This window comes from Nothoprocta perdicaria, unplaced genomic scaffold, assembly GCF_003342845.1.
Source record: "Nothoprocta perdicaria isolate Ctin4 unplaced genomic scaffold, notPer1 scaffold_8, whole genome shotgun sequence".
In the NCBI taxonomy this organism is placed as follows: Eukaryota; Metazoa; Chordata; class Aves; order Tinamiformes; family Tinamidae; genus Nothoprocta; species Nothoprocta perdicaria.
This window is the reverse complement of record NW_020456087.1, coordinates 360,775-501,895: the sequence shown is the minus strand read 5'-3', so window position 1 is coordinate 501,895 and position 141,121 is coordinate 360,775. Positions and strand designations below refer to the sequence as shown.

General features: G+C 40.4%; 5 protein-coding genes across 5 annotated transcripts in view; 2 read left to right on the top strand and 3 right to left on the bottom strand.

Moving 5' to 3' along the window:
• The first annotated feature begins 451 nt into the window (after window positions 1-451).
• Window positions 452-15,610, top strand: THBS1 (thrombospondin 1). Its single transcript, XM_026051766.1, has 21 exons — window positions 452-538; window positions 1,178-1,758; window positions 2,313-2,388; window positions 2,656-2,852; window positions 3,046-3,171; window positions 3,860-3,953; window positions 4,832-5,005; window positions 5,403-5,579; window positions 5,852-6,025; window positions 6,201-6,328; window positions 6,437-6,589; window positions 7,119-7,337; window positions 7,902-8,009; window positions 8,391-8,550; window positions 8,933-9,051; window positions 10,569-10,803; window positions 11,206-11,433; window positions 11,571-11,842; window positions 12,238-12,335; window positions 12,461-12,600; window positions 13,306-15,610. Exons 1-21 carry the CDS (start codon window positions 475-477, stop codon window positions 13,311-13,313), a joined length of 3,531 nt encoding a protein of 1,176 aa, XP_025907551.1. The 5' UTR covers window positions 452-474; the 3' UTR covers window positions 13,314-15,610.
• Window positions 15,611-25,808: 10,198 nt separating this feature from the next.
• Window positions 25,809-76,982, bottom strand: FSIP1 (fibrous sheath interacting protein 1). The gene is given in 14 exon segments (XM_026051840.1): window positions 25,809-25,872; window positions 26,129-26,150; window positions 26,153-26,750; window positions 60,275-60,412; window positions 64,671-64,832; window positions 67,324-67,431; window positions 68,131-68,231; window positions 70,160-70,258; window positions 72,340-72,424; window positions 72,786-72,958; window positions 74,568-74,651; window positions 75,519-75,696; window positions 76,391-76,522; window positions 76,947-76,982. Coding segments are annotated over 13 exon segments (1,938 nt in total). The 5' UTR covers window positions 76,517-76,522; window positions 76,947-76,982.
• Window positions 76,983-80,977: 3,995 nt separating this feature from the next.
• Window positions 80,978-100,128, bottom strand: GPR176 (G protein-coupled receptor 176). The gene is made up of 3 exons (XM_026051812.1): window positions 99,807-100,128; window positions 85,221-85,473; window positions 80,978-83,683 (listed from the first exon to the last, which is right to left on the bottom strand). Exons 1-3 carry the CDS (start codon window positions 100,033-100,035, stop codon window positions 82,579-82,581), a joined length of 1,587 nt encoding a protein of 528 aa, XP_025907597.1. The 5' UTR covers window positions 100,036-100,128; the 3' UTR covers window positions 80,978-82,578.
• Window positions 100,129-101,845: 1,717 nt separating this feature from the next.
• On the top strand, window positions 101,846-137,349 carry EIF2AK4 (eukaryotic translation initiation factor 2 alpha kinase 4). The gene is made up of 39 exons (XM_026051719.1): window positions 101,846-102,059; window positions 103,360-103,475; window positions 104,689-104,791; window positions 106,618-106,791; window positions 107,264-107,344; window positions 107,867-108,015; window positions 110,191-110,306; window positions 111,395-111,552; window positions 111,984-112,519; window positions 112,846-112,955; window positions 113,500-113,657; window positions 114,004-114,428; window positions 115,137-115,206; window positions 116,148-116,231; window positions 116,997-117,119; window positions 117,626-117,730; window positions 117,954-118,011; window positions 118,720-118,799; window positions 119,438-119,539; window positions 120,119-120,169; window positions 121,129-121,365; window positions 121,926-122,001; window positions 123,662-123,783; window positions 124,846-124,895; window positions 124,990-125,158; window positions 125,575-125,691; window positions 126,388-126,453; window positions 126,737-126,907; window positions 127,481-127,615; window positions 127,722-127,829; window positions 128,283-128,411; window positions 129,745-129,831; window positions 131,025-131,137; window positions 132,079-132,137; window positions 133,233-133,330; window positions 134,062-134,130; window positions 134,736-134,780; window positions 135,876-136,000; window positions 137,216-137,349. Exons 1-39 carry the CDS (start codon window positions 101,907-101,909, stop codon window positions 137,268-137,270), a joined length of 4,983 nt encoding a protein of 1,660 aa, XP_025907504.1. The 5' UTR covers window positions 101,846-101,906; the 3' UTR covers window positions 137,271-137,349.
• An 886-nt stretch (window positions 137,350-138,235) lies between these two features.
• The window catches only part of SRP14 (signal recognition particle 14), a 6,993-nt gene continuing 4,107 nt past the window's right edge, over window positions 138,236-141,121 (bottom strand). Inside the window, exons 2-5 of the mRNA XM_026051839.1 lie at window positions 140,954-141,086; window positions 140,498-140,610; window positions 139,391-139,423; window positions 138,236-139,102 (exon numbers count right to left, since the gene is read on the bottom strand). Of these exons, the coding sequence (XP_025907624.1) occupies window positions 139,013-139,102; window positions 139,391-139,423; window positions 140,498-140,610; window positions 140,954-141,086 (369 nt within the window). The 3' untranslated portion in view covers window positions 138,236-139,012. The remainder of the gene's footprint in view (window positions 139,103-139,390; window positions 139,424-140,497; window positions 140,611-140,953; window positions 141,087-141,121) is intronic.

The following is a 141,121-nucleotide window of genomic DNA, read 5'->3' as shown; positions in this document are numbered from 1 at the left end:
GCCCGGCCGCCGCCCCCCGCTTCCTGCCCCGCGGCCGCTGATTGGTTCGCCGCGCGCCCAGGAATGCGGGCGACCCTTTAAAGGCGCGCGGCGCGCGGCGGCCCCGCAGCAGCGCGCACGGACGGCGCGAGCGGCCGACAGGCTGGCACAGGGAGACACCCGCCGAGCGGCTCACAGACTGACAGACCCCCGCTGCCCAGCGGCTCCGAGCGACTGACGCCCGCCGAGCAGCTCCGAGCAGCTGAGAGCCGCCGCGGGCTGCCCGGGCTGTTGGCCGCCCCGCTCTCCCCGAGGTGAGTGCTGAAGCGGCCGGCCCCGCTCCGGCGGCGCCACCTGCGCCGCGGCTCCCGCTCCGCTCGCCGCGGCCCCCTGACTCCCTCCTTGCCCGTGCCCGTCCGCAGGTTGGCGCCGAGGCCGCGGCAGCTCCGAGGCTCCCTCCCCGTCGGCAGGCTGGCGCGGAGGCCGCTCTCGGCCATGGGGCCGGCGCTGCTCTTCGTCCTGCTCGCGCTGGGCGGCGCGGAGGCCAAGCGCGCCGCAGGTAAGCGCGGCTTGAAGCCGCGAGCTCGGGAGGGCGAGGGAGGGCGGGCGGCGGGTGAAACTGCCCTGTCTTCAAGTGAACAGAAAGGTTTTAACCTAAGCACTAATTACGGGTTATGAATGGGAAACTTCTGGCATGGAATTTGTAGGCTCTTCCAAAGAAAAGCGTAGGGATGCCAGGGCTGCAGAGAGTATCTTCTTCACCCTCTGTACCAGGCAGGGAAGAGGAATCTAATGTAGGAACTGGCAGGAGGAGGAACGGGACAGCAGGCTGCTGCTCTGGGCACCCCCTTTGCTGTTATCCTGCCTGCCTGAACAAGTGCCCTTGGCCGTATCCCTTATGAGGGCTACTCCGTGCCTGGCTGCTGAGGAGTGAGAACCGCCGCGGTCCTTGTGCAGCACAGCGCAGCCGCCAGCTCCCCTGTGCCCACTGGCTCCTTTGCAAGAAAGCAGCTCCTGGGGGGCTCGGTACCGTCACAGCTTCTGTCTGTGCTCTTAACTCCAGGCTCTGTCCCGTGCATTAGCTGGAACTTGAGCCACTGGGCTAAGTAGCTCCAGAAGATACCTGCTTAGCTCAGTTTCTTCTTGTCCCTTGCTTGTGGTCTGACCTCTCTGACTGCTCGCTCTGGTCTGTCTGCAGAGTCCAGGGGAGACGATAACAGCGTGTTCGATCTCTTTGAGCTCATCGGCTTTATTCGCAAGGGAGCCGGGCGCCGGGCACCCGGAGTGCACCTGGTGAAGGGACCAGAGTCCTCCAGCCCTGCTTACCGCATCGAAGATGCCAGTCGCATCCCTGCTGTCCCCGACGACAAGTTCCAAGACTTGCTAGATGCCATCCACGCTGAGAAGGGCTTCATCCTCCTGGCCAATCTCCGGCAAGCCAAGAAGAGCAGGGGCACGCTGCTGGCTGTGGAACAGAAAGATGGCTCTGGCCACGTCTTCAGTCTAGTATCCAACGGCAAGGCAGGCACCCTGGACCTGAGCCTGACTGCTGAGGGTGGCAAGCAGCATATCGTGTCAGTAGAGGATGCCTTGCTGGCTACAGGACACTGGAAGAATATCACCCTGTTTGTGCAGGAGGATCGGGCTCAGCTCTATGTGGGGTGTGAGAAGATGGAAAATGCAGAACTTGACATCCCCATCCAGAACATCTTCACTAGGGATCTGGCCAGCAGTGCCAGGCTTCGTATTGCCAAAGGAGGAGTCAACGACAACTTCCAGGTGAGACTTTCACTTCCATTTTGGCATTTGGAATTCTCAGTTTTCTGCCTTGAAGGTGCATCAGCTACTCAACCAGCCCAAACATCTACAGAGATAGAGCTAATTCAGTGAAAGGGGTCCCACCACGACCTCTGGTACATCTGATATACACCATCTCTACTACATTTCAATAACGTGGTTTGATGTGAAGCACAGGTTGGCAGGATTAGAACTTCCTATAGCAAGGATGTGAAGCTTCTGAAAAAGTAGTTGTAGCTTCATTACTCGGCTTATTACTCAGACTTCTGAAATAAGTGGAGATTTTTTCCTTCCTGTCTGGGGGGCTGCCAGGTGCTTGTGGTTAAGGATGAGAATATTAGGAAGTATGGCTTGTTCTCCATGAGGAAAATGTTTCACCTTGCAGTTTGTCTGATGTGAAATTGCTCTTAATGACCTTATGTGAAATTAAGTGTCTACAAACCTTTTCCATGCAAGTTACACTTCTTCCCCTTGCTGTTGCTGCAAGTAGCTGTAATTCCTTCTGCAAGTAGCTGTAATTCCTTCTTTGCCCACAGGGACTGCTGCAGAACGTGCGGTTTGTGTTTGGAACAACTCTGGAAACCATCCTGAGGAACAAGGGCTGCTCCAGCTGTAAGTCTGCAGTCTCTTTCTGAATCCAGTGAGCTATTAAAGAAATTCCTCACTATGTTAGAAGACAAGTTGAGACAGAACTCAGAAGTATGCTGACATACAAATGCACATTGCATAAGAAATCAGAGTATTTTTCTGCAGGCTCCCTAATGAATCTGGTAACAGCTGTCTAGCATTCCATTACCAGGGAATGATAAAGGAGCATGGTGAAAAATGGCCGTGGATTTTTACCTTGACACTTACTCTGTGTGTGTTGTTGTCTTTTAGCCACGAGCGCGATCATTACGTTGGACAACCCCATCAATGGTTCCAGCCCAGCTATCCGCACTAATTACATCGGCCATAAAACGAAGGACCTCCAAGCAGTCTGTGGCTTTTCCTGTGATGAACTAACAAACATGTTCGTGGAGCTGCAAGGGCTACGATCCATGGTTACAACCCTTCAGGACAGAGTGCGCAAAGTGGTGAGTGCTGCTAAATGCATGTTACCTTTCAGCAGCTGCATTTACTGAGTGATTTCTCTCTTGTTTTTTGTATGGGCCTAGATGAACAATAGTAACTTTACTGTGGTCTGGTCTGTCAGGCTTGTGGACAAGGTGGTTTTCTTTATTGAGCTCTAAATATCTTCTCTTTGTTTCCTTCTCTCTACCCCTGAAGACTGAGGAAAATGAACTGATTGCTAAAGTGGTCCAGATCACTCCTGGAGTCTGCATCCACAATGGGGTCTTGCACAAAAATAAGGAAGAGTGGACTATCGACAGCTGCACTGAATGTACTTGCCAGGTAAGAAACCTCACATTCATAAATCCTCCATATATAAATTCATGAGCTGAGATTGCGACGTTCTTAATGACTTTCTTTGCCAGAAAGAGTGAATCCTACATAGAAGTAGACATACTATAAAACCCAGAGATACTCTATTTATATTTCATCCTACAGGACTCTGGTATGAATACAGTTTTCATATGATGGCACCATTTTAGAAAGATTATGCAGAGACTCATTCTGATAAAGCAGTTAACACATGTCTAATTCCATGATTTTGAGAGTGCATGTGCTCTTTTCCTAAACACGAAGTAAAAGGTAGCAGCAGCACAAGCTGCTATCAGCTTGCTTCTCAAAATACCTTGTCTCCACCTTCTGTCCTCCCTGAGCCTCGATGAATCTTCTAGCATCTGGTAGCTACCCATGTTTAACTTCTGCTAAACCCAAATAACTCTTAACAGAAAATAACTAAGGAATATTGGAGAAATGAAGAGAAATAGGGATAGGTCAACGTTTAGCTGAGACTGGAATGAACTTCACATTGTATCAGCTCTAATTACAAGTGCTTGTACTTTAAACAGGCTGTTGTTTTTTCCTAAGTGCTACAGAAGTTTTTTTATCATTTGATCTTTTCACCTCCAAGTTCAGGCTCCGCAGACTGTATTATATTCCATTCGCTCACCATGATTCTCAAAATTCTTTGCAGAACTCTGCCACTATTTGCCAGAAGATCTCGTGCCCTCTAATGCCGTGTTCCAATGCCACCGTTCCTGATGGAGAGTGCTGCCCTCGGTGCTGGCGTAAGTACTTAAAAATACCTCATCCTTCTGCAGCAATTGGCTCCAGCTAGACATTATTCTAAATCGCACCACAACTAGGTTTAGTCTCTAGTCTAGGTGGAGGTAACTTAGCCTGATGGCATTTTGCAATTTGAAACTCAAATGAGTATCCATCACTAAAAAGCCTGTGGCGTGTCAACTGCTGTATTTACCTGGAATTGCCACTGCTCTACAGAATGACCACTGTCATTCTGAAAATTACAACACTGCAGTCAGATCTTAGATCTTACTGCATTTTCACAGAGAGAGAAAGGGTTTGGGGGCTTTTGGGATCTGAGGCTTTAAGACAAAATTCAAAAGGAGCTCTGAAATACAAGAATTAGCACGTGCAAGTACATAGGCAGGAGAGGCTAGTGAGGTATATTAGACAGCTGTAATATATTCACTATAGTAATACATGAGCTGTAGCTGTAATATATTCACTATAATATAGTGAATTCACTGTAATATATTCACTAGCAATGTCTCTCTAGAGCAAACTAGCACAGAAAGGTGTAAGAGCACTTCTTGTTTTGGCATAACGTTCCTTTTGGATCTGAACAACAGTTTCTTTTGGATCTGAATGCAGGACAGGCTCTTGCATACTAATTGGGTATCCTTGTGTCTTAAAGTAAGCTGGAGGTTGACAGTAGAAACTGCTCAGTACCTGTCTGAGCTGGAAATCCATAGGTGATGTGCATGGGCACTGATACATTCATGGTGTTTATCTTGTAAAAAAGAGGCCTGTAGTTTTTTTGAGAAGTCTTATGTCCATTTGGAAGAGGAGTGAGGGAGAAAAGACTATGGAGAACATCCCTGCAGTTTCACTTAGGCTATAACAGACCCGCATACCTTTGCAGCTAGCGACTATGCTGATGATGGCTGGTCGCCTTGGTCTGAATGGACATCATGTTCCGTGACCTGCGGGAATGGGATTCAGCAGCGAGGACGCTCCTGTGACAGCCTCAACAACCGCTGCGAGGGCTCCTCTGTGCAAACGCGGACTTGCCACCTTCAGGAGTGTGATAAGAGGTGTAAGTACTTAATCTGCTCACCCTGGTACTAAAACACAGGGTACTTTTATTGGCTTAATACTGAACAGCAAAGATTATCCTGCTAAGCTGCCCTCTCACAGAGAGGGAGTATTGGCTTTGAGCTCTGCAGACTTCCCTTCTGAAGGTAGAAGGGACTGGATAGTTCATGCAGTACACAGGCATGTCTAGTCACTGCTCCCAAGTCAAGACTTCAGGGAAACATAGGTGTGGGGTTTCTTCAGTGAAAGAACAACTGGGTGGTCTGCGATGCTGCAGTCATCCAACATCTTGAGTGTTTGGTCCAGTTTTGGTACTCTCTAGTTTCTAGGAGCTGTGCAACTAAAGGCTGTTCTTCAAAATATGTTATTAATAACAGATTTTTCTCTCTATCCTGCAGTTAAACAGGATGGTGGCTGGAGCCACTGGTCACCATGGTCATCATGTTCTGTCACTTGTGGCACGGGCGTGATCACAAGAATTCGTCTCTGTAACTCTCCAGTACCACAGCTGAATGGGAAACCTTGTGAGGGTGAAGCAAGAGAAACCAAATCCTGCCAGAAAGATCCTTGCCCAAGTAAGTATGTCCAGGTACCAACTACTGCTCATCAGCTTAAATAGTGACATTTTTGAACAGGCAGCTGCTGTCGTTTCTAGCAGTCTTCTCTTTAAGAGGTTTCATACAAACTTTCTGTTGAAGTTGGAGTCCATTAATTAGAGCTGTTTGTCTGGACAATGCTTGAACTGCTGTCACTATAAAAGCAGCAGTGTTTAGTCAGTGAGCTTACAAACCAGTTACAGAGCTGAATTTAAATCTGAACTTGTCTCCTAATTTCTACCTCTCTTCAGTTAACGGCAACTGGGGCCCATGGTCTCCATGGGATGCCTGCACAGTCACCTGTGGTGGAGGACTTCAAAAGCGCAGTCGTCTCTGCAATAACCCTGAACCTCAGTACGGGGGAAAGACTTGTGTAGGTGAAGCTAAGGGGACTCAGGTCTGCAACAAACAGGACTGCCCAGTTGGTGAGTACACCTTTTCCTACAAACATCTGAACATTGTGGTCCATCTTGAAAGCATTAATTATGGCGAAAGTCCCTAAAACACAATCTTAATTTTCAACTGGCATATTGCAATGTACCCAGTGCTGCAGCAGTTTGGTAGGTGTTCCTCATCCTAACGCTGTCTGATTTGTTTCAGATGGGTGCCTGTCTAATCCCTGCTTTGCGGGAACAACGTGTACCAGCTCCCCTGATGGCTCCTGGAAGTGTGGCGCCTGTCCCGCTGGCTACCATGGGGATGGTGTCCACTGCCAGGACATTGATGAGGTAAGAGGGATAGTCTGTCTCTTGAAAGGGAACAGAAAAGAATGGGAAGGGAAAACAATCCCAGGATTTTACAACACTGATGTTCTTTCTTGTACTCCCTCATTTCAGTGCAAAGAGGTTCCTGATGCCTGCTTTGTCTTCAATGGAGTGCACAGGTGTGAGAACACTGAGCCTGGGTACAACTGCCTGCCTTGCCCTCCGCGTTTCACTGGGACGCAGCCCTTCGGCCGCAGTGTTGAGGATGCCATGGCTAACAAGCAGGTGTGCTCAACTTGAGATCTCTTCTGCATTACAAACCCTCAGGCAGCTTCTAGACAACGAAGAAGCTAAGCACTTTGAGGAAGAGGGAAACAGGACTTGGTATATTTGATGAAATGCCATCCTTTGATTCAGAATCAGTGTTAAGCTCCTCAGTTGGAATTCAGAATGAGTTTTAAAATTCTTCTCCTAGGCCATAGGAAGCTTCAGATATTATATTCAATTTAGGAGAATAATTTCCTAAGTATTCACTTACCATTTAACAGTATGACTTGAAGGTTCTTAAGTGCTTGGTTCCACTTGACAGGAAGAGGTTTGAGCAAGTAAATAACAACTGGTTATTAGTAATTAGTGCTAAGACTACTGTTGGAGCTGGAGAGTGGAGAGAAAGGAAGGGATGAGAATTTTTTCCTTCTAATTGCAGGATCTCTGATCAGAAAAGCCATGTATTCTTCATGCCTTATTGTTATCTCTGGGGGAAATAAGGGATTCAAAAGATGCTTCCAGTGGATTTACTTATATGGTCTTCTAGGTTTGCAAGCCACGCAATCCCTGCACAGATGGGACACACGATTGCAACAAGAATGCCAAATGCAACTACCTTGGCCACTTCAGCGACCCAATGTATCGCTGCGAATGTAAACCTGGCTATGCTGGCAATGGCATCATATGTGGAGAAGATACTGACTTGGATGGATGGCCAAACGAGAACCTTGTCTGTGTTGCCAATGCCACCTACCACTGCAAAAAAGTAAGTTTCTGCTGCTTTTCTGTCCACTGTTTTAAGAGCTTGCCTATCTGAGGAATATACAAATTACTTGTGATGTAAGGCAAAATACTTGTGGCTTGAGGTGTAGAGCAAGCTGCTCTCTAATTAGAGCTATTAAATCTTCCTCTGTGCACACAGGACAAGGGAAATACTTCTCTGTGTAGAAGTACACTGTCATGATAGGAATAGCTTGGTGTTGCCTTATATATTCCTGCAATGTGGGGGAAAAAAGCTTAAAATTATAAATGTTTATTACAAATGCTTTAGAAAGAATGTAGTTCAAGCTATACCTGTATCAACTCTTCTGACAGAGAACCACTTTCAGGGCAAGAAAGAGGGTACGTTCCTGGCTTTAAAAGTGATTTGAACTAAGGATTTGACACTTAACCTCATAATAGTATGACTAGCTAAAAGCAGTAAAGTTATAGTAAAATCATACTTGATGATTGATATATTATGATTGCACCTAATGATTATACCATGCCCGCTAAAACTATTGTAGTTCATGCCAGCAGTAAACACAACTATGTACTTCCTACTTCCTAGGACAACTGCCCCAATCTGCCAAACTCTGGGCAGGAAGACTATGATAAGGATGGGATTGGTGATGCCTGTGACAACGATGATGATAATGATGGTATTCCTGATGACCGGGTAAGACAACACAAGGAACAACCTTTGTGAACAAAGCTCTCCCATCCCCTTTCTAGAGCCAGGGTCTAACTTTTTGACCATAATCTGAAGAGTAGAGCATTAAGAAACTGCTGGCTCTGACAGCTGTTCTTGAAACCTTTACATATGCCTAGCTATGCAGGCAAAAACCTCCTGCAGCTGGTTGAACTTCAGAAGTGAATTTTCATTTTTATTCAGCCCTTCTGAAACTCAGGCAAGCAAAGGAGTGTTTTGAGATAAAAGTATTTCATTTTTAACTATTCCTTCCCCCTGCTCCTCCTTTCATACAGCAGTGTAAGCAGAATAGGGTTTTGTTAAAGGTTTGATTGGGATCTTTCTAAATCTTTCCCTTCTCCCTTTCAGGACAACTGCCCATTCATCTACAACCCCCAGCAGTATGACTATGACAGGGATGATGTTGGTGACCGCTGTGATAACTGCCCCTACAATCACAACCCCGACCAGATTGACACTGACAACAATGGAGAAGGAGATGCCTGTGCAGTGGACATTGATGGAGACGGTGCGTGTCCCCTGACCACACCTTTAAGCTAATCACAAATTGATCAAATACTGACTTATGTGGTACCACTGGGTATGAAATTCCAGTCGGAGGTTAAACACAAAAACTCACCTCTGCTTCCAGGACGTAATGGCTATCGAAGTAACACAGCTAATGGAAAGTTGCCTTGCAATATACCCTGTTGGAGGTGGCTAATTTTAGCCCTATTTTCACTGTCAGGGAGCAGAAAGGAGGGTTGGGGCAGCTGGTGGTGTGTCAGGGCTCTACACGGGTCTTTCTGCTTTCACTTTTTTTTATGGCCAAATGTTATGACTTTCAACAGCTTTTCTTTGTGCTATTTATATTCTGGGCTTTCATTCATGAGCTCTCTTTAACTTTCCAGGTGTCCTTAATGAAATGGACAACTGCCAGTATGTCTACAATGTAGACCAGAGGGATACAGACTTGGATGGAGTTGGAGATCAGTGTGACAACTGCCCACTAGAACACAATCCTGACCAGGTAGGGGATTTGCATTGCACAGAAGGTGGATTTGAATTAAAGAAACGGGATCTCTTGTGTGTGTTAGATAATATTTTAAGAACAAGTTACAGCTGAAATCTGCTTTGGTATACATCATTCTTGTTGGCTAGCCAAGTGGTGCCTTTATCAGATCACAGGGTGTGCTAACAATTCAAACAGCTACTAGGTATTTTCTCAGATGAGCAGAATGCTTCTAGTGAAGGTCTGTGAGACTACTGCATAAAACCATCAGATACAGTGACTCTCATACTATGGTTCTGAAATTCCTGGGAGCATTGCATGAAACTTAGATGGAGAGGAACTGCTCTCTTCAGTATCCCATTGACTGCCAGGATATGTACTTTATCAGGCTGCTCCTATACAGAAATTCTGTTGGTAATCAAAGCTTACATGAATGAGATGAGGGCTGAAGGAGCTGGCCACCTTAAAGTTGGGTTTCAATCTTTCTAGAACAGAAGCAATAGCCAAATGCCTCTTAAACATAATTCCAGTACTTGCGGGATAGGCTACACATTATAAAATATGCTCAGAGGAGAGAGACTTCTCAGGCATCATTAGGTATCTCAAACATGATCAGTCATTAAATATAGCCTTGCATTTTAGTTCCTATAAACATAAGGTTTATAATCTTTCTTTAACCTTTGTCCTTACATGCAAAATAGCTGCATTTCAAAAAAAATCACTTCTTTACCAATGTAATGAAGCACAAAAGGATATTCTGAGACTTGCAAAATTCTCCTATTTAAAGTCTAAGGGGAACCTGGTCTCTCTCACAGTTTGTTCAAAGACATTTTAAGGCAAAAGTGGATAAAGCTTGTGCTCTCCTGTCAAGTACAGAGCTTTAAGATTAATAGCTTCAGGGACATAACTGGAACACTTCTAACCCTTCTAATTAGAATGGTTAGAAAAGCTGCTGCGTATCAGTGGAATTTTGGCTAATACTGTCATCTAGCCTATACATAGTGATACTTAAAAGATTTAAACCTTAATAAAATTAATTTCAATTGTCATTTGCTTGAGTAATCTCCCCCCTGAGAGGAGAAAGTGGCTAAATATCCATTCTACTTTTCCATTACTCACAGGCAGCGCTTTCTTTTAACACTTTGAAATATTACCTTAAGTCTCCAAGGCTTTCAAACACTTTCTCCTCACCAAGCTGTAGAGGCAGAGATTAAATTCCAAACTGCAGAGCTAGTAGTTTATTGGAACTGTGTGATATGTCATCAGCATCAGTGTGGTCATCATGCATGCTGGCAGGACTATGAGACTAAGCCTTGAGGTAGCCTCTGAGATAAATGTTTTTTTCTTATTTCAGAAACAGACTAAGTAAATGACCAGCTAAAATATGTGATCAACAACTACAGACTTTGTAGACTAAGGCAGTAATAGTCTTATAGGCTTCTTATCCCAATTAGTTCTAGCTATTAAGGCTTCTATTTCTGTATTTTTTTCAAAAGTGTTTTTAAATATCCTTTATTTTCCCCCCCCCTTCATAGGAGGATACTGACTCTGACCGCATAGGTGATGAATGTGACAACAACCAGGACATAGATGAAGATGGTCATCAAAATAACCTTGATAACTGCCCCTATGTGCCCAATGCTAATCAAGCTGACCATGACAAGGATGGAAAAGGTGATGCCTGTGACCATGATGATGACAACGATGGCATCCCTGATGACAAAGATAACTGCAGACTGGTTGCCAACCCAGATCAAGCTGATTCTGATGGTAAGATTCTGGTACCGCCGTAACTTAATTTTAAGGGTCTCTTCCAACTCTTGATATGTTATTTTCCTACTCTTCTGTGCTGGAGAAGTTACTTTTAAGTAACAAAGAGTGTCTGTACAGATGCTACATTATCCAGTAAAAGCAAGGAATAACTTAAATGACCACATACTCAGCTTATTGCTGATGATGCCTGAAATCTCAGGATGGAGAGGAAGGGCACTTGCACAGTACCCGATCTGGCAGCTGCAGTGCTGACTGCCCAGGTACTTCTGGCAGACACACACCTTGCAGTACAGATTTCAACCCCACACCATAAGATTTTTATAACAACTATGGTAACAAACAATTGCCCGTGCCTGATTTCTTGGAATTTGTCACAGTAAAATTGCTTATACCCTGCAGGTGACGGACGTGGAGATGCTTGCAAAGATGACTTTGACCAGGATAGTGTGCCAGACATCGATGATATCTGCCCTGAAAATGTGGACATCAGTGAGACTGATTTCCGACGATTTCAGATGATTCCCCTGGATCCCAAGGGAACATCCCAAAATGATCCCAACTGGGTTGTTCGTCACCAGGGCAAAGAACTGGTTCAGACAGTCAACTGTGATCCTGGACTTGCAGTGGGTAAGGGGAATATTTTAATCTTGCAGGCATTGCACCACTGCTCAGAGCAGAGGGGAGGCACTGACAAACTACTAGATTTTTCTTAAGCATCAAAAAAAACCCATGGTCTCAAACTGCCTCCTTTAATGCCCATTTAGGTTTTGATGAATTCAATGCTGTGGACTTCAGTGGCACATTTTTCATCAACACAGAAAGAGATGATGATTATGCTGGCTTTGTATTTGGCTACCAATCTAGCAGTCGTTTCTACGTCGTCATGTGGAAGCAGATCACTCAGTCTTACTGGGACACGACGCCAACCAAAGCTCAGGGCTACTCAGGTCTCTCCATCAAAGTAGTGAATTCCACCACAGGTCCAGGGGAGCATCTTCGTAATGCTCTGTGGCACACAGGAAACACTCCCGGGCAGGTAAGAGTGGCACTTGGATAAACCACTTCTCTGCATGATAAGGCAGCCCATCCTTCTAACCAGTTAGACACTCGAGTCTGCATCTCCTGATCAGGAGATTTGCTTCTTGGCAAAGACAAGGAATAACTTCATAATGATCCCCAAATGTGCAAAATCTTATATAAAAGTTAATGGGAATACTCCCTGCAGAAAGGGTATGCAGCACAAAAGAATGCCTCGGTTCTGGATTACTGAAGTATGTTCCCATTTATTTAAAAGCCAAGCTTAGTTTCAAAAGACCCCATTTCAGAGCCCACAGACTAATGTAATCCTTCCTCCAAACAATCAATCATCAAGACCCTTTCTGCCAAAAGAAGTGTGTCTCAGAGGTGTGATTAATTAACTGTTTTTCGTAGGTGAGAACTTTGTGGCATGACCCTCGTCACATAGGCTGGAAAGACTTCACAGCGTACAGATGGCGCCTTAGCCATAGACCAAAGACTGGCTACATCAGGTGAGCACCGTGCTTTTATCTGCAAGAATAACCAAAAGTTAAAAATGATTTATTGTAAGTTAGAAACCTGTAAGATAGCCCCAACAGAGGTTTGTCAAAAATAACTCAACAATGTCTTTTTGTAGGGTTGTAATGTATGAAGGGAAGAAAATCATGGCAGACTCGGGACCAATCTATGATAAAACCTATGCCGGTGGTCGGCTAGGATTGTTTGTCTTCTCTCAAGAAATGGTGTTCTTCTCAGATCTGAAATATGAATGCAGAGGTAAGGAAGGAGGACACTTTATTGATGTGACTTAACTTACTGATTCCTCAGCCTACCCTTCAAAAAAAAAAAAAAAAAAGCTTTGAGAAAGCTGCTCTAAGGACAGAATGAGACAGATCAAAAGAAAGGAGCTAAATGTCATTTTGTGGAATAGTTTGTTCATGATCTTTCGTGGCTTGATTTTCAAGCAAATTCTGCAGGTATAAACAGGACACATTTTTGCTATGCTCAACACTTGGAAAATCGTATAAAATTTTAAGCATATTTCTATCCTGCAATACCAAAGGAGTGGGAATCTACCTTAGATATATGTTTCCTAAACTACTAAATTACTGTTTTGGAGAAAATCAGAATGAATCAACACAGATGGCAATCTAAGATGAAAATGTAGAATTCTGATTTACGAAGAAAGTCCTATCTCATATGCACATTTGTTTACAAATGAACAAATCAGAGCGCACGTGTCACCCACAGTTCAGAGGTGACGTGTATAGTAATAGAGCCAGGTGCCCTAGTCTTCCTTAAATTGTGACTTTGTTATAAAAGTGTTACATAAGTAGATTCTAAAGCTTAATTTGAGGTACATAAGCACTTTCAGTATCCTCTACCAAAATATCTTTAATAAAGGACTTCAAGTATGATTAGGTCTAGAAAGTAATGCTTAATATAGAAACATTTAAATATCTGTCTTTTTTCTTTCTACAGACCCATAATCACAAGATTACTGGATCCAGAGACTATTTAAAAATGCTGGTATTGCACCTTCTGAAATGTTTAGCCTTAAATCCTGGGACCATTATATTATTCCTTCCTTTCTTCTTTCTGCATAAATGTGGACTCAAAACACATGACCTGCCTCAAGAGAATGCTTCTGAAAGAATGAAAGTGAGATCACACTTGGTATCTGACCTCTGCTGGAATGGAAGGAAACAAATGTCTCTTGCAAATGAGAGTTGTCTTCATGGAAAAAGCACACTTCTTTCGGGAGGAAAGACATTTGTTTTGCTGTTTATCACAGTGCGGTGTCACTGCCTCGCTAACTGGAGGTCCCATGGAGTAGCATTTTGTAAAAAGAACATCCTTGGATGTGCTGTGGACTACTTAAACTAAAGACCTTTCATTGTGTGGGGAGAAGAGTTCTTAGGGTGGGAGGGTAAATTCTAACCCTTCTTTCTTTAAGGGAGGAAGGGGAGTAACTTTTTTTGATGGGGTTTGTGCTACCTTGGTTTACATCTATTTAACTTGGAGAAATGATTATCCTCTTTATTTTTCCATATCTTTCAGATGAAAATGTAGGCCTTGACTTTGAGGGGACAGGAGGCAGACAGCTAGATCAGCTGCTCTATTACACAGGACAAGACAGATATCCTCTTCCCACCTCCCACCATGGTAATCAGTCTTGGGATAAAAATTGGCACACTGGATCACATCAGCTTGGGGAGAACTGGGAATCACCATTGGATTCTGTCTTTGCCTGCTTAGATGCATCTTCCTTACCCTGTCTGACAGCATTTAAAGGTGCCAGAGCAGCAGCATCTCAACTAGCGCTGTGCTGTCCTCCAGGGAACGAGCATGTGCTTCCTGCTTTTTATGGTTAAAAAGGCACAAAAAACAGTATCCATGAGAAACATTCCTTTTCCTACATGCCATAGATGCTTTAAACCCCTCATTTCTTGGGGAGGGGGAAGGGGCTTGTTGATAAAATACTTAAATTGTAAAATATTTATTTTTCCCTATCCTTGATGTTATAATGATTGAGGGATTATTGATTAGAACAAAATGCGTCAAGACTATCCACCTAATCATTGTTACCAGTCTTCATGACTGCAAGATTGTAAATACAGATTATTTATTAACTCAGTTCTCTACTGAAGTTAGAGTGTTTGGGTTTTCTGGATTTTTTTATTATTTTATTTTCAGTTGAGAAAAGTCTTGTTTGGAGCAGATAGCTGTAATGTCTTTGCTAAAAAGAGCAATTTTTTCCCTGCAGGATTTGAGGCCCTGGGACACGGGGCAGGGTGGGGAAGGGCCTGCTTGTTTTTCTCAGTCTGAGCGCGGCGGTGGCTTTTCCTTTCCCTGTGCAAGGCAGGCGCTGGCCTGGCACGTTCCTTGTGCAGCCTTCAACCTCCAGGGCTCTTGGGGCAGAGCAGTTCCTGCCTCTCAGCCCAGGCACTGGAGAGCAGGGACCACCTTTTCTGTGCCTAGCAGCGAGCACTGCAGCGTGTGCGGCAAGCGCAGAGCTCCTGCACTGCAGGGGCTGCAGAAAGAGGCCTAACGACCGCCCTGAATTCAGACTGTTTCAGTGCTGTTTGGGCCGCTGCAGGCCACTCAGTGTAACCTACTGGGGCAGCTGCAACGAAGGAATTCTTCACAGATGGGAATTCTTCACAGACTAGCCAGGATTTGGGGAGCTCCTCGGAGAAGAGGGAGAGGCCTTGCTGTACATTAACCGATGACCGCTTCCCCAGTGCAAGGGGCAGCAGCCTTATGCCTACAATATTTCCTCCAAAGGAATATTTCCTCCAAAAAAGGAAAAGAAATGAACACAGTGAAAGTTTTACATACAAATATTACCTCATTGTTGTGTGACTGAGAAAAACCTTAGAATCAAGCAGAGTTCAAGTGTCTAACAAACTTTAAAGCTACTGTAGTACTAAAAAGTTAATGCTGTACATAGTCAAAAATTCTTTGCAGAAAAGTGTGTTCCCAGTAAGAAATGGCATTGGAAAAAATGCCAAGTACAATTTCTAATGTTGTGTTATATTTTTTTCTGTCATCTTGTATACCATTGCTTGTATTTTTATAAATTATTTTTCTTGTTGCCCTTGTTATAGTTAATCACGTAATGGTGTAGATACGCTATTTAAATAATTTATCATGAAATGCTACCTGTAGAGTTAGTATTTCTATTTTTATAAAATGTTTGCACACTGAACTGAAGATTTTTTGCTTCCCTCTTCCCCATGTTTTTGCTAGCATAATTTTCTAAGAATATGCTTTTTTGTAAACATTTTTAACCATTTTCCATTTTAAAGCTGTGTAAGTTGTACAATAAAGCTTCTTACATACAAGGAACAATAAACCACCATGGACATTTATATTTACAGCTTCCTGATCTAGTCTTATTTGTTCTTTAACCTATCAGCAATGCATGTAAGTAGGGCAATACATAGCCCTGTGATTCATACCAAACCAGCCTTCAAAAGAAGACATCTCTACAGTCTTTACACAGAAACAATGATTATCCTGGAACTAGAAGGCAGCTGGGTCAAGCTGAGATTTCATCCCTGGTCTAAGCACCTCTCCTGCTGAACGGGTTTCTGCAGCTAGGGAGCATGAACCATCAACCTACTTTGATGCTCAAGTTATCACTGAGGCTTCATGTAAGTGTAGAAGCAGCCCCCCTGCCCTTCATAAAGCCACAGCGCACAAGAACTTCAGGAATTTTAATCATTCCCAGGCAGGCCTTCCTCATTTCTCTTCACAGGGTGGGCTATTTACTTGTCGGTATCTACTCTACACTGACAGGGGTAGAGTAATTGCAAAGCTGATGATGTGGCTCTAAATCAAGTGCTGGAACACGCTGCTCAAAGTAAGAGCAGTAACACTAGTTCCTCAGTCTTTACTTAGGACTTCAGTTGTGGCCTGAGCTCTCTAGCAAAGCCAGGTGCCAGAGGGAGAGAGCTATATCTGCTGCCAAGAAGCAAACTTAAGGGGTCTTGCAGAAACACAGACTTAATCTTTTTATCTCTTTCTCCCGAAGCAAGTTCTACACTGGCATAGATTTAATTAAGCTTTACACATTTCTTTTTATTTTCCCCTTTTAACTTTCCCTTTACATAGCTGCTAAGAAACTGAAATGACAATTAAATTTTACTTATATTTTTCCTTTTCTAGAAAGAGTATTTGATGCTCTATAATGCATCTCCTTCTTCATGATCAAAATAATGTAGATATATTTATGAACATATATTCATATGTATGCTATATATATTAAAGCATCTTACAACTTCACAGTGATGCAGCTCATGGAGTTGAAAGCACTCATGAGAAGCCAAGTCATCAATTATGCAGCTCTGACCACTTCTCTGGTAGCAGCACAAGCTACCAAATGCCTGGACCATGAGCATGGTCAGACCAACTCAACTTCAAAAATCTTTGTGTAGAGCAGAAAATGATGTTCCTACCTAGCGCCCTTTCAGTGCAGAACCATTCTGCCTCCTTTTGGGTGGTTCACAGGAAACCTCAAATGACCCCACCATGCTCACAGCCCTGCTAGCTGCATGAAAGGGCCGGCAAGCACGTGGTCTTACCTAACCAAGACTCACATGAACAGGAGCTGCAAGTTCAGCTGGATCTCTACCTGCAGAGCCTTGCTACAGTCTGCAAATTACAACGGGGCTGCCCTGCTCCGCTGAGTACAGAAAAAGCTCTGTCTTTATATGAAAAAAATGGGAAGAACTGGCCATGCTAACCCACAGGAAAGGGAACCCCTGCAAATACAAAGGGCAGTTCCTTCCCTGCCCCGGCTCTCCCTTTCACAGCCATGGTGGTGCAGGCAGGGCCAGGGTAAAGAGGAAAGGGAGAGAGTGGCCTGAGGAGGAGTTCAGGTTCCTGCAGCATAGTGGCAAGAAGAAACTTTGGTTTTGTTCTCTTCTGTTGTCGTAATTACAGAATAGCTGAGGTTGGAAGAGACCTCGGGAGATGACCTAGTCCAACCCTTGATTAAAGGATCACTTCTCAGAACCCACGAGAATCAGAGCTGCTCTAAGAGCAGCTGAGAGGCAGTAAGTACACAGCATTTCAAGAGATCAGCCACAACAGAAGCTAGTTCTGCTTCGCCTTTCAATCACTGAGGCAAAAATACCTTGTTTATGGTGAGAGTGACGGCAAAGACAACGCCGAGTCCCATTCTGGCACGATAGTTTTTGTTGTTGTTTTTCTGTCACTAATCTTCTGAAGACAGTCCCCTGCACCTTATTTTATCCCAGTGAGAACAAGGAGGAGAAGAGCAAAAATCTCCTGACCTGTCACTCCTGACTCCACTGGAACGTGGAGAGGCTGCTGTGTGGCTGCACTGCCAGGGTAACCCCGTCCATCCTGTGCAGGACGGCTGCACCAGCGGCTCCGCGGCTCTGCTCTCCAACGCGCTGCCTCCGAGGGGCACCACGGGGCACAACTGTGAGAAAGTGCCTGCAGAAACACCTTCACCATATTTGCAGCAAGTAGGAAATAATCTGGATTCAACAACATATCTGCACATATACATACATATGTTTATACAAAATCCTAAGTTTAAAGAAGAGAAGCCTTAGTCCATGAAAAACTATAACACAGGTGTAATCCATCAGAGAGCAGCATCTGCCCAAGGGAAAGGAAGAATGATGCCCATGATTTGGCAGTGATATATGAAGTTCCCAATTGCCACTAATGTGGGGGAAGATGCTCTTGGCAGTCCATTCCCATGATCTTGTTTGAGCCTAAGCCAAACTTTCACTCTAATTTATTATATCCATTTACACAGCATATATCAGTGAAGCATCTGAACTGGAGATGATACATGGCTTAGAATAATAAAGGCAAGCCATGTGTCTTGTGTTAACCGATAGGTTAACTCCACGCACTGTCCCTTGGGGAGTGCAGTTGCTGTGGGACACAAGAAAGGGCTGTAGATGAGGGAAGGAAAGCCCATACTTACCCAGGCTGAAAACTTACAGACTGAGCAGGAAGAACATGGAAAGTGGCTACACTCTACAAGAGCAGCTAACTCCACACGTGTAGTCATTGGGAAGCGTCCTGTTCCCAGCTCCCTGCAGTCTCTTCAGAGGGACACGTCAATGCAGCACCATGTGCTGCTTCTAGTGTCCAGGGTACCAGGCCAGCCTTGGGGATAATTCAACCTCTCAGCTTAATGATACTGCAGAGAGAGAATCACAAGTGCAATGTTTTCTTATGATATTGTGTCCTTCCTAAAGCCCATGTAAATGCAGTTGCTTAAGTTTTCATTGCAATAAACCTATGTTCAGCACGTATAGTTTAGCCTAGAAACCTAACTGATTGAGATAAAGACTGAAATAACCATCACAAGGGAAGCATCTCAATGACAACAATGCACATGACCACTGATACCACTGTGATTTTATAGCAATGTAAACTAGTAATTGGTTGATTTTCAACATAAATTCACCCTAGAAAGGATTGCTCGGATTATAGGAGAGAGAAGATTCTTAAAGCATCTGCAAGATCTTTCCTATTCTTTACTCCAGATTCAGATGTATTCCAGATGTATTTCAACAGCAAGTTAAAAAAAAAAAAGTGATGGAAAAGATGTTCTAAATCCAAATTACCTGCCTGTAAATCAAGATCAAGTTCAATTACTTTGTCACTCTAGATATTAATGTGTTTCTCTATGAGCATTCCAGTTTGCTTTAAAAAAAAAAAGAAAAAAAAAGAAAAAAGGAAAGGATACAACAGATTCAACTACAAGCAGTGAACTATTTCACATAGGCTTAAATAATGACAGGGAGTCTTTTATTCCAACCATTGCACCTGGATTCCAGCCAATCCCTCAATGAAACATATAATTGGATAACTGTAGGTTATAGCTTTGGTAGCATTCAAGTGCTCCCATTCTATTTAGAAAGGAAGCACTTTTCCTGACCTTTAAATCTAGCTTCAAATAAAAGAGCAATTCTTTTTCAACAAATAAATCTGCTGAGGACATAAAAATTCACAGTTACTATTTTCTGCTAGATTTTAAAAACCTTCTTAATTTAACTGCTTCCCAAGTATCTGCCAACTGATCTTGTTTTCTGCGTCTACCATTTAAAGTGCAAGATTCTCAGAAGTGGTGCTCTTTGGGGCAGTTGCCACAGGAAACACTCTTGGAAATGTAAAGAATTTAACAGATTTTGCACCTAAAAAGCAAAAGAGATTTTATTTAAAACTCCAGCCAGAAAACCATTCAAAGAAGGGAAAGAAAGAGAATAACCACAATCTCATACTATTTTCTGAAATTTTACCTGAGAGGTTTTTTTTTTTTTTTAATTTATAAACTGCAAAAGTTCTGATCATTACTGAGATGACAAAAACTCAGCTGAAAATAAGCCTCTTGTCAGATCCTCCCAGATGGGAAGGTGATTGCATCCTTTCTAGCACATGATGACTGACATTCTTTGTCGTACTTCTAGATGAGTCCTTGCTTCTCTGATGACCTGTTTTAGAAAAGTGTGTAAGAAAGCAACTATTGCCTCTCTGGTCTCTGCAGTAGATCATTTTTGCATGGCCTTTTCTTAATCTGTGTCCCAAGTGTGCAGAGACTCTACAGGAGTCCTCTCAGGAAATGAGAGGGAACACATGCTCTAGAGCTCCACAGAGTAGGTGAAACTACTGGCTTGGTAGTCTGGCCTTGAAAAGTGAATTCTGATTGCGGATTTTTGCATGCCTTTTTCCTTTTTTCTTAATCATAAGGCCTTCTTTTTTCACCTGTATTATAGTTACTTTTAACTTAAACTGCAACACTGCATGTACAAGAATAAAATGCTGTATTAACCATAACTTCACCTCTTTTATCATCACTGTCTATAGTAAACAGTTTTTTTAAACAGGAAATTTAGTCTTTCACTTCTCTTTGAAAATGAGGAAGAGTGTCCAATTGCTGTAAAGCTGCATAGCTACTGTAAATCTGCTCCGATTTTTTATGTACGGTATACTAAGCTCAATACTACATGGATCTTAACCATCCAACCCAAATATATGTACTTATGCATGTGTATGTATACACATGTATGTGTATAATATATGTGTGTGTGTATATATATATACACATGCACACACACATACACAGAGTGCTCTGTTAATCTTATTAACAGAGTACCAAAGTACTAAACAATTTAGCAGCAGGTCATGAAAATGATTCAGATAATCACCCTTATTTTCCTATTTCAGAGGAAAACACTATGAGCTTTGTTATTTAGAAAGGCCAACGGAGCAGAATCGGAACATGCCTGCTACAGTAAATCAGTATTGGCAGCTGAGCCCTGGCCACCACCAAACTCTAGCACTACATTTATGTGGTAAAGAGCCTTGGTGGTGATGGCCAAATGTTTTGGCTGTATCTTGCTCATAAAATAGATGCACCAAATCTGAAGATCTTCATGGTTATTTTCCTTTCACCTGTAGTATGTTTTTAGTATTAAATAATTCACTCTGTGCTGTAACAGCCTACTGGGAAATAAGGAGCACAAGACAGTATAAAACTACACACAAACTTTGTGTTCCCATGATATAAGACAGATCTCAAAGCCCAGGGGTAGCTTTAAAATCAGTCTCATTTGCTCTGCTATATTTTGAGACGAAAACAGCTAGAAAATGTTGTAAAAAATAAAGCTAGTGGACAGAATCTTTTGCAAAATAGCACTTAGCTGAACAAAGATCTTGATTTGCAAAATCTGTTTCCAAATCCTGAGTTAGGTTGCACATGAAAATTCATTTAAACACCCTAGTCATTCTTGTTGCATCACTACACAGGATACCAGTCACCCCGTTGCCGTCCAGCTGGCAGTCTGGTTGGGAGCGAGCCCTAGGAGGGGGTTATTGTAGGACACAACAGAGACACACTGCAAAAACAAACCAAAAAAACAACAACAACAGGAATTCTCCTTGGCTCGACTTTCCTTTTCCCTGCTACTGGGGATGTTTCGACAAATCTCTGTCTTTTGTATCCCTTTTAATAGAGCTTATATCAATAAAGGTGTTTTGCCAAATAAAATTATTTTCTCTAGTTTTACTTAAAAAATGAAGAAAAAATCCACAAAACAGTATTTGCATTGGCATGTCATCTGTTATGTCAAGCAAGAAATAAAAAGCCTCCCAAAGAATGTCTGAGTTGGTATAATGCAGAAGGAGCCAGGCACAGATAGTTAACTAAGTAATTTTCAACACAATCCCTGAGTTTGGGTATCCATCCTAAGAGTCTCTGGAGCGGCATTTTACACAGGTCAAGTAGCAGTAATTTGCAGGGAAGCAACTGGTGCACTGGGTCCTCAGCACTTCCCAAGCCTGGAGGGGAAGCAATGGACTTCTTTTTAATGCTAGACTCGGGATCCACATGTATGCAAAGCTTTATGTTTATCTCAGAAATGCCAGATAAGAACCAAAAAAAAAAAAAAAGAGAGAAAAAAAGAGAGAGAGAGATTTCAGGAAAGTTTTAAGGCCTAGGCACTGTCAAAGCTCTTCCTTGAAGATGCTAAAAAAGGGTTTTTCATAACAGTGAGAGATATAAGACAACAAAAATATATGGAAAGGTAACAATGAATTTTTATTTCTCTTTATATTTTAAATATCCGAAATTCTTGAAACAAACAAAATTTACTTCAATGACTCTCCTAGCTCCTTAATGCTGTTTTTAAGAGGAACCCATAAAGCTAGATGCCAAGGGCCAGGTGCAAACATTGTGGAAACACCACAGTCAATGAACAGCCCTGTATGATTACCACAATTATCATAAGAGACAATAAGGGGGAAAAAAAGAGAAGCTTGTCAGTATTGCTTAGATTATATTTATGATATAGAAAATAAAAATATGACACAGGCTTATAATATTGAAGGACCACAAGAATTACGTTTAGTTGAGTAGATTCACGCAGCACTGTGCAATCTGCTTACACTAATCCTTTCTCACGGGACTGTGGGACAGTGCAGAATGTCCAGCATTTGTTCCTGTTTCTTGTCGCTGTTGCGAAACAACATTTCTTAAAAGCCAAACAGTGGTTTCTAAAGCAAACAACAACAACAAAACAAGAAATTTTTCTAAAAATATTAGAAAAAAGTAAACAAAGTCAGTAAGTATCACTTAGATATGACAAAATTAATGTCCTTTTTACACTTCTTAGTGAAAAATTCAGAGTTGATCAAGCATACCCTATGCCATAATCCATGACTTCACATTATATCCATACATTTCATCTGTTCAAATGTTAAACAGCTACTGTGGTATCTGAGAAAGAATTTGTCTTTAGCTTATGTCAAATGGGAGGCTGTAAAAGGAAATATCTATTAAGATACCTTTGTTACAGTATCTCCTCCCCTATATTTTCAGAAAACCTTATTTTTTAATATTTTCCTCTTATTCTCACCCTACAGAGCATACAATGAAAAACTACAGAACAGTTCGGTAAGCACGCAGAATATTCAAGAGAAATGTTAGGTAAAGGGCAGACAAGCAAAAGGAAGCAGGACCAAATGGAACTGCAGGATCCCAACACAGCCCGCGAGCAGAGGCGAGTGGTTCAGATGCAGCAAGGGCCTGCAGGAGGCTTCACCTTGGCGCAAACCAGCGCGGAGCCGGGCCCGCGCGCTGCACCAAGGCTGCTGCCTCCAGCACGCTGTACCGGGACTGCCAGGCTCTCTAGTTTGGGCTAACTGCATGAAAACCATACATTTTATGTAAGGTGAGACACATAAAATCATTATATACACACAGCATGTGTATGCTAATCAAATCTCATCGAGAAAAGTGGAACTCCAAAAGTTTTATATTTTTGATAAATAGAAATATGCATGTGAATATCTCTCTGTAGTTAAACAGCTACGCATGTATACCTTTATTTATTAGATAGAACACCCCTAGGAAATGTAACGATACAAGAGTTTTTATTTTGTAATCCAGCTGCACCAATATACTATAGTAATCACGTTTTTCTTTTAAGAATAAATTATTTCATGGAATTTCTTGCCATAATGATAATTCATTGCTTTCAGAGAGTCTGAGGTGATACTTATCAGTGTGATGCCATTGCCGTAGACTTAACTGCAGTTTTAGCAAAAGGGCTGTGCAACAAAGCATGTAATCCCTCTCAAATTCCCATTTGCAGCTCATCTGTAGAAAAGAATCATACACTGAATTGCTGAAAGCATATTACTATTTTCAAGTAATAGGGGAAAAGCAACAACAGATCGTGTTAATCATCCACTTAAAACTTAGTAGAGCAACAAAACAGAAAATTTAAAAGGCTGGAAACAATTACCAATTGGCTCGTCCAGCTGAAAAATGACATTTTGATATATGTATTTGGGTAAGTCTGGATAAGTTATCTCAGTAATCGTATGTATTTACATACATATGGCCCTGGTACAAATTATCTTTTTTTTTTTTTTTTAATTCAGAGAAACAGGAATCACTTATCTCCGCAGGCACATGAGAGTTTGCTTAATATATATAGAATTTATTATGAAAATTTATATACATTTTTAATTATGTTAATAAGAATGCTTTCTTAAGATATATACATGCACTTTAAATGATTACAGTAAATCTGTATCACAGGCTACAGTACTATAATGACTAAAAAAAAAATCTGCTAACTCACATCTACACAAATATCATTTTTGCTAACATTGAGTTGCATTACATAAAGTGCAAACCAGATATAGCAAGGTATAAAATCAAGCTATGTATTCATTTAAATGTATTTAAATAATAAGTATATAGTTATTTATGTAATTATTTAAATGATAAATTTAGATATATGTTTTAGCATATTAGTAAACATTAACTGAATCCCACAAAATAATTTAAAATAAAAATTAGTGCCAAATACTCTGCAATTATCTATAATGTAGTAAGGTAAAAACTCAAAATTTTGCATTTTTTTTTATTTTGCCTGATGTAGAAGTGACATCCGTGAAGACTGTTCCTTGTAATTTTATTGGGTTTTTTTTGTTGTTGTTTTTTAAGTAAAAAAGAAGCTATTTAGAGAGTTCAGAAAATTCAGGGCACTTCCAAAAATTTTATATATTGGGTAGCTAAATGACTGCTAAATTAAGATGTACAATTAGCTGTATGGATTTGAGGTCTACATGGCTGAACATTAGAGGACCTCTAGATGATCTCTAAAGGCCCCGTGCAACCTTAAGGATTCTATGATTACTCAACTGCTACTGAAATAAGCAATCAAAACACCACATTGTATTGCTCTATCCCAATGCATGGTTATGACTCAAAAGATCTTTAGATTATCTGATAAACATAACATTAGTCACTTTACAGACTCTTAAAATCTTTACCGTGAGATGCATGGAAATGCATCTCACATCCGTATGTATGTACAGAAAATTGCTTAAGAGCGGCGTGGTTCCTTGCCGTTTCCTTTTCTCTCTTGTGCAAGAAAGTTACCACATATTGACTCCATCCACCCCAGCAGGTCCCAACAGTTACCCAGGCAGGTCACACCACAGGTTACAGAGCACATTCTGCTTGAGTTAATGCACTCCACCTTAAAACACATGAACAGGGAGAAAGCAAAACCGAGGCTGGTGGAAAGATGGAGATGGCTTTAAGAGAACTACCTCTACGCAAACAAGGTTAAAGAGAACTTGAGTTGATGTTAAGGGCACATGTTAAACCTCAGTTTTCCTCCCCGTAGTGCTCAAGAAGCAAGAGGGATAGTGAATCGGTAGCATTTTAACGCTGCAGTAGATGACGTTGTCCCAGCAGACGTGGCTCTCCGTGGTTCCCAGCTCTGCCACGGGCACGTGCCTCCCAATTTGCCTTTCTACAGGTTTGCACTGTAACAACGGCCTCCAATTGGACATATATCCTTTCCTTCTCAGCAGAAAGGTTAAGTACGAGCAATACAAGAAGCAGCACAGATCTGTGGACTTGTAATGCAATAAAGAGACATGAGGATGCCCTTCTACAAAAGCAATGAGCATGCAGAAGTGTTTCTCCAAATTCAGGGGAGGCTGAAAGGATTGAGGGGATTAATTGCTATTACAATGAAATTATAGCCCTCTAATTGTGAATATCTTCATTAGGTCAACATTTTCATGAAAGAAATTAAAGATGCAGAAGAACTTGCTAAAGTCTGGGTTACTTAAACAGTTTGTTTTCCAGAAAGGGAAGTGGCTAAAAATGTAAATGGAGATTTACTAACAAAATTACTATATAACTAATGTAATAAAAGATATTAGAGACACATGCAAAATCTCATTATAGCTTCAGACAAGTTCAGACAGGCTGAATTTATTTTTTTACTAGATAAAGTCTATTTTTTCTTTACTGAACTAAAGGTAGTTTATAAAAATTGTGCAGTGTTTATTCATTTTAGTATCTTCAAGTTTGAATTCCCTGAAAGCGAATGATTATTTTGCAATATAGCTACACTGTGTTTATTTCTATACTATGGAGTTTACCCCATTAACAACATTCAGGAAACACTGCTGAATTTCTGTTGAATTGTCATTTCAACTATCAGGAGACTATTTGTTCTCCTCAAAAGACAGAATATAATGTTCTGTTATCAAAAAGATAATCCATATGTGTAGCCAACAGTGTTTTCCAGCTCACAAAATTAATCACTGTCAATATTTTATTTCATAACGGTTCTAGTCTCAAAGCCAATTATGACAAGGCGAGGATCTTCATAAACATAGTGCTATTTTGTGCGTATTGTTTCTGGTGCAGCTTTCTGTTTTATAGAAGTACCTCCTGGCCCTGGGATAATAATGTGTGCGTATTAGTGCATACCTTTGGTGAGATCCTGCTTGGTTTTTTCCCCACAATCAAAAGCCCATTGTGAAGTGCTGTGGAGAGCCTCACCTCCCTGGCTGGGCAGTGGTATGCTGGGAATGTCAGCCTCGCGGGCCGGCTCTTTGTGCCTGCTGATGCAATATAATGGCTCGCTCAAGAAAGCAGGTTTCTTCAGCTTTTTTGTGCTGAGGGCTCTTGACATAAAGTAACCTTCAGCAACACTCTCATGTCCCGTCTTTGGTAAACCTCCTTGGTCATCAGGTTCCTCTGTTTGGGCCAGTGAATCCTTTGATAAATGACTATCAACCAATGCTTTGCTAAGATAGTAGCACCCAGGGTTTTCATTCTTGGCATTCATACATACACTTCTGTCTTCCGGGCCTGCCTTTTCCTGGGCTGTTAACATCCCTACAATATGGTCTTCAACTAACATTTTGGAAAGAGTAGATGGGGAGTGAAGAACAGGATCTTGACTTGTGTAACAAGGCGGACTTAATCCACAAGAAAGAAATTCCTGAGATTTTGGCATGGTAACGTTGCTCATTGTTCTCAGGGCTGGCACACATTCTTCCAGAAGGATCTTAAGCTGCTCTTCAGAGAGGCCCATTTGTTCTTCAGTCTGAAAAAACAGGGCAAGAATTTCTTCTGTCAAGATATAATTAATGGTTTGAGCACCATAAAATGGTTTGAGAGATAGAACAGTACTAGCAGAACTCTGAAACTGTTATCACTGAATTTGATTTCAAGCTGAATTTGAACATGTGGACAGATAATTCTACCATTTCCACCACATCTCCACTGGGTTCTAGATAGGTTATACACACTGACAGGACAGAAAGAAGCCTTTCACTTAGAATTTCCCACAAGAGATCATGGTGTTTTTATTATCCAGGTACATATGTTCTCATGTATGTGGATGCGTTTTATAACACATGCGTGCACTTGGGGATATTAGTTTCTGAAACCCAGCTTGCACATTGCTGAACGACTTCAGGGCAGCAGGGCACAGCCAGGGCCAGGCGTGGATCTGGGCAGCAGCAGCACAAAGGCTGCCTCACGTTGATCGGGCACCTCAGGCTGTGCTCTGCACAACGCACCACCGCCGCCCTCAGCCCCGCGGGAGCATCTGCTCCCCCTTGCTGCCCCGTGTCCCAGCACCAAACCACCCCCTCGCTCTGCACTGCAGTCCTTCTTCCTCCTAGAGCTGCCGCTGCTTGGACAGAGCTCAGTGCTCTCTCTTCACCCACTTTCTTACTCAGACAATAGCAAATGCTAGTGGTTTTATAGAAGTTTCCGGGACATTTCTTAAAAGCTAATGTTAAAGACAATGACTGACATTAGCCAGTAAAGACAAAAACAGGAAAGGACATTTTCCTTAGAAAAGGTTTGCAGAGCAAAGTTAATCTTTACCATCCTCAATGTTTCTTAGTACTGCCTAACCACTTAAACAATGTAAAGCTGTTAGTGACAAAAATAACAGGCATATTTTAGATGTGTAATTTGCTCACAAAATATGAGGTATTAGAATACAATCGTATCTTTATAAATATATAATAAATAGTATCACTAGTGTGTAACATCTACTGAAAGGCTATCAAACATTTACTTTTCTAAAGAAATCAAATCTTTGGTTGTACCCAAGCTTCAGTGCGGTAGGTGACATTTTGATGAACTCCCTCAGGTCACAGTGATTTTTATCAAGTAATGATTTTATTCATTGCATGATGACCATCTACATTATGATTTTGAAGGAAATAAACATCAATTCCATCATTTCATTTTTCCTGAGGGTCTTTTACCCAACTACAGAACAGTCATGATGCTGCTTGATGTATGCGACTTGAGGAGACGATAGCCTGAGCAGCCCAGGGTATATGAATTTCATCTGAAAACAATTTCATATTAATGAATGGGAAATTTTTCTGTCAGGAAGAAACTATTTTTCCATTGTTAGACTTGTTCTGGATATTAAAAATCACAAGCTGACACTACAAAATGAACTAGACAGGAATTCAAGGTCACCTTCAGTCATCATTCTGTACTTAAATGTTCAGACATCAATGGTAGCTAATAGCAACTGTTACATCCCAATTACTTTACCATGTAGGCATTATTTGACACACTTAAACTGAGATTTACCAATGCGTTCAGCTATTTCAGTTGTTCTCTTCCTGTAAAGATGAGTATCATTCCCAAATACACACCGAGTTCCCTTTCAAGGATTACAGCAGAAGATAATTGTGTTACAGACACTGAGATGTTTATTGCTTTTAAGCAAGCACAAGTCCTTAGCAGACTGTTATGGTATACAAGTGCCCTCATTAGAATTAATAAGAAATAAGGTGGCTAAACTGAGACTCAATTATCTTGACATCAATGTATGTCATTTTGATGTTGTAACTAAATTTCCAAACTTTCCCTCTAAACCAAATCTACTAGCCCATGCTGAATCCCTTACCTTTCTTGCTGTAGTGTTTTACCTTGCAAAACCACATCTGTTTGCAAATATCTGCTGTTAGAAAAACCTCCCTGGAAGAAGCCAGATACATTAACTGAGGAAGAGCACCACAGCATGCAGGGATACTCCTTCTGAGAGCACAGTTACATCTAGGGTAAGTATATTCACAGAGCAGAATAGTATGCTATGTAACCATAACTATTTTTATACTAGAGAAGAGTCTCACATGTGGAAAACCACATATGGTGTTCCACATGCTTTGTAAGAGTCTAGTTCCATACTTACATATCTTAAAGCTCTCAGCCAAGACCATATGGAGTTAATTTTATGTTAATGACAGGACAATTCACTGATTACTGAAAGGAATCCAGCATCTGGTGTGAATGAACAAGCACAGTGAGGAAGATCATCTTGTCCTGCCTTTCTTTTTCCCCCTTTATTCCTCTCTCCCATCACCTAAACTGCAATATCCTTTTCCTCCTCCATGTTTCCTTCTTCCTTTTATGAGGAAAGTCATATGGCTGGTATTGCCAATTAACTCCTGGGTGCTGAAGCTAATTACTTTGATTCTTACCAGAGAGCCAGGTGGGGAGATTTAGGGCCTAAGGCCAACGGGGAGGGGAATGACTGTAACAGCTATGGAGTTTGAACATGTTTGGTAACTTGTGGGCATGTCTTCTTCCCCAGGGGCAGGCCTGCAGGCAAAGCTGGTCAAGTAAAATTCTATTTATTTTTGTACCGTCTTCATCTCTTCCTTCCTTTGGATCATTTTATAAGATGTGCTTGCAGTGAAGTAAGGAGAAAGGATTTAACATACCTGTCAAACAAAATTATGTTTTAAAATAATAAGGGCTTACTGTTTGCAATTATCCTGTGCCAAAGTTATTTTAGAGTTAAGGAAAAACATAAAGAAGAAAACATCTCTCTTAAACGCCTGAGTCATCTATTGGTAACCAGGAGCAAGAAATTTATACCGACATGAAAGCAGAAAAGCTGTTATTGAAATCGGGACACTGAGTTCAGGGAAACATGCAACTCCTAAGCAAAATAAAGGAGAAACAGCTCTCACCAAAATCAGCCAGGCATTTGCAACCCAAAGGGTGTTAAAACACCTGGGGTCCCATAATACAGTAATTGTGTTAAAGGTTTCCAAAGTAAACATTTGTACACAATTGCCAAAAAAAAAATTCTCATAGTTAGTTAATAGTTGAAAGCAAAACTTGGAATCAACAGTGATGGTTTACAGTGACACTGGATTCTATTTCTCCTGAGCTTTCATTGTCTTCACTGTAAATAATTTACAACTTCTATACAGAAAAAAAATACTTAAGGATGCATCTTTAAAAGTCATAGGACACAGGACATAAAATTAATGTAGTAGAAATGCAGAAACAGCCTTCTAGACAAGGGAAAATGCGCTATTAGGTCTGGTTCCCATTAGAATTTGGAAAACCTTTTAATAGTTTTGGCTAATTTTTAATAGGACACTGAGTCCTATTCATTTCCAAGTTTTTTTTACTGTTAATGATCCAAAAAACTAATTCCTAGCCAGGAATTTAGGAGCCTGCTAATGACCTTTTCTGTTTATGTGCGGCTAGTTTTTCATACACTTGCGGTCCTTCTCTGCCTTAAGATTCCTTGTTCTCTGCTGAATTCCTCTGTGACATGTGTCTATAGAAAAAAATCTTACTGCATGGGGTAGGAATGCAAACTTGCAGTGAGCTACGGACAGACCTGCTGTGACTGTGGGCTTGCAGGCTCAAAGCTTTAGGATTGGTTTCTATTCTCACACAGCAACCAAAACCAGATAAAAACACATGGAGAAAGCTAATAATTTAGGATTAGTATTTCTAATTCTAGTAAATGATGATAAAATGGAACACATCATAAATGAAGAAACACTAGAAAGCCAAGACTACTTAAGGACTCATGTAGCAGGGAGAAATTTATATTTTGATTATATTTATATACACATTTTTAGATTTATATTTTGCTGTGGAAAGGATTACAATGAATAGTTTTATGATGCTTTATTTGCTTGAAATAATTAATTTGGATGCTTTCAAATTGACTTAGTTACCACCCTACATTTCAGTAAAAATATAACAATCAGTTCCAATACAACTGCTCTCTTCCTGATAAAATGCTGTATTGCAAAAGCTCGTGGATCTCTGGAAATAACATCCTAGCTTTGGACCCACCAGCACATCAAGGGTTTTTTTGCAAGTTTTCATTATCCCCAACTGCCTAAGTGTTTCTAGAACACACAGCTCTGCCTTGTTGGGAAACAGCCATCTTTGCCTTGTTATATATTCACGTTATAGAGGATGCATAAATATATACATATATACTTATGTATATATTTATATATATATGGAGATATTATGAGATAACGCAGCCTAAGAGGTGCCCCAGACTGCAAGGCCTCACTGTCACAGAGCAAAGCCCCAGGCCTTGCTCAGGAGCCGTCCTAGTGAGCGAGGCCTACAAGGCAGACTCCTCCTGTCGTTGTCAAAAAGCTTCTCACGGTTTCCAAAGCCGCTAGAGCAACAAAGTCCTTTTGCATCAGGAAAGTCATCCCTGGTACCCATAACTGGTTAGCTAAGTTGCATTATGGGGATAGCTCCTTATGAGAGCCATGCAATCTGTTCTACAAAGAAATTCCCTAAGTGCCTATCCTGTTTCGCTAGGATTTCAGTGCTTGCTTGTTTGCCTTTAAAAACGTTGTGAGATGATTTCATCTGCAACGTTTATTTCAGAAGGTAACAAGAGAAACTGTAACTGGAATAGCTCATAAAGATGCTTTCAACTCAGTGAAGGTGCTTCTGGAGAGGACAGTACCCTGCATGTATTGGGTGACATTAGAAATAAAGACAGGAAGCTAAAGAAAGGATACAGAAATGAAGAGCTCCTTACGCTACACGCATGATTCACCATCTGGTGGTATTGTGCTCAGCTCAGTTTGGGTGGGTTTGAGGAATTCTGTATTGTTTCAGGAAATAAATCTTTACAAAGGCAGAAACAGGATTCCCGAGCCACACAAAAAAATCTTCTGCTTACAGTCTATCTGCCTGCCTGCCTCCTGTTAGCTACATTTTCCCTTCTCTACTTTATTCCATTATTTGTGTATGGAAAAGTGAAAAGGTCTGATCATCAGTTTTCTGTGGCTGCTGCTATTGGATGAAAAGCAGAAGGGATAAAAGTTCCTAGGCAAGAAACAGATGAGAAAACCAAGAAAATAACGAGAGATTAGCGAGCATCTGGTAACATCACAGACTGAAAAGAAAATTAAATTCATAATACCAGGGGCTGTCAGAACCACAACATCAGAACCACCATGAGGCTCAGGAAATAATTTTCCAGAATTTTGTGACACTCCAAGAGAAAGAGACTGCACTTCATTTAGGGCACAGCTTACAGACCCTAGAAAGGGAAAGCAACCAAGGGCCCATGGTTTTCTACAAAGTAGAAAAAATGTCGAAAGCTAAAATACATGTAATAATAATTTTATTCTCTTTTGATAACATCAACACTAAACTACATTTCTCAGAGCTATAGAGCTATTGCATGATGTTGCACTGGGATATAACACAGGGCTCAGGGTACAGTGAGGGAGTTCATCAGGTCATCACAGAACGTGAACTTAAGAAACTAAACAGGAGCTGGAAGAAGGAAGTGGCTTTCATCTCCCAATGCTGAATTAAAACAAAAGAAAGAAGGGACCCAGTATTCTAAAATCTTGGAAACTATTGAAGCCATCAGATCTACTAATTGTAGATAACATTTCCTGTCATCAGAAAATCAGTTTGCTTTAAATCGAGTTTATTTTTTTCTGAAAACTCTTTAAAAAAACATATTGAAGCTCTAAAATGTTTCCCAATCTTCTCTAACTACAAGCAATGTTTATAGCATTCTGTCATCTCCTGCCATAAAATTTTTATCTTGGTTTTAATTGTATAGCATACTTTATTTATGTATATCCTATATAGTCAAAGAACATTGTTAGTTACATTTCTAGTTAGTTTCTAAGTCAATTAAGTTGCTGCTGTCTTGCTACTGAGTTAAACTCCACTTTACACCCAAAAGAGGTAAGGCACAAGTTTTTAGTAAAAAAGTTACAAAGGAAGAAATTTTGCTTTTTATAAAGTAAGAGATATCTTAAATATGTAATTAAGTCTACTTGGAGTATCTTTTCTCTGTTAGGGAAGAGAGGTACTGAATTAGTGTAACTGGAATATTTGCAAAACAACAAAAACTAATAGTCATTTAATGATAAGAATAAACTTTTTTTTCCATGGAAATAATTAACAAGTGAAGAATTAAAAAAAAGAAAAAAAATTGATTTAAGAACTAAACTATGGTAAAAAAATCTCTAACATTATCATGTTCAGTAACACTGAGCTGTTAAGGTGATACCACACTTAGAATTTAAAATGACTCCAAGGATATCAACCGATGTTTTAGAAAAATTCAACTTTTCTAATTTCAGACCAATTCAGTGTTTAAGTCATCTAAGCTGCTCCATTTGTAGGTTAAAAAAAAAAAACAAACACCGTACTACACATGCATCACTATATAAATTCTTGCATTTCTAAAATCTTGTTAAATCAATTTTTAGCCCTTTTTTAGAATGTTTGATTCCATGAACCATCACTTGTTCTTAGGTTACAGAAAGAAACAATTCTTGTTTGCACACACTCTATGTATGTGCAAAAACACGAGACACATTCCTGAACCGAGATTTATGATCTACTGCACTGAATACGACTTTCATTTTCTGGCCTCTGCAGAAGACATGGGATTTCTGCAAGTAATTAGGTTATTTAACATTCAGAAAGAGTTTTTAAACATGCCATTTTGTGTTTTTAATTGTTTGCTATTAAGCATCTGACAGTTTTTTTTTCATACAGCTATCTTCTCTGACTATTACTAAGTTATGGCTTTAATTTTCAGCAAAGCCAACAGAGTCGACAAAAATGCCTTGATGTGGTTGCAGCTGTTTTCTGTTACCAAAAAAATAAACTCACATTTATTTTACTTTTTTCTCTCTCTCATTTTGGCTTTTATTTTCCAAGAAGCAGATGCAGCATAAAGCAATGGAGCCATAGTACCCTATATGTCAATCTTAAAACCCTGCAACTAAGCGTCACGAGAGCTTAAAAACTCTCACAAGTCCAATACAACACGAGTCCAATATAACTTATTGGGCGAACAGGAAATATAAACAGGAATAAACTGAGGGAATGCAGATTTGTTTCCTCATCATATGAAAGGGTCACTGCCAGTGTTGAAACACCAATAAAAGTAACAAGTCACTCCAATAAGAAGCAAAACAGAAAAACCACAAGCACATGATCAATATGACCCATGCACTTAAGGGGCCAAAAGGCCCCCAAAACAGCAACTCACCCAATGCAAGCCAAGAAGATTCAGAGAAAGCAGCAACTGCCAGAAGCTTAAAAGAAAAAGACAGACTAATAGTCTGTGTGTTAAGGAGTTCAGACCACATTGTCCAACCTTCTCCAAGGAAATCTTGCTAAGTGGCTCTTATTTATTGGCCCTGTTCATCACTAGCAGCAGGTACCTCTGAAGACCAAACTCTTCCACACAACATGTGTCTGTGCATGGTACATCTGAGGAGTGATAAAATTATAGGGGAAGAAACATTCTTTCCTAATACTGAAGTGAAAGTTTCTTGTTTGATTCACATTTTTGTGAACTTACAGCACAGTAACTTTAATAGTACCCAAAATTATAAAACTTATAGGGAAAAGAAAGGAAAATGGAGATATTCACAGTTATGAGAACTGAAAATATGGAATCCTAGTTCACAGTGACAAACCTGTTAAATTCTTTAAAAAGAGAAAGAAAGTAAATGCCCATTTACCACTCATGAAATATTTCTGACCTTTCAATTCACATAAGTATTCAAACTCACTGAGGAACATGGTTTTAAAAGCTGTGAAATTGTCATTGTTTGTTAAAGAAATTCTCTGTATATGAGCATAGATAAATGAGCAAGGGTGTGAGTGGTTTCACCACATCTGAGTGTCTCTTCACAATAGGTCAGAGACAGAAATGATCAAGATTTGGGGGCTCTGTGTGTCTGGCAGAGCTGCTTGCCATCTGGCAAGTGCAAAGTCTCTATTGGCGAAGTCAGGTTGCAGCCGTGCTTGTCAAGGTGGGCATATATTCTGTGGAGTACTGAATACAGGTCTTTAAAGAGGAAGAAGAAAATCTTCTTTTCTAATTAATGGCAGAGTGTTTTGAAATAAGATACCTGATTCTAGCTCCTCTTTTTGCATTCAAAACAAAACAAAAAAAAAAAAAAAAAAAAAAAAAAACAAAGCAAAAAAAAAAAAAAAAAGACCAAAAGCCTTTAGGAAGAATGTGGTGAACAGCACTGCCCCAGGGTAAACATTCAATTTGGAGATGAAAATCTTCGCACTCATTCTAGTTTTTGTGAGGAAAAGAAGGCCTTTCAGTAAGTACAGAACTTGAATTTTGGCCTGAAATATTAAAATACATGTTACCAGAAAATTTACATTCACCAACGTAACAATGAAACAGCTAAGACTCTGATAAAACCAACTTTTACTTACCAACTAATATTACCTATTGTTTGACAGCCTTTAGCAAAAATATTACAAATGAAAAATGATAGTACTAATCATTTGCTGTCAGACTCGTAAGGTCACTGTTCAGTAACACTGAGCTGTTAAGGTGAACCTGAGCTTTGACTGCTTATTAAAATTCTCCATTTTTCCTCGGGCTGGCATATCACACACAGCAAGCACGCAAAACAGGACCAACGATACTGGTCCTGCCAGACTGCTGAAACTCCTGTACTGTCATGATAAAGGAAACCTGGGTGTTTTATGACCTTGCCAAACTAGAAGTTTTATACAAGAACCAGACTCCTTGGGTTTCTGCGGGGCAATTCTGCAATTCCTCGCTGCTATCACTTCTATTTTCCCAGTCCTGTACTCAGAAGCAGAGGTCTTCCACATGCTCAAATGCATATGTTGTTTATATATAATATAAAGCAGCAGGAAGGACTTTCCACAGACAAATGAGAATAAGTTTCTGTAACTAAGCAAACCCTGGGCCAGCAGACAGATACTGCAGTGATGCAGCAGACACGTTACCTTCCCTCTGCATGCTCCTTCACTGGGAAACCCACGCCTGGTCAGCTGGATCATTCTGTCTGTAACTGGAATTAAGGATGGCATCTGACAGGTAACAAAACCACCCTGGGCAGCTTCCCATACTTTCTCTTCCTCATCAAGAAGGACAGCAAAAGGCAAGTGGGGGAAGTAAAGGACACCAGATCACCTATGAAAGTTCAGACTTAAACAGAAGTGTATATGAGTTTCTACATCAGGGCTACAAATAATAATGTTGTCCGTATAGAAATACAATTTATAACAGAAAAAAAGAAACTCATATGTCTAAAATTATCCTGATGGACAGAAATTTTTAGATGTTTCAATTTTTCACCCATTTGCTGCTAAACATGTTCCTATATAAAGCCTAATTCAAAACAGCTGTGTGAATTTTTTCTAACGAGCATTTACATTTAAAGAAATTAAACCACTGCTACAACTAACAAATATTCCCAAAAAGTAGCATGCTGCAGGTGTGTGTAGCTCATGGAAAAGTTAATTCTTTGCATTTTGAAACATGTGATTGCTATAAGAATAGATAAAACACATTTTTAAACGTGGGTTGTGAGAATTCAGCTAATACTCATTTGAGGTCAGGATAATTCCACTAACTTCTTTAGGCACAGGACGGGAAATAAAAGTCTAATACTTTTCCTAGCAAAAGATACAAAAGCACCAAAAGCCTCATGTTTTTCAAAGGAAAGTTATGCAAATTCATCCTGCATCTGGGATACAGGTGACTCTACTGAAACCCAGTCTGTCTTTTGCCCATAAGGCCAAAGTTCGCATCACTCATAAGGTTTGAAAGATTCATTTACAAAAAGCCTGTGTGATCAAATTTCAAGGTCAATGCCTTCCACACAAAGCCCAGTGCTCCCCAGTTGCTTGGAAGTCCCCTTCCTGCGCACCGGAATTTTTTTGCCCAGTTGTTTTCGTAAAAATAACAACCCAAGTTCACAGCTGTGTTTCTGATGAGAATTAATGATGACATTGTTGGTTTTACAGAATTCTACACTTCTCTCATTTGTGTGGAATCACAGCTGCTGAAGCAGGAGGCAAGGGCAAAATATTTTGTGGGCATCTTCCAGGCACTTAGCAGAAAGCTGCTTATTCATTTTACCCCTTTAGACACAGAGTTCCTATTGAAATACATTGAGAAAACAAGATGTCATATTTTGTGAAATAAAACAGCAAAAGCTTATGGCCAATAATAATTAAGTCATAGCTTGTTTAACCAAGGCCATTCACTGCTAAACTTGGTATCTTTTTTTCCTCTGTGCAGAAAGTGTGAGGTGTAGCAGCGTAGCCTCTATCATGTGTATTAGGCACGTGTATGCCAACTTGACTGGTGCAATATGAGAACTACACATAATTGCTAAAATTAGTGAGTTTTATTCAAGACAGACTCACTGTGTTTGAGTGACACAAGGCTATCCTATCTTTTTGGAGATGTCAAAAACCTATTATTTCTGAAATTTTAGTAACAAATTACTGAGCATCTCAGTATCTGTCAGCAGGAGACACAACCAGCTTGTTCTTGCTTGTATTCAAGCACTGCTGGATGCAAGATGCATTCTTTCAATGCACCTGATGCATTTGATGCAATCCATGATTTATTTTATCCGTTAGCAGAACGGTTATCACGGGTCATTCACTTTTGCCTTCCCGTGGATCTAGTTAATATTGATTAGCAGTAGCAACATGCTATTAGACCCCATGCTACTAAAAGAAAGATGGGGGATGAAGGGAGTAAGAGAGGAAGGACCAATGCATTTTGGTACGTTCCCAAGTCGTTCCTGGGGAGACAGACTGAGAGACTTCACTCATCCTAGTTGGAAGGAACTAGGTCACCACGTTTTGCATCTCTCTAGGCTTGCTCTGTTTGGCCCCTTTCACTTTCCATACATCCTAGAGCCCAGTTTCAACAACAGCCAGGCACTGCACTGAATCTGTTCTGTAGCCCGCTGAGGATGGACGACACTTCCCCTTAACAGATGATAGATGTTGTTCACCAAGGTGGTAGATATTTAAATTTAGTTCTACCATGGCTAGGCAAATGTTTGAGCCATAAGTTATATGGAGTGAGACCTTATTCTTTTAAAATCAAAATGTTTTAACTGTGCCTAGCTGCCATTTCTAGGTGTTAGATCTTAAGACTGCAGAGGCACCTGTCAGGAGTCCACATGAGATACTTAAACACCAAGAGAGGTTGAGCATAAAGGTACGGTTTTTTTTGCTCCTATCAGTTAGCCCTGGGCCATTCCCAGCTCAGTAAACTGGCTACTAAATATTATTTAAGCCACCTAATCCTCACCTTGAACCATAGAAATAGCCCAGAATTAAAGCTGGATCTAGGAAATGTGTTTTAACGGATTTGCCAAGGTTGGAGAGCACCGAGTTTTTCCAGCCTCTCCACTTACCTTTCTCTCGTGATAGCCCTAGAGTTTATTGGGTAGATATTTGTAATATGAAACTCTTACCCAAAAACTCACTAATGACAAGGAAGCAGTGATTTAATTCCACACAAGAAGGAGGAAGAGGGGAGTTAGTTTGTGAGCATGCATGTATACACACCACATGCCTAATTCTAATCATTTGATTGCATAATGACAAAAACAGAAATATCAGGATGAAAACAAGATAAAACAATATAATATTAAGAATGAATCAGAAAGTAAAGTGGATGTGTACAATGCAAATTCCTATTCTGCAGCACTAGGTAATAAATTATATAGTCAATTATATAATAAAAACATCCCCCACCTTTGACTCTCAGATATGCAGAGAAAATCTGGATGACAGTGTCTCCCAAAACCACAAAATAGACCCATGTGTTCATGAAAATGAACCATACAGAAAAAATCCGTTTTAAAAAATACCCAGGAATAATAACCAGACTGATCAAAGTATTTTAAGCATTTACATAATGAGGACCTTAAGATTTATTTTTCTCATTGCTCAGAAAAAAAATCATGCTGAAACCTTTAAGAGATTACTCATTTGAAAAAAAAAAAGTCATGGACATTGGCTAGGACATTGATACAACATGTACAACAATTTAAGAATAACAGCACAGCTTCTCATCTCCAAATGCAGCCTTTGGCAAGACCAGTTACTGGCTGAGGGCTCTTTAAGCAGGTGAAGCTTTCAGATTCTGGACAGCCATCAGGATCGAGTTCTTTACTAACCACCTGAACATACAGGGACACCCTAAACGTTCATACTGTAAGAGGAGGAGAAAGAAAACCATACTGTACTCCGAGAGGCTACGGCTGGTTATAGCTAACCATGCCTGTCTGCATTTTGAGCACTGTTTAAAAGGCACTGACAGATTTTGGGACAGAGTCTCAAGGACTAATCTAATCAGGGAACTAATGATTCATCTTACTCAGCCTCTTGGCTTCATGCAAAAGTGAACTTGCTCCTGAATTATAAAAGTATCTGTCACCCTTTTTGATGCTTCTCTGAATTAAAGAAGTTTAACCTGCTAAGCTTCATTTACTACTAAGCATTCTACATACAGTTTCTATTATGTATGAAATAAAGACCAAAGATAGCAGACTGGTAAGGGGTAAAGCACATAGATCCTTTAATTCCTGGCTTCCTCACTGAAGTTTTTGGGTTCAACAGTTTACTGTACTTCAGTTTATCTCAAAAATACAGCTGCTGCTACTTGTGGGACAGAATGAGGGAGACAAAGCTTGACTAGCCAGCTTGAGGAAAATCATTTTGCAGTGCTCTGTTTGTTTATAAAATGCTTGAAAAAATCAAGGTTATAGCAAAAATTTTTAGAGTCTGAGAAAGGAAAACAGGAAAAAGAGTCAAAACTGAAGAGAATATTGCATTGTATGCTACTTCCGAAGGGAGAAATTAGAAACAACAGGACATTGCAACTGATTAAATGATACATTATTCAAACAATAGAACAATGTTTTAATTGAAAAAATAATGAGATCACTATAAAATAATGGAAAGATGAATGAATGTTGAAGAATTGAGCTTGATTCAGAAGAGATGAAATATTTCATAAAAATGAAGGGATGTTTAGTTCAGCCTGCTGGATTATTACTTGGCTAATAAAATATTTCCTATAATTTAAGCCCATACTCTCATATGCTCGTTTTCTCATCACTTACCTCACACAAAGGCAGTGAACATAAGCGCACTGGGTACTGCCTATTCATCAGCCCACATCTTCTAACCTCTGCACATGCACTGATGCAGACATCTGATCTGCAGTGCAGCTCGCTGAACCCCCTATTGTCGCTTAATCCAGACTGCTATAGATGGTGCAAGTGCCAAATGCTCCACAGAGGCCTGCTGCACAGTACATGCCTCACACTAGAAAAGTCCAAAACTATAACGAAAATGTCAACATCATTAAACATGCTAAAGCCATTCCTAAAGATGACTCCTAAAGCCAGCTTTCTGAACCTAATCAGTTTGCACACTTTGCAGCATTATCTAAACACAACATTGTAGCTTGAACATATGAACAATTTGGATGAGAGAAAATTAATGTGCCTCTTGCACTTACACGTTTTGCTGGTCTTGTAATATTGCAAAGAGTTTGAGTAAAACCACAGACAATGTCCACATGTGAGACCTTATGCTGAGCCTTTTGAAAGCATCAAGAAGCTCACAGCTTAAGGGAAATAAAGGGCAAAAGGTTTTACATGTAAAACCTTTTTGGCTTCTTCAACGGATTGTTCAGCTGTAAGATCCTTCAGAACCACCACAGTGGCCCACTTCAGTCTGACCCTTGTCCATCACCCCCTCTGCTCCTCCACTCCTTTGGTAACCCCTACATCTAAGTATAAAAGGAATTCTAATAAAGCAGCATTAGATCTACCTACTTACATCTCCCAGCCCAAGGGAAAACTTTTCCATAAAATGTAAGACCTTTAAGCTTCCTATAGAGTATGGCATTTCATTAAGGTTTTTTTTTTTTTTTTAAACAATATTCACTGCTGTTTAGTGATAGTGTTTAGTGTTTATTTTTAAGTTGATAGAATATTTCTTGGCCATCCTTCACTTGCATCTCACCCTCAGCTGAAAGAAGATGCTACAAATTACGTCACACCATTGCCCGAGCTCGGCCACGCCGCCTCGCTGCACGGGAAAGCCTCAGGGCCAGCCCACCGACCGGATGCAGGACACAGGAGCTCGGCCACCTCACGTGACCTGCTCCCCATACCTGCTTTCCCCAGAAGCAGCTCTACCCCCTGGGCTGCAAAACCAACATGCCCATTTTACACATACGTACCTCATCATGTCACTGTCAGCTTAACTGCAAGACAAGCACTTCAGGTTGACAAGTCTCCTAACTGCTCTCAGGCTGGAATCAACAGCCATGATTGCCTTTGGCTCCCCCAGGAATGCAGATCCGAGCCCTGCAGTGTTTGGTGGGATATGACTTTTCCTTCTCAAACACCAGGTTTTCTTCCTCAGTGGCTGCCTGGACAGCAGCCTGCTCTTGACCTCAGGAGACAGTTAGTCAGGGAGGGAATAAAGCAGCCCTCTGACCAGGTCAGAGCAGTCCAGGGGCTGCTTTCTCCTGCTCCTCCTCGTACCACAGACCTTTCCAGCTGGCTGGAATCTTTGCTCTTTGAGTGTATTCTGTCAATGAATATACTCATGGATATGTTGTAACCTCTTATAACTTTCTGACTAATTAATAAGACTTCTGGAATGTGGGCTTACTACTGTACAGCATTAATATTCTAACCAATGTACCATTTTGTCATGTTCAAGAAGGCTTAAAATATGAAAAAAATATGCCCTAGCTTGACATTGTCTGTCCTGACAATCTCATCATTTATTAGTAATGAAAGAGATGCTTAAATGGTTGGAAACATTGAATGGTTGAAATGATAGCAAACTACACTGGAAGATTTCTCCTAAAGTAAGGAAGGATGTCACAGACCTGAGGATATTATCATAGGCAACATGCAAACTGCATGAGTTTGCACTCATGTAATATCACTTGACAAACACAGCAAAAAAGAAACACTTTTTTTTTTCCCCATGATATAAATACATCTTTGAGAAACTGTTTTGACACTTAGTATATTTGAAAAGACAGAAAACTTCAACATGCCAAAACAAGAACTGTACCTTGAATTGGACACATTAATACATGTTATATAGATGGCTGACCATTGCTGTGATCTTGCATGCCATAGCCAGGATCACATTCAGCGCAGAATTTGGACAACAGATATAATTGACTTCTAGTTCAAATTTAGCTTGTTTTTTTGTTAAATGCAGAATGGATCTATGTCCTAAAGAGGTGTTCAGAGGCTCTGTACTATGACTAGCTTTATTTGGAAAAAAGATATAAAATCAATATCTTAATTGTGCTGGACAAGTCCCTCGGCACTTGAGAGCACAGGTTTCAGTTTTACCACCTTAACCAAACTCTAGTTTGAACAATAGTCTTTCTACTTAAATTCTTGCCATAGTTTCCACAGGAAAAGATATTTGCCCTCATTTCCTGTACCAAAGCTGTTGCTGTGCTCTGTTAAAACAACAGTGCTTTAACGCTGCTAACATCTGGGGAGGGTTAAGGGTTTGGGGCTTTTGTTCTTTTCTTCCCTCCTTCTAAACATGGAGAGGGACAGAAAAGTGATTTAGAAGTGTCAAGCATTAATCTTAAACAAAAGGGAGGACAGTAGGGCTTAGAAGCATTATTTTAAATTGGAAGGGGGAAAGCCTTTGTATGTCAACAAATATTGATAAACACCTGAATTCACTAATGGAACTAAAGTCATTGCTACGTAACTCTCATTTCTAGACATGTTTTCACCTCTTATGCCCTACTCTGACAGCCACTTTTCACTTATTGCAACTACCCAGTTTGAGTCAAGATGACCAGATCAGGTAGGAGCTGATTGCAATCAGAGCACACGCAATGCTTTTGCATACGCGAATAGTCTTTTATTATAAAAAACATCTGCACGGCCTTGCAGCATTCCTCAGCAGCTACTTATTGAGAGACAAGTGGGCAGGCATTCACGCAAAGCCTGCTCTTTGCAAAGCACAAAGTACCATGTTAAAACTGACATCGCACAACAGCATCTCTTAATTTCAGCTGTAGTAATATGGAATAGGAAGAATTATTTCCGAGGGAAAGGTGACATTTGCATGTGAATTTCTGCCGACTACCAACAAACATACTGAAATGCATCAATAAATTTCCTGGTATACCAACCTGTTCCCCAAATGAAAGAAATTTGCCCGAAGTTTATCTCCACACAATGAAGACCATCAGATGGTCTTTGCTTTAGGTAAAAAACCGTATCAGTTGAGTGGATCTACGGGCTGTGCAAATGCACATTGACTCTGCCCCCCATTTGCTGCTATCTACAGACTCGCAGAGAGCACCTTGCATTACTAAAATGTTAAATTAATATGCACAAAAGTTAGTTCACCTATATCAATAATACTGCTTCCAGCTTCACAGTTTCACTTTGACTAAATAAAATCTACACAATAGTTTCCTAGACGCTGAAGAAAATGTCTATATCCCCTCCCATCTCCAATTAGTGGCTAAATAGTATTTCATGTATTCTTCTAAAATGATGGAATCTTATGCACTAAACAAAGCTTTATACACAGATTAGACCAGTTCTGAATATTACAACAAAAGAACCTGAAGCTACATTCCTCATGAGACTGGCTGAATTTCTGCCATTCATGCTTACTCTCCAGCACAATGCCATTAATTGATCTCACACTAGAGGAATTTTCCTCCCCTGGAGTCATGAATTCTAGAGATGGGAGGGTTCGGGACAATACCAGAGCCAATACCCGTTTTCACATTCATGTGCTCAAGATTGAAGAGAGAAGAAGAAAAAGAAGAAAAAATACTAATAATCACATTAATACTCCAAATTAAGAAGGAAAAAATCTCTCTGTAGTTCCCATTCACACTACTTCCCTACAATCCAAAGCAACAGAAGCAACCGAGGACCACGCCAACCTCATTGAGGAGAACTTGGGCAGAAATAACAACGTGTGTTGCATTGAAAGCAATGCAAGAAAAAACAGGGGCTGAAGGATTAAAAACAGTTTGAGTTTAGGTAAGAAAGAATCAGACAAAGATATCCCAAGGATCACTTGAGAATTGTTTTCAGCGTTCCTTAAAGCATGCGGTAGTGATCCACCATGCTCTACTTAAGTCTGGTTTTGCTGTGAAGAAAAGCACCTCACGCGGGGTGGCCCTGCAGAGCCAAACCCGGGCTTGTGTCCTCCGGGCAGGTTGTCTGCCCAGCCCTGCCCCGGCTCTGAAGCTGCTCTCCCCAGTGGCAGCCAAAAGCCTCTCGGATTGAAAAGCTTGACCGACTACACATGGAATAGATACACACAGCCCTGGAGAAGCCTCAACCAAACAGAGCCTTGGGCTCAGCTTGGACAACAGGGAACACAGAAAGAGTGTTTGGACTGAGCAAGGGGTTTAGATTTCATGAAATGCTGAGAGAGTCTCCTGCTGTTCCCAGACATCTAGGACAAAATTGATCATCTAAATCAGCACCATTACATAGCACAACCAGACTTTATTAGATATGATCATCATAATATTTTTAAACATATCACCAATTATAAGTTTTCTGTTAATTCCCCTCACATTTTTATCACAAATATATTGTTACTTACAAATTCAAAGAAAGATTTCAGTGTCAATAATAGTTAAGAAAATCAGCCAGTCAACAAGGAATTTCAAGAGAGCAGTATTTATAAAAATCATTGGATGTGAGAACTGTTTTCATAACACAGATTCTGAACTTTTACTCCTGAATCTTTGAGACTGAACTCTGAGACTTCTTGATTTTGGGGGAGGCTTATAAAAGTTTCCAGGTACAGGCTGTCAAGTGACATCAACACCAAAACGGCAACTTTGAAAGAGCCTCTTTACTAGCACAGCCTAACCAAAGAAATAATACATTGAACAGTGATTGATCTGCATCACTTTTAACATAATGAGGCTATATTTAATAATCAGAAGTATGTGGCACAGCTTTTGCTTTTGGAAGTCATCCAAGAAATGCCTGAGATTTTATATCTAGAACAACATATAAAACATTCAATAAGAGTATGCCTTCAGCCACAGAGAACTATTCCAGAAAAAAAAAAGGTGGGCTTTTTTTGTGTAAAGATGACAATTTGCTCTCAAAAAAACTCGTTCTTTACTTAAACGCACCTGCACAGTACTCATCCTCTGTATTTAACCATGGAATTATTTGGCATAGTTTACTAACATGGCAATGTTCTCATGGTTTCAACACAGAAATAAAACTCCTTGAAATAGTCTAAAAGCCATCAAACATGAATATAAACACACATATGCACTTGCTCAAGTTTTCAAAATGAGAAAATGCAGTCATCAAATTCATATTCAAAAACTGATGCGACTTTTAAAACACGAGAATGTATTAGCTGCAGTTATCCTCACATTTTTTTTTCCACGTGGAACATGTTGGAAGTTCTTCTAACACATTATTTCCATCATCTTTAACTTACTACCATGTTTTTCCCCAGAAAAACAACTGGAAACTACAAAATAATACTCCCACAATCCTATCAGTGAAAAAGATGTTGGAAGATTTTTTGGCCTAAAAAAGTCTATAAGCTGTCCTCTTAAGATAGTATATCCAGCTCAGAAGAAGAAGTTATAAACATTGTTTATTTATATTACAATCATTTAACAGAAAGGAATCTACACTTGTGGTTTTCAGAAGTGTCTGCTGCTTAAGTCACAAGAATAAGTTATTTAAATTTCTTAAGAACATGCTGAATCAACATCTTTCAATAAGGTCCTGAGCATCTCCAGTTTCCATTGGTGTCAGCAGAAACAAAAGGCATTCAGCAACGGGCTACAATTTCATTCGTTCTGAGGGTCTGAACTTGCTAAATTATGAGAAGCACCTACACTAACAATGAATACTTGTAACAATGCTGCACCACGCTCAAGAACATGCTAATATAAACATTTAAAAAATGTTTAAAACATTTAAAAAATAATTTATGACTTATATTTCTTCCTTTTGGAAATGTACTTCCCCAACAAAGGACTAATTCATCTCTTCATTGTATCTGTAGCAAGAGATAATCCTCATAGCTACTTAAGAAACAAWATTMTATCTTGGCRGTAAAWSTCTAAAWTATATTAGGTCTGCTGTTGCGARMAMAAAAAAAAAAAAAAAAARWKMWCTGTCTTGCTATTACTCAGCAGGATACAAATTCCTTTCTCTAAATGGAATTCCAGACATTCCATCTGTTTCCCATAAAAGCTGAAGATTGTTGGTTTTCAAGTAGAACACCAACACTATATCTAAAGAGTGAAAGAAGAAACCATATGCAGCCAAATAACAAGCATATAGCAAAAAAAAAATCCTATCCTTTATATGAAATTCATAGATAAGTTGTTGCTTGAGCTTTTTAACAGAAAACATACTAGTTACAAGTTAACAGGGAGGCTGACATTTCTTCACTAGTAATTAGGTAAGACCGATTTTTAAAAGTCAGATTTACAAGGTGATTGAATTCGACAGCCAGATGACTGGAAATGGAAGCAAATGAGGGAATACCTGTCCTCTGCTCTGCTTTTGCCACCTCAGGCACAGCCACCTCAAGCAGCTAACGTTCACTTGTAACAGGGTATTTGGTTCTCTACAGGTTCTCACACGATTATAATTCTGCACCTATTTTATTATATGTACAGAATATGCATTTTCCCCTTGTGAGAGCCAGTGGCCATGACGCTGTTTGAATGGGGTAAGTGCGTGAGGAAGCAGCAATCTGCCCGCAGAGGTGCTCAGGCTCTGGCTCACAGCACACACATACCGTGCGGGTTATCGCCTCGGGAGCGTTTTTGAAGATTACTTGTTAGCTGCCTAGCCAGGACATTTTCAACACTTTTGCATGTGCAAATACACACTGATGCGCCCAAAGCCAATCTAATAGTATATTTTGTAAAAAAAAAAAAAAAAAAAACCATGAAAATCATAAATTTCATCAATAGAGTTGTAACAATATTTCTATCAGGTATTTATTTTAACAAGTGCAAAGTCAGAAATAAGTCTTGGAAAAATGCACAAGGAAGTATATCACTAACTACATACTACATATAACCCAAAAAAATGCATTCCTTTTTTTCTTAAAACATATGTTTTTGCCATCTTCAGAAAACCACAATATGGCCTACTCCTTTTGTGTAAAAATGAATTATTAAATTCCTTTTTAAAATATTTCTCCTAGCCATAATTCATGGCATTCTCAGTAATTCTCATAATTTATAGTCATGCAAATTACAGACCCAACCCCCAAACACACAGGACAAATTTTAATCATAAAACCCTCTTTGAATTCCTATTACAAGCATGAGCCTGCAGAATCAGGCTCCATAATTTCAATGTGAATAGTCAGAAGAGAACAACAAAGCCTTAAAATATGAAATCAGTAAAGCTTGCTTTCTTTGTGCACTTAGTCTAAAAAAATGTGCATATAATTACAATATAAACAATCTGATTTTGCTAAGCTTGCACTTCTATACTGCATGCTAAATGCAAGTAGGAACACCTATAAAATTTATACCACAGAAGTATCATATATATATATATATATGTATACATACACACACTGACTTTTTAAATAGAGCTATTAGATGTGTTCTGGAAAGAAAAACAACTGAAAATAAAAGTGAGAGAAAAGACTTTTCTAGAAATATTATGTATCTTGCAAAAGAAATAAAACTTAACATTTTTCTGAAGCAAAATGCTTGGAAATCCTTAGGAACTTACAATGCAGTGAGCTGAAGTTCACCCTGCAGTCCCCTCATGGAGCTCCAGCTGCAACAGGGCTCCCCACTCCTCCCCAGACGGGGGTCCCACAACTGCAGATCCACACAGGGATGCTGGAAGCCAGAGCGGGGCTACTGCTATTGCAGATGTTCCTAGTTAGACTAGCACCCTGCTTTCCTGTACAAAGGTTTGAGAAAGTCTAAAAAGCAGCACAAGGAAGCTATGCCAAAAAAAGAGACTTTCAAGATGATCAAGAGATCACTCTCTAGGAGATAAACTGGTAAAGTTACTTCCACAGACCTTTATAGTGTTACTAAATTGCCCTAATGAGCATAAATTAAGTCTAACTAAAGCTTAGAACCTTAGACCGCCTTAGGCTTTAGAAGATCCTTAAGAAAGACATTTTTGTATAACTTACAGCAACTTGACGCCCAAGCAAAACATGAGCATTTATGGAATCAATTAATATGAGCATAGCCCTGCTCATACATATGAGATAAACTCCAAATGGAATTAACCAAAGACAATGCCATTTACTGACACTCGGCATCTACTTATGTAACATGTAGGCAAGGTTTTCTCCAGTGATTTTCTCGAGTGATTATAGCGCTTACATGCATCTTATCCCAAATATGGGTAGTTTTTTAAAAGACTACCTAAGAGCTCAGTTATTCAGGCAGAAAAAAAATCTTGTATATCTATGGAAAAAGTTACTATATGGATTATGCATGATCTTATGCAAGGAATTGCCCTTTCTCTGATCTTTACAGAATCACACAACAGATGTGGTTGGAAGGGACCTCCAGACATGGTCTGGTCCAAAGCTTGCTCCAGAACATTCCTGACCAGGGCCACGTGTAGCCTGCTTCCCAGTGCCCCAAGGATGGAGGCTCCACAAGCCTCTGGGCACCCTGTTAGGGTCCTCAGCCACCCCTGCAGTAAAGGGCACCCAGCAGCAACTGCCCAACCTCCTGCACCCACAGCGAAAACCTCCAGACACCAGTAAAGGCAAAGATGGTACACAGAGATTCTGTGAAGGAAGAGGCAGTGCAGGAGTTGGAGTAGTTGAGAATGACCTTTCATGATGAAAAGAAATATAAAAGGCCGAGAGAACATTAGCTTTCAAAATTATGATCTAGATACAAAAAGAAGCCTAGCTTATTCTTGTTTTAATTCTTATTTAATTATTTGCAGATTGCATTTTTGTGTCAATCCACCAAGCTGAAATATGCATGCTAATTATTTTGAAACATCTTACACTAGACAGCTAGGCATTGAAAAGCTAGGAGGAAAGAGTTAAAGAACATTGTTACAGCCTTAGCCTATATTAATTTTTAAGTGCAATTTTGAGAAGTTTTGCTTGTTTGTTTTATAACAAGTAACCAAGATTTGAACATTTTATTTCAAAGAACCAACTACCAATGATTTTCTGCTGTGGCTGACAATAAGTTTTGTGGATGAAACCAACTCTTTGGAGACAACATCCATTTCACAGTTATGTTAATGGTTGATTATGCTTGAAATGCTGACGTGGCCCCTACAGAGAGCATTTGGTTAGTTTGACTGGGCCTCCTTGTTGAAGTCACTGCACTGCAAGCTTAGCCTGCTCTACCATAAAGAGTACAGGAATGGGCAGAAGGCTTCAGTTTTGCATATTTTTTTTTTTTGTATCAGATGAAACAAATAGCTTTCAGATAGTGCTTGCATAGTTTTTACTAGTTTTTAAAATGTTTTCAGCTGCTTTTTCCCCCCTTAAAATTTTCACTAGGAGTTATCATATTAAAAAAGCTCAAAACCAATCCTATCTCTACTTGGTACCAATCATTTTCCTTTATCTGCATCACAGATTTTGGTCACACATGTGACCAAATAGGTCACATAGGTGCAGAGTGCTGCTTAAAAAAAAATTAAAAAATATATAAAATTACTGTTTTTTGTTTAGTGAAGAATTTAAGATGTATAGCACACAACTAGACAGTACTCTCTGGCTTTCAGCAGTTCTCTGCAGCTTTCAACAAAAAAGGTTTCTAAAAAAATAAGTTCATTTTATCTCTACAGATGATTGTGGTATCCAGTATCAAAACTGTATATCAACACTATTTAATTTAACTTAACTTTGCTGTCTATACAGCAGGCAAATCGCACATCACCTGGCAGCTCATACCTTCAAGGAAGTTGCTGCTATGAAAAGTGGAGCTTGGAAGATATTTGGAAATGGAGCTGATTAAGAACAACCTGAATTAGGAAGTGTTTAGTGCAGCCCATGTTCTAGAAACAAGGCTAGGGAAAAATTACAAACCAGGGTTAAAATTGTACCTTAAGCTTGAGTGTCCTTACAGTGAATTTTTTTTTCTTGTTATTTGCTGTATAAAAGTTTTTCCTGTTATTTCCTGTATAAAAGTCACCAATATTATTCCAAGTCCAAAACTGCCTAAACATAAGAACTGCACATAAGAACCGTGTAGCAGCCTCCTATGCACAAAAGCAGAGACCAAGCACTTGCCCTGGTTAACTTGCTTGGTGAACTTGTCCTGTGTTAGATGTGAAGAGAAACAGTCTAACTGGGGACTCCAGGCAGCCGAGAGTAGAGAAAGGTAAATGAGGCAAAACCTGTCCAGAGCCCTTTCCACATTGTCCAGGCACGAGCATTAGTGCAAAAGTTGTATCACAGCTCCAGACACCTGTACCAAATACTTAATGCCATGATGTCGCAGATAACATCTTATATTAATATGGAGAGACAGAAGGAGGTACCTATAGACATCCTCATGGTAGTAAACCTGAGGGAACAGAGTTGTTGTTACAGAATTGTTTCTTAGTTGGTGAACATCCATTCAAACCATTTAAAATCAAGATATTCCATATAAAATTTAGCTGGTAAAATTAACATTGTGCTCTTATGTAATTCCATATCCTCCTGTATTGAAGCTTTGGTCCTAGTTCTGCAGCACTTCAATGTTGAAAAAAAAAAAAAAAAAAAAAAAAAAAAAAAAAAAAAAGCACACTTAAGAAAACCTTTCCCAAGTCCAAATAATTATTAATTCAACTAATTCAACAGAAAACCAAGTGAACATTGGTCTTAATGTTCTGTTACCAGTATCAGCAGAAATTAGAGCAGAGGGGGGATAGTGGGAGAAAAGGAGAGGCATGAGGAAAATGATTAAATAGATTTTTCTTTCTATAGCAGTGTTCCATTTTCTAGTGATTAAATCAGTTATCAGTCATTTCCCACCACTCTGCAGACAAGCTATCCAAGAATTTCCTCAAAGAAAGTTCTACAGAACTTCTCCTTAGGAGACCAGACAATTAAAAATTATTTATTGCCTGATCATTGCCTTAGAAAATCTCATAATCTCACCATTTGATGTATGTTGGTAAAGGAACAACATGTAAAGACTAGTGAATCAATAACCTTTAGAAGTGAAACATGGAGCTGGAATGTTGTTTTTCAGCAAGTCTCATGTTTGCCAATACTCAGACATTTCCTCATGAAATGCTAGTTCACATGAGGGGGGGGAAGACGTTGGCACCTTTTTTTAAAAAAAAAATAAAAAATAAAATAAAAACACACCAGGAGATTACAGGGAGGTCAACTGTGAAGACGCAAGTTGGATTTAGCCTAATCACTTTCTACCTGGCAAAAATCCCACTAATAGGCAGTGTAAGGTAATTAGTAGCTTGGAGCTGTTTCATCGTATGCGACTGCATCTTTGAGCGGGTTCAGCTACGCACCAAACCGTGACACGTCTCCACGTCTCCGCTGCTTAATCCAGGCTTCCGCTCCCGTATTCTCAGCCATGAGTCATTGGTTTTATTGAGCGTGGGTGCTCAGACCACTTGTGGCAAGCACTGCAAATACGTTCGGGAAGCTCTTACCAAGCCAGGCTGTCATAGGATGGCGGCTAAACTGAGCAAGTACCAACTGACCAAAGCATCAAACCTGCCTCGTGACTTGAGCCTTACCTGCTCCCGTGACGCTGTGCACATGGGTCCCCCTGACCTCGTCCGAGCCACTTCTCTGATGATTCTGCACCATTTTGGCAGCAGCTGTAATCGACTTTATCTTTCAAAAATGCAATTCAGGACAGTCAAATGAAAGCAATAGTATATAGCAGGTATATATAGAGAAAAGAATTACATAAAAGGTTTATCTCGTTTTTTCTTCTCACAGAAGACATGAAAATGAGGTGACAGAAAGAGAAGCAATAAAATTCTCTAAAATTGAAGATGTAGATGACATTAGATGATTTCTATCTGGTATCTTGCTGATAGCTGTTTGGTTACCTATGACAAGGCTCACATAAAAGACGCTCACATAAAAATCAGCCCAACATTCAGCAGCTAATCTAAATAGTAGCCAGCTTGCATATAGTGCCTTTATTTCTAAAGGACATGGAGGGGCTGTGTGAAACATATATAAACTGTTGGTTAGCGAGAAAAGTAAATCAAACATTTAGGACGGCACATCACAACAAACAAAATGCAGCAGAAAAAGAAATATCTGAAACAAAGATGTTGGCACGATACAGCTATGTGATCTGGAAGCAGCTTCTGACATTGATGTATATATCTGTATAGTCAAACATAATTCTGATATTTAAAGATCAAAAATAAAAACTAAAACAACCTATTATTTCAATTGTTTCACTGTTTACATCACTAAGAATGTTAAAATAAATTCAATCCCTCTTGCTAAGAAAAAATCATCAAAATAGGGAAACAGGTATTATTCCAAAAGCTCCTTTAAAAATTAGAAGACAGGACCTCTAATTTTATTGAAATTTCAATACATTAAATATAATTTATATAAATCTAGTAACTTTAAGTAAGTTCTACCAACTTATTCCACAGAGGTGAAAATCAGAACAAAAACTAAAATTTCTTCCTTTATGCTCTTCATCGTCAATAGATGGGAACAGTTCTCTCCTAAGCAGCTTTAGAGATTCTAAAACAGTTTTGCAGCTTCATATCCTATCTATAAAGAAAACAATCTGAGAAAAGCAAGACGTAATTAACTGTGGCTTTAAGCTGATGGCATTCACGCTTGCCCTAGTTCTTTCTATGACACCAGTTTTAAAAGAAGAATTTAAATCAGAAATTTGTAGTTACTTCAGCAGCCTTGCCACCACCTGAGACACATGGGCCATGTCATTTATTGGGCCGTGCCCACTGCATCATTCCTAATATTTCCATTTCTCTAAAATGCTTTGACTTCTGCAGCACAATGCCAATTAAAATTATGATTATGTATTGAAATGTCATGTAACACTTTTAAAATCAGAAAAAGGTTTTGAAAACATCAGGTCACTCACATCTTCATTTTCTTTGCCCACTCTTTTACACAGATGGCTATTTATCACAGGGAAGAAAATGTCTAGTTAATTGCAGTCATCTGAGGAATCTACATTAGGGCTCTTGATTTAAGAAGTGATCAGAATCAACCAAATTAAGAAAAAAACACACACTGCAAAAGAATATATATCCATCGCCCTTTTCAGCTCACTATTCTAGACATTCTGTGGTACTTTAATCCCATAAAAACCTCAGAGTAAAGCCTGTTACGATATAAAAGGAAAGTGCAAAGCTCCCAATTTAAGGACTAGTTACAACTCATTAAAGTGAGGACACATACAATCTAAAGCACTGGAAGGTATGATGAAATATAATTAGTGGCTATGAATCAAACCTAGATGGATTAAACTAATTCCTGGAATGCTATTATAGAGAGCACCTTGTGGCGAAAGAATGATCGTTCTGTTTGCACAGCAACTAAATAGCTTCAATTTACGTTTAAACTGACTTGAATGGAGATAAAGGCGCAGCATTTCAAAACGTGGCCTTCTAAATATAATCAGCCTGAATTATGCCTGGTTCACACCGCGCTCCTCGCAACCTGGTTACAGGCACAGGGACAAGGCTGTGCTCAGCTTATTTCCCTGCTCAATTTCTATGGTAATTACCAGAGCGCAGCCAGAACGGAGAGCGTCTGCCAAGGGGAAGGCCTCCCAATAATACAACTGACATGTGCTGGGATATTGTTGAAGTGCTGACTAAGAAACTTCTTTTATCTCCTCTTGAAGCTATAAAACTGTATTCGTGTTATTACTAGCAGGGAATTTTAACAGCCTTGCAGTGACAGCAATTATGTAACACATGCATGAAACAATAGAGTTTCACATCACTTAATAAATCCTTGAGCTCTCTTCGTTCCAGATCTCTCGCTGGCTGGATTTTATGGTCTGGTAGCTCTAGCTGACCTTCCGAACACTGGAACATACTAACCACAAAAGCATCGGAAAATTATTAGCTACAACTGGCTTTTATCCCTGTTATATCTATTTAATGAAGAGGCCGTGATGCATAATTAGGGATTAATTAAAAGATTGGATCACTGACTTTTCCTCACTTTTCCCTGTAGCTCAACACTCCTGTGAGCCCTTGGCAATAAAACAAGCAAGGCACACATCACTTTTCCTTCCGTGAAAGACACCCTTTAACCAAACAGCTATATTAAAAAAAAAAAAAAAAAAAAAAAAATCATTCCTATATTGTACAGCCTTTCCTTTCTCAGCATAATTAACCTCTGGTTAATTTTTATGAGAGTAAGAATATACCATTAGCACAAACTATTTATATTTGCACATTAATTCCTTTTTCAGTCACTACTAACAATTCAGCTTCTAATATTAAGCTTAAAGGATTTTGCACTCCCAAGTTCCCAGCTTTAGCAGCACCAGGTTCATGAACAAATTACCACTTTCTATTGCACAATAGACAGAAAAGCACCAGCAATAGAAAAATAAAGAATGCCAAGAGAAGTGAAAAGGCCATTTCTGCCCATTTATACAAAAAAAAAAAAAAAAAAAAAAAAAAAATTTCCTCCCTTCCTATCTATACTGTTAAGTTATTACACTCTCTACATTCCATTCATAAAGATTTTGGTGAATGTCTGCATAATCATCACTTTTCATCTTTCTTCGCATACCAAACCATACCGTCTTCATTATATAGGAATTGCTTTTGTCATTCCTTGAATTCACTTTATTCTACACGTATTTTGTGAGAAAGCATCCAAAATTCATAAGGCCCTATAATCACAAGCGTTCTTAACAAATACCCCATGCAGCCTCTCTTTGACTACTACAGTAAAAAAGTCACAGTTCTTTTCCTGCTTTATTGCACGGGAAGCCTGTGGTTGCGTGTTGCTATCACTTGGAAGCTGCTTTCCTCATTGCGGCTTTCCATCTTTACCCCTATGAATCCTGGTAATAACAACACTAGTCAGTCAATATTTAAACTAGATTTAATTTTCCCAATGAACTCCATCAATGAAGAACGACCAATAAAGAAGCAGCACCGTAATTACTTTCCAAGTCATTTAAGTAGATTTGTTGTCTTGGCCTAAGGTGTCAAAGTGCCCCAAGAAAAGAGAAGTCCTGCTACCTGGTTTGCACATGGAGATGCACAAATACAAAATTACATCGCAATGTGTATGTAACTCATTCTAGAATAAAGCTATTCTCTCCCAAATGCAATTGGTTGAGTCAGACTCAACTAATACATATAATTTATATATATATAAAATGAAATAATATTTCATATTAGGAGGTGGGAAAAATATCCAGCAAAGTCCAGTCACCATCTTCACACATCTAATGTCATCTTAATAGAATTGGATCTTTTTTTTAAGTACTACCTGAGTAGGTGTAACTAACACCGGGTAACACACCAGTAAGTAATCACATCTTGACAGAAGTGCATGCTAGGAGCAAAAAATGAGTACGGAATTGTCAACTATTTTGCAATATTATATAATAATGTATATAACACAAGTCATAAGCAGTACTATGCTGACATGGAGAGGAAATATACATCAAAAATATTTCCAGATTTCACTTAAGCTTTCTTGTAAAACTGTAATGTTATCAAAAGCTATCACAGCACATCATCAGTTCAAGTTAATGTCCTGGACTGTAATATCCTGTTTTAATGGCCTTCATATTCTCTCAGCAAGCATAATGAATATTTTTTATCTTTACTACCATTGCTTTTTCAGTATTTTCACGTAAAGATTATATAGCTTAAACTCAAATATGAGGCATTAACATCAATATTAAGAATACCTACGATAAGAACAGCATCCTGCTGGGTTATCCAAGATAGTTCTGGTCCAGGAGGCACTTGTGACTCGAGCACTTTGATGCAGTTCACGAAAGCATCAGCGCTGCCCGCTCCGCACCCAGGGCTGCCCCCTCTGCACCCAGGGCTGCTCTTCAGCTACGCACCCACCTTCGTCCAAAATGCTCGAGTGCCCCAAGAAAAGATGAGGTCCCTGCTACACAGCTGCCACGTAGACACATGGAGGTACACAGACACCAAACTTAAAGCCACCAGATCTCTATCTTGACATTTACTGTAGACTCTAAATTACACAGCTCTCACTCCTAAAACGAAAGGATGCATCTGCCCGCTGCTAACCAAAACATTGCGACCATTATCAGCACACCTCAGTGATAAAAGTCATCTGCACTGGACACTTGCACTGGCCAAGTTAGTTGTTAATTATTATTTTAATCATCCCACTGCTAGAAACCATTGTCATAGACATGGAAACTGTGATCCTAGATGTTGAAACAGGAAAAAAAATTAAAAAGCCCAAACAAATGTGTAAGTGTGTCCATGTAGCAGCTGCACGGATGCAAGCAGAGCAGCATCGGGAAGATGCTAAAGCAACACTGCCATTTAACTGGCTCTAGTATTGGGAAAAATATTTTAATAATAATTTTCCATATAAATTTTCTAGAAACATCATTAGGATTTTAACTAACAACCTTTTAATTGTTAAAGTTTCATTGCTCTCTTCACATGTGTAGTGACTGTTACATGAAGAACATTTGGTTTTTATGCTCCAGGTAACGTTTCCTGACAGCACTGGAATATTCATTTTCCTGAAAAGCTCAGGGTTCAAATAACCAACAGCATGACTGTGATATCACAGGTTATCTACAAGACTTGAATAATTAATTGTACATTGTGTTTGGCCGCGGAATCAGATGCACTTGTGAAGGTATGCATCCATACCTCAGTCATGATAAGAAGATCATATACATATAGATACATACACACACACGCATTTATATTTAGATATATTCACACATATATTTAATACAGATTTGAAATATATTTGAATTTCATATAAATATTTAATAGAAACATCAAAACAAGTATCTATGTCTGGATTTTGGCAGCAGGGAATCAGCCTCCAAACATCCCCACAGTCAGCAGAGGTGAACCCATCTCACCTAAGAGTTTGCTTGGGGATGCTTTTAAATCACTATTTATCATGAAGCATCAAACTGGATTTAGGAAAATGGCCAGCTAGGTGAAACCTACAGAATAACTACATTTTTTTTTTTATTCTCTCTATACAAATTCTTCTCCCTGATGCTCAGCAACACGCATTTGGCAGCTGAACATTTTTTCCTCCCTGAAGCAGTAGTTAACAATGCAAGTCAGCAAACAAAGATAAGCTCAATGGTTTCCAGGAAACTGAGAGATGCAAGAATGTGGAGCGAGTCAGCCATGGCTTCACATGAAGAACTAGGGAACTAAGGTCAAACTAAAACCTAAAAGAAATTCAACAAGGCCAAGAAACAGTCCAGATACATTTAGGTTGGATTGAAATTTCACAATGCATTTCAACAATGCCTACAATTCAACCCGTGGAATATTAATTCACTGAGGATTTTTTTTTAATAAAGGAAGAACTCAACTTGCAAAGCCCTCAGTTTCATTATTTCAAGCGCAATACTTAAGCATATGGACTGGTTTTTAAATGAAGATTTTAAAGTACATTGAAGTCTGTCTTCCAGCCTTGTTTTGTATGATCAGCTACAGGCCCAACTGAAACAATGTCCCACCGCACACGGGAGCTAAGGTGCAGTGAGAGGTGTTGGGGAGAAGTTTAAAAGCAATGTTAAACTTTAAATAAACAATTTAGCTAAACTAGAAAAAGTAGCTGAACTTTAGAAGTTACAGATCTGGAGCCCTATCAGAAGTGAGAGGAAATTTGTCACAATTCATGGTTTACATCACAAAAATGGCAACATTTTCACCAATAAAATATGCTTAGAAGTAGGCATTCTCTTACTGACGTATAGTGAAGAGTGCCACCTATTGAATCACAAACAGTATTTCCTGAAACAATTAAACTATTTTGGAAAAACGCCATCCCCCTCTCCCCTAAGCATTCAGTTCAGCTTTTCATCTCATTTTCTGGCAAAGAGCAGTTTCGTTGCTAACAAAATTGATGGCCAAACTTTTACTCTAGTGTAGAAGCAAGGCATCAACCTACACTGCAAAGAAGCTTCCATGTTTTTCAGGGATTCTCAGGGAATGAAATTTCCTAGCTAACTTCCAATCTTTTCCAGTAATAGCCGTATGTTCCACGATTGATCCATGATTGGAAGATAACAGTTAGAAGAAACTTAAAGAAGATGGGGGGGGGGGGGGAAGAGGCTGTTTTCTGGAGGTTGTCCTTCTTTCACTTCCAAAACACTGTTCACCCTCCTTCTTCTCTCTCTCGCTCCCTCTCCCTCCCTCTCTCTACATATATATATTTTATCAGAGGGGAAATCCTTCCTTCATACTTAGCTGGATGCTTCTTTATTTCCTCTGGCAACACAAGTTTCTGGCAGAAGCCAAATACAAGCCAGCCCATACCCATAGGCTAAAATCTCACCGGGGCTGCAGAGCAGCAGTCCATGAGAAGCAACATTAGTTGATGAAGGCAACTGCACCAGAGAAGTGCCCTTGTGCGCCTGGCACTGCAACGGTAGCCTGGCCCCGGGCTACGCGCTGCTGCCCTGGCAGCGCTCACGAACACCGTGAATAAGCACCATAGACTTCTACAATTAGACTTCTACAGGCACACAGTTCAGGCACAGAAAAATGCCAGGAATGCTGCAGGAGACTGCGGGCGGCCAGTGCTGCTGGAGCGGGCCCCTTTACACAGGAACACATGAGCAGATCCGCAGCCCCTGCATGTCCTGGCCTGCTGCATCCTACGCACGATTCCCGACGTGTGCCCTCCCGTGCCACTTCCCTCATTGACAAGGCCAGGAGCCACACAGCACAGATGCAAAGGTGAGGGGTGAGGAAAAGATGACAATATGCACATTTCCTTTATCTGTTTACCCCATTCAATAGACTCAAGTACCACAGAATTGCTCCGTTTGTCTCCCATCTTCTCACTGCTTAGCAACAATAAAGCAGTGTAATAAAATCAAGTCCTACTGTTGCTTTGATACTGTAAACAGATAACAGCTAAACATGCCCTCTCAGTTGCACAAGTGAGTGGTCCATCTCTGCCTCCCCGTCCATGCTCTCGCTCCCCTACTCCACAAGCCTGCAAAATTCACCAGTACCAAGAAGAGCACCTTTTTATCAGCTCCACTTCTTCAATCCCAGAGGCTGAACCACAAGTCGCTGCGCTGACACGAGCTCCAGCCCTGCCACTAGCCCAGCTGCGGCGGCTGCTCAGCTGCAGCGCTGCCAGCACCGGCTCTCGAGCGGCCGCGGCTGCAGCTGTAGCCGCTGCAGCGGCGCAGGCAGCAGCGCTGGCACCGCACCCTGGCCATGCGGCCACCGCAGCGCCAGACCCTGCGGCACAGCCACTGCCCCAGCCTGCGGCCCCGCTCCGCGGCCTGCGGAAGGTGCCTGCGGAACCCAGACCTCTCCAAAGCCAAAGCGGGGCCAGACAGACAGATTTGACGTCTCACACAGCAAACCTGCACAGCGACACGTTTATGGCTCCAAGGAATAAAGCCTAGAACAACTGTGTATAAGAAAGTATAATTCGTACAGCACCATATGATGTTAATGTAGGGTAATAACAATTATTAGTAGAGAACACAAAGAAATTCCTGACCTTTTTCCAGGTAGAATCAAAGAACCAGGCTGACGGAGGGATGTGTCTCACCCAACGAAAGCGGGGCCAGCTCCGATATTAGACTAGACCTGCTGAGTCAGGCTTTTAAAATTTCCGAGGATAGAGATTTCACATTCCCTCTATTCAACCTGCCCAATTTTGTGCAATTCTGTTACAATCGAGCCCAGAGCTCAATCCCCTCAGTAAAGATCCAATAGCACATTTTTTAAAGTGTATTTATATAAAAATATTTGAAAAATACCAAATCCTTGAGGTTCCCCTATCACTACTCCTTTTTATGTTTCCTAGTTTTAAAAAAGTTTTAAGTTATTTCTCCTAGCTTTAACTTCAGAACAATGTAATAAGTTGCATCTGCTAAATAAAAGACGAGGAAGCAAGAGATATGCACGGTTACACAAGTTTAGGCTTGTCAGGAGTTAAGAATAAGAACATATACACATATACACACACACACACACACACTAACTCCATCTGGAAGGAAGGGAGGACAGTGATTTCTTTAACTTTGAAAGATAGTATGTTGAAAGATATTATGTTAATGGATACCATATATTATGACTGAAAAATATATATTTCTCAGGCTAAGGAAATTTCCAAGAAAAAGCTTTCTCCTTTAGGTTTCATAAATTTCTTTGGGATATATGAAAGGTTGCAAAAGTTGATTTTACTGTACTGCTAGATGGAATGATAAATTCCAAATTTCGTAAATTGAGGAGAGACAGAAAAAAATATATCTAATATATCTTTTAAAAATAAAGGCAGATTTACCAGACTTTCCTCCAGGGATTTCAGCTGATGATCTATTTCTTTCAGACGGTTTTGCTGATCCCGGTGCTCCTTATTATATCGCAGAACTTTCTCACCTGGAACCACTTCTAGTTTTCTGTTTGCATAAGCCAGAGACTCCTTACAAAAGAAGGAACAGGCATAATTTCAATATATGATTTTATATAGTTTCAACTCCTAAAAAGTGGGTTTTTTTCTATCAAAAAATTTAGAACAATATGTTTATTTCACATTAAACACATAATTTTCATTAAGTATATTTTTAAACACAGTAGATAAGCATAATGAAGAATTTATTTCAATAAAGCAATTCTCCCCTTTCACATCAGAAGAGAAACTTCATAACCTTGATAGCTAAAACTTGATAAGCATGTTCTGTAGGAACAGCACAAATGCAGAGAGAGTCAGGGAAGTGGAAGGAGCAGTTTCCAAGCTTCCTCCTGTTCACCATTCTGGGATAAGAGTTAGGCTGGCAGCTCACAGAAGAAAAAGGAGGAATCGGGCCAAAAATGATCTGGGGCTCTGTTTACTAGCCCTCAAGGAGAAGGAGAAACAAATCTTCTAAACTGAAGTGAGTCAATGCAATGAAGGAGTCAACACACAACCATCATTAAAGATCTGAATTTAAAAAGCAATGTCATAAATACATCTACAAGAACATGCAATTAATGGTACTAAGAACTCCCTAAATGTCATACTATTTATCAATATTTTGTTTTGGGAGTTGTATGCAAGAACTACAAATTGATAATTTCACACAAACTCAGCCTTCTATCTGAAATAGAGCTTAAATTGCAGAAAACACCCCTGGAAAGTATTATTTTTGCAATACCAGCAAAATTTAAACAGGTGGCAGTGAGAGAGGGCATACAATCCGGAAGTTTTCATCTTCACATTCTCCATATATTTTTCCTGAAATAGTGTTAAACAGATCTCTTTGCTGGAAATAGTTTCAGGCAAAGAGAAAGGCATCCTCTCTTACTCTTGCAACGTGAAGGATGTTCCCCATGCAAGCCACACTTGCACAGAGCTCACCGCCACCTTTCTGCTGCTCAGCTGCTGGGAAGCAGCTGCCGTTTCTTCTGTCCCACTTAGGAGCTCTGAGAACCATACGGTGCAACAGTCTAGCACATACACCACAGTTATACGGGAACACAGCGGCATTTTGCTTCATGCTGTGTTTTTCAGAATTGTTCTTAATAATCTTTTTGATATTTGACCACTATGAAGCTTTAAATGTCTGCTTTCACAGAATTAATTCTTTCAATCTCAGTTTTCTCACCTCTGAAGAGTAAAAGCACCAGATGAACAAAGTTATAGCTTTTCCCGGCAACATACTCATTCTCTAACATTTTTCTCAAGAAACCTGTGTTAAATAAAAGTAGGAAGTACTACTGCATGCAAAACATTTTACAGTCAAAGTTTCAAAGCACTTTGTTTCAATTACTATAAAACTGAAGCAGATACAGGTAATGGGAATTTATTAGATATTAATAAAGATCTAAAATTCCTAGAGATGAAGCAGGAAACACAAGCATTAGCTACACTACACATGGGAAGAGGTAAGTCCTTAGAACAGGCAAAGCTGTAGTAACTATTAGATAAATGTGAACAACCAGTATCTGAAGAAAATTTACATTATCTGCTGCACTCCCTTCTCTTCAAAGTTCTAAAAAAGCCAAAACCCTCCTAACGAAGCATTCGGTGCCTTACAATCTCGTTAGGCTGCAAGGCAGGCTGATGTGCTTGTTACCATGCTTCCAGCCGTGCCCTGAGGCAGAGCTCCCTGTCAAAGTGACCTGTCGGGGAGAAGCAGAGGCACAGAGGGCAGGCCAGAGTTAAGTAGTGAAACATTAGAGTCTCTTCAGAAACTTCTGTCCCCTTTTTATTTTCCATTTTCTCAAATTGGGAAACGGACTCATCATACTCAGGTCTTATCCTTCATACTCTTCACGCAACCATTCTCCTCTCTCTTACAGAATTATATTCATTTTAACTTGCCCCCCTCCCAAAATATTGAGTAACATGAAAGAATTTTTTAAATATTTAATTACATTGGCACCAGGAAAAAAGAAATGCTTGAGAGAGAAACAAAGTTCTGATGAGAAACATGCCCATGTAAAAGAGAACATTAGTCATGGAAACGCAGTCTGAATCCAGCTGGCCTGACTGCACAGAAGAGGAATATGGATGCTTCTCTGTAGCAGCTAAACTCTGGTACTGCAGTTTAATTAAAGCCAGTCGTTAAAGATTTCAGATTCAGAGCATAGTTCCTATATCCTGCCAATGTACTTAGAAGGTGGAGGAAGCAGCTCTGTCATCAAGCCATGGTGCTTAAGTGTCTACCCTTCGGAAGTGATACCCAATGCAGTTCTTGGAAGAAAAGAACGTGCATCTTTGACATGTAACCCTAAGCTAATTTCATTTTAATTACCTCTAAAATTCAAAATGAAAATCCAAGTAGAGGACTTAAGACATCAACAATTTTCTGCACCATTCCCATCACTTACAGATTATACTTTATTTACCACCAACAAATGAAACTCTGCAAATCAGAAAAAATAACTCAAAAAAAAAAAAAAAAAGATGCCACTGAAATTAGACTCTTCTCTGAAGGAACTGGTATCCACATTTCAGTTTAAACTACTATTCGATAACAATTCTTGACATATTGAAAACAGTTTTCAGCATTATGTGTGTTTCATACACTAATTGCCTTTATATTTCTTTCTGCATATGTAATTCACTGTGTTAGTGCCTTGAATGCCTCCCACTTCTAACTGGTTTTACAGAGACATCCACATTAGTTTGCTTCCTCATTCAGTTGCTGCAAACCACTGAAGAAAACTACTAAACTTGAACTTAAACTCTTGGAACTAGCCCCAGTAAGGGACAGCCACCCAGAACCAATGTCTCCTTTGCTTTGCATATCACAAAGCAGATCTCTTCGGAAAAGCATCACTTGGTTAATTCATTTCTTCAGACCCTTCTTCTGGATAGAACTGCTAACCCTATCCCACTACATTTTCTTCTCTTCGTTTCTTTCTCGAATGCAGTAATTCACATTTAAACATTCTGAAAATGAGCTGGCAAGAGAGGGACAAAGCTGTGTTAAGAAAAACATGAGTGGCACTGGACACAGATAAATCACACGCTAAAAAAAGTATATTATATCTTTTTATGTAAAGTTCTATAAACCTCAAAATAAACATGAATTTTTCAGCTACTGCCTCATATTACTTCTTTTTGTTTGAACATAAGAGGTTGAGAGTTCACAGCTTTACCCAAATTCAGAACTTAACAATACCTGAAGTTATCGTTCTACCCATACATTGAAAAGCAATTATTTAGGTACCACCACAAACCACACTACAGTCAAGACTGCAGGACTAAAGGCTGCATCTAGTAAAAAGCCTATGCATTAAGCAGTGAAGCTCACAAAAGCTGCCACAGCTCTTCTCACCATCACTCGCCAGCCCCCAAGGACAGCAGTGCAATGACACGTGAGCACAAGCGAGCTTGGACACGGAGACCGCAGCCACCGCGCGCCGCTTCCTCAAGACCCTGGGAAGCCAAGGCCAGCAGAGCTGATGCTCAACACGCGTGGAGAACCAGGAGCAATTTGGAGGCAAATATTGAAGGGTGATTCTGGAATTAACTCTTTGCAGTTATTTAGTGTTATTCAAAAAGGTACCGCATGACCCTTCTGCAGGCATACACAAAAATGCAAGTTTCTTCGCATATTTCAGAGCTTTCATCTGGAAAAGGAAGTGACACAGTCCCCTGGACAAATGTTCCCAAAGCAAACAGAACAAGTGCTCATTATCACAGCAATGGTATCCACACCGAGGATACCTCCTACCAGGAGGAACTCAAGAGCCAGCAGCTCCTTGCAAGTTCACACTCACGAAACGCTAGAGGGAGTCTCGGTTCACACATCAACTCTCAGGTGGCAAATGAACAATATTTAAATCGAATTCCTTCTTCGAAACTCTTATAGAAAGAGTAAATAAAGTTTTATTTCTCATGAAATAGTAACTCCATAAAGAATTCAACAAAAAGTGACATTAAAATATAGTTCACAATATAAAGTTGCCTTTAAAAAGAAAAACCAGCTATTTAGCTGTTGAAAGATGTTCCACATAAGCAAGTAACTGAAGACGTTCTTACATGACCTCTAACAGAGCCGTCCTGATTATAAACTGAAAGCTTTACAAAACAAAATTTTACAAAAATTTTATGCAAATAGTTGTCAAAATATGGGCAATGAGTTTTATTTCACCCAGGATGTAGCAGACAACATTACTGGTAAATGGTATATGATAAATGGATAAATTCAAAAAAGAATCTGCATCACAGACTCTATTCTTTAATATACCTGATAAATCTGGCTTGGAGATTTTGAGCAAGAGCTGCGACTTGCAGAAAAATCCCCATTAGAGAGCACTTGAAGCTTAGTATCTATTTCACTCAAGTGATGAAATTCCATTGGTTCAGGTGTGTACCCTTCTCCTGGTACTAGCCAGCCAGACGCATCTTCCTATTGAAAAAAAAATAAAATAATTATTCTTCATCCCCAAAAGAAACAAGCTTTGAAGGCAGTTACACATAAAGTGTTTTTTTTTTAAATAAATTGTACTTAAGAATAAAATGTACATTCTCATTCTCACAGGTGAACACTTCCAGTACTCATGTGCCAAGTACACCTTGAAGCAGGTAACCATTGACCAGTTTTATTGCACACTTCTCACTTCTAAATATAACCAAGCAGCAATTTAAATAGACTTCTATTATAAGTCTACATAAACTAAAGTCTATATAAACTAAGTACATATAAGAATATATGTACTTAGCTTTATCTCTTAGAAACTGCATGAACTGCATGCTGGTGTTATGAAAAGGTGTTATGTTAACCTGAACAGACTCCTGCAATCATCATACTGAATTCCATAAAAGTCCAAAGCCTTTGCCCTCACCGAGCAGCCACTCCAAACCCCTGCAATCAGGTTGCTTAAAACAAGTGCCTCCCCTCTACTCGCTACTTTCCAAGCAGAAAGGCACAGCTCTCACTGGACTGAACTGTCCAGTAGCATCTTCCTAACATTCATACTTTGCATTTCAGCAAATACTGTGCAAATCTCTGTGCAAATACTTCTTAATCTGGTAACTAGAGAGCCTCACAGAACTGCATTACACTTGAAGAGCAAGGGACAGGACAAGAGAGCTGACCAAACAGCAAACCTGAAGAAGAAAGCTCATTCCTCCAAGTCAAGTCAACAAGTACAGAAACATCCAGCTCCAAACTCCCCTGAAGACGAGCGCATCTTGTCAGCATCCCCCCCATCCTGGTACATCCTCCAGTCTGGCAGGGCCCCAGGGCCTCCGTTCTGCTGCGCACATGGCTAAAAGTCACTTACAAGTCCCCACTAAAGCAGAACACACTGCTCTCTACTGTCCTTGGAGGGAAGGGGGGGAACAGCCTCAGGCACAAGCCAACAAAGGAAATATCAGTCCTTTTGAGCATAAACCCAGCAACTCTCTATATAGTATTGGTTGGAAGCTGTTAAAGTTTGGCCAACAGCAGCCTCGGAATGAAACTGAAGAGGCTCTTCCTGTGGCAGAAACCACCTGGAGCCAATTATCAAAAAGAAGGTATGAGATGCAGTGCAGAGTCTATTGCAAAAGAACAAAACACATGCACAGGAAAGCCTGAATTCTTAGAGGAACTGCTCTGAGACCAGTAGCCACTGCTTTCTAGAGACCAGCATGATGTCATATCCCCTCCAAAATCAACAAAACAAAAAAACTTGGGCAGGCAGAAACTATTGGGTTCTTTGCTGACTATTATTTAGACAAGTTCTTCCTCATGACAGCAGTAACATGTGCCCAAGCAACACAAATATGTGCTCCAAGTATGGACAGCTGCAGATAAGGAGTGAGCTTGGCCCTCTCCACTCAAACAAATGAGCTCATACTCACAGCGGATGCAGCAACCTGGCACTCCTGCCTTGCAGCCTGGGAACTAGGTTTGGGCTAGCCCCATTCATCAGGAATGATGCTAAGAGATTATATCTAAGATTACACCCTGATCCCAAAGAAATGCCAGGTAGGACTTCACAAGGGTTGGGCAAGAAGGTGGAGAAAGAGATTTCCTTTCCTTCTTTCAAGATAAGGGCCATTGCCTTGCCCAGGGACTGCAACATCTGCCCTGCAGGGGACTCGCACACACTAACGCCTTCAGCGCTCCACATTAATCATCTAGACGCTCAAGCAGCCACATCCCCATGAGAGGGGGAAATAGGAGCTTCCAACTATAACACCACTGCTGCGAAGTCATCCCTGCGCAGCCCCTTTACTCCAGAGGCACAGCAGGAAAGCACCGACCAAGGCTCACACAACTACATCAGCTTCACTTGCTGGAACTGAAGACTAGTAATAAGAAATTTAGGGGAAGAAATCACTTTACACATACATCAAGCCTAAGTATGTGCAATTCACACCACAAAAACTATCTTCAAATTTCCACATTAAAGATCTCTTCTGTAAAAGGGATCTCACCAGAGTAGCATTATATACCTACAAAATGTTTAAACATAAACTAGTTTTAGTGTTAATAACTTAATAGTTAGTGTTTAGGCTGTTTAGACTCATCTTTTTCTTGAAGTAATTGCAGGCCCTTCTACCACAGATTATACCAGCTACCCAGCTTCCCCTACCCTACTTGTGTTGGGAAGAGACGGGCTCATATTTTATGCAGAGGAAATAGGCCATCTTCTCCTCTAAGAATACTCTAAAGTATTCTTTAAGACTCCTTCCATCTGTACCTAATTTTTCATGAAATTCCTGAAGCTCTTCAAAGCCCTGAGAACTTTCAAGTGTTGGTAAAGAGAACAAAGAAGTCAATAAAAGTTCGTTTCTGCAGAAAATCCAATGAGGTTTCTTCAGCTATGTTGTGACGAGACTAAAAAACAAATATAATTTTACAGTAAAATCAAACCAAATACAACAGAACAGTACAAAAATCTCCATACCTCAAAACCCTGCAATTCACTTCCATCTTCCATATCTTTCAATAGCTCAATCAACCTCTTCTTTTCTTCCTCAAGCAAAGCAACCTGGTTTCCAGAATCCTTTGCCAGCTGAAGTATTTACAAATAAATGAACAAACAAAAAGTCTTTAGAACCATATTCGCTCAAGTGGCAAAGTTTTTAAACTCTGAATTTAACATCTGATCTTGCTTATTGCTATAATACAAATTATCACTCTGACAAAAATCTAGCAGCCTGGAGGTAAACTATAATTTTCATTTTTTGTTTTTGACACACATGTAGAGTTTTTTCAATTAAAAAAAAATCATTATAGGTACTACAGCCTTAGAGAAACAAAAGCACAGAATTCAGGATATCTATTTTTTTCTGACAAATTTTTTGTAGATGAGCGTCCTGTGGTGGCTGCACATAAAAAACATACATAGTTCTTTTCTAGGAATAAGGATGGCTTCTCTTTGCTTATCACTAAATTATTTAAATAAAGATTTAAAAGAAATACTTTGTCCTCAAAATAAGCTGTGTCCAGACACAAACAATTCAATTCCCATGACTCTTCTGCAAATACATAAAAAGGGTATTATCCCAATCCCATAAACACAAGCACCAAGAGGAAGCCTATATTCTACAGCAGTATATTATACTGGTATATTATACCAGTATATGTCACTCAATACAATTTAGAAGGAAGATTTTGCTTTCAATGTTTTTGAGAAAGAAACTGTTTATATACTACTGTTTCACTTAACACTGAATCAGAGAAGTGAATGATGTTACGTTTTAACACTTACCTCAATATTCTTTCTAATGAAATCCTGGCTGCTTTTGCTTTTATTTTGTGTTTTTTCTGCCTGATTCAGAAATTCATTTGTTTTTATTTCCTTTGGACAATCTGAAGTTTGAAAAAGAAGTTGCAGATTTAGACCACTACTTTTCTCATTCAATAAGAATCTTTATTAAACATGTAAAGTGGATATACAAACTTCTGGTGTGACATTTTCAGTATTTTTAACTGTACTGCTATATTGGAAACATAATTATGAAAGACTAATCTCTTCCTTCTGAGCTTTTATTATATGAGATCATCCAACTTTGGGAAAGCTAAAATACTTTAGGATTTCTGACCTCAAAAATGTTAAACATGGTGGCTTTGAAAGGCATGGCATTCCTGCTAACCCTCTTATTGTTTCAGTTTTATCATCAGTACAAAACCAGACAATAGTTTTTGGAGAAACCACAGAACTATTTGGAGACGTATCAAGTACTTTTTTTTTTTTTTTTTAATAAAACAGCTGAAAAACAGATGATAGAACATAGGTTCTAGCAGCTCATTCTTCTACAGTTTATATGTAAAGTCTCTTTACATATATGTAAAGAGTCTTTATATGTAAAGACTCTTGCAAACGGAACAGACTAAAAGCAAACTCTTAAACATATAGAATAAATTCAGTACATCTTTTTACAAACTGTGGACAAAAACTGCAACATTCTCTCCAGTCTTGCTCTGAAATTGCAAGCAAATGCTAATGGGATGAAGTGTGGCACCCGGCCACTGAGAAAACCCTTGTCATGGTACAAGTTTACAGTTATTCACAGAAAACATCCCAAACTGTCTCTGATGTTTCTGTCTCTGATCAGGTAACAGAGAAAGAGAAGGCCTTGAATCTATCTAAGAAGTGAAACCACTTAATAATTTACAGATAAATAAGAGTAAGGAGTTGTAACCTGCAACTCTTTAAAAGCAAAAAAAGATAAGAGCATAACACACAGCACGTATGAAACTTGCTTTTAAACTACCTTTTTCTGCTACCTGTTGCCTGAGTGCCTTCAAGAGTGAACCATCATACACAGTATCTCAGAATATTCAAATAAAGAAGGGACCAGCACAATTACTGTGACAAGGAATTCATTAGAGAACATCTCAATGAGATTGCTAAAGTAATAGCACAGCAAGTAGTAAGCAACCAAAACAACAGGTTTTAGAAATCAGATACTACATTGATTCTGCTGAAGACTCTTGATAATTCATTTAAGTATTTTATTGCTCATGAGTTGCAAGTGATTTCTGCTTCATGAGTTCCCAAACCAAGAGGATGTAAATCACCTCAAAAGTGCATGTGCAACAGCAGCTCTGACCTGTGGGAGCTGTTGGTGCCCTGAATTCAGAAAATCAAAATCTATCAGTGGTAAGCAAAGACACTGCAGCAAATGTGTGAAACTTGAAGCCTAAGGGTCAAGTTTCAGTTTAGGAAAGAATGAAGAGCACATACCAGGGGACTAAGGCTGATAAAATGGAAAGGGGATTGAGGTCATGGCTTGAAAAGCTAAAACATGTGGTCGCATTCTATAAAGTCAAGTCACATTCTGCCATCAGTGGCTCACACTTCAGGAACACTCCATCATTGTGTCTTTGTCATCCTGGCCACTCACCAGGGTTAGATCACTTCTGTTTACATAAAAAGACAGACTAAAGAACTGAGCAATTGCAGCTGACAGCAATGGTAGCTGAAGTCACCTCTTCTGTCAAGTCACATATCAGAACATAGTCAAACGCAAAAAAAATCAAGTTAGTAAAAGACAAAAGCGCAATTTTTGTTATTTTTAAAACACTTAATATCATGCTAAATAAAATGCTTTAGGTTAACTACAAAGTTTTTTCCATTTTAATCACTTTTTGAAGAGAGAGGTATTGCCATTGCAACAGACAAACTTACTACTGACTTTAGCTCAGCCATGAAGGGAAAGTCTCCATCACCTACTCACTTCACATGTTGTTTTTCTGCACCAGAAAATCACAGTTATACAGTTTCTAAAGCTTACCCTGATTACGATGGTTTTTGCGACAATCATAATCTTCTGGATTAATTTGTGTGTGAAATACTGAAATACATATTTCATCTTCTTTAATGTGGAAGGGCTCTGTTAAGAAATTTTTCAGTACAATTTAATTAAAACACATTTAAAGATGACCTACCTTCATGCATATCATTCTATAAAATCTCATACACACAAGTTACAGAAACTTACTTCTTTCTTTTCAGATAAGTTGCATGATGACTATATTTTTCAAGAGGTAAAGGTGAAAGAGTAAAGTGTTTCATCAATATGAACGTGTAACAAGAAAACTCTTCAAAAGTTTCATATACCTCTGATTTAAAAAAAAAAAAAACACTGCTACATATACACACACATATAGCCTGCAGTAACAAGTCTGAACTCGAGTGAAAGCATAATCTTTTTTCTGACTTACATTTCTCCCACAGGCACGTTAGAATTTTCCGTGTAGCTGGGATATATATTGGTTAAAGATTTTGTACTCAGAACCTCTGTTTGATATCACAGCCACATTAAGAATTACAATTATCTGTCTATATAAAATGTAGTCATCTATATAAAACATTTTATATAAAATGTACCTTATTATGGATATCTAATAATTACATTACTATTATGTTATATCTATGTATAATATTAATTGTGTGTAATATATTTACAAAAAAAACCCAAGTCCTGTATCAAGTTCAAGTTTTGAAAAGCAAAGCATATGAATCACATTCCATTTCGTTATCAGCCTGACAGCTATTTGCACTATCAGTCCTTAAAAAGCAAACTCGAAGTCCAGCACCAGCACGTTATCAAAAGAATAAGACAAAGACCCAGTGAGGAGGGGAAACCTAAATTACGCAGAATTATGCCAGTATGGCACACTAGAGCCCACATGACAAACACTCACTACAGCAGAGAGTAACCTTTGATCAGAGCAATGAAAGGCAGCACATAATTCATTAGCAATTACACACATTCATGTTTGCCTACCTTTTTTTTTTTAATTATTATTAGATGCTGACACCTACTGGACAATTTTAACATACCATTCTTCCCAAGCTAAATTCTGTGCACTTCCCTTAATAATGAAAACTTAAGTACAGAAATACAAAATTTACCTTAGAATAAAGTTTTGCTTATTTCTGCTTTCTTTTTTTTTCCCCACCATACACTGCTACATTAGTATGCATATATACCCAGACAGTCAACCAGCAACATCTATTCAGACCACAAATCCTCATTGCCTTTCTCAACAGAAAAGGTAGGAGGCACTAAAATTCTGCTCTCTTTCAACGAGGAAACTGTTTCAGCCAAGGGGCAGAGAAGGGCAGACTGCAAAACGTGCATATGGCCGAGCTGCTCAAGGAGAGGCTTTAACAACAAATTTTTAAGAACTACTCTTTTACTGGACTTCCTGTCTTTCCCTCCAGAGAATATCTTCATAGTATGTCTTTAACACAGTTTTGCTTCTTAAAACAGCTAGCTATTCTAAGGGTTTTTTTTTTTTTTTTTTTCCTCATAGAATTCTCAGGAAAATAATTTACCTAAAAAAAAGTAAGTTTGTGGCTCATATAGCCTTTTCACTAGAATCACCCTTAACATTTGATAATCCTTTTTACTCAAATCACCTCCCTTTGTCAGAATCTTAAAACTCTTTTAGAAGTTAAATTTAACATAATCAGCATCAAATTTAGTATTTGCTGCCACAACCCAAGGCCCTGGGTCATACACATGCTCCTGCATCGGTTTCCAACATGTAACCAGATAGCTGGCATGGTCACTTGGTCCCATTCTGTCACTATGTCTGTTAGCAGTTCCTAGAGGGAGGCTGCCTTTCCCTTCTTTAGGTATAATCATCTTGCCAGATCCTCACTATGGCACTATGCCATTGCTTCCTTCAATTTTTCTTTTCACACTCCACCTGAAAATATTCTCCCAGATATATATGAAAGGCCCACAACATTCCTAGAGCTCCTATTGAAGGGTTTTTAAGCGCCACCTACTCCTACATCAAGTATTACAAGTGGTGACCTATTTCACTAACAATCCCTGATACATTAGTGACTTTATGATTTTTCCATTTACTACAACAATTTTGATTTCCTTGGTTATTGCCCAAACCTGTTGAACACACAGGACAATCATAACAGGATATTCTTGTCTCTCTCACTTACCAGTTGCATCCTGCCATGATGAGATCAAGGCTAAAAAGTGTTTTGTGTTTTCTATCTCCTCATGACTTCCAGAAGTACTGACAGACTATTTAAAAGAAATAAAGCATAAATATCTACAGTATTCATTTAAAGTTGCAGCAAAATACTTCGTATTTGCATTAAAAGAAAAAAAAAAATCAGACACTAAGCAGACTTTAAACCATATCAAAATAATTTCTTTTCTTCCTGAGGCTACTGGAACATGCCCTTAAGTTTTCATGACAGCACAGTGGAACTTGGAAGTCTCTGTCATGCACCATCTCTTAAGCAGGGGCACATTTCATACAGCAAAGAAATTCTGTAATGGATACATGGCTTTCAATCCAAATCCACTGAAAGGGACAATCACAGAAGATAGTAGATGTACTCTTAGATAGACTATTTTATTTAAGTTGTATACTTCTAACCTGAAGTTCTTCCCAGAGCTTTGCTCTCATTTCTTTGCCTTGTTTTTTAATTGCTCTCTCTTTTAAGTGCTTTTTTGCTAGTATTGTGTCCAGTTTATTCATCTTCTTTATTGCTGCTTGAATCAGAGTATCTACAGCTGCCTGTTCAGAATCTTCTAAGTTGGAGGAGTTTGCTGTAGATCATATTTAAAACAAATATTAGCTTGACATATTTCAATTAAAAAAAAGAAAGAATGTAAGTAATTTGACAGCAACTGCATACAAGAGTAAAAACATTCACTAATGTATACATAATCATGTTCACTTCCAGATCTGTTTGCAGCAGGGGGAAATACAAAAGCATTTAGAAAGAGATTGATGAATTAAGCTCTTCGCTTTTGCAGTTGGATTGGGGTGGACATAAGCCCCCCATTTGGCAAATGAGTGAAATTTAAAAAAGGAAAATTGACAATCACAGACAAAATTAGCTTAAAAGTCAAGAACTCCTCGTGTATTCAGATTCACTACTAGAATACATATTAAATGTCAACCATTAACTTGAATAATCATAAAATTGAGAGACATTTCAGTTTTAAACATTATTGAAGCTTCAGTCTCAGCTAAAACAGAGTCTGATACTGTTTTTGGAAAAGGCAGTTTTGTAAAATGTTATGGAAATTAACACTACTTAAAATTCTACATTGTCTCTTTTTTTCCCCCCTTGACATGCAAATTACAATTTCTGATCACTTTTAGCCTCTCTCCCCTTCCTATAGCACCAAATTCTTTCCTAATTTCTGTTCAAGGTAAGCCTGGCTTCTAGAGGAGGACAATCACAGTACTATCCCTAAGTCACAAGCTTCCAGGTTTTTTTTCCCCCTGGTCAAACTTGGCTTCTGATAATAAATTCATAAACAAATAAATAGCACTGAAGACCAAAATAAAGTCAACGATTTTGAGTTTGGCATTTTGCCAGAAACAGTGAATACATGCACATACAGGAGGAGAAAAAAAGAACAGAGGACTACAAACGCCACTGAAAGATAGGATAATTGTGACAGAGTTAAAAGCATGAAAATATAAAGACAAAAGCAGCAATTCCAATTCTATTCCTTCAGTTAAAAACTAGAAGTAAATTGGGATATACAGTTAATACTCCTGCGGCACATCTCTCCATTTCCTAATCTGAAATTTCCTAATTTTTCTCCATTTCCATCTTTTGGAATCAAAAGTTCTACATATCTATTGTCTCAAACTGTTTACTGTGATCTCTTATTCTACTTTGTGCCAGAAGAGGTGATCGATATAGCAAAGAAAAAGCTGCAAGAGTCCTGCTGAACGCTAAGGAAGCCCCAGAGACAAAAGTGGGGAAAAGAACATTAATTTCATCTGATCTGAGCCCAGCAGTGGATTTGGAGCTAAACCCACCGAGACCTTGAAGTTGAACTCTATCCAATTGCTGTTCCAATGAAATGAATGTTATTTGAGATGATTGGCCTCCTAGCTGCCACTGGATTCTGCTTTATTACATCAGCCAAACATATATATAAATCGAAAGTTAACGTAACAATAAAGTGATTACTCTTTAATGAAATAATCCCTAAATAATTGATCTTCCTCCTTTTGAAAACCTGACATTTCTTCTATTTACAGTATTTTTAGACACACACACACACATACATACAGATGCAAGCACACACATACAGTAAAGTCCCAAATTTTCATAGAAGAATTAATAATAAGGAAAAAGATATTAAATTGCATTATTTGCTCTATAAATCTAAGTCTAATCTCTGGCATTACTTTTTTTTTTTCCTTGGGAAGGTTCACAGAATTTGGAAGTCTTTTCAACACTATCATCCCCAGAATCCGAATTACAGATAGATCCTGAAAAACAAACACAGTAAAAAGCCTTTCACAATAATATGAAATGAACTTTTAAAAATACCACATGAACCATCAACAATTAAGAGAATAAACTGCCTTTTTCTTCCCCCCCCCCCCAACTAGGGGTCAGCACAGTGGCTTCTGCAGCAGATTACTGCATAGAACAACTACACTAGGACTCAAGTTAAGCACTAGGTGCAGGAATTAAGGAATTTCTTGAAATCTATCCACATCTGAAGAAGGTATCCAACCAAACTCACTGTTTCAAACACTGGCCTTCACTTGTGTTTTTAAGTAAATCAGAAGCTGTGGAAAATTAGTTTATTAATATTTACAGAAGGTCAAAAAAATAAGTAAAACAGGTCTACACATAGTTTCATTGAATTGAAACAAGATATTGCATTTCCATACTGAAAGTGTGTTAATTAGTATTTGCATTGTTCAGTTGTTAAATCCTTTAACTTAAAATTTTTGTTTAGATTAAAGGACCGTTATCGGGTTACAAAATTTCTCAAAAATTACCATAACCTTTGAAAAGTTGGGTAAGAAACACACTACTGGAAGTACTTTCCAACATTGTTCCAGGGATCAGATGCAGAGGGCCTATCCTGACCTTACAGGCCATTACTAATGAGCAGATCCCTGCTTTGATGCCACAGGACATTTATTATATGATCACTGCCATTACCATTATATTCAAACAGGTAAAGAGGAACAAAGGTATAATTTTGACATGATCATCTTCCTCCTACTTCCAGGATTTTACTTATTACATCCCTTTCACATCTGACAATTGAATTTTACACAAATTATCCAAACACATTTGATCTAGCCATAACTCAAAACACATGTTAGCTGCTTCCCCACCTGACAGCTCATTAGGATTCTGTATAAACTCCTGAAGAGCGAAGGTAATATTTTCCACTGAAGTTTGCTTAGCTGTTTTTATTCTCGTGATGCCAGACTTTTCCCCATCCTCATCTTTATTTTCCTCTGGACAGCAGTGTCTTTGCTGGTTACTGGTCAAACTGACAGGTGAACCAACCTATGAAACATAAATATAAAAGCTATAATTGCAGATGGGGGAGGGAAACAGTAACTATAATCACATACTACTCCAGAGGCTACCAGTGCTCCTACACGAAATTGCAGAGCATGTCTTAAATAAAGGGGCAGCCTCCTGCCCCGCTGAAGCAATTTCTGTTTCGCAGGTAACTTTTGTCCACAGTTCCCATTCCTCCACTGCCAGACCTGGAAGGGTCTGTGACCTACACATGGGCAGCAGCAGAGGCTACAGCTGAGTCGGTATGAGGCTGTTGTGCACGGCAGCTGCATCCTACAGCTATTCTGCTCAGGTAGCATCCCACTCTCTCGCTTATAGCACACAGGTTAGCTAACACTGTTAACAGAAAGTAATCGGATAGCAGCCTTGAAATCTGACTAGGAACCTGTTGGGGAAAGGGGGGAGGAAAAAAAAAAAAGACTGTGAAGCCTCCAGCTATGACTCTAGTTTACAGACAGGTGAATGGAGATACAGCTCAAGTGGATATATTAAACATTACTCTGAGCATGCATAAGGAGCAGCCCCTCCACATGAAGCTTCATGTAATCGCATAGCACATCTGTTGACTCCAGAACTCTGTGCAGTCAAAAAATAAAAACAATAATTAAAGAAGAACTTATTTTTTTGCCATCCTACTAGAAAAAAAACAAGGTTTGTGGAAGGTGTAAAGCATTACCTTTGGCAAACACAGCTGTGGTGTCAACACCTCCAAAGATGCACTTAAAGATCTACAAGTAGGATACACTCTTGAGCTAGATGCAGGCCTTGAAATTTTATCCAAGCTCCCCCTTGTAATATCCATTGAGACCTAAAACAGAGATAATAAAAATAAAAACAAAAGATGGCCACAGTTAGCACCAACAAAAGGGCAAGGTTAATTTATAAATATCTAGAAGGCATCAAGCACAGCAGTGGGAAGCTTTTTATGGTGCAGCAATTACAAGCTGCGGGAGCTTGCAAATCAGAAGCAGTTATTTATTCCTGTTCCCTTCCCAATTAAGGGCTCAGAGACCAGAAACGCATACCGCTCTGCAAAAAAAAAACACAGTGTGCATTGCTACATGCACTTTTAACCAGAGCACAGGGATTTTCAGAATTTTCCATTTAAAAAAAAAAAAATCCTTTCAGTGCTAGCCAGAAAGGATGAAGGGATGCACGCACACATGCCCGTAACGGCAGAGCACAGCGTGGAGAGGCCGGCAGAACTAAAGACAAGCACCCGGGGAGCATACAGGGGTTCCAGCAAACGGGCAAGCCGCTTTTCCTGACCGAAAGGGAACCGGACCGGCCGGGGGCGCCCAGCGGGGCCGCCGCCAGCGCCGGGTAACGGCCGCCACCGCCCCGCCCACCGGGAGCCGCCGCCGTCTCCATGACAACCCAGCCCCGCCAACGGCTCCTCGCGGCAGCGGCCCCGCCCCCCTTTTAAGGAGGGCCGGTACCATCCCTGGGAAAGGGGGGGGTGTCAGTGAGCACTTCCCAACTACCTCTCGCAGAGAAAAGCAGAGAGGAGCCCTAATTTTTCTCACAGATCTGGAAAATAACTCGTAAATCCTATTCAATCTTCTCAGCCCTGGTGGGGAGAAACTAAGTGCGGAGCGCGTGCTTTTCCCCTCGCTCTCCCCGCCGGAACCGGTGGGCTGCGCCGGCGCAGGGCGGGCTGCGCTCGCCTCAGAGCTGCAGTTACCTGCGCGTCAATTATAATTAGTAATAAAACAGCTTAATCTGACAGGGGCACTCTAAATCACCCCTAAAGTAACAGAGCCGTGCCCTAAATGGGTGCTCGCGGCTTGTTTTGTCGTCTCCGGTGTGAAGGGGGGTGTGCTGGCTAGGGACCTTGCCCATCCAGGGGTTGGTGTTTTAACGAACTCCTTAAAACTTTAACGCCCTGGTGCACCTGGTTACTTACTGGTAATGAGGGACAGGAGAGGAGAATTATCCCCCCTTGTACTCCCAGCCTTATGTCTGTCCCACACACACATGTAAATAGGATGCAAGGTATTTTGGAGTAAATTCTGCAAACTGGAAGGAGGGTTTCTGCTCTCCTCCCCACGCAACTTTCTTTGATATCCATGTTTTTTGGGGTGAAAATGCATTTTGTTCCATGTAAATTTTGCATTGGCAAATCTCTCTGCCAAAATAAATCCTAGCTGCTGGAGGCATGTGTCTGTCATAGGTGGTAGGATATAGCACTTTGCTGTCACATTTTTGAGTATTTTTTCCCATCTTGCTCCCTTCCTTGGTGTTTATAGTGCTGTAAGGACGTGATAGGATGTGCAATGGAAGTATTAAATGCAGGAAAGACGCTCGTGAGCCCTGGGTATCTCTGCCTCCTGACTTGCCATCGGCAGCTTCCATGCTGTGAGATGCACAACACCTCTGTAGAGGAGTTAGGATGGTGCTTCCAGCTCTGTGTTTGGTGACAAACATAAATCTCCTTTGAAAGCGTCCCAGTCTATAGCAGTATGTTTCTTAATGTTGGTTGTCCAGACAGAATCAGTTAAGATTTTCTATGAGGCTGTCACATTTGCGAGTTAACTGCAGGCATTTAGCAAGGGTAAGTCAAATCAGAGCCAATCTTACAACAGGTGTGTTACATATCCTAAAGGACACAGAAAGGTTCAGAGTTCACCTCAAATCCCACAATAAATGAGAGGGTTGACTTACCAGTTTATTTTCAGGACACCATCATAGAGTACATAACAATTTAATGAAAGGTGACATATATGAAGGGCACAGATGTAAATGATACCTAGATAATTTGCTACAGTGGTATTCACCAGCCCCATCCTCATATCTCCCATCACGAGCATGATGAATTATTCCCTTAATATAACTCTTAAGACTTTAGCCATAGCACATCTTTTCTGAGGCCAGGACAAGCCATATGATAGTTTCAGTAAACTGTGAAATGATTAAATTTTATAGCTGTTACGCTAAAGTATAGCAAGGTGTAGTAAAACACTGAGGAGAACATAGCTTTAACTGAATTTTGCAGAACCCTTTTTGGTGTACAATCATAAAATGGAAAAAAAAACACTTTCCAGTTTTACTTGAGTTTTGAGACAGTGGTTTAACAAAGACTTGTGGAAGATAAATTTTATGCAAGTGCTAAATCATTTTACATCAATATGAAATGGTTCAGGTGAACTTAGTACAGCAGTAAGACTATCGCTGGTAGCTTTCAAAAGCCCGAATGGTAAAGAGATCCACGATCTCTTTGATCAACTTCATCGCACAGTGCTGTGGATGTGCCTCCTTTCAGTGTGTTGCAGGATTTTTCACTTTGTGGCATACACCTTTGTCAAATCTGACTCATCTCATGCTCACACAAACGAACAGACCATGCCATGATATACACAAAAAAAAGAACCAAAAAAAACCCCTCCTAAACAGAAAAACAACTGTACCACCCTAGTACACATTCAGAGATTTAGTTTTTACACTTCTATAACAAGTATGTTTGAGTCCCATAGTATCAAGGAGGCACCGCAGCCTCTCTGGGCAAGCCTTGCTGTGAGCCTTGCAGCTCCTCAGCGCTGAAACTGGCATGGCAACAGAGGAAGAAGAATATACACCATGAAAACTTTCATCTTCCACTTACATATAGGAACATGTTCAGATTATTAGCATGTGGGTTTTTTTTTTTTTTTTTTTTTTTTTTTATACAGGACTCAATGATAAAGTGGTGGCAGGAAACATGGAGAAGCAGAGTTCTCTGAAAGATGAATGGGATAAAAATGTGTTTAATTGGGGTAACCTCTTGCACCTAGGGAGGGCAGAGCAAGAGAACCATTCCAGGATGTGCCTTTCCTCCCAAAAGGCAGGTTAAAACACGATGAAGACGACTCAGAGAGGCAGTCTGGTGCTCAGAACAGTCACCATGGTAACAGGCTGCATTTAGTCATCTTTTCCCTAAATTCAAGCAAAAAGAAACACAAATGTAGGTGTGGGGAGAGGTATCCAAGAACTTGCTCTCAGTAGTACTGCCTTTATTGATGTCCTCTCCTGAAGAGCATTTTAATCCACATCTGTCATTTTTACTTCCCAAGTAGGTAGGCAAAGCACCACCCTTGCTGACTTTATACAGACCGGAGAGCACATTACCAAGGCTTTGGTTAAGGCTCTGTTACCTGCCTGTGGTGTTTGGAATATCCGCCGTGTTCTCAGCTCAAGTAGATGTCCTTTACAAACAGGCAATATTTTCTAAGCAGACTCTAGCAGTTTCAGTACTCAAATCAGGACAAGCAGAGCAAGATTGCAGTAAGTTCTTTTCCATGTTAGGGGTATAAACACACCCCTTTCTTGAAATGTGTGCGCATTTGCTTTATTTTTTCCATGTTTGTTTTAATTTTACATGAAGCTTTTTTGAGTCCAAGTATTTTGAGAATACCTGGGACCAGTAAATTAACCTTATCTCCCTACTGCCTCCACCAACTATTAACAGAGTCTTGTTCTCTTCCCCCCCCATCCCCGCAAAGGATTTCTTTATTGAGCTCTATTTTCTCATTTTCTTCTTAAGAAACTCCAAAATAATTAGTTTCTCTAAATCTTTCCTCCACAGTAAAATTCAATTTGTCCTTTATACATCTTTGCACAGACCAAATATCCCCAGACTTTCCTTTCTTCTCTTCCCACAGCTTTACTTCACCAAAAATGAGGAAAGATGAAGCAGTATGCAGTGGTTAAAAGCAATTATCATAAAAAAAAGCAAGTGTTGCTTACCAACAACAAGCAAGTGCAATGATAATGGAGAAGCTTCCAATAATTTAGATTATTTTCATATTTGCCACTGAGCAGTATTTTGCCCAGTAGAAATCATTTGAACACCAGGCAACAGACAACACTAATGATTCAGTTAACATTATCATAGATTGAGTTTATAAAAATAAAAGAACAACAAAGACACCACACTTAAGTCAAATACTCCACACAGCACTAAGTCTCCTGAACTTCTGAAACACAAAGCACTCCCTTAATTATCAACTGGTGCCTGTCAAAAGCATCTTTCCCCATCTCTGCCACAGAATGAACACTTTTTCTGGAATAGCCTGCTTGATTTCAGGCCAGCTCCGTCTGCCTCCTCCTTGCTGCACAGAAGCGGGACAGCTGGCAAGCCCACCGCCCAGCTGGACCCACTGAACACTGCTCCTCACTCCTGTGCTAGAACAAAAACCAAAACAAAACCAAAGAGGAAAATAAGCGTAAGTTACACAGTAATTTAGAAGAGTTTTTTAAACATTTTTATTACAACATTTGTTTTGAATGCCTTGTAGAAATTCATCAGAAGCTGTTGACTTTCTTCAACCATGTCACAGTCGGAACAGGTACAGCTCCACACTCTGCCACAGCAGTACTTTTTCCTCACAGTAATCAGTTGGGTTTGGCAAGTAACGGTGAACTTGGCAAGATTCTTCATCCAGTCTTTTAGAAAACAAGCCTTAAAGAAAACTACTTTGATAAGCAGACAATAAATTACAGGCAAAGGTTTGACATGCACCAGAGGGCTAGATTACAGGAGGTCTTACTAGACTGTGCTCTTAATAAACTACCAGTGCGACAGCAATGAATGCAGATGAGGAAGACTACTTGCAATGGAACACAGTTTAAAATGCCAGGGTTACAACAGTTTTGAGGTCACCTGACAGGCTGATACAGTTGAAAATTCACACTTAGAGCACACAGGACAACAGGGCTGTGACGCCACGAGGGACTAAGCTGCCTGAACACTCGCAGAAAGGCTGGTGGGCTGGAACCAGGGACAGCGTGATTCCTACGGGCACGAACCAGGCACCGGATTGGGAAGTCGCACATTTAGTTGTACGTTCAGGCAACTAGTCTGACGTGAGTGGAGGAGAACAACTGGTATTTCTATGTGCAGAGGTAAAAGGAAAGCCTCCTACCACACTGCCCTCCTGGGAAAGGAACAGCAGCATCAGCAAACCTCACAGTTTGGGATCTATCACCAGCCCAGTGCAGGGCTGCCAGCCGTTCTGACCCCAATGGTTCCATTTGCCAGCTGTCCCCTAAGGAAACACGCAGAGCGCACCAGCACTTTGGTTATTTGCAACACACTATTACATACCTCACACTCAGCACAGGGGCAAAGTGTTCCGTGCCTTTGGCACATACAGGCTTTTCCACTGAGGTCAGGATCAGACCCATACTGCCTCCAATTCAGCTTTTACTTAACAACAAAAATAATCATTTTTTAGAAAGGACATGGTATTTCAGAATTTCTTTTTTTCTTTTCTGAGTTTTTAGGGGTATGCATGAAGATTTGGGTATCCTTGGCTTTGATGAAGTCAAAAATAGCACACTTTAAAAAACAGCTTAGAAGTCTGGCAGATATGTCGTAAATATAAGAATGTGCAAAAAGGCAACTTTTGTTTTTAACACTGCTGAGAAAAGGATTTAATTGAAAAAGTTGTCCACTCAGCTTCATTAAAGAAAAGTGCAGAAGCTGAGTCCATTTCTGGGAGGTTGGGACCTATCCAGTCTGATTCTCTTTGTGCTCACTAGAGCGTTCCTATGAGGTTGCTGTGATAATCAGCCCATTTTAATGGAACATGAAGCTTGCCAGGAAGTCAATGGCCACATTTGCATCCTTCAGCCATACAAAACATTCTCCCAAAGCCATGAATACCCTGTGAGTCAGGCATGTATTACTGTAGGTATTTCACAAATAAAACTATGAATCAGTGTATATATTATTTTCATGAAACGTATTAATAAGGAACACTTGAATATGTCTTCTTTCTTGAATTAGCTTGAAAAATTAACCTGTAACAAATTGTAGGATAACAAAGATCCATGGGATCACACATAAAATCAAAGGTGACTCCTCTGTCACAGCTCCCACTGCTACTAAGAATCCACCTTGGGAAAGATACTGACTTTGTTCCTGCTGATTTTTCTCTCTGCTTTACCCTTGGACTGCTTTGTCTGGATTAGCTCTTCAGGGGTATTTCCCAAAGGAGGCAGGAGTCGCTTCTTACTATTCCGGCTTTCCGAGAGCCACTGTGGAGGCAGCTCAAAGGGGCCAAACCCAAACTGCAGGGAATACCTGTCACTTGCCACGTCTGTGTCTGCGGGCGCAGCCGGGGCCACCTGAGCTGCAGAGTCTGCAGCCGTGCGCGGTATGAACTTGTGAACCACAGTCTGCTCTACCTCGAAGCTGGCCGTAGGAACGTCCTTCTGCTGAAGGTCACCCGAGCCAATGGATTTGGTTTCATTCTCCTCATCCTCTGTGGGCTTGAAGATCTGTTGCTGCCCGATGTGAAACATCTCCAGGAGCTGGCTCCCCGACCGCACACTGGCCTCCAGGTTGGCGTCTGCGGCGCCACCGGAGCTCACAACGTTTCTCCTGCTGTATCTTCGGTGCAGCTGCACTAAGGCGCCCACTAAGCACTTCCGGACAGACCTGTTAACAGTTAGAAACAACAGGGGGTTGGCCAGCAGAGAGACCTTGGGCAACCAAATGGCAGTGAGGAACAGGACGCCCGAAATGTCTGAAGCGTTGAGCACAGTGCGGTAAATCACCAGAGTCACATAGGGGATACTGCAGAAAATAAATATCATAACCATGGAAAGCAGCATGGCATGAAGCTCAGCTTCCCGCTGGGAGGCGTAAGGGATAGATATCGTATTCTGAGGGGTCCTTAAGGCAGCTATGATGACTTTTTTCTTCTGGCTAGCACTCAGTGCTCTGCGGATAAGAATCATAAAGAGAAATACCACAGCCACGGGCACAATCACAGTGGTGACGTTGTAGATGATGACATACACCAGGTGACCAAGGGAGTAACTCCAGGACTGGGAACAGGTAGACATGGCATAAATATCGGACACGTTGGTCACAGCAAACACCGGGATGCTGGCCACTACGGCATGGGCCCAGATGTAGATAACCACGTCGCGGGATTTTGCATCAGATATTTTTCTTTCCAGAGGGTATAAAACAGAGTAGTACCTGTGAAAAATAATCAGTTAATAAATAAGAAACAAAATACAACTGATATAATGAAAGGTTACAGTTTATGGTGAGCACAAACTCCCTAAGCAGGCTGCCAACTGAGTAGCTGTTTATGAAAGAGCAGAAACAAGTGCAGTGCTGTGCAGCTCTGCTTGCGGAAAAAGCCTCCACACCTCAGGGGCACATTAAGTGTCTACAGCTCTCTCTCTGTAATAGGGTCTGAGACAAATGAGCATTATCTTGCATCATATTGCTTGGTCTGAGCCAAGCATCATATTGCTTGGTCTGAGACAAATGAGCATTATCTTGAAAAATTCATCATTTCCTTACCTATGAAGAACACAAATTCACAAATCACTTTTTGAAAAAAAAAATGTTGGTCACAAGCAACATGTACCTGATCCCTGAAGTACAACTGGGCTTTGTCTTTCCACAAACTTGGGTGTGCAAAACCCTGAACAAAAGGATAGTCTGGACACTACACAGCCCGTGTGCATTAAGATTAATGTACATCTTTGACATGATCCAATTTCAGGCACTGGTTCATTGTCAAGTTTTGCTTATTAATGTGGAGTTTTAAGCTGGCAGCCCTTTCCTGAGAGACCTGTTCATCTACCCTTATCACAAGGGACAGCTGAAGGACAAGAGATACGGTGCTTCAGCGGCAACGCAGGCGTGCGTTACAGAGCAACACGGCACTTATCAAGACACTAATATGAGTAAAATACATACCACTATCAGCTGCAGTTTGCTTTTCTTTTACAGAGCTAATGTATTATCTGGTGAATCACGTGACCAGACTATCTAACAATAATTTTATCTAACATACATAAATCCAGCTGTATTAAATTGCAACCATTATCTGCCCTTAAAAATATCTAAATTACAGTCACTATCAACAAAATGAAAGCCGCGCACTTAGGTGAGATTCACTGACCTCAAATCACATAATAAGCTAAGATAATGGAATCCAAAAACTTATTCAGACCAAAGGGCCACTTATTTTAGATCAATTTTCTACATTCAAAATTTACCTGAATTAGGTTGGGTTGTGTTGCAATTTTTTTTTTTTTTAAATACAATCCAGATCTGAACATTTCCAGAGACTGTCTGCCCAGGCACCGGTAAATTCTCCTAAGAGGCAATGCCTTTCAGCTTTCAGAGTTAAAGATGGGCATTTTGGCTGTAGTTTGATATTGCCTAAGTTTCATTATTGAACAATGACTAATGACAAGAAGAAAAGATAAAAAATTCTCTGAAGATTAATCTATAAACTCAAAACCCCTTAGAAAAGGCCAGGGCAAAGTGAAAAATAAAGGTAATCAATGATAGAGAAGAGCATTCATTCCAACACATTTTAGAAAGGAACTGCACATTATGAGGAAAGTCCTGAAACAAGAGCCATTCATGTAATGGCATAACATAACACTAAACAGCATTAGCATTTACAAGACTAAAACGAAATAGCATCAAAAGAAGAAAAAAGGTAAATAAAAATCAGGGGTTATGAAACTGCTCACGTTTCATCTCATACCTGTCCAGAGCAATGGCCGGAAAACTAAGAATGGTTACTGAGCAGAAGACTTTGTGCAAAAACTTGGCAACCTTGCAGAAGAGCATCGTGTAGCTCCACCAGCAGCAGTGCGGGCTGGCGCTGAGGACGATGTCGAAAGGCACACAGAGCAGGCTGGCACAGAGCCCCGAGCACGCCAGGTTCCTCACGAAGCGGTTCGTCACCGACTTGAGCACCGACGGCCTGCAAGTCGACCACAGCACCATGATGTTGCCTGAGAGGGGAGAGGGTAACAAAAACAAAAACAATCAATCAAAAAAAATTGCTTGTATCTAGTAATGCAAGTAAAAAGTTTAATGCAGTCACTGATTTGAACCATCACACTGGCCAGACTAAAAAGTCCGTGTAGTAACTACGGACTTTATAAACCAGATAAATGAAAAACAGTTAGTCCCCAGCTCTCTCCTCCTCATAATGCAGTTAGAGGCTTCCAGGGGCAATATTTAAGTATAATATCCAAACCATATGTTCAGATGCTTCCACTGACTCACACATGAAATGATCCATCTTGAGCCAACATGCTCATATTTTAATGACCAGCTCATAATCTACTCATCCACGTTATGAAAATCATTCACTGCAAGTAAATATAAAGCTTCCAGGCAGGAGTGGTTTGATTTGACTCTGTGTCAGTGGATCACAGTCAACTTGTTCTGACTTTTATTTGCCATCCCAGCAGCAGATATAAGCCTCTAAAGCCTCAAAACTGCCTTTATTTTCCAGCCCAAGAGATTCTATGCATACATGACAAGATGCAGTTAAACAAACTGGACAGAAGGAGGGAAAAAGAGAACTCAGCAGGTGCCCACACTCGGTGCTTTGAGTGACTGAGCATTCATTTAAATGAGCGTGCAGCTCATACACTTCCAAGCAGGGTGTCCAACTGAAAGAGAAAACTGCCTCATATTTGAGCTAAACGTTTATCACCAATATCACAAAGGCAACGCAAAACCCATCCGCTTTTCTCAGGGGCTTCACAAGCACTTCTTTCTAAACCGTAAAGGCAGTAGAGGCAGTTTCAGAGAGCAGCACTGTCCCTTGCAGGAGGGATCTGGCAAGGACCTGGAAGCAGGAGTACTTCTTAGAGCCGGGCCCAGCGGCCAGCAGGAGCCTCCTTGCTAACAGAGTGGGGTCTCCAGCAGAGCACACGTCTTTCCGTGACACCCACCCCGAGACAAATCGACTCCAATGCAATTCACTGCGTCTCCTCGCACAGGGCGCTAAGCCAGACACAGTAGTTAAATCATCCAACTAGACGGCAGATCCAGACACAATAAAAAAGCTCGGTGCGCCAGACTGATTAGATTACGTTCAAATTTTGATACTGAAGAAATCCTGCAATCACTCTTCATTATCCAGTTCCTTGTGCCCTGGGCTAAAACTGCTTCCAGGGATACCTACTGCCTCCTGGACAGGCTTAGTTATGGCCAGCAGAAATCCTGATTCCAGGCCAATTTCTTTTGTGTGTTTTTTTTTTTCTCCCCCTCCAGGATAACAACGTAGGCAACAAGGGCAAAACAGCCCCTCGAGCTGCTGCTGGTGACATTGGAAAGGAGCCGGAGCTGCCCCGCGACTCTGTCGACGCTACTGCACTCCAGCTACCCGTCTTCTTTCCCGCCAATAAAAACCTCAGGTTTTTATTTGCTGGTCAGCGTTTCCCTATAGCTGCTCAGAAACCAAAGCACCACCAATAAAATGTTCCCGTTCAGGGGGCCAAAGGAACAGGTGCCTACAAAGAAACACCAGAAGGTCAAGTTAACTTCTTCATAAAGCAGGATCCCTCACGCACCATTTCAGTGAAACTGTGCAGTATTAACTGTAAAATTTACCTCCCAGATACATTGAATTACTGCAGTCCTATAGCGTGTAATTCAGGAGTTAACTTAAAAAACGTAATGTATCTTACTATGCACATTCCTTTTTGGTGACTGACAAAATATTGAAGTATTTATAATCTGATGTATTTTAAAGAATAGAATCATCATCCAGTTTTGGCAGGTGCTTTGAGTTTGGTAATATATTCAACAAGCAGTATCCAGTCAGATGGCTTTAAAGCTTCTTAAATTGCTAAGAGATATTCAGTGAAACCATTTGCTTTAGAAAACTCCAATCTTCCATTATTTAATGTACTTCTCACATAGTAATAATATATTATTACAGGGTTGTGCAGTAGGGGAGAAGATGATGATTTTATTTTTAAATTTAAATCTTTTATGTAGTTTGTATTGCACTGATTTGTAACTTTATTTTTAAAGCTAATTTCACATCAGTAAGAATGAATATAAAGAATGGATGAAAAAACAAATCAGAGAGTAAGTATTATTAAGAATAAAATATAAAAACCTACTAGGCTACTTTTCAGGATCTTACAGAGAAGCCTGGATCAAGAGTCAAGATTTACAACCATGAAGTCACTTTTACAACCATACCCAGGGAATGCCAACAGGGAACAGAATTAATGCTGGTGTTGGCTGATCGTGGATGTGGAAGGAATAAAACAGAAAAGATGCCAACGCTGGTGTCAGTGAAGACCCTGATTCTGCTGGTGCCTTTGACGCCAACAGTGCCCTCCGTGCAGCTGAGGGGCAGCCAGGGCCAGCCCCTTGGAGAAGAGCCCACCAGAACCTCCGCACACTGTCGAGTACAAGCTCAAGGGAAAAGCTGCTCCTCACCTTTCAGCAGCTGCTTATGGCCGTGGGGGAGGATTGCCAGGCAACAAGGTGATTTCACAGGCATTAAAGCAACTGCACTCTGAATCTTCCCGCAGTTTGTAGAGCCACTTTTCAGCTCCACGTGCACTGCTCACTGGCTCCTGAACGCGGGACAGGCACGAGGGTTACGGCTGCTCCAGCCGCTTCTCGCCCCAGCGGCGGGAAATGGAGCCATCTCCTGCCCTGAGCTATTTTCCGAGATGCATCTGCATGATGACCAGACTGAGGCTACGTGACCTTGCACCCAGATTTCACGTACTTCATCACAGGAGTGTACACATGAGCCAGGAGACACCGAGGGAAGAGTCAGAGGGAACATGGAGCGGTCAACACAGCCCCTCACTGCTCCCTGCAAGCCAACACTGCCCAGGACAAGAGCATCTCCTATAAATGATTGCACGTGACATAGTGTATATCCCCCACAGGTTGCACAGCTTTCAGACGGCTGGAAGAAAAAGACAAGAGGTTTCTCATTTACAAAATAAAAACTGTGCCTTTGCTCTCCTCGGGGAATGAGTCACATCTACATAAAAGCCTCACTCCATCAGACATTAATTGGCAGCCTGGTCTCTCCACAGCCTGAAGGAAGAGGGAAGTGGCACCTTGCTGTGCCCCCCAAATCTACCAGGTCACAAAGAGTGAAGTGAAAGTATTTGTGTATTACATACTTCTTATTCTACTGCATTTAGATGAAAAGAACTGTTGTCCCCATTTTTTTGATTCAGAAACATCACTGCCAACCAGGCACACAGTAAACAAAGCTGCCTAGAAATACATCGAGAAAGTAAAGGCAAGAAAGGTCTGACGACAGCCTCCAAGCCCCTGTAGTGCTTCAAGTTCCTTGTGTCTGCAACAGGTAACATTCTCTTAACATCAAATGCTAGAAGTATATTGTCTTAATTTGAAACAATAAATAAATATTTTTGCTCCTCTTCCAATTTGTACTGTGCTCAGACTGCACTGCCAGACACACAGTATTGACTCAGGCAATAACAGCTGAGGCAGTTTGGAAATAACAACTCTCAGCAGTAACAAGCTACACAAAAGACTCTGCACACCCCCTTTACGAGCAGAAGGATAATCTCTATAGAAACCAAAGGTTGTTATCTAAAATCAATTAATATGCATTGATCTCCCCATCAATTTTTTTTGTTTGTCAATTTATTCACAAATCATGGGCTCATAAGATCCACTTCATTATCTGAGTATAACGTGCAGGTTATACTTTTCTTAACATCAATCAGCACATAATTGAACCAAAACAGGGGCCACACACTGCAGTAAAGCCAAGAGGTGGCACAGAGGGCTTTCTCAGCTGCTGATTCCCCACTGCACTCGCAGGAGGTTTCTCAGCATCCAGCTGCCCATCCCAGCAGAGAGAGACGGAGCTCCCAGGGAGCATGCCCTGTGCCCAGGCTTCATGCACCAGAATGGAGGAAGAACTGGAAGCTCTCTTTATAGGAAAAGAATCTAGGACGGTATGGAAAAGGTAGGGCACTGGGCTTTGTCCTTGAAAGCCTTTCATTAGGAAAAAAACAATAATTATAGGTTCTGTCAACATGTTCAACAGGAAAATGTTATCCTGTTGCAACACCAAGCCACCTACCTTCCCCCGCCTCAAGCACTTTTTACCTTTTCTGAGTTGATTTGAGTAACACATTTTCTGCAGTAGTTGTTCTGTAGAAGGAGAAAGAAAAAAAAAAAAAAAAAAAAAAAAAAAAAAAAAAGCGCCTTGCTCAAAAGGCAGTTTATTGGAAGCAACTTTGGCAAGCTCTGGTAGGAGGCTTTTATGCCGACACATTGGCTAGCCCTTCTAACATACACACTTTCTGCTTGTCTGTCTCCAGAGAGAGCAGCAATGCAAGAGGACTCATAGCGACTCATATAGCATTATTTTAAATGTATTATTTTATAATTTTTTATATATTCTAACTTAAAAAATAGACCAAGTGAATTACCTTTATAAGTTGTTAGTTCCAAACAAAACAATCTCTACCTTTTCTGACATTTCAGCCCAGAACTTCAAAATCTGTGCTAAAATTACTAGTGCACCTCTGTTAGAAGACCCGATTCACCCTGCTATTTCACCACGTTTCTTGCACTTTTTGATTTGCACAAACATGCAACAAAACCTTTCACAGCCAAGATAAAGCATCTGCAGCACTGAGAACTAATGTGGAAGGTCTACAATATGCTGAAGTATTTTTTCCTTTCGTAAATCAGCTGGCCTCCATAATTTTAGAAAAACTTTTCTTACTCTTTCTTGGAATTCTCATTCCCACATAACCCTTGGGATAGAGGTGAAATCTGTGTTCACATGCATGACTTAGCTGGCACTTTCAATGGAAAATCAGCATACAATGACCAGCACAAGACACTTCTATTCTCTCTTTTTTAGAAAGTAAAATAATGTAGTGTTATTTAAAGAAAGCAGCATTCATGAAGTCAAGCAGTGTTACACTTCCTCAGTGTACAGGCTCTCACCAGAGAACCTTTTTTCCTCCACCAACAATAAAACTCTAGGCTTCATATAATTTAAAAAAAAAAATTACATTTAAATGTATGACATCAGGTTGAAAAAACAGTCATATTCCCGTAAGTATTTATTTAGAAATGCAGTTATTTCAGATTGATCAGCATAGAGCTCTAGTCACCAAAATGAGCCCTGCTGCATTACATAAAGGATGAATGTGCCCAATAGAGAGTCACCTGAAGAACGTTTCAGCCCAGACAGAAGCTATACTGGGAGCCCCTTAATTCAGAGTGCGATAGGTGACTGTCATCATCTCCCTTTCCAGGGAAGGAAAAAAGGTATAAAGGAGTCCAGGGAAGGAGAAGGGCTGGTTCACAGCAGTTGGGCCCCAGGAAGTATTCCATGCAAGACAGATTTACAACATTGTTCACTGAGGCTATTGCTTCCCCTAATGTTCTTCCTCCTCTGTCACCTTTCACAAACTGCTGTTCTTGTGGGTGGCTGTTATTCTGAGGTGCTGACATGAAGCAAGATTGGATTGCTGTTGAAAACGTAGAGAAGAAAATCCATGAATGACCCAAAGGGGGAAAGAATGAAAATGAGTAAGAAAATTGAATTCCTTATGTTTGTGAACACACCACCAGCAGAAAGCAGCTACATCCAGAGGAAATGTCTTACTCGGCAGTATCTGTTATAGCCAATGAAGAATAAAAATCTTCATGAAAGATAACCAAGGTCCTTACTGAGAACCAGAAACAACTCAACACCTGCAACAACACAGAGCCTGCTGCAACACCCCATAAAACAGGATGGCCAGCAACTTGGGTTTCCTGCTTCATAGGAACAGCTGCAGTAACATAAAATATATATTTCCTGGGCTAAACAACAAGGACTCTCCCTCTTCCTATTAAAACTCTACCAACACCTACCAACTCTCTACCTCGCTATTATAGCGCTGCTCTTTCTGCATCACCAGTCACCTTGGACTGGATTTGGCTTCTTACATGACAGAGCACAGAAACCTGTGTGCTCACAGTAATATCTGGGATCTTTGAGAAAGGAGAGAAGAAAAAAGAGAAAAAAATAAAAAGTCAGCCAAGTGCAGCAGAGGAACCATCACCCTTTGGGAGCACTGACTTGGTCACCATCACCAGGCCAGGGGGATCCTAAGGTATCCAAGCTGGGGACTGGGAAAAACCATCTCCATGTCAGCTTTCCAAAGATGAAGGAAAGTTAAATGTCAAAAAATAAAGGCAAAAATTCCCATTTATCCTTTAGATGAAGCTCAGCATCCCTCCCTGCTGCTTCATTAACATACACGGCACTTTCTAACACGTGCTATTTGCATAAGTATTTCTGCAGTACAGGTCTATAATTTAATACTCCCTGTTGACTACTACACACAGCATTTTTGACTACTATTATATGCTGCCATGGGGCTGCTATCATATGCTGCAATCACACCAAAAATACAATTCTCCAAGTGTATCACTGACTGCACCCAGCATGTCCAGCAACAAGCAAAAGAGCTTAAAGATTAAAGGCACAAGGAGATGAGAAGAAACTCCCCAGCTGGACTGCACCTTCACCATGGAGCACTGTAATTTTCTGTAATTCATCCCCACATCATTTATTCACTTCAGGTGCCACCACAAAGAAATGTCTTTGACCAAAAAAAGCTACATTTCTGGGTGCAGCTGGATTGGTCCCAACAAGGATGAAGCTTCCAAGGACGCTGCCTATTTGGGTTTGTCCAAGGATGTCTTAACACGCTGCTGGAGAAACAGGCTCAAGCAGTAGTTCAGGTCCAAAGGAGATGGAAAACACTGAAGTACATTTTTATTTTCATAAACATGTAAAAAATTCAAGCAAGTCTCCTGGGGCTGCAACCATATGTGGTACCAATTTTGTCATCTGTATGTGTGTTTCAGGATCTCGTCTAGTTAGATCTGTTTCCTTTAGCTGAGGATGCATCTTCTGTCCTTGTAGAAGCCTGTTACTGTCAGAAAAACTTTTAATGAGGTGACAAATAATTCCTTCTTTCAAATTAAACTGTAGACCTGAAGTGCTGAACTTAGTCGAATCTAGCATGAACACCAGAAATCTGCGCTGGATGAAAATAAGGATAATAGATAAAGATTATTTTAAGTGAAGTAAAAGAACATTCTGTAATATGCTATTGAGTTCTGCATCTTTTTCTGTATTATAGTAATTCTGCTGTCCTGTACATTATGTTCCTTGTAATGTTCCCTTTCTCTCAAGGCATCGGTGTTTGGGTAGAAGTAGACAAAAAAATGACTAACTGCCTTTTTAAATACAAGCTCCAGAAAACCCTTGGGCACATTAAACAGAAGCAGACCAAGATCTTGCTGTATTTTCCTGATCATGGGCAATCATATACACAATGTTACTGTACATATACATGCAGTGGCCCTAAGCAAGCCTTTGTGAGAAGGATACAGAGTGTATTTACAAGCAAATTCAACGCATGTGCCTGTGAGGGACAGAGACAGGGGAACCTCATGGGATCTCCAGGCAACTCAGAGGGAAGAACAGGAGAAGGGCCTTATGGCTGCAGCACTTACTGGCACCAGAGACACCAGGAGCTCTTAGAGAGCCATTCTGGAGACCCAGTGCAAGCAACCAGGCAGGATACTAAAGTCCAAGTCTTCCACAACCACCACGTTTAACAGAGAGTCACTTCTGTATGTTCAGCCAGAGATGCAGAGATCCAGAGCCCTGGTGCACACATAAGGTGGTGCTGTTGAGGAGAGGGCTTGAGGTGCTGTAGGAAGTGGGGAACCCTTTGGGGTAAGAGCAGCCCATGAAAGACAGCTAAGCTGTGCCTTAACCACACGGGAGCGAGGCTGAAAGCTGCAGCAGGCGATTTAAACTAAAAGCTGTAGAAAACCAAAATACACAAAGTAGCACGCAATTCAGACTGACAGAGTGCCAAATATATATAGCTATTATTCCTGTGAAAATGCTGGAAGGGGAAAACAGCCTAATACAATAAAGTGACAGTAAATCAGACCACCTTCTCTTGTTCCAGACATTTCTTAAAAAAGCCAACAACCACCACCATCCCTCTTCAATACTCTATTATTCTTGCAATAACAACTGACATGTATTCACTTTGTTGTTTGTGCTACAGTATCAAAGAAATGTTTCAGTTATACCACAGCAATAGAGATAGACAACAAAAATACAGCCTGCCAGAGTTGCACAGGCAGCCAAGCAAAGATGATACATAGAGAGATGCAAAGGGTCACCGGAAAAACAAGATCATATCTTCTCCTCATGCTGTAGCAATCTCTTCCAGAAGGCTGACGACTCCTTGCTTGCAATTGCTTTCACACAAGACAGTGAGTCTAAGGTGGTCAGAAAACAAAAAACAAAATTAGATGAGTTTGTCCCTGCAAAATGACATTCCCTACGCACACACCCGAGGGAGCTGTCAGAACAGAAGGAAGGGCCACATTTGTCACTAAGAAAGCCGAGCCACTCATGGCAGAGAGCAACGTGTCTGGCAGCGACGAGCATCACGAGCCATAAAGCACCGGCGGCAGCAGCAGCAGCCGCAGCCGCCGCGCACACCCCATGGCAGCCACAGGGCCGGGGCAGCGGTGACACCTCCCAGGGCCATCAGGCTCCCGCAAGGAGCACGTCAGGATGGAGGACACGACCTCCTGTCAAGCCAGACTCCCGCCGGGATGGTGCCCTGATGGTCGCCTTTCCAAGGAAGCTGCCTGACTGCAAGGCGCCAGCTCCCATCCCTGTTCCAGCTGCTCAACCTAATTTAAAGATGCTAAAAATAAGAGGCTAGTATGTAGCAGTGCTCTCAGGAAAGCAGGTAGCTGCACTTGCTACAGAGAGAGCATTCAATCCATGCCAGATGGAAAAGGGAGCGGGATTATTATTTCACAGGTATTTCTGTGAGCACCTGGCTCACTCACAGAACATGCTGAGAACCTCTTCCTGACAGACACCGAGACACCAAGCACAGGAGACATGATGCTGGGAAGCTCCTTGGGCTTCCACTTTTAACTGTCACCTCAACCACTGCCCACATGGCACATCCAAGGAACAGTCATTTATAAGTGTTGCAAAGAGGAGAAAATAAGCAAACAAACGAATAGTACAGCAGTAAAACCTGCCCACAACCCCCAAATGGGGATCTCTCCCATGGACTGGGCAAGTGGGTCTCTCTGGAAACTAGTGCAGAATGATCTTAACAGTAGCTGTATATATTTTTTCATAAATAGTGTGGGGGTATATACACACACGTGTGTGTCTCTTTCTATTGGAAATACTTGCTCAGCTTCACTACTGGTCAGACCCTGCAGCACGGAGTGCAGCAGCCTCAGCTCTGTTGGGCTACTGGGTTTGTAAGCTCCTAAGAACAGAAACTTTTAGGAGTGGGAGAACCTCGCACAATTTCCTACATCTTGAAGGAGGTTTGCAGTAAGTGGCACTATTACCTTTTCCAACATGTAATTTATGGTGACCTACGATTAAAAAGATAATAATGAAGGCTGAAGAGAAAACTCATTACAATATACAGTCTGCTCTGCAACGAGATAATAAATGAGAAACAACATAAATGAGAACCACCAAGCTCCATCAGCCACTCGACCAGCACAAAGATCAGAGCAGTTTCAGGAAACCCACGTGTCCCTCCCTTGCCAGGCAGGTCACACAAATGGCTCCTGGAGCCTCTCAGCCCAGCTGCTCGGGTTCATTCACCAATATAAATAGACTCCATAATGCAATAACTGACCTGCTCTGAAAGAATCAAAATCCACTTATGACCTGCTTGTAATTGGAGAAAACACATGTACAATCTCTGTGAAACTAAGTTATAACAATTCTTACATTTCCTGCCTCATTTGCCTCCAAAATACACAATACAAGACTCTATATGACAATATACAAACTATATACCCATGAATACAATACATACCGCACATATATACCCATACATACACATGCTGAAGAAATGTAAGGAAATGTAAACAAGCAGCATTAACAGAACAAGAGGATGATTCTAGAAAGGACTAAGCACTGCAGCCTGTCTGTAGGGGGGAGCATCCGTTCTGCACAGTGACAGCAAAGCTTGATTGGATTTTGCACTGTTGGAACAGAAGCATTTCTGCAAAGCCTAATCAGATTCTATTCTCACTTCCATGGGGTATCCATAATGCACAAGGATTTCAAGTCAGACCAGAAATAGAATACTCAAAAGGGAAAGGAGCCTGCTTTATGCATTTATGGAATGGGAAGCAGTTGTCTTTAATCCTCAAGAGCACAGACAGGGTATCCCAGGACCACATTCATCTCCCAGCATGTCTCAGGAACACTGTAGCACACAACATCACCACACTGATCAGGCTCTTGCATTACAGAGAGAAGGAATGTTCAGACTATAAGTTGTTATTTCTCCTAGTTCCTCCTTCTGAAAGTGTGGCACTGCTGGCTGGGCCAGCTCCGGAGCAGCCATCCTTGCTGCAACAGAGGGAAGGTCTCCATGGCAACAGCCTGCAGAATCCCTACTTTTTACTCACTCCCCAAAGTCAATTTTTCTTTGGTACCCAACTGTCTAATAAATCACTTAAACACACAAAAAGCAAGGTGATTAAGTCCATATGGATAGATGCTACAAGGAGGCAACACGAACTCAAATGAGTCATGCAGGTTTTATTACACCTGAGGCTTGGAACTGCTCATAAAAATTGCACAGGGATACTATCACTGCATGATTATTACTACACACAAACATTATCATTCACTAATTACACTTGCCTGATGCTTCTCACTAGACTGACTTTTCAGTTGCTTGTTACTTTGTCAAACTTTAACTATTCAGTCTGATCATCAATGACATCGATCTATGCAAGGTGCCTGGTATAGATGGTTTCAGCCAAAACAGTTCCAAATACCTTGAGCACTGCTACCCATCTATTCCTCAGCCCTGGGCAAGGCGGCAGTCCCACCTTCCTGGCCTGTGCATCTCTCGGCAGCATGAATCCATCCTGGGAGGCTCCTGCCCTTTCCCAGCTCGCCCTGTGCCCACAAGCGCCACGGCAAAGGCAGGGACACAGCAGCTCAGGGAGCAGGTTGTCTCCCTGGTCACCAGAGCCCTGCACTGCCCAGTACTGTCCCAACTGCTCCGCGCCGGGACACACCAATCACCACGGCCACCAGGAACCACACTGGAACTGAAGTCCAAGCAACCTCTGTCAAGGGCAACCAACTTGTCATGGACATGAGAACACAGGACTGATTTCAGCTTTCTGTGATTAGAATAGTACTTGGCAGTCGTTGTCCAAATGAATTCCCACACAGTCAGCAAATCCACCAAATCTATTTGGATTTAAAAAAGAAAAATCCTAGGCAGAATTTTCCTCTTCTCCACAGAGACTCCAAGAAACACTGCACTTGTTATCAATTTGTGTCACTGAAGACACTCTTGGCAGGATGGTAATAGGTTGCAGAACAGAGCTGTGAAGCAGGGAGTCAGGAGCAAGGCCCTGGAAGAACCACCCCATGGAAACGACCAGCAGGGTGACAGCAAAGAACTTCTGCAATTGCTTTTATAATTAAACAGCCACACATTCCATCTCTTATCTGGACTAAGTTAATTAACGATGGGAGACAGGAATATGGTCTCCATCCTCAAACCTCTTGCCATTTTACAGTACTACAGCCATTTTTTAACCCCTTTTTACAGTTTTACAAATTTCACATGAACAACAGCTTCCTTTCAATAGCAGGTGTTTGAAATGTTCAGCTAAAGACTGGATTACTGAAATACTGAAAAGCCAGTATTACCACAAGTTCAAATCATTATTCCCTTCCACATGTATCCTTAGTCACCTCTCCCTTTGATCCTGCCCATTTGGTGGGACAGGTGGAGGTAATCAGCCTGCAATGCTGCAGGGACACAGCTTAGACAAAGCAAAAAACTTCTTACTGCCCAGGAGAAAGTGATTTTATATGAATCAGATTGAGCCCACTAATCCAGCACCATTCTGTTTGGAAGCAGACCTCTACCATTGCTGTTCTACTAGATCCTTGCAACAGAATTTGTGACATGCAAAGTTTGCATCTCTTAACTCATTTTACTCCACAGGATAAAGTAAAATGACGGGAACCCATCCCATCAGCACGCACTGCTTCTCACATCATGCTGTTCCCTGCTGCATCAATCTGATGGCTACTGAAACCAGTCAGTCATTCCCATTAATATCTGCTATTTTCCCTTGTAGTTAACGTAATCAAAGTCACTGCATTAAAAAAAAAAAAAAAAAAGGGCAGAAATTCACACTAGCTTTCATTTTGCCAAGCTAAATAGGTGCAATAAAGTGATCCATGACAAAACCGCTCACATTAGTAAGTTGAATAGAAGCATCATTATTTTAACAGCTATTTTCCTATAATGGCTTTTCTTAGAAACAAGAAATTTAATTGTAACAGTACAATTAAGCCCTATGCAAACTCTGCAATGCAAGTTACCTGACCCACACAAACATTATCTTTTTTACACACATACTTTTCATTCAAGAACTCCTGAAGCTCACATGCTCCTGATTTCAAGGAGGATCAAGAACCCATGTGGGTCAGTAAACGAAAGGGGCAACCAGAGGCACAAAACTCTTTCCTTGTTCTACCATTCAGTGACATCATTTTTATTGTTTTTCCTGTAAAGTGCATAGTGTCCACAGATTCAAGTACAGTTCCAAACATGGAACAAAAAATACTCTCATTTTTTAGCTGATTTTACACACCCACTGCTCAGAGCTGACATCTTAAAGACTGGAAAGTGAGCATGACAACCATGAGAACTAGCCCTGCCAGCCTGGAGCTGCAGAAGAACACAGCATTAACATGGGCAAGCTTCCAAATTAAATTTACAGTGCTGTCTGTGACTCTTCAAGGACATGTACCTCCCTGAGCTGTATATTGCTGATTATGCTACATCATTATTCGTTATCTAAACTAAGGCATTCACATTTTTTTCCTTTCAAGCTGGAGGCAGAAATCATTCAATCCTTTTGAAAATGCAGTCCTATTTCATTATTTGCACTACCAAACCGGCTGGGACATTTACTGAAGTTGTGGAAGGCACAAGCTGCATGCTCTAAACCTGTGAGGACTCAAACCCACAGATCCTGCCTCTGAGGGCAACTACCACTATAATTTCTCCTCATTCAGCCTTGTAATTTTTAGAATATTGTTGGCAATGCTGGGATGAGGCTCCTAAATCTCACTTCCTGCTTGCTGGATGTCACTTTGTGCCAGGCCCTATCCAACACACAGTAAGCCCACGCACTATCAGTGCTTCCAACAGCAAAAGCAGGAACCCTGAAATCCACATCCCCGTGACAGAGGAAGAGCTGATGGTAAAATGATTTACAGTAACACTCAGTGAATCCATCACCAAGCCAGGATCTCAGCCTTGCACCAAGACTATCCTTACCATCATTTTAGAAAATAAGTAATACTAAACAGCAAAAAGCAGAAATGGAGTATTAGCATGAATTGCTGTGACCACAGAAATAGAATCTAGTATTAGCCAAGATCAAATAAACAAAAACATACCCCTGATTATTGGAAATAACAACCATCTGTAAAGCCATTCTAAACTCACCTGACAGAGATGAGAATACACTCAGGCAGGCTTTGGGGGAAAAAAAACATCTCTTCCAGGAACTGGAACATTTGTATTTCTAACAGAACAATTTGCAGCAGCTACTTAGCAATTGCACAACGATTTGTAGAGTTACATGGCAATTTGTCATTTACTACCACCTGTCTAAAGTGCACAACTCTTAGCTCAAGGACAGTGCATAGGTAAGACAACACGTGGTTATTTACATTCATAGCATAAAATGCTTCCAAAGGAAGCATCTGAAAGCTGCTGGACCCAAAGGAAGGATTTTTGTGGCGCAAAACACAAATTCAGTACCACTTGTTTAAAACATCATTTTCTAGAATGATCAGAGTAGATTCCACTGCATTTAAGGTTTAGCTTGCAGTTAAAGTTTAGGCACAGGTTTAATCAATGCATTTTTTAAATCCATTTAAATCCTGATATAAAAGTTTACTAAGAAACACGTGAGATGTATTGATTTTTTTCTATTATGGGTAGTGTTTTTTTTTTTTTAATAGTAGTAACTTTTACACATCACAAAACCATGAGGAACTTGAAGTCACCCCCCTGAGGGCCTAAACCCCAAAGTGCAGAGAGGAGTCAGCACAGGAGCCCATCCTGCCCGTGCTCAGCATCCCTCGGGTCAACAGCCAGGGCCGTGAAACCCGAGCAAACCACGTCAACAAAACAAACACCAGCCGAACACTGACCCAGCAAAGAGCCTATGAAGATGACAACTTGCACGGCGGTGGTGAAGTGCCTGTAGCTTTGCTCCTCGCCGTACTCGCCGCTCTCCGGGGCGCCCATCCCGGTGGCGTTCCTTCTGCTCCAGGCGCCGTGGGCCGCTGACACGTTCCTCATCTCCACGGCCCTGGCCACGGCTTGGTAGAGGGCAGGCTCGCCCTGGCTCTTTGGGATCCAGCTCCTGTTGTGCCCCATGGCCAGGTCTCCTTCCTCCTCCTCGCTGCCTAGGGCTCACGCATTGCCAACGCGGAGCCCGGGGGCCAAGGGAGCATCCAGGCAAGGAAAGGCTGGGATGAAGGGAGCCCGGCATGCCGCGCTGGGAAGCACCTTCGTGGTGGCTGCGCGCCGCGGGAAGCGGGCTGCGCTGTGCGGGACGGCGGCGGCGGGCGGCGCGGCGGGCTCTGCCCTGCGGCCACGCGCCCCATGCTGCTCGCTCCTCACAGCCGCCGCCGCCGCATCCCCTCGGCCCCGCGCCCGGAGAGGGAAAGCGGCGCCCGTGCGCTCAGCGCTGCCGCTCGGCAGGCGCACACCCGCTGCTGCACACCAGGGCAGCTCAGGAAAGCTCGCGAGCCGCGAGCGCTGCTCCCCCTTCTGTCCGCAGCCTTTGCATTCGCTTTTATCCCCCCCACAAACCCCAAGGAGAAAAGTCACCTCTCCCCGTTACACATCCCCTGGGGCTCTCCTAGCTGATCCCGCCCTCTTTCCCTATGGTAAAAACCAGTCCAGCCTCACGGGCGCCGCCTCCCGGGAGCCCCGGGGGACACGGAGCCCCCCGCGAAGCTCAGCGAGCTCCACGGTCACCGCGTCCAGCGCGCTCGGACGGGGAAGAAAAGGCTCCCCGCGCTGCCCTCTATACCGGGACGGACACAAAAAGGCACCGCGCGGCCGCTCCCACCACAGCTCAGCCTCTCAGGACCGTAACGGGGCCCCTCAGTCCCCGGTACCGCGGGAGGCGGCGGCCCCGGGAGCGGGAGGCGCAAGCGCCACCACCAGAGCGACGCCATCACGTGGTCAGCGCGCGGCCGGCAGCCATTTTGAGCGGCCGCCGCGAGGGAGGCGGGGCGGGGCGGGGGTCTTTAATGGCAGAAGGCGGCAGGTGGCGGGTACGGGGTGTTGTGTTGTCTGGGGCTCTGGCACGTAGCGGAGACACGGGTCAAGAGCAAGAGTTTCCGAGCTGGTGCTGTAAAACAGCTCCCCTAGCTCTGATAGTGTGCCTGGAGGCATTTCAGGTGTATACATGCCATAGATAGGGTTATTGTTATTTCCTGGAAGAGCTCTCACACAAGCGTCTGGTGTTCAGGTGTGGAAAGAGCCTGCGCCTTTGTGAAGGGTGCCCAGCTTAAAGTATGTTGGGCTTTAATGCTTTTAGAAAGATAGCTGTATAAAATCCTTTATTTTCACTATATAATGTTAATTATATTTTAAATGGTATTTAAATTCTATTAAAAATGTATGTGTTTCCATGCTAATGTTAACATTCCTACAAAGTTTAGCACCCGGAGAACAGAAGTGACCCGGTTAATAAACACCTCTGCATCAAGCCCTCAGGGCTATAAAGCAGGGCTGCAGCAGTCGGTGTGTTTTGTCTCTTCCCCGCAGATGACCCTACCCCGTTGCGGAGCCTGCCTCCCTTTCCAGTTTGTGCCTGGCTCCCAGGGGATTCGCTTCTTGGGGAGCAGGCCGCTCCTGCCCAAGGCAGCTCGCGGGCTGCGGCCACTCGCTCTTCAGGGAAAGCTGCCCCTTTAAAAAAAAAAAAAAACAAAAACCTCCCTGTTTCTACACATTTTTTCCCTATTGCAAATATTTTAAAGGTTCTATATAAAAATAATAACTTTTTTAAAAAGCCTGCTGTATTTGGTGCGTACTTGTGTGTTCACGGTGGGGCAGGTGAGGGGCCCGCGGGCAGGGGAAGCGGGCGACCCCCCGGCCCCGGGTACCGGGACTTGCCGGCACCCGGGCCCGTGGCTCGCGGCTCCTCCTCCCGCTGCCGGCGGGGGCGGCGCCGCGGGCCGCCCGCCCGCCCGCGATGGCCGCCGCCCGCCGCCACCGCCCGCCGCCGCGCTGACATGGCCCGCAGGAGCGCGGCGCGGCTGCCGCTCTCCGAGCCCGCCGCGGAGCCGCCCGAGAGCTACCAGCTGCGGCAGGAGAACGAGCTCCAGGTGCTGGAGTCCATCTACGGGCAGGACTTCCAGGACCTGCGGCGGAACCAGGCCTGGAAGGTAGCGAGCGCGGGAGCCCCCGCGGCCCCTCCGCTTCCCAGCGCCCCTGCCGTTGCCCAGAGCCCCGAGCCGGGGGGAGCCCCTCCGAGCCCCGTGCCCGGCCGGCACCCGGGGGGTCCCCGCCGGGCCCCGCTCTCGCTCCGCTTTAGGGCCACCGCCGCCTGCCCGTTGCCGCCTGGCTTGCGTTTGGTGCAAAACGCCCCTCCGCGAAACGTGGCTTGTTCGGGGCGTTGCTGGGTGTCCCGCTTGCAGTAGGCCGAGCAAGTGGGGGCAAAGCAGATCCCCTCGTGTCTCCGTTTGGGAGGGCCACAGGAGCCACAAAACGTGCCCAGGGAATATCCCGGGTGCTCCCTTGCTGGCATCAAGTCCTGTTGCTTCTTGGTGCTGAGTCCTGTTACCTCTTGCCCGGCACATCCCATTGCCTACAGTTTGCCCCTGGTCCTCCGCCTGTTTGGCAGTCTGCTCTGTAAGTGGCATCTTGTGTGCTTAATCCCCTGGGCCGTTACATCCTCTTGGTAATTAATGCTGTGCCTATGACTTGTCTTTTAATTAACTGTCACAGGCATTTTTTGCATTTCCGCTTAATTCATTCCTTAAGCAACTAATTGCACAGCTGTTTGAATAATTCATCAGCATACAGTGCGTGTTGCTGAAGTCTTTGCATACTTATTTTGCATTTTTTGTGTTTTAGTAAGTTTACTTTGTCTGTGATTATTTCCTTGAGAGCTTAATACATTAAATTTTACCTTCTCTTAGATTACAATTAATTAATATCTAGGTCTACTATTCATTGCCTTTTTCTACTTCTCTTTCGTATGCACAGTGTCTTCTTGGGATTTTTTTCCAAGTGGCACTGTCTTCTTGTACTTAGAGATCACTCATTTGAGTTGCTTGAATTGACAGTTATTGTCATCTCTGTCCTTTTTTTTTTTTTTTTTTCCTCTCTATTGGTATAATGTTTTTATTTGTGATATTCCATGAGTAACCCATTGCATTTATTTGTTTCTATTTTTCATACTAAACAGAGAGGGAGGATCTCACAGTAAAACCTTTCTGCTCAGTCTGATTTACTTGTCTAATAACTAACTGCGCTTTCTTGAAGAAGCTCCAAAAATAAGCAGGATAAACTCAGATAATCTCTGAATCAGTTCACCTTTGTATATGTGTGTGTCTGTTGTGTGGTAGTTTGAATGGATGGTCTAGCCTGAATTCTGACTTAACGTAGGCCGTGAGAATTGTGTGCAATAATTCCTGTTTACTAAAAGTACTATTAAATCAAATTCTTTGGTTTCCATTTTAGGTACAACAACCTCCGGAAATTAATTTAGTTCTGCGTCCTCAGGGATTAACTGGTGATAATGAAGTATATGCCCAAGTTGATTTATGGGTCAAATGTCCACATACTTACCCTGATACGTGAGTGAACATTAACATAGATTTTTTTTTCTGGATTTTTCTCTTTGTTTTCTATAGTAAAGTGTAAGCTGAAAAACATGTAGTTTTATTCACTGCTATTATTCTTGCTGTCTGCATTTCAGTATTAAGCCTGCAGTATTTTTAAGTAGGTGGCAGTAAAACTGCACCTGACATGGATGCAGTCCCTTGAGCAATGGAGAGTAGCAGGGATGCCCCTGCCCGTAGGAGACCTGGTGGCCCCAGTTTATACCTTGAGGATACCCAAGTATGGGTGTACCTTTTAGCAGCTGAGTGCCCTTTTGGAGCTTTTCAGCTCAGGACCTGCTCTGCCCAACTGGGGACTGATTCTTCACTTTTAAAACAATCTATTGGCCTAGTTGTATCTGCTGTTCCTGGTTTGTTTGTTTGTTTTGTTTTGTTTTGTTTTTCTGAATTAACCTTTTGGAGGACAAATGGCAGTTTTCCATACAGAACTTAGAAAGGCTTGCAGGTGATCAGGGCCTTCCTTGTTTTGCGTTGGCAAATTGTGCAGGTCAGTGTCGCTCTGAGAGCACTGACCAAAGGGATTCATTGACTTCTGGCACTGGTTGTGTGCACAGAAAAACTCCCACTAGTCCATCCATTCATGCCATGACCTGAGTGTTATTCCTTAGCGGGTGCTAACTCTACCCTGCAACATAGGATTCAACGACCACTGTCATTTTTATTAATGCTCGTGTAGTTGCAGTTCTGCTTGTTCTTATAAACATTTTTTCCTCTTGTTGATATTTTGTCAGCATGTTTCTTTACATTTGTGTTACCTGTTTACTAGCAAATAGTATACTAGTAAATGAATCATAAACACGTTAATGTTAAAACAATTTATAATATTTTTAAAGGACTCATATAGATTACTAGTTGAAAGCTAAATTATGATAGACTTTTTTTTTTGCAGGCTATATATTTGTTGGATATATAGCTATCAAGCAGTCTCCAGTCAGAAAAAATAATGCTAGTAATTATAAAATAGTTTTTTTTATTCTATATGCAATATATACTGCTCATTTGATCATTGTCCGATTGCCAGGTCACTGTAAACTCCTTACCATTTGCCTCGCCCTTTAAATCTTCTATCAACTTTTTGTGTCTTACACAATTACGTTTTACAATTAACATTTTTAATGAGATATTTTTTTCTACTCTCTTTTTTGTACTGCTCTGTTTCTTCTGCCAGTGTTCCTGAAATAGAACTAAAAAATTCCAAAGGCTTGTCAAATGAGAAAATAAATGAATTAAAATCTGGGCTAGCAGAATTGGCAAGACAGCGCTGTGGAGAGGTAAGAGTTTTTTACTTCTCCGAGAAGTGAACTTGGCTTCTAAATAGTTTTCAAAAAACGAGTGGAGCATAATATAGTTAAATACATCCACACTGGAAAACAATGAGTTTTATTGTTGCTGAGGAAGAGACTTACCTTCTTTTTTTAAGACTGTTTCTGATCAGTGAGAATTCAGAGTATGCATGCCCTAAAAATACAATGCCTATGTAAGTATTGCAAGTTGTATCCCTGTTTAGGGACAATGAATAAGAGTTATTTCACATTATGAAGGTTCATATTCACTCTATAAAATAGGGAACTTTCTGCTAGTTTCATTTTAATTTGAATATTTTACACAGCTGTAGGCAGTTTAAGGAAGCAATGATTGCATAGACAGTTTTCCACTACTTGGTTCATCTAGCACAGAACTGGAGGCAGGAGATCTCTGTAACTTTTGCAAAGCCAGAGCAACTAACTGCAATATTTTGCACTGAAAGCAAAATATTCTCAGTCAGCCTACCACCTGTGCACTACACTCCTATTTTGTTCATAATTTTTATGCAGGTAGCTTCAAAAGAATTTCTTTAGCCAGGCACTATATTATTCCAGTTCTGTTTAATATCAAATAATTTCCTTAAAAACGTGTTGATATTTTTGAAAGGGAACAGTTTAGCAGTGCACAGTGGATTTTTTTCTTTTTTTTCATAATAAATGTGCCAAGGACGATTAAGAGCAATAGTGGAAATAAGGTTCTAAGTGTATTTTGCAGCAGGGTAGGTTTGAGAATGCCTCAATTACCTGTCAAATCAAACAGTAGGTGAATTTTTTTTTTTAGTTATCTAGATTCCTTCTTCATTTTTTTTTAAAATACATTTGTGTACATGCATGCATACCTTTCTTCCAGAATGGTAATCAGAATGGGGAAGATATTTTACTCTGCACATGGAAGACGTGCATATTCTGCTATTCTTTCTGTTCCAGATTGCTTTCTGGCTTCATTCCTGTGTGCAAGCAGGGAATTCAGTGTATGAGAATTTACTAAATGTCAGTCTGCTACAGGAGGTGCTAAAATTTGGTATGGTTGCTGTCCCATCTGTGCATGGAAATTAAGCCCAATGCTTCTAATGATACCACTGGGATGAGTCTTTTTAATGTACTGCTGATTTAATTTTGGAAATGCGGTGGTCTACTAGTGCTAGGAATTATGTAAATTAATAGCTAATTAATACCACTAGACTGGTGAAAACTCAAATCCCAACAGGTCAACAAGTCATCAGTTCACACCTAATTCAAATAAGCAGTAAGTCAAAATCAGTTGCAAACAAGCAAACCGTGCAACAGGATTTGGATGAATTGTTAATGCTCCTCTTTTTGTAGTTGTGGTTGTACGAACAAGAAGTTCCTTACAGTTAGAACCATCAGTCTAGTTGTAGAGGAAAGATTGGTTTTAATATGAAGCAGTGAAGTAAGGAACTTTTTCTTAGAGGTATGTACAGTAATACCCACTTGCAGAGTGATGATAATTTTTTTGTAGCTTGTGTGTGATAGCTGCATATCCTTGCAAAAATGCCCCTAGCACAAGGGGATGAGAATGGGGCTTGGCTGGTTGTTTTGTTTGTGTGAGAGAGGATGCTCGAACTTGGCTTTCTTTTACCATCACTTAATTTTCACCATCTCTGCTACCACAGTCAGTGATTTTTCATATCACAGCTCATTAATAAATAGTTCTGACAAAGATACACTGAGTTATGGTAAATTCTACTAGAATTCTAAATTCTACTACGCAATCTACTTTTGCTTTGAACTGTTTTGAACATTGTGTGCCTCTCATGTTTATCTTCTTTCAGGTGATGATATTTGAGCTTGCAGACCACATACAGTCATTCCTCAGTGAGTATAATAAACCACCTTCCAAGTCCTTTCATGAAGAAATGCTAAAAAATCATCAAAAGGAACAAGAAAGACTGGCGCAGGAGGAGCTGCGTAGGGTACAAGAAGTTAAGAGAAGAGAGGAACAGGAGGTAAGAGAGAAGAAACCTGTGTTCTTAAAATAACAAACTCATGATATTGTAAATCATCCCTTCGTATAATACCTTATTGACAGTAAATCTGTATTTTAGTAAATTATTAGGCTGTTGCGTCTGTCATTCTCAGTTGATCAATGAGTACCATATGAACTCTTTGCTGCTACTTTTACAGGTATATATTTAACTCTCAGAAGACTGAAAGAAACTTAAATGTTGATTATTTACCTTATGAAAACTATTCATGTACTTTTCTTTTTGGCTAAGGCTCTATTCTCCTATATCACACAGTTGTTACTGTTTCTCCAGCTTACTGAGGAGAGCTAATTTGACTTCACTTTGTTTTTGTTCTGAGATATGTAGATCCTCTTCAACACTTCTCAGTATCCTGGCTTTCTTTCACAGAATAAAATCAACAGTTGCATTGAATATACTGTGGTGTGTCAAATAACACTGAAATTCTTTTCAGCAACGTGAAATCCTTGATGAGATTCAGAGAAGGGAAGAAGAGAAAAGAGAAGAAAGGAAAAAGAAAGAGATTGCCAAACAGGTATTGTTTTAAGCAAGAGGACAAAACCATTGCAATAACTTTTTTTCCCTTCCTTTCTGCTCAGTACTGTGGTACATGCTTATGAAAATTGGGGAAAATTCTACAACTAAATTGTTCTAGACATCTTTTTCTCATCCAGTATTTCTAATAGGTCTAGAGTTAGGAAGTGCTCTTTTTTCTTGATTATATGTGAGCTATTTCTGAAAGAAAATCGAGTGTGGGGCATATTCATATGTCAGCATCTTCTCAGTGTATCGAGATGGGTATTTTCAAATAGACTCTAAATAAAGCTGATGATGTGTTTCCAGTTCCAGTAAAGCATCCTTATGTTCTTACATGTATACCATGCTGAAATACATTTCTTGAATCTCAGTGCTTTTCTATTTTATGCACCTTTGTTATGAAAACTGTTATTTCTGTTTTATGAATGATAACTTTATATGATAGTTGAAATGTCATCCATATGTATTGAGAGTAGGAACAGCTTCTTTATTTACTGATTGTTCCTTTTCTGATTCATAGGAACGTCTGGAAATAGTTTCTCTGACAAGTCAAGAGAATTGCCACAGGAGAGAGACTACAGGGTACAAAGTTGCTCCCAGTTTAAATGGGGGCTGTTTGGAGCACGGAGGGAACAATAAACACCGTCCAACTTCAACTGGACGTTCCAAGTTAGTATTTTTCTTTGACAAGCGTTAGATTTTAAAGTGAAATTTAAGGCGAGGAAGTAACATACTGTATTCCTGTATTATTCTTTTTTTTTTTCCTCTATCTATCTTCAGTTGGCAGTGCATGAGAAATTCATGTGTGTGGCAGGGGTAAATAAAACTTTTCCCAATTGAAAGACAGAGTAGCTCTCAGTTTACCTTAGGAAGTATTTGCCAACCATTAGAAAAATGTAGTTTTCTTAATTTCTTAGAAGTGTGTGATACGTTGGCAGTTCCAGATAAAATTCATTTTGTTTTCACTAATGAAGGATTTAGAATAGTGCGCAAAATGGAAGCTTACACTTGTCTCAAAGATCTCCTGTAAGGATAGAGTGTTGTAACATTCCCTTGCAGAGAATCAGCTTACGCTGATCACACAGACAAAGCAGGTCTTAGAGTTACTAGAGAGTTCTTGGGCTGATGCATAACTCGTTTAAAGTAGGATTTCTGACGGTGTAGATAGGCACTAACGAGATTTTGAATGTTTTATTTTCAGTTTCTAAGCACCAGTGGAGTATCTTTGGATGTAAAACAATTAGAAAACTGTCATCTAGTTCGTGGTAGTTTCGCTGACTGTCTTAAATTTTATTTCTCTCTGCTTTATAAGGTGGTTTTTCAATATTAGAAGGAAAGATGACATAGCTACCTGGGAAAGGCTGGAAAAGAGATTATTTTAGCCAACTGTATGCTCCATTTTGTGCCTGTCTCTGCTTTTCAATGTGTTGTATAGAAGTGAAGATTTAAAGCATTATTCCAGGAAGACACTTCTTTGAAATAGACCATGTATTAATTACTTGTTTCAGCAGCTGTGATTGCTATGGCTGACAATTACTTCTGATTATTTTAGATTCTAATCATTTCATTTATAAAATATATTTGAATTTAGAAAGCCAGATGCATTTTTGTAGAATTTTCTTTATAGAGCACTTGTCAGAAGTTCAAGTGGCATCTCTTTTGTACATCTTTTTTTTTCCTTTTTGTTTTTTTAATAAATTCAGTATTTTGAAAAAGCTTCTAGATTACCCTACATGTATTCATGTCATCTCTTCATCTGATTGCATTTATTTGGCAAGTTGACTCTCTAATGCAGGTGTTTTTATTAATACTGAAGTAGATTATACTCAGAAGTAACAGAGGTTGATTTAGGTTAGTGGTCTTAATTTCTTTCTAATCTCATATGCAGCTTTGTAAGTGCATGGAAACAGAAACACTCAGTCATACTTGCTCTGAAAGTGTTTTCTAAATGCCAGGTACAATGTAGTGAAACATATTACTTAGGATTTTTTTTAAATATGCAGTTGAGTAGAACAGTCTCTGTCAGAAATTACCATTCATATTTCTATTAATGCTATAGAGAAGAGCTGAAATTTGTTAAAAGATTTTTAGCTTAGATTAAAAATTCCTCAAATGTCTCCCTTCATGCAGAGAAATCGAGTTAGACCATGCAGTTAGTTCATGCAATTAGAAATCAAGTTGGCAGAAGCTTTTGAGTGTGAGTTTCTAAGACTCCAAGCCCAGTAGAATTTAAAAAAAAGTGTATATGTTTTCTGTTTTCTTTAGGAAATACACAGCATTCTGTAATTCTTTAGGTTTGGAACTTTCCTTTTCTTTTAGTTCAAACAAAATTTTCATTTTTCTTGAAGATTGAATATAGAAGAGCAAAGGACGCAAATGGAAAACCCATACTGAGTCAGGAAAAATAATAAAGCTGAAGCTGGGACTAACTTTATAAAGAGCATATATTTTCTTTTGTAATGTTTTGAAAGGTAATGCAAATCAGATAAATTTTATTTATTTTTCAGAACCATAGTGTGTTTACTTTTTTTTTTGATTGGAACTGTGAACCCAAAAAGCAGAAGCATTAAGCCCTGGATTCAACTTTTTGTTGAGAAGGCTGTAAATGCAGGCTCCCTGTGCAATATAGTGCTGTTGCTACAATGCTAGATTTGTAACCAGACTTGTATGTTTGTACTAGCTCTGTAGCTTTGAAATTAGTAGCTCTGTATCTTTGAAATTAGTAGATTTACCATTTGGTGAAGAGGTCTTTGCAAGCTGATTCTATTGCCAAAGTGCTATTTTTGGTTAATGGTTGAGTAGCATTTTGAGCCTGGGAATAAAAATGTTCTGTTCCCATTGCAGGCGAGAACGGCATCTTTCTCATGGTAATAATGAAGAGTCCCCTGGAAATTTTGAAGTTTTGAACTTCAGTACCAGTGGTGCTGGGCAACTTATTGTCCATAAAGGAAAATGTATAGGTAAGCAGAATACTAATTGCAACTGTGGCTGGTTCTTTTTGTTTGTTTGTTTGTTTTTCTTTCTCCTTGTTTGTTTGTGAGGGAGCTGTAGTGCTTAATAGTAGTGCTTGCAGTGCTTACATAAATGCATATTTATTGTCTTACCCAACGGAGGCAAGTCACACCTCAAAAATTTTAGACAATGTGAAGAGGTACAAAAACAACAAGGCTGGAGAGAAGACTGTTGTGGCATACAAGATGTCCCAGTAAAGAGTGAGAGAGGGTAATTAAAAAGGTAGTTTGTGACTTTTTTTTTTAATTTTTTTTAGTTGGCTTCTCCAGATAAAATTATTTAACTGACTGCCACTACCCTACAACAAATCTTTTCAACATTTTATATTCTATACATAACTAAATACTGAGAATCATTTGCTTTCACATTTAAATAGCTGGCTTGTCAGATACACTTTGCAACCAGGCAAGAAACCACTGAGCTGTCAGTAACGTGGATGAAACCAGTGAAAAGCACAGGGCTAGAAAGCACCATTGTTGCTGATAGCAGTGGGATTAAAGCAGCAGTTTTCTCTAAAGCTTAAGCATAGTCAAGGGTAGGAGACTTTCAGAGCTAATTAGGAATAAAAGGCCTCCCTGAAGTGCCTGTTTGAATGAACGATCAAGTATTTTTAAGCCTAGGCCTTCCCCAGTGGAAATGGGCAGCCTGAAAGTCTCTGGGGCAAAAAGAATTTTAATATTTTACAATTCAAGGAATATCTACTATGCTACTCAATGTACAGTTCGGTATTTGCTCAACAGGAGAAGCATAGGTTATTGAAATCTGTTTTTTTAATATATATGCATCAATTTATGCCAATTCACTACTGTTTTCAGGATTTTCCTTTGGTTGTTGCTAGTATTGTGTTTATGTAACATTCAGTTTGATCAGAGCAGACATTTTGCATACCGTAATTATGAACATAGTTTCATAATTTTGTGTTTCTAGAGTTGCAGAAAACAGACTTACTGGTGTTTCTTGAGCATTTGTTAGAGTTTTGCCAAGCCCTTAGAGGGAAGGGGGACACAGCTGTTTCTTTTCTAATCTCCTTGTATAGGCAAAGATGAACAACTTGGTAAATCGGTCTACAATGGCTTGGAAATTCGCAGCGGAGAATTTGTGTTAGTATATGAGTGGGTTCTGCAATGGCAAAAAAAGATGGGAAAATTTCTTACAACACACGAAATAGAAAAAATTGAGAAGTCTAAAAAACAGGTAACATTTTGGGGTTTTTTTTATAAGCTTTAGGTGGTTTCCTGTGCTTTTCTTGTGGCTGTTAATATATATTGAACTTGAGGGGGTGGTAATGATGAGACTGAAAATGTCAGTGTTAGAGTAGTTCTGTTACACAGAAGAGGGGTGTGTTGGGGTCTTCAGGGGTTTGTCTACAAGAATATAAATATGAGAAGGTGTATTTGCAAGTATGCATAAATGAAGTATTAAAATATTAAATAAAAATCTGAAGGAAGACGACTTAAAGCTTATCTTGAAAAAGCAGAAGTTCTTGTCACATGTCCATAATGTCTCCTTTTCAAGTAAGAATGAGATTGTCACATATTCTAGCTCTATTTTGTGTATGTTACGTATTTTAGCAATGGCATGTTCATGAATCTTGACATCTAACATATGTTGTGTTCCTCTAACAGCTCCAGGGTGCCGAAACAGAGTTCAGCTCCCTGACGAAGCTCAGTCACCCCAACATCGTACATTATAAATGTATGAACCTTAAAGAGCAGGATGATTCCATTGTGGTGGACATTTTAACGGAGCACATAAGTGGCTGCAGCCTTTCCACGTACTTGTGCAAAGAGACCCCGCTTCCCACTGAGCAGCTGCGCCATTACGTGACCCAGATTCTGTCCGCTCTCGACTACTTGCACAGTAACTCGGTGGTGCACAAAGTTCTTTCTGCCTCCAGTATTTTGGTAGATGCTGAAGGAAGCATCAAAGTGACAGATTACAGCATTTCCAAGCGCCTCGCTGATATCTGCAAAGCAGATGTTTTTGAACAAACGAAAGTTCGTTTTAGTGAAGATGCTCTTCCCTACAAACCTGGAAAAAAAGGAGATGTGTGGAGTCTGGGCTTGCTTTTGCTCTCTCTCAGCCAGGGCCAAGTAACCAGGGAATATCCAGTTACTGTTCCGAGCAGTTTACCTGCTGACTTCCAAGACTTTCTGGAAAAGTAGGTTTGTTGTGTTCCTGTATCTTTTCCCCCTCGATTACTAAAAGAAAAGACTTTCTTCTTTTGAAAGAACACCTAGATCCCCCAGTGTCAGTAGTCCATAATTTTTAGGGAAGAAGTGCTCACTCCGGGCTTGGGCTGCTAACCTGGTACTCTCTTCTGCTCTGCCCTATTGCTACCTTTCTGTCTCTGTGGAGAAGTTGTTTAGTGTTACTTTGCCTCTGATTCCTGTGTGAATGTTGAAGGTGATAATTTCTTAAAAAGTATTTGGAATATTTAGGCCTGATTTGGAATAGTTCTTTGAAAAGTTCTCGGTTTTTGCACAGATGTGTTTGCTTGGAAGATAAGGAAAGATGGACTCCTCAGCAGTTGTTACAACACAGTTTTATAAACCTTCCACGAATGAAGACACCAATAGCAGAAGAAAATGCAGATGGTAAGGACCTCTGTTCTCTCTGTGTTTTGCTGCATACGCAGTTGCAGAAGATCTGACCTGTGCTAGAGCATCACATGTCTGTGCTTGTGCAAGTGCCTTACATTAACCTGGGAGTTACAGAGCGTCTCACCTTGGAGTCCTTGATTTGCTGTGGGGGACTGACTGCCCTTGTGTCGTCAGTAGAGGAAGCTGATGTTTAGTTAAGCCTAAAAACACCCGCTTCTTGCACAGTTTAAGTGTCAGCTTTACTTTCTCCTGTGGCAGATTCTGTTCCAGTGAAACCTCTTTCCTTGGTATGTTCTTGTTAGAATTGCTTCCTTTGCCCAATATAATATCTTAGTAATCGAAAGCTGTGTTAAGGTTATATTTCTACCCAGGCTTAATGCCACTCAACAGTGCTTCTGTATTTTAGGTTTTAGCTGTCCTTGAATACAGCTCCTCTTTTCTAGGATTTGCCTTCTTCGTAATGCCTGTTTAACATTTTCTTGTGCTTCACCTCCACCCCATGCAGCCAGTGGTGGTAATTTTGGTGTCCTTATTTCAGACTCCGCAGGAATTGATTGTATTGAGACAGTTGTGCCCAGCAATCAGATCTCCAGTGCTTCATTCTTCACAGAAACACAGAAGCAATTTTCACGTTACTACAATGAGTTTGAAGAGTTAAAATTACTTGGCAAAGGGGCTTTTGGAGCTGTCATTAAGGTATAGCAAAAAGTTAATTCCTAAAATATAAAATCTTCTTTTTTTAGAGCATGCCTTTGTTTCCTCTGAAGCAAAACGATGTATTCAATGTGTGCTTGGCTTCATTATTATTTTCTAGTGCTATGTTCCTGTTCCCAGCTTGGTATCTGGGATTGAACAGGCTGAAAGGTTTTGTGGGAGGTAATCTGTGGAGAGGCCTGTCAGTACAGGGGAGCTTGCATTTCAATTACAATCGCTTTCCAAGTGGAAGGAAAACTTCCTTCTTTAAGGAAGTCATTCTGCCATGTTCTGCTGGCTCCTCTTGGTAAGGCATGTTAAGAATTTGACTTCAGGTTTATCTTTGCAGGTGCAAAACAAGCTTGACGGCTGCTATTACGCAGTGAAACGTATCCGCATAAACCCCGCCAGCAAGCAGTTCCGGAGGATTAAGGGGGAGGTGACGCTGCTCTCCCGCCTGAACCACGAGAACATTGTGAGGTACTACAACGCCTGGATAGAGAAGCACGAGAGCCCCATGCACCGTGCGTCGTCCTCTGAGGCCCCGGAAGAGAAAAGACTGCCCACCAAGGCAGACCCTTTCATCCTTCCCAGTGAGGAGACAAATGACGTGGAAGCCAATGCTCCGCCTCCTGTTCTGACCAGTTCGGTGGAGTGGAGTACTTCTTGTGAGAGGTCCTCCAGCAACAAATTCAGTGGAGCTGACCAGGAGTCCAGTGATGATGATGATGATGATGATGATGATGGTGACGGTGTGTTCTCACATTCCTTTCTGTAAGTAAGCCTCGAGATTGGCACTAGAAAGAACAGGAGGACCGTTGGTTATTCCAAGTTTGTGCCTTTTGTCATTCTCATTTCCTTTGTTGAAGAACATTCACTGCATTTTCGTTTTGCCCTTGGATACAGGAGCATTGTGTTCGCCAGTAGTCAGGTAGCCAGGAGTAGGGGATATTTGTCATTTAAAGCTGACACGTAAAAAGAAAACTTTGTTTTAGACTTCCAGAAGTTTCACACCTTTCATTTCAGAATGCATGGCTACTCAGTTCTGCTATGCTTTAGTAATCATTTAATTACCAGTAACAAAGAAATATATAAAATCCTGCAAAATACTTACATTTTGTTTTCACTGCTGTGATACTATTACTAATGCATTTCACATCACCCTTTGTGTTTGGGATGATTCTTTTGCTTGCAGTGCTTTTTATGCACTGCAATTGTAGTAAACATATCTCGATTTCACTTATTAAATGCAGAAATTGAATTACACTGCTGCAAATGCTTTTTCTCTTGAAGAAACAGATGTGTCGGAGGAAAAGTTTTGCTCAGCTGTGCAAACAAGATACTTTTTATTAGATGTAGAAATCTTGAGCAGAAGCTTAGCTTTTTTTTCAGCACAGGTTCTTCAGTTTTTCCTGTTATTGTTTCTTGGTAATAATTATTTAAAGAATACCAAAACTTTTGATTTTATCTTTTTTCAAACAGGCCAACCACAGATTCTGAAAGTGAAATAGTCTTTGATAATGAGGATGAAAACAGTAAAGGCCATCCTCCAGTAAGTATAAAGTTAAAGCTTTTGATAATGTATAGATAATAAATCAGTTTTTTATAAACAGGTCATTTTGGACATTTTATTTGACTTTTATGGCAAATATAGAACCATTTAGGGTATGTTCCATCAGAACAAATGCCATGCCACATGATGGACTGCATACCATAAAATTAAAGAGTCTGATATAGATAATGTGGACTCTGTTTCTCTTGGTGTTTGTTGAGCTAAATGCGAATCTCATTTTATAGTCATGAGCCTGATTCTTGCAAGTTTAAGACTTAAGATTCCTGTTTTGCTGAACTTGCTAGCAAAAGTCAGTGCACTGTATTGCTGGGGAGCTGATGCCATTTTCTACAGCATATAGATTCTATCACAAGCAATCCTCATGATTTATAAGGTGCTTAATTGTCTTAATGCTTGGTCTCCTTCCTCTTTATGTTGAAGCATATGTTGGCATCACAAGGCTTTCAGTATCTCACTTGATAAGATGGCAGAAACAAAATCCAGGGCAGTTTGTTTTCCTGGATAGGAAGCGGAAGGATTTATATGCTACATCTTAAGATTTATATGCTATCTTTTTTGCCTTATTACTTTACAAAGGATGTTATATGTATTTTGTTTTCTCCATATTTTAATGTGATAGGTTCTGAGGTTTCGATTTCCTTCAGAGCTTCTGTAGTATTTTGTTTGCAGTGTCTAGTTATAGCAAACTGTTATTAATTATTACTTTGGAAGGGAGAGTTGGGTCATGTTGGTTTTTATAGAGGATCTAGAAGCAGTGATATTACAAAAATACTAATACATTGCTATACTTTTATTAAGAGACAGCCTTAGGTGGTCAGTTCACATGAATGTGTTTCAGACAATAAAAAATGATAGTGTGCATAAAAACCCTTGGACTGCTTCCTGTAGCTACCTGTTCTGTTACTTTCACTGTGATAAAGGATGAAGAGTGTAATGAAAAGAATGGCAATGGAGAAGAAGACAAGCCACCAGTGATACAGACGGTGCATTACCTGTACATCCAGGTGAGGCTGCTCCTGATTGCAGAAACCAGCAGTGCTGTTTCATCTCACCTGTCTCTATGTCATTTGAGAAAATCAATGACATTTCACAAAGTGAGGCCCAAGTCCAGTGTTCATTTTGCCCTAGATGTATTTTGGAGTGTTTCCTGGCCGTGGTCTGAGGCCTCTCTGAGAGGAAGGAGGACGTGGGGGTGCCCAGGGCCTTCCTGGGGCTCTGGATCAACGCGCCAGGGATGGGAACGACCTGTTCCCACCAGCAGTGGGACAGGGGAACAGGGTCACTACACTTCTCTTTCTGCTGGACCAACCAAATTTGGCAGCCCTTGGCCCACATTAGACCAAGCAGGGACTAGGTGGAACATCGTAACATAAGCATCATAATAAGCCTGGTTGCAGGTGTTAAGCATGCCCATGGTAGAGGTTGTTAAGGAGCCTCTTAAGTAAAATAACACCAGAGATGCCTTAAAAGCTGGTATAGACACTGTGCTTAGACTGATTTCCTCTCGTTTCTAGCGCTGATGTTGGAGAATATGCTGCTTTACAAGCTAATTCCAGAAAATGGGATAATATCCATGGGCTTTTCATTTTAGTTAAAACAGATCTCTCAGAACACTCTGGGCAACCGAACATTTTGGTGGTATTAGTTGCTCCTGAATTGTGTATTAGAAGAAGCAAGCATTAATGTGCTTGCACGTATACATTTCTAATAGTCTTTTTTAAAATTATTGCTTTTTCTTCTGCTCTGGCCCTCTCCATGCACAACTGAAGATGGAGTATTGTGAAAAGAGCACATTAAGAGATACTATTGATCAAGGTTTATATGAAGATACTAGTCGACTTTGGAGACTTTTCCGAGAAATTTTGGATGGGTTGGCTTATATTCACGAAAAGGTTAGTAAGTATGACCGTTATAATATCTCCATAATAGACACTTCCTGCCTTCTTCTGTATTGCTTCTTGTTCTGCTCGTTTTTGACTCTTTGATCACATAACTGTATATAAGCAAGGTTTGTTGCTTACCCATTGCATTATAACTCTGTCACAGGGTTTCAGAAAATCCTGTTGTAAACTTGAATTTGGTAATGAATCACTTTAGATTTTTTCTCTCTTGTCGTCAAAAAAAATCTCGATTAAAAATGGTGTGTTAGGTAATTTTTACGACTGAAAACAGCTTCTAGCTTCTGAGCTACAAGCTACAGTCTTGTTTTAAAGATAATTATTAGTGACTTAATGCAATAGTTTTCCACTGCCTGAAATAATAATATGATCTGTAATACTGTTCTCTAGCCTGTTTATAGAGAGTCTCTTTTAGAGAGTTTTATTTTGAATTGTGTTTGTTTTGCCTCATATTCCATAGACCCTTTATGTTTTGTTTTTTTCTTCTCCTGCTATAACAGGGAATGATCCACAGAGATTTGAAACCTGTGAACATTTTTTTAGATTCTGATGATCATGTGAAAATTGGTGATTTTGGTTTAGCCACAGATCATCCAGCAAATGCGGTGAGTACATGTACAAGTGAATGAAAAAAATCTAGTGTTGTAATAACACGAATAAATGAAATAAAAAATAATGTTCATCAGACTGTATTGTGAATAACACTTTTTTTTCCCCCTAAGACTCCAGAATTAATCCTTGTTTTGTGAAATAAAACAGCAGGAAAAGCCATCAGAAACGATTCAAATGACATTTATAAGATAGCCTTTTTTTTTCCCCTAATTTCAGGCTGTCTCTAAACGAGAAGAAAATCATTCGGATAATTGTGCTAAGTCTGACCCATCAGGTTAGTATATATAAAGCTTGTTATGACTCATTTTAAGCAGTGTTATGTGTGACAGTCTTGTGTACTCTGTTACTGAGAATATTTCCATTCATCTTTGAAAATAGAAACCTAATTCCTTGAGATTCTCTCTTTTGGTGTTTTTTTTTTTTTTTTTTTTTTTTTCCCTGAGAGTGAAAAAAAAAATCTTGGCATATGTAGCATATATAATCTGGTGGTGGTGATGGCTACACCTCAAAATGAATTTGCTTCTGCTCTTGGCTTCTGCACTAACCCAGGCCTTTACCCATGGTGAGATGTAGAGGTTCTCTCTGCAGTCCCTTTGCCTGCCCTTCTGCTCTCTTGTGTGAACAGGACAACTTCAAGGTTTTGTTTGTTTTGTTTTTTGATACTTTCTATAATAGACTAGATATTGTATTTTGAGGAAAAGGACAATATATTCTATGTCTTAATGTGAGTGTAATGAAAGTGAAATCTGGTGTCATTGTGTACTGACAGACAAAAAGTCTGTAAAATTATACAAGCAGGTACTTGGCATGCAAAGGTAAGAGCTGTCTGCTTGGCAAACTGTGGAGGAATAGCTGGATATCCCGCTCAGGACTGCATTGCTGTCTGAAGGAAATGAGAACAAAAGCTACTGGGCTTCCCTGAATTTGATAATGCTTCCTTGCTGCTTTCCTGAAACTAATACTCTTACTTCTTGCCATTTAGGTAGCTTGACAGGGATGGTTGGTACCGCACTGTATGTCAGTCCAGAGGTCCAAGGAAACACTAAATCTACGTATAATCAGGTATAATTAAGTAGACCTAATAAAATGGCAGCATGTGATGAATTCACAGCAGGAAAATGGTTTGACTTTTGAGATGAGCAAGGGAAGGAGAACTTTTTCTTGGGGAGGATACTGAGAGTGCAAGGATGTGGGCAGACAGTTCATCTGCTGTGCTGCGACCATGGTGAAGTTGGGGGCGGATAATCGTGGATGACCTTTATGAATGAACAGAGTGGGAATGTTACAGTTTGTTGAGGACTTAAAGTAAAATGTCGTTAGCAGAAGTGTATCTTGCTCTCCTGTATTCCCAGTGTGATATTGAGGGATTTGGGAGTGGGGATGCATTCTTTATCCTTAAAGAGAATTCTGTTTGTGTGCAGAGACAAGATACATCTCCAAGCAGTGATTTTTTTCAAAGGAAAACTTAGCGGTTTTTTTTTTTCATGGATATGTGGCAAGATGGAAGGCATTGAAGATTATCAGGTCTTAAGAGAATGTTTCATATAACAAAAATTATGTTGCAGTTTGGATGTATAGGGTTTGAAGCCCAAACTTCTTAGGTGTTAATACATTATGAAATTTAATCAAAGCATTATTGTTCTTCTACTGGCAGAAAATTCCCGGGTATTGCATTTAGGTTTTCATTTTTTCTTCCTTAGAAAGTGGACCTGTTCAGCCTGGGGATAATATTCTTTGAAATGTCCTACCACCCCATGACTACTGCATCAGAAAGAATATTTGTTCTTAGTCAACTAAGACTAGTAAGTACACAGAGAGAGCGGATGCACACGTCCAACAGTTTGAGCAAGAAAATATGGAAAGCCAAGCAAAGGACCTTAAAAAAAACATTAAAACAAAGTTTGTTTTGTAACAGAAGAGAAGAATAAAATTAGAGCTGCTAGTGGCATCTGTCTTATGCACTGTGTAATTCCTAATGATATTACACCAATCTGTGCTTGCCCCAGTGTCAGTGAAAGTTTATAGTGCTAAATGTCAGAGGTCTAAACATTAGATAAAGAGAACGTGAGTTTAGTACAGCTGGGTTCAGACCTTTTGGGTCTTGATCAGGAACAAGTTGGTAGAGTTTAATTTTACTTCTTAAATGTCTTTGGGTTTGGATTGTTTCTTACTTAATTTGATAAAACTTCATAAAAGCATTTCAGCTACATTTTTTTTCTTGCTGTTAGCTCTTCAAAATAAATCTACCGTGTGGATTTTATTTTTCCTGTGGGCTATAAAAATGCCTGGTCTCACTGCTTAAAGCTGAAGGACTTGAAAATAAGACTAGCCTGCACAAGCTGGATGCCTGTTCTAATTCAAACATATTTCTTCTTTTATAGCCTACTATTGTATTTCCAGAAGACTTTGATGAAGTAAAGCATGCAAAGCAGGTAATTTTGAGGACATTTTAACTATTAGGTATTCCCTATCAAGAAATGTTTGTTATCATTTTTCCCCCACTTAACTTGAAACTAGTAATCTCTGCCAATTTACTATTGGCATTACATGGCATTAGAACAAATGTAAAAAAAAATTCTCAAAAGAATAAAGGAAGTGAAGTTACCACTACCCACAGAGTTCCATGAGCAGAGAAATACTATGTTTAGTCACAAAGCTTTTTAAGTTCTAAGTGTCAACTTTGACTCACTGGTCAGGTAAATTGTTGCTGTGATTTAACTCTGCTTTAATCTTTTGAAGGGGTCTGTGTCACAGAGCAAATAGTATGCAAGTTAAAATGGCTACTCTGAGGCAATTGAGACAGCCAGAACACAGTGGATTTGAATGTATTTTCCTTTTTTTTTAATCTCATTTTATTGAGTCAGGCCTCCATGACTCAGGGATGAAGTGGTGATATTGTTCACCAGAGATGATACTGCTCTATATCATTGGGAGAAATGTTTTTCTTAAACAAGTGGACTCCCTTGTTGGTCAGTAACATCAGCCTTTTGTCTGTTTTGCCTGAGAAACCAGCAATCTGGTTCTTGTTAGTAGCATAAAATGTTTCCATCTTGTACAGTTTACCAGAATATGTATAATGTCTTTTTGAATGCTTGTCAAATGGAACTTTCATCATCCAGGAAAATTCCCACTTCTTGAATACACATAAACCTTTGCTGTTATGCGTAAGATTGTCTTCTCTTTGTTAATAAAGAGATGGCAGAACTAGCATAGCAGAACAACAGACAGACACGGCCTATTCTGTGTCGCTCCAGCGACACCAATCCGAGTTCCGGGTTGGTTTGTTTTTAGCTGTAGTCTTACAATGTTATTAACGCAGCACGGCTAAGGTTGTGGCTGTAAAGGCTGCCGCCATTAAGGGACGCGTGCGCGCTTGTGGCTTCCCCCGCAGCGGCTGGTGATCGCGTGGCTGCTGACGCACGACCCGGCGGCGCGGCCCAGCGCCGTGGAGCTGCTGAGGAGCGAGCACCTGCCGCCGCCGCAGCTCGAGGAGTCCGAGCTGCACGAGGTGCTGCACCACACGCTGGCCAACGTGCACGGCAAGGCCTTCCGCACCATGCTCACCCGCATATTCGCCCAGCGCGTCTCCCCCGCCATCGACTACACCTATGACAGCGATATGCTCAAGGTCTGCGGGTGCTTTTGCCTCTTGGGGGGGTTGAAAGGTGTTTGTGAGTAAGATGCACTCATGTTTTCCACAATGGCCTTGCCTCTGAGTTTCCTCTTACCAGTTACAACCGCAAATCCAGGCCAAGTGCTCTTGAATACCCTTTCTCTATTTAAACTTTAATCCTTCAGTGAAGAAATAAGCAATGATTGATTGTAGCAGCAAAGCTCCAAACTTATATGCACACAATTACTTTTCTACTTTTAATCTCTATCAAATTAATAGTACTTGCACTTGACTCCCATCCTAATGGCTTTGGCTTCGACTGGTTTCTGACTTTTAAATGTTGGCAATTAAAATATTCCTTTACTATTTCTGAACCGTTAAAACTTTCTAAATATAAAAAAAATACAAGTTAACATAGTAGAATAATGTGTTGCATAGCTGTAATTATTATTTATTATGAGAGTATTACAATTTACTGTAGTGGGAGAGGCTAGCAGAATGCTTATTACCTACATGACGTACAATGTTCATGGCATATGAATTACATATGTACTTTTTATTTGTGATGGTTTCAGGGTAGTTTTTCTATTTGGGCAGCCAAGATACAGCAGCATGTATGTGAGAGTGTCAGCCGGATTTTTAAAAGACACGGTGGGTTTATTTACCAAAGTTGCTTGTTTCTTTTTCTCGTGATTGAATGTATTTTGGAGAATGACCTGGCTTTGCTGCTGTCATATGGGTTGCAAAGTGTGTTCAACAGTAGTTGCATTGAATTTGAGCCTTAAAATTAGGTGTTGCTCTTATTCTCACTTTGTCGTAATAGTTGTCAGCTTCAAATCTCAATGACTTAAATTCTCCATAGAAAGAACAGTGAAAATATGATGTCCTTTGGCTGTTTTCGGTTGTACTGATTAGCTTGTAGGAAGTGCTACATCAAACCCAGATAGGAATGTAAGAACGGCCCTCCAGCGAGAGACCAGGCATCTGTCTAGTGCAGTAACTTCCCTCTGACTGCAGCCACAATGTGCTGGCCTAAGAAAGAGTATTAAAAAGAATATTTATTAAAAATATTTTTAAAGTCAGAGGCTGTGTAGTGGGGGTTTCATTGACTCTACTCTTAACCATGATTTGCTCTTCTGAATTTCCTCACCGTAGCTGGTGTCGGGATGTTTAATAGTGTGAGACAGATAAACTTTCCATTACGTTACCTGATCGTTAGTAATAGTATTTGCTGAAGGTTAGTTTTTAAGAATAAAAGAAAATTTATTCACATATTGACTCACTGAAAATGTTTCAATCACTTTATAGTGGTTTATTATATTATTTTCTGAAAAAAATGCTTAAAATAGAAATGGGCAGTTTTCCTAATATATCATAATCTGATTTAAAATGACAGGATTTTGCAGTACAGAAGAATGAGAAACTAGGAAATACAAAAACAAACAAGAAGTATTTTTTTCTATCTCTGTATTTAAAGTCTGTCAAACTTTGGAAATCATTTGTCTGCAGTTCAGAAGAAATTGAAATATTTTCACTCAGCTTCTTGGAAAGCTTGGCAAAAAGTGGAGGAGAATTGTGGAATATCTTCTTTCCAATAAACAATCTGATTTGAGATTACCATTTCCTTACTTAAGGGGCTTATTCTTCCTCCTCTTTTAAAAACTGAAAAAATGTTGAAACCCAGTTGGAGACATCTTACAATAAAGGAGCCGGTTGGGGATCAGTAAGGAATATATCTTTTCAATAATTAAATATGTTATTGTTTATAATAAGGCTGTCATGAAGATTTATTATGATCTGTCCGTATGAATACAAGTACAGCAAACACTCTTTTTGTCAGAAAAGAAATGGTGACTTGGTGAAGTTTTACAGTGAACCATAAACCACTTACAGTGCCTTTCGAGAGGGGAGAGCCAGGAGCTTGGTGTTCCCTGGTACTGGGATGACACGTAATCTCCAGAGCAGCGCCTTTAGATTGAAGCAGTACTTCAGGGTATCCTCATAGTTTTTTGCCTGTTCCTTGGGTGTGCCTTTGTGAAAGATGGTGTCGGAGTAGGGAGGCAGGTTCTGCCATGCTTGGAATTTGCAGGTCTCCTCTCTTTCTGTGAGGGCTCCTGTGACTTCCAAGACATGGGCAAGACCAAACATCAGCAGATGATGCTTTCTTCAGTAGACTTTCTTCCACTGTTTAAAGACATTCAAAACAATGTGTATTATTTGAGATTGTTCTCTCTGGTTGTTTATGAGCTTGTAAAAAGCAGATGCTATTTCTGAAACTCGGGGGTAATAGTATTTTGTCATCTTTGCGTAGGAGCCATCAAGCTGCATACTCCGCTGCTAATGCCTAGAAATAAAAAACTCTATGAACATAATGACGCTTCATATTTCATGGATCACAGTGGGATGCTGGTTATGCTTCCATACGACCTCAGAGTGAGTAGTATCTTCCCTGCGGGCAAAGCTGGGGGTGGAGAATTGTGGTGGTTGTTGATGCTTTTGATTAACCAGGTAAAATACTGGTTTAAGCTTCTACTTACACGCTGAAGCGGTGGCTCTGTCAGGCCTGCTCCTGTTTTCCCTAGTGCTGTTGTTGGTAGTTGTTGTCTCCTAAGGAAAAAATAAATAAATGCCATATTATAAATGCAGTAGATGTCACTGCTGCTGTTCTTCTTGCATATATAAGGTCCTTTTCCTTGCGCAAAGGAAAAGGTCCTTTCCCGGGACCAGGGAAAAGTGCAGTATTCCTTTCTTGTTTATATACCTTTGTAGACAACATGTGTAACAGACTGTGTGGTTTTGTGCCCTTCTCTGCTGCCAGGTGCTGTTAGGAGTCACACAGTGGGGCTGCTCTGGAGGGGATTGCTGGATGCACAGCTGCGTTTCTACTCTGACGACCATTTACATGCAGTGCTAGAGTAGTTAATTAACTTATGCTTAATACCTAAGTGCTTAAGGCTTTTGTTGTTACTGACAATTAAAGAACCTGACTTTAACATTCCATTGAACTAACATAAGGTCACCATGACTTGTCTTTCTTTTGCACTCGTAGCGTCACACTGTATGGTATGATCCACCTATGGATGTGTGCGGAATATATGATACTGAGCTTTCTGTTGGAATTACTAACTATGGAAATTGTGCTGCTAAGGTCTTTAGCTAATACTCCTTTATATATTTATGGGAACAGCAGAATACCTCCTAATATAATTCAATAGCCTTAGATTGTGAGGCATTTTCTGTGCATTGGGGTAATTGAGACAGTTATTTGTGTCCCTCTGGAAGTTCTTTGCATAGGAAAATGTTTTTACTATTATTAAAGACATGGACCAAAAAGAGTTAATCTTACTTGCTCGTGACAAGCAATTGAAGACATTATTACACATGTGACAGTAGAAGTGATAACCCCTTCATAGTGACTCATCCCCACTTCCAGAGCATAGCCAGAGAAAGTTTCATTCCAACCACTGTTTATTGTTGTTTTGTTTTGTGTTTTAGATTCCTTTTGCAAGATACGTAGCTAGAAATAACATCTCAAACCTGAAAAGGTAAGGGGCCTGGAGCGGTGGCATTTTGCACCGATGCCATGCTGGGTGACATGAGCACTGACGAGGCTCGTCTGGGCTGCGATGTTTTCTTTAGGTACTGCATAGAGCGGGTTTTCAGGCCCCGCAAGCTGGACCGCTGTCATCCCAAAGAACTGCTGGAGTGCGCGTTTGACATCGTCACCTCCTCTGGAAACAGCTTCCTGCCTGTGGCAGAAACCATTTATGCCATTTCAGAAATCATTCAAGAGTTTCCAGTGCTACAGGTAGATCCTCTAATCAGAGTGTTTTTTTAATATAATTCATAGCACTTTTTACTCTTCCTCCATCCTAAGATTTTAATCCAAGTGAATATATAGTCAAATGTGTTTAATAGGAATATTCCCTTAACCTCAAAAAAACCCACAGAATTTTTATATTTCTTGTTTGTATTTTCTGTTTGAAATTGAACTGTTGAACTGTTGAAATATCTCTCTCCTTTTAGACAAGTGATAGACAAGACAATAGAATTCTGTGGAATGGTGCAAACCTTCTTATTCTTAAATTATGGGTGGGAGACAAGGTGTTGGAGGGAGAGGTCTGAAACTGGATTTGAACAATGGATAAATTATTAAAAACTTAGGATTTTTTTAAAAAAAATTAGAATACTTGAAGAACTTTTTTTTTTCTTGTAATTTGCTAGGAAAGAAATTACAGTATTTACTTGAACCATACTGCCTTACTGAAAGCTATTCTTTTGCACTGTGGGATACCAGAGGATAAACTCAATCAAGTCTACATCATTCTCTATGATGCTGTGGTAAGATATTAGCTATTGAACTAATCTTTGTATTCATCACTGTAATGTATCGTATTATTCGTTTTAAGCTGAGTGGTAGGGTATGGCCAGCCTATCAAGGAACACACATTGACAGACATAAAAGCTGAGTATATTCAAGCTGCAAATTTATATTAACAACTTGTCTTCTGGATTGAGATGTTTTTAAAGGAACTTTAAAATATGTATGATAGAATTATTCACCTGTGTAATTAAAAACCAGTAGGGTATAAAATTAAAATTTTAATTCCTTTATTTAAATAGAAGAGACTGTGAGATTGTGTGAGCAATCTCTGGATTATAAACAGAGAGAATAATCTCTTAGAATCCTAGGAGAGTGTATAAATCTCAACAAAAACATTTTTATTCTTTTCAATTGCTTTTTCTATTTTTTTTTTAAATAAATTTACAGAAGCAGTTCAGTATTCTTTTTTATTCATTTATTCAGAAGTGCTGTTCAGGAAAAGTTGTGGCACTTTTTGTTGTTGTTGTTACTGAAGTAACCAAGCCAAATAGACCTCAGTAAGTGATGAGCAGAAGAGAGTTTTGTTCTTTCGTGATATTATTACAGTCATAAATACAACCATTGTTGTGTTTTAATTCTCATCAGTAGTATTTTTTTTCTTATTTCTAACTCATTTGTTCTAAATATGTTTGCATCTGTTTCTTGTGCTACAGACTGAAAAGCTAACTAGGAGAGAAGTAGAAGCCAAATTCTGTAATCTCTCTCTCTCATCAAGTAGTGTAAGTAATTTTATTTCAATATTAATCTCCCTGTAACTTGGCAAAAATCAGTAGTATTTTATTTGCTTTGAAGTTTACTCAACTACATTAAGAAATATAAACTGTTGTAACTACTGTCCGAAATAGATCTTTCTCTTAGGAAATGGTATGACTGTTCTCTCTGTACACTCATATTGCTGCATTCCATTTTTTATTCTTCTCTTAAATGTCTTTTTCAGACCCTGCAAGTAATTAAAGGAAACATTATACAGTGATCCTTAGTAAAACAAACTTTTTTTTCCAGCTTTCTCGACTCTACAGATTTATTGAGCAGAAGGGAGAGCCAAGTAATGTATTTCCATTTTTAAACACAATGATTAAACAGAAAACGGGTGTCACTCAGCTCTTGAAGCATGGCATGAAGGATCTAGAGGAAATCATTGGTCTGTTAAAGCAGCTTGGAATAAAACTTCAGGTTTGTAAGATATTCTGCTAATAAATTGCTTGATTTATAGATAACTGGATCTTGTCATTTGTCAGGAAACAAATGACTTTTAAAAAAAAAATCAAAATGTGTTTTGATGACAAGTAATAATAACGGTATTGATTTTGAGAGATAAATTTTCTGAATAAGACCTCTCCATGTCAGAAATCTCTAGCTTAATTCTCATTTAATTGTTACACATAGAATCTTTTTGGTCAAGATGGAACGCATTACCCAGAACATAAAAGATTTTAAATTTTTGAAATAACCTATAAATATTTTCAACGGTGGAAAAAACATGATGGTTACTGAGAGTTTTACATTCTCACACCCCTTCCCCGGGGCTTGCTAATTGGGTTTTTTGCTGCAGTTCTCTTGTGATGCTTTAAGTAAAGCGTTCTTCTAAATAGGATTTTTAATCCTATTTAAAGTTTTTGAGGTTGTCAGTGTTTTTATGTGTCTTCTTTATGTGAAAATGGTGTTTTAATGCATAGTGCTAATGGGAAATGAATTACATTTGCCGGTGATAATGGTACAAGATACATATTCATTTATATCTTACAGGTTTCTATAAATCTGGGACTAGTTTACAAAATACAGCAGCACAATGGCATTATCTTTCAGTTCATAGCATACATCAAAAGAAGACAAAGAACCGTGCCTGAAATTCTTGCTGCTGGAGGGAGATACGATCATTTGGTGCGTGCTCATCTCTTTTAATAAATGAAAAAAAAAATAGGAAAAAAAGATGTGTTGCAAAAATAACCATATTTGGGGATTTTATTTTGTTCTGTCTTGTTTTCAGATACCACAGTTCAGAGGACCGCAGACAGTAGGACCAGTTCCTTCAGCTGTTGGAGTCAGCATAGCTATAGATAAAATAACTGCAGCTGTTTCCAGCATGGAGGATTCTGTAGGTTTTCATGTTTGTTTGTTTTTTCCTAGTCCTGACAGTTCAGTAACCTACTTGTAGCCACAGAAAGGGGTCAAAAACAGTGCATAGGGTAAGAGAAAAATGTCCTGCTTTGGACAAGAGGGTGCCGTGCTAGATGTCCAGCTAGTGAGTGTTGCTTTGCCCCTAACACTTCTCCCTGCCTGATACAGTGACTGGAGGTGGAAGGGACCTTGCAGCTGAGGCTGTATGGATGTCCCATTTGTTAGAGGGCAAGGGTCAGCAAAATGATTACTTTCAAACATACCTAGGAATATGATGGCTTTAAAAAGATGTGAATCTAACCCTTTATTTCCTACTGATGTGCTTTGAAATACAATAATACATTTATCCTCCTTTGTTGTATTGACTGGTTTATATTGAGGAAAAAAAGAGGTCTGGTTGCTAATATTGTTTTTCTTGTTTTTACTTAAGGTTTCTGCCAGCTCCTGTGACCTCCTGGTAGTGAGTGCTGGGCAGATGTCAATGGGCAGAGCTATCAATATTGTTCAGAAGCTCTGGACTGTGGGAATTCCAGCTGAAATAATGTACGACTGGTCCCAGGTATGGGTTTGCCTACATATGTCAACTGAAGTATCTTTTAATAAGAGTTGCAATTATCAGAAGATTATTATTCTCGTTCAGCTTAAAGTGTGTCAGCTGATAACTAAGCAAAGAAATACCATGAATCACCCCTTTTGAGCAAGGTGCTGCAGAAGAGACAGTTCTGAGACACTCACGTGCTGCCTGACTTTTTAGCACTCATTCAGCACAGCCCTTTCCACGCTTTGATTCCTCTGTTCTGAATCCTTATGCTTTACCTACAACTGCCCTGGGTTCTCTTCCTCCTGCAGTTTTTAAGGGATGAAGATCTGGGCAGTTTCTGCTCTTGTTGGGTGCTGCCCTGCACCCTGTTGCCGAGTCAGTATTGCAAGCAGATCTCTTAAGTTCTGCACCGAGAGTGGCCTCAGTTGGGCTCAGGTTTATGTGAAACCCTCCTGGAGCCAGTGTGGAGCCAGTGTCCATGGCAAAGTGTCCAAGGTGTCAGTCCTGCAGGACTGAGCTCTTCCTGAGTTGGGGTAGTAATTGTTTGATTGAGGTTTCCTTGTAAATATTTACTGTTGCTTAGACCCTGCACTTAGCAGAGAGAAACGAGCACTTCTGGAACCTCATGTCACCCTGAAGATATCGTGCAAATTTAGTTGAAGTTGTGTCTCAAAAGTGCCCTTCTGGCCTTTGTACTCGGAAGAGAATTACAGTGTCTAGCTCAGATGTAGACTTGTACAGTACAGAAAGGAGGTGAAATAAAAATAAATGTTACCCTAGGAGTGGATCTCTGTAGATGTTACTTCATGCCAAGAATGCCTGCAGTTGGTCCTGGGAACCTCCTGAAACGCAGACAGACTCCGGCTGTGCCGTAGGGGCTCCGCAGGCACAGCCACAGCATCCTGGGCTCCAGTGACATCGGAGCCAATACAGCACTGCACTCGTCCACTACTGTCCGAGTTCCCTTTGGGAGGACACTCGGGAGGCAGGCAGTGCCCTCCCAGATACCCTGCCGGAGCCAGGGCAGGGGGAGCTGCGGCGCTGCCTCGTGTGTCAGCTGCACGGAGTGAGGGCAGCTCCAGGCTGAGGGTCCCCTCAGCACTGCCCGCCTGTCCCCGCAGGCTGAGCCCCAGTGCAGTTTTTAAGGAACATCAGGTAGATAAATCTATCCATAATAAAGTTCCACTTCTGGACTTGTTAATAAAGCGTTCCTCGCTCTACAGGTTATATGCTGAGTACAACTGTTGCACATCGGGTTGTTTTAACTGAGGGTAGGAGACCTGGTTATGTAAGTGATCATTTTATAATCTGCAAATTTCTGTTCTGTTCTGCCTGCCCTGTTTCATCTTAGTCCCAGGAAGAACTACAGGAATATTGCAGATGCTCTGGGATTACCTATGTGGCTCTGGTGTCTGATAAAGAGGGAAGTCACGTAAAGGTAAGCGTGGGCCAGGCAGATGCTTTGTTGGTGTTTCAGATGTATACTCAATTGTTCTGCACTTTTTAAGATGATGATCATTACATTTTCTATAAAAAACTCAAGTAGGTGGAATTTAGGTAATTTCAGTTTCAGTTGCCAAGTAGTAGAAAATTCTTCTGAAAAAGTATCTCTCCATTCTTACCTCTCCATTACATTGTTATTCACCAGGCTCCTTAAGTAGGAGAAAAGGTATTAAAATAAGTGCAAACATTGCTTCACTATGAGTTATTGGTCTGTCTTTAGTGGAAATATTTTTCCATTGTCTCAGATTTCCTTGAAATTATGAAGCAAGTCAGTTGACTCAATCTGCTCTGCAGTTGACAGCTTTCTACAGCTACGAAACAAATATAACTAAATTGTAAATCTAAAATAAAGAAGTAAACAGTTCTAAAATACCCTTGATTCTGTAAAATTATGAAAAAGGTCTTTATGCATTTAATGAAAAAAGTAATCATTCGACACAATCTGGCACAACTGTGTCATCTAGCCAGCTTGTATTATCTAAATATTTTTCACTTCGTGGTCTTTCTCATCCGTTCTCTTTCTCACTTTAACAGAGGTAATAATCTACTTGTTAATACAGTTATTTATGACAAAGAGAATGGGATGTGTCTGTGCCTTCCACGAGACTCTTACAGAGTGCTTTTTTTCTTTTGTATGACTTTATCCTAGCAAAAGCAAGAGCATGATAACAAGTTGAATGGCTTTGTGCTTGATTTGTCTTTTCTCTGGCAAAGATTGAGCAGATAAATTGTTGGAACGTTTGCCTGTAACTATGAGAAACTGAAAGCCAGGCACCATTCCAGAATTATACCATAAAGGAAAAAAAGTCAGAATCCATTTATGCTTTTATTAATGTGGTGTTTACACCTGTTAACCATTCAAAACTAATTGTCATGTATCAAGCACACATAGCCAAGGTGGTTCAGATTCTGGGAATGCAGAGGGAAATTGGTTGCAAAAAAAAATCTAATTAAAGATTTAATTGGCAGCGATCGGTTGGTCATGATGGTAATGATGAGAGTTTCTCCCTTTGACTGCTTCACCTTTAGTGGGTGATTAATCCAGTTTGTTGTCGTTTAAATTTGAGCCATTTATTCACATGCAGTTCTAAGAATCATCAATCTAAGAATCACTGAAATACATCATAGGTGAAATCCTTTGAGAAGGAAAGACAGACGGAGAAAAGGATTTTAGAGTCTGACTTGGTAGATCACCTGGTGCAGAAACTGAAAACTAAAATCTGTGATGAAAGATGTGGTAGGTAAGTAGTGAAACAAGTGAACACAAACAGTCAAAGTTACAAGTGATTGCTTGCTTTCCTAATTAAATAATCTTAAGAAATGCTTACTTAAATTTTGGTTTTATTCTTTAAAGGATAAGATCTTTGACAAATTCCTTTTGTGGGGAAAAGAAAGCAAAGGTGACAGAATTGCTGATTTCACTGAGATTAAGCAGTTGCTTTCCCTAGTAATCAAAATAACCTCAACTATCCCTAGGATTTCAGAAAGTACCAGGGTGTTCAGCTAGAGCTGTGCTCGAGCTGCCAGTTCAGCGCTGCTCGCCCACCTAGCAGTGCATGCACTGCAGGGCTGCCTGGAAGTGCTTGTTCCCTTCCTGTAGGGAGCAGGGAATCAAAGCAGCAGCTCCCTCTCCTCCTGAGGCAGAGCTGATGGTGCAGGAAAAAGGCAGAGCTCTGTGACCTGAGTGCCTCAAGGGAAAATACCTTCTGGCAAAGGCGTGGGATGCAGCCACATCATCCAACTTCTACTAGGTAAACTTAGATTGCCTGGTAAAATTACTAGGTAAGGGACCAGTAGAAATTAGTACAGAAAATATGTAAGATGATGCAAACTTATAATGAAAAGCTTCTGTTAATTTCTGGGATATTATAAATATTACTTTGATGCCTTAGTATTTCCTCACAAAAACTCATTAAAAGTTGCAGATTAAATTCACAAACTGCAGTATATGGCCTGCTGGGCTTGCTAGAGGAGATTTTATATTTCAGTCCTTTTGCACCCTTTACTACCTGCTCCAGAGTAGAAAATCTAAGCTGCAGAATCTAAGCTGCAGGAATCTCCATAAATTTCTTAAACTGTTGGAATAAAATAGCATACTTGTATGATAATCTGGAATCCAGAGTTATTGCTATATTCTTTCATTATGTAAATTTGTTTCCCTGTTTTTCTTGTTTATTTTTAGAGAAACCTCAGATAATCTCTCAGTACAAAATCAAAAGGGATCATTTGCTAATATTTCAGGTATTTGAGCTCTAGTTATAGAAAATACATCTTGATTTCTGTCTCCGTTGAAATATTCTTTTAAAGAAAATTGTGTTGGATCATTTTAGATGTCTTGCCAAATTCAGAGAAATAAAATATTTTCCAGCAGTAGATCTGTTTAGAGACACTTCCTCCTGATCACAAATGTTGTCCTGAGCAACCAAAAGCTGATTTTTTTCTCCAGATTAACAAATTGTAACTGCTCAGACCAACATATAGAACATTCTGCATAAAAGCAGTGGTTGCTGCAGTTAATTTGGCGGAAGTCAAAAAAAACCCCCAAAGCTTGAGCATTTAAATGAGAAATTAAATGTCATCTTAATGAAAAATGATAAAATTATGTGATTTGTGATTATGAATCTTGAAACTCATTTCACCTATACTAGTTTTTTTTTGACGTGAGTATATCTTTGCATATCTAACTGTAGCTTTGTTATCAGACTCTTCAGTCTGATAACTGAATTTTGCAGATAAAATCTAAAGTACTTGGCTATGTGCATAAAGTTCATGTTTTTGATAATTATGTCTTATAAATGTTATAAAAGTGGTGTTTTCTTGTTTTTGGTTTAAGAAAACTAATCTTTATCTTTCATAACAGTGGGGCAAAGGTTGCCACACAACTCAGTTTTTCTATAATTAACAGAATTGAACAATTTAGATTTCAAAATAAGCACCTCCAAGGTTAAATGCTGATTTTTTTATTTTCATTGAATCTACTGTTGGACTGAGCATTAATCATTGCCTCATTCTTTCAATAGCTTTACTTTGGGATTTTAGATATTATTACACTCATCTGTAGAATTGTTTCATTTGGAACTTGGATTAATTCCAGGGAACGCTGATATAAAATACCAGTATTTTTTAATGCTTCCAGTCTTTCGAAGTCTTAAATTTGCATTTGAGAATCTACTAGCACGCGTTCCACTGTCCTATCTTGACTTAAATTGTTTCCTTTGTGACCTTTGGACCTATGCTATATAGTTCTTCATTGATTAATAGTTGGGAATTTTCTGTTTCTTATTACTTTTTGTATAACCACTGGCTGTATGCTCAAACTCTCTGTTTTTATCCTAGGTGTGTTTGACTCGCATGGAACTCTCATAGTGCCTAACGTTAGTGTTATAGCTCCGGAAAAATTGTCTGCCAGTGCCAGACGTCGGCAAGAAATCCAGGTATGTGGGCACACAAATCAGCATCAAGAATTATTCCTAAGGAGTTAAGGTGGGAATTCACATTTTCCATAGCACCTAAGTTATTTTTTTACGTTCTGTTTATTCTTAATTCATAAAAGAGACAGAGATTTGAAGGTGAGAATTTTTATGTGTGTGTATATATATAAATTATATATATAAAATATATATTATATATAAAATTATATATATAAAATACATATAATACATTATATATTTATATATTAATATATAATATTAATATTATATATAAATTAGGACCATGGGGATTATGTGTAACGTGGCTGTGGCACAGCTATCATTATATCGGTGTATAAAGAAATCTCACTGTACATCAGTGATTCTGAAACTTCTTCTTTCTTGTAAATGCTCTGGCATGTTAAAGTTGCAAGGTCAGCCTGGTTTTCTTGTGCAACATGTTTGTAAGACATACTCCATATGCATTTCAGTATGTTGCCTCTAGCTGAAGGTCTTAAATAAAAAGCCATATGAAAAAAATTACTCTTCCTACTGTGTATTTATCAAAGATTATTATGAATTTGTTACTGAAAGTTACATTAAATGTAAATTTTAGCTTAAATAAGATTGAGTTCTACATCTTTTGTTCGAAGCAGCAGCTTCTTTTTGGCAATCTGTAAAACAGAAAGCAAGTGTTGCCAACCTGTGTCTCACAAGCAGTGTGTATTTTACTTTTGTCTGTCTTTTGTTGGCAGGTACAAACAAGACTTCAGACATTCATTTCTAGCCTGCAGCAGAAAACAAGTGAGATTGAGATTTTAGCAGTAAGTATTTTGTACAAACTTGCATTAATTTCAACCCCTTAATTTAATTGGGTGGTGCAATTGCTATTTGAAAAAAATATATATATATATATTTCCATTAGTTTCAACTTAGAAATAGCAAATGTAACCAAAATAAACTCGTGGCTTAAGTGAGATGCACAAATAGCCATTTGTTTGATACTCGACAAGTATTTCATACCGTGAGTATTGGAGAGTTGCACACAACAAAATACTTGTTAAACAAGCGTGTAGTTGAAAAGTCTTAGTCTATACCTGTCCCAGCTCTGGTGGCAGAAGATTGAGTAACTTGTTCCTGCTGGATTTGATCATTTAAACCATCGTGGCTTTTGTTTATAGTTTTTAGGCTTTGCTAAGAATATCATAAAGCATGTTAAACGGGTACATGCTTTCCTAACAAAATCTGTCTTGAGCAGCTTGTTTAAAATGTTTAAAAGCTGTGGCACCTTCCTGCTTCTGTCAGTATGGGTTCATCTGGGGAAATCGGAATTTCCGACTCTCATTTATATGGATAATCTCAAGTTGGAAAATTGACGACAGGAATAAGAACTGTTAAATACTTGATTTCTTTATGTTTTTTTTTGCAGGTAGATCTGCCAAAAGAAACTGTGATACATTTCTTATCATTAGAGGTACGCAGATAAGGATTGTCTTTGAATCTCTAATTGAACCCCTAATGGAACATTTTAAGTTTTGGAGCTGAATGTAAAATTTACCTATAACTTTTTTTTTTTTTCCTCCCAAAGGAGTTTGAATTGGTTTTTAAAACTGCAAAGTTCTTTAGCCAAAGGGCTCAAATGAGGCTAGAAAAATCATTTTGCTAAATGCACAGACACCATCAGAAGCCTTAATGCAGAACTTCAGCTTTCCCCTAAGAATAGTTAAATGAGATTAAGTCTTACTGCTCCTTTACTGCTGCTTTTTAGAACCAGTAAGCTTTAATATGCAGGCTAAGCAAAGGCTCTTTTGGAGGTATTAATGAAGGAGGACCTCAAATACAGAGGCAGTTGTTTTGAGTGCAATAGCTGAGCCAATTCTTAGTGAGACCAGGGTAAATAAGGGATTTATGAGTACTCTATTGGCCACTTTAACGACTCAAAAAGCTCTTCATTAGGAAAAACAAACAAAAAAGTTCTTTTTCTTCCTTTGGTGAGAGTAGTGGCTTTAAAGTCAGAAGTTCTCATTAGAGAGATTTACTCCTCCAAAAAACTCTAAAGAATGAGAAAAGAAATATGTGTGGCCTGGGAGTGGATCTGGTACTCCCAGTCCTGTTTTGGGTCTGCTGTTCTCAGGCAGTGCTTGGCTGGTAATACCATAAAATATCATCCAAATCCTTAGCTGATCCAGTCTATCCAGATAGTGGAGACAGTTTATCACACTTCCAAAAAGGGAACATGTGCACGATCAGCATGGCCATCTTGCAAGATAAATCACTTGTGACTGTCATTATACTGAAGTACATGAAAGTTTGTTTTCCTAAACTGTGTTAAGTTCCTTAATAGTCTTATTCTTAATATATTAAGTTTCTTAATATATTTTTAAGAACAGTCCAAGGTGCCAAGTGATATTTATACAAATTTTGTTTGAAATAACCTGTCTTTTTGATAAGCTGTTTGAGTAGGGGCGTTGACATTACCAACTTTCAGAAGAGCGAATCCTGTCAGAACAAATATTTAGGAAGAGAATTTAACACTAAATAATGTTCCTTATGAAATTCTTTTCCCTAGTTTGATAAAGACAGACAAACCTTTGATGCTACTGTGAGCCAGCTGATGTCACGATGGCCAAAACAGCGATGCTCTTATCTGCAAGCCATTTGTGATGAGATTTACAGCATCAAAATGGAAAAGAGGTAATAACGTTGTAAAGCAATAGTATAAAATAATAATAAATAGAGCAATAGTATAAAATAATATAAAAGATGCAATTATTTCTGCATTTGAACTTTACTAAATGCTCTTACAGATTGTCTTCTTTTAAGGAAAAAGCAGTAAGAAAATACGTCACTAAGTACTCTTCTCTCTTAACATGAAACAAAAGGCATAGTTATTTGATCACCCATTTGTCATTTATGTTACATACTAATTTCAGTTGGTCATTTTTTGAAATCTTTTTAAGAGTTTTTGAAACATGCTCTATTTTATTACCTTATTTGCTGGTTTTGCTCATAAAACTGAAGAGCACACAGTATTATGCTGTATGCATTTGTGTGGGCTGCAGTACACGTTCGTGTATCCTGCTGCCAGCCGATCATTCTGTGTTCTCACACTGACTCAGCTTCACTTCCAAAGCTGGAGGAGCTTTGATTTGCAGGGACCCTGTGGCCAAGCTGGCACACTTGCCAGCCTGCTCAGCTTGAAGTGCAGGTGGGGCAGGCGCTTCCTGCACATACAGCAAAGCCTGTTTCTGTTGTCTAAGCATGAAAACATTTAGATTGAACTTTGGAATGGCCTTGTCAGATTCTGTCAGGGCTGAAATGGTCTCCTCTAGGCACATCCCCCTTTAAGCCTCAGATTGAAATCTGCCCAGTAGGTGCAGATTTTCCGTTATCATTTTCCTTTAAAATTTTTTGAGCTCTTCACTTTGAAATTACTACCTAATATCGTTTTAGTAAGACTAAAAACTGATTTTGTTGCATCCTCATTTAAGAGGAGAAAATCAATGTTGCTTCATGTTTAATGTTTGCTAAGGCAACTAAATATCAAAATACCTTTTTTTTTTTTTTTTTTTTTCTCCTGTAGCTTGCAGGGCTGAGCAAGAGACTCCACTTGCTACCTCGTAAATATGCTGGGTGAGAATGTCACTCCAGCCCTGCTACGTTTTCCTTTCCCATTTCATGCCCTAAAACAAAACCTTGCTTGGCCAGAGCCTGCACATCACTGAGTAAGAGCTGAATGTGCTAGGGAAATGCAGGGGAAAAGTGCAAGGACAGTAAAACCTGAAGTTTACAGTTTTCTCCTGACTCTGCTGCTGCCACGCTTTACTGCTAAGATTTGCCACATTTTATTCTGGTAGCTTTTGAACTTGTACTTCCAAAGTTAAAAATCCTCTTTTCTTCCCTCTGCAGGGTTCCCGCGCTCATCCTGTACAGTTACCGAGACGAATACAAGGTTTTGTTTTAGTGCTTCAAGCATCCCTTAGGGGCTGCTTCGGCTGGAGGAGGATGGTATTTTTGCATAAGAGGATTTCAGAAAGCTGTTATAGTGCATATAGGCATTATAACAGGTAGGCAGCTAAGGCTTTTTTTTACAATGTCCAGCTTGAATTTCATGTGTAATATAAAACTGTAAATGTATTAAAATAAAAATGTTTTCTAGTCACTTATGGAGCAAAATCTGACTACAGCCGGCACTGTGTGATACCATGTAGTTCTTTTCCCTTTACCATGCAAAATCCAAATTACCAGCTGCACAGGGGTGAAACTTTTCTTGTATTTTCTGTATTTTCAGAATGCCTGTCATGTCAGGAAAAAACAGCAGCACTCCTTGGTTCAAGGAGTAGCAAGGACGTATAAACTTCAGCTCTGAAACTGCTTTAAAGGTTGCTAATGCTTTCATGTAAAATAAAAGGTTTAGTTAGCAAACACTTCCTGCAATACACACTGCAGGAATTTTTAACTACTGCTTTCATCTTAGAGCTCTAAGGTGGTCAAGAGAGCTGTTGCACGCCTAGTTACCTATCCTTGTCCAAGCCCATACTTCTTTCTATTTAAATCAAGCAGCTGCTTCAGTAAAGTTTGATGCTTGTTTCAGACCCAAAAGAGCTGAGTCTACAAAGACTGCAGCCTGCTGTCCTGCTGTTTAGAGGCACAATGACAACTTCAGCTTTCCTCCGGAGGCTGTCAGACTGCGTTTCAAGATGTACGTCATTAAAGCTATACAGCAATGCAACCATATAAGAAAAGAAATGAAGGTAAGGCGATCTAGAGCAGCTTTAGGTGTTTCACACCTAACCCCAAACTTCTTACACGTACAAAAGCTGCAACACAGTACAAAGCAAAACTCTGAACAGCATCAAACACAGGTCCATCCCAAATGTCACTCCTAGCCCTTTGCTGAGGCAAGTAATGTCACTCATTACAACCACATCCATTTCTCATTGTGTTTAATAGGAACAATTAAATATCCAACGTTTACATCTGCTTTGAGGAAGGCGCTACTTTAAGTTGTGAAGTACAGGGAAAACAGATCCCTGAATATGCTGAAGGATGAAACTGAAAAAGAACAAGAAGTTCTGTTGCCGCGAATGTTCTCAAGCCACGTCGGAACGGAACAAGGCAGCGTCTCGCCCTCCTCTCGAGGCAGCAGAGCTGTGAGCAGCGGAGCAGAGCCCCAGCTGCCCCGAGGGCTCAGGCACCCTGCTGCCTTGGGGGCATCTGCTCTGCAGCATGCAGGCACAGCCCCCAAAGCAAGATGCAAACAGGGAAGCTGCTGTTCCCGGGAAAACCTTGGCACCGGCTTTCCGCAGCGCAGCGGAGGCCGAGGCCTGTCCGCCCGCAGGACGCCCGGTGCCGCCGTTCCAGCTGTGGCGTCGCTTGGCCCCCGTGACTGTATTTCTCCCCGCTCCGTGCCACCCCCCCCATGGGTTTTACGCTGCCCATTGCTATAGTACAAAACAAACAGCAGTAAGTACAAAACTAGTTGGCAGTTGAGTGTGAAGCTCTTTGGGTCTAACCCTCTTACATACTCCTGCCATACAGCAATCCAGAGAAAGCGCTTTTGGCTTTCAGTTCAAACACAAGCACTGATCACATCCCAGTATCCTGCTGGAAGGAAAGCCAAAGACAAGTGGTAACTCAAAAGGAAAGGGACTTTGCTCTGAGCAAGGGTCTGGTCTGCCGAAATAAGGGTAGGCCGCTGCTCCATCATTGGGTTGCTTTGCTCTTCTTGTTTTTGCTTTTCTTGTCCTTCTTCTTCAGGCCATCCATGTTGGCTCGCAGCAAATTGGAGTACGCCTGCGGGGCAAGGAGCAGCGCTGAAGGAAGGGGCCGCTGCTGCGCGTGGGCACGCGGCACCTGCCCTCCCTCAGTTCTCACCCACTGCAGAAACTCAACTAACACACATGGATATTTTTCAAACTAGTGCAGACAGCCAGGCTACAATGAACCCGTGTGCCAGTTCAGCACTGACTCGACCCACTCACAGCTAGGGGGAAAACCTGGTTCACAGCTGCCCACTGCTTCCTGCCGACTGCTACTCCCAGCACCTACAGAAACGGGAGATGGAAGGCACGCAGAACTTACCATCTGGAATTTGTTCACTTCCTTGGAGCTCACCTGCAAAAGTAATGCTAGAGGTTAAGAAAAAAAAAAGGGATACAGTGTAAACTACGTATCAAGACATGTTTAGCCAGCAGGGACCATCCAGTCCCTAGCAGCAGCTGGGCCAACAGCACATTCAGTACTAAGTAGGCAGAACTCGCTAATTGAGAAAATCAAAACCTCCTCCCTCAATGAGCAAAATCAACTAGAGTTCTTCCCCAAAAATTATGCATTTCAAATGAAGGAAAGGAATGTTCTAAGGAAGATTTGGTTTCACTGCAGGCCCATATCAATTTTTTTTTTTTTTTTTTTTTTTTTTTGTGGAGATGTAAGCCCTGGAAAAGATACTTTATAACCCTATTCTCTCAGCTACTCCTGAAAATAACTTCTTCCTTGGATCTCCTCCATGCCAGAATCCACAATCAATTACATCCTTTCCCCATCTCCCATTTAAAGTGAACACAGCAGGTTTTAACATCTAAAGCTAAGATGTCCTGAAATACAAGTATCCGTGTAAATGAGGAATTCGGGTGTGCTATATGAGACTGAGACTGAGAAGAGTCCAGCCCACTCACACATGCTCCAGGAAGGGAAAAGAAAAGGCCCCCTTTCAGCCTGGGAACACATGGTTGTTTCCTCTCGCCAGCCAGAAAGGCCTGCAGGAAGCTGACTGGCCTGCACCTTTCTTTGCTCGGATCCACACCACGTGTCCTGTGTCCTTACCCTCCCTCTCGAGGCACTTTCCTCCATCCCTCCCAAGGATTTCACCCAAACACCACGGCCAGGGCTATTGAGAACAGGTACTGCCCCTTCCTGCTGTCCAGCAGTGCCATTCAGCAGCAAAATGCAGCCCACATGGAGCATCAGTTACCCCCTCTATAACACTGGCTGAAGTACAAGCATTAGACTTAGCAAACTCAACATTTTCATATCCAGGTTGCAGCTGGGCTTAGCTACCACACCATTTCTTCATAGTATTAAGTCAGCTCCCATAAAACTCGTGTCAGGAGACATTTCACTTAAAATATGGGACATTACCCTAGGGTAAAGCAGGGCTGCTAATCATTCCGACCCAAAACTGTCACTTACCACTGTGCTAATTTTCTTCTTTCCATCAGTTGCTCTTAGAAGACATTTATTATCCGCTGGTTCAAAACTGTCGGCGTGCCCTTTGCGCGGGACCGGTTTTGTTCGGCCGTCATCTGTGTTGAAAGACAAAGGCGGTTGGCTCCCACCTTCACTAAAGCCACTGGAAATCTCCTGGCATGAGATGCTGAGGAAGGGGCTCATGGGGGATTTGCAGAACCCCTGGAATTCAGGGCACCCGGGCTGCGGCTGCTGCCGTGTGGCCGCCCAGGCCGCTTCCCCACTGCGGGAACGTGGCCCCGAGCTGCACGAGGGCCCAGCTGCACCCTTTGCCAACGCTCCTTTTGTGCTCTCAGCTACCCCACTTAAGCCGAGGTGCTAAAATAATGACGACAAACACTATCCACACGCGGAGCCCACTTCCAGCCGCTCGCACCGCGCGCCACGCCGGGGCCTTACACTTCTTCAGGGTGATGAAGACGCTGCCCGACGTGCGGCACTTCTGGAAGAGCCTCGTGAGCTCCGTCAGGAACTGCAAGACACAGAGAGGCGCCGCGCTGGGCGCCGCAGGCCTCGCCTCGCCTCCGCCGCGCTCCCCGCGGCCAGCGCGGCCGCCACCAGCCGGCC

Coding starts and splice junctions, on each gene's coding strand:
- GPR176 (XM_026051812.1), bottom strand. CDS start 100,035: ATGGGGCACAACAGGAGCTGGATCCCAAAGAGCCAGGGCGAGCCTGCC. Junction 85,474..99,806: donor CTTCATAGGCTCTTTGCTGG/GTCAGTGTTCGG, acceptor CTCCCCTCTCAG/GCAACATCATGGTGCTGTGG. Junction 83,684..85,220: donor CCGGCCATTGCTCTGGACAG/GTATGAGATGAA, acceptor TATTTTTCACAG/GTACTACTCTGTTTTATACC.
- EIF2AK4 (XM_026051719.1), top strand. CDS start 101,907: ATGGCCCGCAGGAGCGCGGCGCGGCTGCCGCTCTCCGAGCCCGCCGCG. Junction 112,520..112,845: donor TTCCAAGACTTTCTGGAAAA/GTAGGTTTGTTG, acceptor GTTTTTGCACAG/ATGTGTTTGCTTGGAAGATA. Junction 118,012..118,719: donor TGCTAAGTCTGACCCATCAG/GTTAGTATATAT, acceptor CTTGCCATTTAG/GTAGCTTGACAGGGATGGTT.
- THBS1 (XM_026051766.1), top strand. CDS start 475: ATGGGGCCGGCGCTGCTCTTCGTCCTGCTCGCGCTGGGCGGCGCGGAG. Junction 3,172..3,859: donor GCACTGAATGTACTTGCCAG/GTAAGAAACCTC, acceptor AATTCTTTGCAG/AACTCTGCCACTATTTGCCA. Junction 8,010..8,390: donor ATGGTATTCCTGATGACCGG/GTAAGACAACAC, acceptor TCTCCCTTTCAG/GACAACTGCCCATTCATCTA.